Source organism: Accipiter gentilis, chromosome 8, assembly GCF_929443795.1.
Source record: "Accipiter gentilis chromosome 8, bAccGen1.1, whole genome shotgun sequence".
Classification (NCBI taxonomy): Eukaryota; Metazoa; Chordata; class Aves; order Accipitriformes; family Accipitridae; genus Astur; species Astur gentilis.
This window is the reverse complement of record NC_064887.1, coordinates 21,529,912-21,674,090: the sequence shown is the minus strand read 5'-3', so window position 1 is coordinate 21,674,090 and position 144,179 is coordinate 21,529,912. Positions and strand designations below refer to the sequence as shown.

At 39.3% G+C, this 144,179-nt stretch overlaps 2 protein-coding genes across 6 annotated transcripts; one reads left to right on the top strand and one right to left on the bottom strand.

Moving 5' to 3' along the window:
- Positions 1 to 31,035: 31,035 nt before the first annotated feature.
- PLPPR5 (phospholipid phosphatase related 5) lies at positions 31,036 to 76,971 on the top strand. The gene is made up of 6 exons (XM_049809028.1): positions 31,036 to 31,477; positions 52,588 to 52,720; positions 54,985 to 55,235; positions 64,278 to 64,454; positions 66,122 to 66,241; positions 74,824 to 76,971. The coding sequence occupies exons 1-6, from the start codon at positions 31,247 to 31,249 to the stop codon at positions 74,854 to 74,856; spliced, it is 945 nt and encodes a 314-aa protein (XP_049664985.1). The 5' UTR covers positions 31,036 to 31,246; the 3' UTR covers positions 74,857 to 76,971.
- Positions 76,972 to 110,277: 33,306 nt separating this feature from the next.
- SNX7 (sorting nexin 7) lies at positions 110,278 to 142,858 on the bottom strand. 5 transcript variants are annotated; one of them, XR_007507082.1, is made up of 11 exons: positions 142,402 to 142,851; positions 136,336 to 136,518; positions 134,365 to 134,475; positions 133,777 to 133,941; positions 132,585 to 132,786; positions 130,466 to 130,665; positions 126,923 to 127,009; positions 120,754 to 120,906; positions 112,346 to 112,567; positions 111,055 to 111,136; positions 110,282 to 110,808 (listed from the first exon to the last, which is right to left on the bottom strand). XR_007507082.1 is itself a non-coding variant. In XM_049809026.1 (9 exons), exons 1-9 carry the CDS (start codon positions 142,597 to 142,599, stop codon positions 112,487 to 112,489), a joined length of 1,380 nt encoding a protein of 459 aa, XP_049664983.1. In that variant the 5' UTR covers positions 142,600 to 142,851; the 3' UTR covers positions 112,159 to 112,486. The 5 variants fall into 5 exon arrangements, 2 of the variants coding, with proteins under 2 accessions (XP_049664983.1, XP_049664984.1); XR_007507081.1 differs by having other exon boundaries at positions 110,278 to 111,136; XR_007507083.1 differs by lacking the exons at positions 110,282 to 110,808; positions 111,055 to 111,136 and adding an exon at positions 111,514 to 111,863.
- Positions 142,859 to 144,179: the final 1,321 nt, after the last annotated feature.

The following is a 144,179-nucleotide window of genomic DNA, read 5'->3' as shown; positions in this document are numbered from 1 at the left end:
GGTTAGGTTGTGCTGAGCTTTGGAATATTCTTTCCAAAACCTTTAGAGAAGAAAGCCAGCAATGGGCAACAGATATCTGGGATGGTGAGGGAGGAAATAGGATAAACCAACTTTGTTAGCAGCCATCTGTTACTCCCACAGATACTGCTGCCTTGTCCGTGAGTGATTAAAAACATGTGAAACAAGCAGTAGGTTCGGTCTGAGGGGATAGCTTTGCTAACCCATGGCAAACGCTATTAGGAAGCTGCAAGCACCCCTCGGTCATTAAGAACAGCTACTGATAAGCTCATCACAACACATTATTGACTGCTACATAGATTCAGAGCACCAACTAGCATGTTAGGGAAACTACCCAGTTGTTACATATGTAACATGCAGGTTTTCAACTACAAAATCAGGAGTGAAATGCAGAAGTGGCCATGATACATAGAAGGATGCTTAATACTTAACTAGGCATGTGGGTGTATAGAGGGTTGATTGATCTTGTGAGATAAGGTGCTGGTGTGGTTTCTCATTTCAGTAATATTAGAAAGAAGCTGCTTATCTGATTATACAGATTGTGGAGAGGACTAGTTCTTTTAGCAGAAGACTGTCCTACAAATAAGATGCATCTTGACCATCTGTTGCCAGATGGAAGCGTTCTACTTCTGAATCACTGGCTGCAATGACATATTTAGAAAATTAATCTTTCATGATAGATCCACAGCACAAACTGTGATGAACCTCACATACACATACTGAGGTTATATTTTCTGTTTACTTGTCCTTAAGTTATAGTATGGCTATATACTCCTGTGAACTTATTGTTATTTAGTAGATGGCAAATCCTGCAGTTGACACTCACCCTTTGTGAGGTATCCCAGTTGCCTGAATAAGAAGTACATAATTTATCACTAAAAAATGCAAACACAACATGGAGGTCCTATTTCACTTTTATTTTGAAATCTGTAAATTTATTTGAGGAGTCTGTAGGATTCAGCATATGTACTTAGGTGGCCAGTGCAGGCAGTGTTTTGGTATTCAGGCAGGCCCAGAACACAGCCAGTTGACTCATACACCTTCACTTACAGGTCTGTACTTAAACTTTGCCTGTAAAAAAAAAAATCACGTTTTTTCTTTCTTCTTTTCTTTAAGATAATTACTGTGATTTTTTTAGTAAACAGAGATTAAGAAGAAAAATTATACATAAGCTAACTGGGAAATTTACAATTATGCAGTAAAATTTTAAGTCATTACTGTTTTAATGAAGTATAAAGATGATTATCATGCTTATGTTCTTTGAAGTTTAATTGTGGCTTTTTAGACATATTGTTATGCACAAATTAGGTCTTATGCAGAAGCTGAGAACTGTCAGTGAATTTTATCTCAGCAGAAATAACACCAGGTTTTAGTCTTACATGAGCTGAAATGAACTCAGTTTATTTGGCCAGAAGGAAATAGAACAAATAAGTGGAATCTGAAGAAATAGCATATAGAGATTTATACATGTCAACCTCCATCAAATCTGTCAAAAATAAGAAATAACTGATTGTTGCAACAGATGGTTGCAGTGTCACAGAGACTCTCACACTGGTGACATAGTGCATGTCTTTGATATTGAAAAAGAAGAACCATACCTGCTTTCATCTGTAGTTGCATCACATCTTTTTGGCAATAGAGAATTTACTTAGATAGTCACATGAGGAAAGTACTTAATGTATTTTAAGATACAGTTTAAAGAAAAGCAACAGTTAAAGTCTGGGAAAAAAACCATTACAGTGTATTCAGCCCAGCTTCCCAAAAATCACTATCAGGAATTCTGCAGATCAGCAGTTCAAGACAACTTGAGATGCAGCTATTATTAAATACAAATTAGTTTTGATATACAAGTGACTGTAGTGATGTCTGCTTATTCTTTGCATATACTTTTGGTGAACATTAGAGCAGTTGATTTTTTTCCTGGCAAAAAATACTTGGAAATAGCAAATTTCACAGGCTGGTGTGTGAGCTAAGTTTTAATTAACAGAAGGTGGAACTGATCTTTGTAATAGAAAAAATAATGTGTGATATTTACATGTACTGAAAACTAATCAGCATAACTCGAAATTTGGATATTTGGCAATAATGAGAATTAAAAAATCAGGAAAGAAATGTCAATATTTATCCTCTTTTTGGCTGAGATAGAATTAATTTTCTTCCTAGGAGCTGGTCTAGTGTTATGTGTTGGATTTAGTTATGAGAATAATGTTGGTAACACACCGATGTTTTCAGTTGTTGCTAAATAGTGTTTGTACTAAGTCAAGGGTTTTTCAGCTTCTCTTGCCCAGCCAGCAAGAAGGCTGGAGGGGCACAAGAAGCTGGGCGGGGACACAGCCAGGACAGCTGACCCAAACTGGCCAATGGGGTATTCCATACCATGTGTCGTCATGTCTAGTATATAAACTGCAGCGAGTGGGGGTGGGAGAAATTGCTGCTTGGGTACTAATTGGGCTTCGATCAGCGGGTGGTGAGCAATTGCATTGTGCATCACTTCTATATTCCAATTATTTTATTATTATTGTCATTTTAATATTGTTATCATTATTAGTTTCTTCCTTTCTGTTCTATTAAACTCTTCTTATCTCAACCCATGGGTTTTACTTTTTTTCCCCAATTCTCTCCCCCACCCCACTGGGTGGGGGGGAAGTGAGTGGCTGCTTGGTGCTTAGTTAATGGCTGGGGTTGAACCACAACAATACTGAATAAATGTGAGGAAATCAAAATGTGACCTCACTTACTTTGTTATTATTTTGTTCTAATAATACTGTTAATGAGACCCGCAGAAAGTACATTAATGAACTGTACAATTTTTATCAGCAGCTGTTTCACATCTGATTCCAGATGAGGCTATGTGACAGGTAGGTCAATGTCCATCACTTATGGTGGGCTGACTTCACATCTGTCCTTGATAGTGATTGTGACTGATCAGTCCCAGAGTTTAAATAAGCAATGTTCTGTCAGATCCTATATGGCAAACTGGAAAGTGAATAGAGAAAGTGTGGCTGGCCATAAAGTACTTCAGGGACCCTAAAAACTCAATTGAGCATTGCCTCATTGAGTGAGGCAATGAATTGTGGAACAAAAGATGCTTATCATATGTAGGTACAATTATGGATGCATCAAGCAAGCTTGACTCACCCACTGCCTCTACACCACTACCAGCCTTGACTGTGAGGGACTCTCAGCAGCAGTAATTCCAGTGTCATCAGTGCACAACTAAAAGAAAAGTTTAAATTCACGTAATCATGTTTTATTTGTGAATTATTTGTTTAGAACTTTTAGGGCTCAAGACTTGGTGTCGTGGTTTCAACCCAGCCGGTAACAAAGGACCACACAGCCGCTCGCTCACTCCTCCGCCCCCCTCCGGTGGGATAGGGAGGAGACGGAGGAGAGAAAAGAAGAAAGAAACTGGAACCTCGAGGGTTGAGATAAAGGCAGTTTACTGGGACAAACACAAAGAAATCAACAACAACGGCACTAATGAAAAAGTATACAAAAAGAGTGATGCACAGTGCAACTGCTCACCACCCGGGACCGACGCTCCGCCACTTCCCCCACCGAAAACAGAGACCACCCCCTGGCCCGCTCCCCATTTATATACTGAGCATGATGGCACATGGTATGGAATAGCTCCTTGGCTAGTCCAGGTCAGCTGCCCCGCTATGCCCCCACCTCCCAGGTTCCTGTAAAAATTAACTCTATCCCAGCTGAACCCAGGACACTTGGTTACATTGCATTTAAAACAGACCCGATATTGCTACCTCATTGCATGGCCTGTGTCATTCATACCTCACTGTCCATTGGTAATACACAGAGAGCTGCAGCTGATTTTGCCTTGCCTGTTAAATCCATTCCTCACTGCAGAGCAAGCTGCAGACTAAGACTAGTTATTTAAAACGTTCCACATATTTAAATATTTTGATTCTAAAACAGAGAGAAAAATGAAGACAATAAGCTATTCCAAGATCTATATGGGGAATTATTTCAGACAGTTACACTGTACTATTTTAGTGAGTATCTCTGCAGAGATTCCCACAATCAGCTGCTTGACTGTGGGAAGGTGTCTTTGTAGATACTTTCTGAGTGGCAAGGGCTTCCTGTTATTATGGTAGGGAGTCATTGTCACATCCGTGTTGGATGAGATTTCAAGTCAGCACAAGGATTTTGCTCCTTTACTCCAGTGGGGTCTTTTTTAAGTATAAAGGTATAGGATTAAAATTTGCCTTGATTTCACAAATGAAATAATTTTATTAAATTCTTTTATTGGTTAATCTCATATCAATTTGCCTGCTTGCAAAACAAGTGCGTTCTTCCCACATCTCCTTAACGTAAAAATGACCTTGTTGTTTCTGATAATGCAGCTTGGGCAAAACTTAATCCTGTCACTACAAATCCAGTGAATCCTTTTCTTGCTGATAACACTTTCTACTATTTGAACTCCTGTGGGAGCTTTTGATTTGGTGTTTGACAGGCTTCCATGTCCTCCTAATGTTAATCTTCAGATAATGAGTAATCTAAGAAAGAGAGGGATATAGTTTCTCTGGTTCATAGCTTTCATCTTTCCTTGTAATAAGATTGTCTCTCAGTACTATTTCAACTGTTTTACAGTTCTTTAAAAACTCATTTTATTTAATTTCAAGATAGGAGAGCACAATTTAGCTCTCAATATCATCACAAATGCACACCCATCAGAAGGCCAGCAAAAAAAGAAAAAACAAGGGATGTTTGTACAACATATGTGGAAATTGCTGGGGAAAATATTGTGTTGGTATATTTGCACTGCCTCCAATCTGCTGATAACATTCTCCTCCACATTTCATTTACTATTGACCTAGTTGTTGCTGTGCATTGGCAATCACTGATGGCCTGGCAGATGCTACAGGGAACTTGTTGGTTATGGATTAATACACTTGTGAGGTGGAAGGTTATTTGGAGGAAGTGGCAAAGTGAGTAGCTGCCCTGGGCTTCAGAGGGAAAGAGCATCTGAGTTCATTAGTAAGGTTTGCCAGTTAGTGGCACTCATGAGTTTTCAGGTAGCAAAAGCAGCCAAGAGTGTCTTTTCCTGCTCTCATGAGGGTGATTTGCAATTGTTCTCTCATGTGTCTCTCAGCTGATAGCAAGCTATTCTTGCACAGTTTAGATTTCATTGGCTTCACACTTTGCTTTTGAATATACATGAAAATGTTGACTTTGATCTGTATGATCTGTGTCCAAGTTATCTTAAATAGTACTTCCCCCCCCCCCCCGCCCCCAGCATCTTTACCATCTTGTCCTGGTTTTGGCTGGGATAGAGTCAATTTTCTTCCAAGTAGCTCATATAGTATATCATACTGGATTTAGTATGAGAACAATCTTGATAACACACTGATGTTTTAGTTGTTGCTAAATAGTGCTTATCCTGTTAAGGATTTTTCAGTTTCCCATGCTTTACCAGTGAGCAGGTGTACAAGAAACTGGGAGGGAGCACAGCCATGACAGCTGACCTGAGCTAGCCAAAGGGATATTCCATACCATAGAACGTCATGCTCATTATATAAACTGGGGGGAGCTGGCCGGGAGGGGCGGATTGCTGCTTGGGCATCAGTCAGCAGGTGGTGAGCAACGGCATTGTACATCAATTATCTTTTCTTGGGTTTTATTTCACTCTCTTTTTGTTATCTTTCTTTTCATCATCACCATTATCATCATCATCATTATATTGTTCTATTATTATTATTATTATTATTATTTCAATTATTAAACTGTTCTTATTTCAGCCCACGAGTTTTAACTTGTTTTCAATTCTCCTCCCCATCCCACCGGGGGAAGAAGTGAGTGAGTGGCTGCGTGGTGCTAGTTGCTGGTTGGGGTTAAACCATGACAGATCAGTATGAGCTGTGTTACTTCTTTTCCTTTTCCCTGTTATGTATGTAAGAGATATGTTGTCTCTTCTACTAGGAAGAATTGGCTCTCATGTATTTCTCTTCTTACCCTGGCAGATCTGGAGCCTGAAAGGATCATCATTCCTATTTTTATATTTGACAGTATTTTTATAGAGAAAAACAGTTTGGAAAAATGTCACATATTTGGCTGAGAACAAACTCCCTAGCATTTTACATAAAAAAGGTCTAGACATTAGCATACAAAATTCTCTGGTTTATCACTTCTATCTGAAGATGAGTTCTTGGATATTCTGTAGTTTGGTTTGATGTTCAGGTTAGATTAGATACAAGGCTCATCTCTACTCTGTTGGTTATTCAGAGTGCTCATTTGCTGTTCATAGAGTTAGAGTTAGCTTCCCATTGCTTTGTCTGGCCTGTCTCCTTACACCCCAAGATCAACACTAATATCAGCATGAGGGAAAAGAGACTGTTAATTACTGCAGCACCAAAGCTTAAAATGTAGGAGAAATCCTCTTAGAGGAAAAGGAAGAACAGTGTGAAAATGTGGAAAACCTAATGAACTGTGTTCTTCTAAAGATTGTTCTGAACATACATTTCAATATTTCCACCATAGTTCAGGTTATTACAATATTTTCCTCTGATGATTTTTCTCAGCCTTAGAGAAGCTAAAAAATCAGCTAAAGGTCATGTAAGAATTCTTTCTGATATAAGAACAGAGACTTCATTATCTGTGAAAGGCTGAGTAGAGTTTGAAAAAGCAGCTGTCTGAGCATATGCATGGAACAGAGAGGCAGCTGGAACATAGGTAAAAATAAAAAGCAAAATATTCACTAACAGTATTTTCCATGAGTAGACTATCAACTACTGTAATAATTAACTTTAACAAGTGATTTTTTCACCCCAATGAAATTCAACAGTGACAAGAACCATGAAATTTAAGTTGTAAGTATGAAACTCCTAAAGTTTGCACTGTAACTATAGTTCTTGTGTAGCTGGATACCAGGGCTGTGCCTTTGTGCTCATCAAAGCAAGTTCACTGGGTGGTGCAGGAACTCAGTCCGGCCATCTGCAGAGACAAAATAGTGGACAATTCAAAACAATGGACTAACTTGGGACAAAGTGGTTAGTGAATTCTTAGCCACCTTCACAGCTAAGTGTTTGACTAATTGGTACAGGAACTATCTAGGTGGGAATTTTGGACTGTCCTGAAGTTTTCCCCAGGCAGTTCCTGCCATGTCCAGACCAATTTGTGTATTTCAATGTGTTGATTATCAACCTGGGCGGAGAATGTGGATCTTCCAGGGACTCCCCAGCTGGTTCACCTTGGAAAATTGGTCAAGCTGTATATAAATATCCTTCAGCCCACAAACTCTAAGCTCTTATGCTTTACATTCATGGAGCACATTCACCCTCCTTATGAATAGATACTGATGATAAAAAGATAGATACAGATGATACAAATGATAGATACAAATGTCAGTATCTCAGAGGAAAGTATCTTCATTGTTTTTCTTTCTCTTTTTCTTCATTAAAATGTCATCATCTTCTCCATTGTCCATTACCTCTAAGAAGACTGCATAGACTTGGCACATAAAAATGGTTTCCTATCATGAAAATTTGTTTTCTTCATAGCACCGTGACCTTATTTTCCTGTTTTCTTGACAAATTCAACATTCCCCAGACACATTCTCTGTTTACCTTCTGGCAAGCCACTACTTTTTTACCACACTGGGGAGCGTAAGTGCTACAGATAGTTCTAGTGAGCTTTATTTGCATTTTAGTAGATTTTTTTTAGTTCAGAGCATATCTTTACATCTCCTGAATTATTGATAAGTACATTTTCCTTGGTGTAGGTGAACTTCACACATAAATGGAAGGAGGCAAATTAAATAGAATATGCCATTTGTATTTCCAGCTGAATCCTAAGTTACAGGGAAACCTGTGAGGGAACAGACATCCTGTGATGATACAGTAGTGTCTTAGATCTGCTTGGCACTTGTGTAACAGGATGAGGCTCTCAAGTTCACACTGGCTTTCACCAAAAAAGGGACATGCCAGAAGACAGTCATAAAAATGGCAACTGTGGGTAATACAAGTAGTCAAATAGTGAGAAGGTTAGGGGACTCCCTTTCAGAACTAAGGATATTTGAGTTCATTTTGTGGCTCTGGCAGAAATGTGGTATTAAGTAAATCACTTGAATTCATATTCAAGCTGTGAGCCCAAGTACTTCCTCTTCTGTTTCTGAGTAATATTGGAAGTGCTTAAACTCTAAGCATCTTACTTTTTTACACTAAAAGTTGTTTAGAGTTTCCCAGAGCTCATAGCTCATGTCACATCCAAAGAGGAGGTCTCCCTTTGAACCTGAAGTACCTGAGCCAGTAGGTGTGCCTAGAAATCACCTATAGAATTGATTTCCAGGTAAAATGCAGGGCAGTGACTGCTTTTTGTAAAAACATTCAGCTGTTTTGGCCATGGTCTTGCTGCCAAACTCCTACCCCCTTTACACAGTAGCTAAAAGTTAAAAAAAAAACCAAAACCACCCTAGGAACGTAAATGCAGTTTTCTCATGTAGAAGAGAGGTGCTGAAGCTTCTTATAAATTGAATTGATTTTGACAGAAATGTGATCAGAAACACTGAGAGCATGTTTGCATCAACTGTATAAATTGAGGGTGTTCAGCATGCAGCTGCCAAGTGTGAAATTCACCTGTAGCTCATAACCAGCTGCCCTACAGAGCTGCAGGGGATACTGCTGCTCGGTCAAACGCTCTTGTCCAGAGCTCCTCCTGGAGGTGTGTGCTTGCGATTTTTCTTCCAAAAACACAACGCAGATGTGAGCATGGCTCCCTAGTCTAGCAGTGAGGCAGATTGGTGGTAACGAGTGGCAGGGGTAGGCCTGTCTGGAGAGTGATCCTGTAGGCTGCTGTTAGGCATAGCCCCAGAACAGCAGCTGGAAGGAAGCAGACTGCCTAATGCATACAGTGGGGTACTGCCAGAGAAACTGTTTCCTAGGCTGCCTAGTAACTAGTTACATAGAAAGACTTCATATTACTAAACCAGAATTAGTTATTTACGAAGCTATTTGTAGGGATGCTTGTGGCATTTCAGCCATACCCTCACAGATGGCTTCTTGATGCCTCATTCAGGCTAACTCATCTTCCTCCGAACTCATAGCAGCAACCTCTGGAAAGACAATTTCACATATGGTATGTGTTTATCTTGTGTAAAGGGTGTTCCAGGCTCCAGCCAGGTGTCCGTCTCCGTGTTACGGAAAAGGAAATTCTGGGACACACCTCAGGCTCTACAGTTCATCCCCATTTTGGTGCACTTGAGAGCTTTAGGCATTTGCAGACACCCATCTACAGTACTTACACAACATTAACAAGAACATGTCTCTCCTTTGATGCTATGCTGGGGAAGATGAATCCTAGGCCCTTTCTGGTTTTGAGGTAACAGCTGAAGAGTGGCCATGTATTGGTCCTTAATGCTCAGAGCGTGTTTCGCTTTTCTTCAATGTACTTTTAGTACTCAATAAATAATAAATAACTTCTATGTTGGTGTCTCTTTAATGAGCTGAGTGTATAGTCCCAATGTGCAGTAGCTGTGCATGCACATCTCCACATGTAATATTAATGGTTATATTATGTAACCATATAATGGAGTGTCAAGGAGTCTCTGGGACTTTTGCCTGAGCAAGGATTTGAATGGAATATGAACAGCAGTGTTTGGTCCTGGTTGCATAGAAGTAAATTGATCAACAGCAGAGCCACCATCTTTTATTTGCTTGATAATTAAGTTCAGCCATTAACAATCTGAGAGAGATTTCAAGAACATAGGTCATACTGCTTGCTTATGAAGCATTTTCTCGTTCATTGCTTTGGATAAACACAAGTTCAATGGAGGTAGGCACTGCTGTGTTTCATAGCAGCAAAACTGGGCTAAAAATGCCCAGAGTGACAGGGTCCCAGCTGAAAAGCTCATAGCTCCCAGGGAGACCCCAGCTGGTGCAAGCACAAGTCTCCCTGAGCAGAGCAACAGCTCTCTTTCCACATTTCTACTAACTGACTCAGAAGGGGAGAGAGACACAGTGTCACACTCCCTGAGCTACCTTCAGGAGGGGAGGAGAGCGTCAAAGATGCTCAGTGCGTTGCTGGGAGCCAGGCTGCACACACACATAGCAGAGTTTGTTTTTCCAATATTGCTTGGAAGCATCTGCTTTCTGGTTTTAGTGTGCTGCCTCCTGGACTGTTCAGCCCCAAGCCTTGTATGAAATATGCACATGCACAGGCAGGGCATGGGAGGGAGAAAGAGAGGAGTGAGCTGCAGCTTACTAAAGCATCAGAGGAAGAAAGGGAATCAAAGGTGGATTTGGGAGGCCATGGAAGAGAGAGAGAAGGAGATGCAAGATGTTGGAAGATGTGCTACATGAGAGAAGCTGAATGAGGAAAAGGGAGTATGTGCAAAAGATAAACTGGAGGGGGAACGCAGGGAGATCAGAAGGAGAGAGCATAAAAAAGGAGTGAATAGTGAGACAGAAATGAAGAACAGTGAGGGGCACAGCTGAGAAAAACAGAAGAAGGCTAAACAACTATTTCAGTATCTTTTAGGAAGAGCCTAGCAAGAAATTTTTAAAGCTAGAGTTTTAAAAATTAAATAATCAAAGCAATAGTGTAGTAGGGGTTTTTTAAGGAAGAAGAGAACAATCTAGAGGGCCTGCCCAGCATTTAGAAGTTTTCTAATTCTTTAAGATACTAACTCCTCTGGAGATGTTAGTCAATTTACTGTTCCAGTCATGGGCTGATTCCTAGGATCATTACATCCACAGTGCACTGTTTTCTGCTCTTATTTTCCTATGGCAGAGATTAGTAGTGCAGCTTTTTCTTCCAGGTCGTTATTGCTTTTTGGGTTCGTTTTATTTTTAACAACAGATCTTAATTTTCTGGCAAGGTACTAGGAAAGTTTCTGTAGCTGTGGTGCTGAGAATAAATATTCCATGGATTCTACCAGGAGCCTACTGTACTGGGATTGCAAGACACAACTTCACAGCTTGGTTGTTCCTTCTAGGCCTGTGTTCCCATGCTTCTGTAGATTAAATTCCCATGCCTGGTAGATTAAAATTTTAGTTTTGAAAACTTTTAAGCCTTCAACTAATGCCCCGTCAGCAAAGCTCTCTAGTATGAACTTTAAGAACATGCTTAAGTTTCTTTGAAGTCAATAGAATTAGAAAAGCTCTGCTGAAAAGAGTTAAAGGATTTGTTTTGTTGAAGTATGCAGGGATATAATTAAAACAATTTTAAGTACAAATCTTTGTATACTGTTATTTGGAACAGAAATGGCTGGAATCAGTTTAGCAAAATAGTAAACTATAAATTAACTTGAAGGTTTTTCATACTGAAATAAAGGAGCACACGTGAACAGTTCTCTTTCCTGTTGTAATTCTCACCATTCCTTATTTTGGTACAAATCTGTGTTTTAAGCAGGTCTTTTATAGTTTGCTGTGGGCATATTATTCTAAACAATGCTAGTTTCTTCCAGACAGACATAATAAACTTTTTTCCTTCACAGGTGAACATGATTTCAAACAGCAGGCGTCAGTCTCAGAGAAGCTACATGACATTGCCATGCTTCACATTAGTTGAGGTAAGAAAATACTGCAGATGCATTGCTAAGTTATTGGGTGTATTTTTTAAAAAAATGCTCTCAGCACCAACTTATTTATATTTTACCAACATATTTATGTTTATCTCAACATGGACTGCTATCTGCTAGTTGGCAATCGTTTATGGCAGCTGTGAATAAAATTTCTGTCCCTGTACTGTATTTTTTTTTCCCCAGTTCATTCATGAGAGGGAATGAAGAGGGTTCCCTATGACTGCAGTTTTATTTTAAGTGGATGTGATGTTCTGAAGTGCCAGAATCCAGGAGAATGAAGTACTTCTGAGCTGAACCTATATACCTATTGGTGGATAAATCTTGGTAATAATACTCCATCAGTCTAGAATTCTTTTTGTTCATCAATCTTAAACCATCTTACATTTGGGAGTAAATATCATTAATTTTAAAGATAGGGAGCAGTGGAACAGAAAGTTACTTTAGTTGTTCAAGGTCGTTCAGTCCGTCAGGCAGGGGAGACATTTTGGAATAATGCATAATGAGTACCTTAAGTGCCATCTAAACCAGTTTGTGTTTCTTTTCCTTTTATTACTAAGACTGTTCTTACTGAGGCACTATAAACAATTCTTTTTCTTTACTCTGATGCTTGTAGATCATGCTTATAGCAGAACTGACCCCAGTTATGTCTGCCCTGGTGTGGAGCTGGAGCTGCAGTACAGCATAGATCTGTTTGGCTCCATTTGATCTGACTTTAAGGTGGCTTGCTTCAGCCCCACCATAAGCTCAGCAGAACTTGTCACCTGCAGGGATTTTGGAGTGTCTGGCTGTTGTGGCTATATTCTCACTGTTAACCTGATTACGCTAAAGCTAGCTTAGCCATGGTTAGATCCAGAGTTTTATGGATAAGAATGCTGCACGGCCATAGCTCTGTGTGTGGCCAGGGGCATGCTTATTGTACTTGAGTGTGTGAGGCTGGCAGATACAGCTCCTTAGTCCCTGTAGTAAATCTTCTGCTAGCATTTAGGTGTAAGTACACTACATTGCAGTCACACAAGGCCTGTTGTGTGGAAATGTCCCATTTCTGAGTAGGTACAAGCTCACTTCTAGAGAATGGACCAAAATATATTGTAACAAATATATTAATATATAACAACAATATATATCTTGTGGAACCCAGTAATATATTGGTGTGAAGGAGAATGTAACTTCTTCACAGGGCAGGTTTTATACTGGTAACTCAGTTTAGGGTAATTGTGCCCATTTATATCGCCAGAGGTTTTGTTCCCATTTCTCTTAAGGCATTTCTACATCCCGAGCATCTGGATCACATATGAAATTCAGGCACCATTTTGCTTATCTTTTAATGCATGCTAATTATAATGAAAAATCCTGTTGGTTCATCCAGGGTTGCCAGCTGATTTGTTATGAGGGAGCCTGAGGGAGACGATTAAGCTGCATTTTGAGCACAATGTTTCCTGACTTACTTGTGCTCATTGGTATCATTGGATTCTGTGGACTGCAGATCAAAGTAGAACATCTTCAGCTCAGGCTGAGGGAGAGTGGGGGATTTGCATTCAATTTTCTGCTCAATCACAGACTTCATGCACCGTTTTGAACATGTCTCTTGGGCCTTACTGCAGAGGCAATTGCGCGTTGTTATGCATGGATTTTAGGCAATCTGCTTGGTAGCAGTTGTTCCAGGGGTTTCAGTGGTGCACAATGTTGTACTTCAGAAGTAAAAGTTGAGGATCATTAAAATTCCCCTGTGGCTCTACTTCCTATCTAGACTCTCTGTGTCTTGGAACCCATCTCCTTACCTCACACTGGTACTGGGAAACCAGTGCTTTGGTTGCTGTAGGATGCTTATACCCTTCCGTGATTGTGGTGGGTTGACCCTGGCTGGATGCCAGGTGCCCACCAAAGCCATTCTATCACTTCCCCTCCTCAGCTGGACAGGGGAGAGAATAACAAAGAGCTTGTGGGTCGAGATAGAGACAGGAGAGATCACTCACCAATTACCGTCACGGGCAAAACAGACTCAATTTGGGAAAATTAACTCAATTTATTACAAATCAACCAGAGTAGGGTAATAACAAATAAAACCAAATCTCAGAACACCTTCCTTCCACCCCTCTCTTCTTCCTGGGCACAACTTCACTTCCGGATTCTCTACCAACCCACCCCCCAGCAGCACAGGTGGACGAGGATGGGGTTTACGGTCAGTTCATCACACGTTATTTTCTGCCACTTCATCCTCCTCAGGGGGAGGACTCATCACACTCTTCCCCTGCTCCAGTGTGGGGTCCCACCCATGGGAGACAGTCCTCCATGAACTTCTCCAACGTGGGTCCTTCCCATGGGCTGCAGTTCTTCATGAACTGCTCCGGCATGGGTCCTTTCCACAGTGTGCAGTCCTTCAGGAGCACACTGCTCCAGCGTGATCCCCCACGGGGTCACAAGTCCTGCCAGAAAACCTGCTCCATGGGCTCCTCTCTCCACAGATCCGCAGGTCCTGCCAGGAGCCTGCTCCAGCGTGGGGTTCCCATGGGGTAACAGCCTCCTTCGGGAACCCACCTGCTCCAGTGTGGGGTCCTCCACGGGCTGCAGGTGGATATCTGCTCCACCATGGTCTTCCCCATGGGCTGCAGGGGGATAGCCTGACTCACCATTGGTCTTCCCCACGGGCTGCAGGGGAATCTCTGCTCTGGCGCCTGGAGCATCTCCTCCCCCTCCTTCTTCACTGACCTTGGTGTCCGCAGGGCTGTTTCTCTTACATGTTCTCACTCCTCTCTCCAGCTGCCGTTTCTGTCTGTCCCAACTTTTTTTTCCTTCTTAAAAATGTCATCACAGAGTCATTACCACTATCGCTGGTTGGCTCGGCCTTGGCCAGCAGCGGGTTCGTCTTAGAGCCGGCTGGTATTGGCTCTGTCGGACACAGGGGAAGCTTCCAGCAGCTTCTTACAGAAGCCACACCTGTAACACCCCCCCCCCCCCCCCCGCTACCAAAACCTTGCCACACAAAGCCAATACAGTGATACATTTAGAGACGTCTGATAAATGGAGAGTGGGGTATGTCATAAATTGAGGGAGAATATAGCAACATTCCAAGGAAAAGTTTTTATGGTATAAACATTATGACTTAAGTGACCTTTCCTGAAGAAATTTTCATCCTCCATGGAGTCTTTCTTCTTTGCCTTTTAAATTACAGTGTTTTTTTAATCAGCACATTCTGGAAGTGGATAGAAAATTGCTTCATTGTCTGGCATTATTTCTGTCACATCATTTCAGCTAGTTTTGTAATGTGGCAATTTATGTTCACTGTTTTCAAGTAATGTTTGTGATCCACTGTGACACAAATCACTGCAGATCCATTGGCTTTTCTTGCTTATGCTATGTCACGCTGAGACAGCATCAAGATGCATGACCTCTGTATCATCAAATCTAATGGCATTAGGCGATCCAAAATTCTGATGATGTCATGATAATATTATATAAGTTTGTGTTGTGGAAGTCATTAGGGAGACGGTACAGAGCAGCTAGAGCTGTAGATGGGGATCAGGAGACATGATTTCTATTCCTGATTGTTGGAGAGAATCACTTAGCCTTATTCAACTTCTAGCTTTTTATTTGTAAAATATGAATAACAATTCTACACCCACATTTGATAAGATACATAGACAGAATACAACAGATATGTTGTAGCAGTACTGTATTCTATAATCACTTGTTATTATCATTGCTTTCCAGGATCACAAGGTGATCCAAATGTTGCAACAGCTGTAATTCTTTTTTTAAAGCAACTGGATAAGAAAAGTATGCAATAGTTGAGCAGCTGGGTTTAGGTATTTGGGTGATGAAAAGGTCTGTGAGCTCTCTCAGCCTTCCTTTAAAAGCCTTATTATATGTTCCTCACTTCTCTAGCAGAAGAAATTAGTCCACTCTTACACATAAAAGACATGATAAGGCAGCAGTTGTGCTTACACTTACACTGCAGCTGGAGGACAAAAGAAAGTGTCAGGGAAGGGTTCAAGTATGTGCAGCCATACAGCCACAAAACCAAGTTCTCTATGCTGATAAAAGGGAATGGAAGCCATGAGATGCCAGTGGCAGTAGTGGTGACTGTCATTTGGTGGTGATTGCCTGTAGAGACCTGGTGTGTCTGCAAAAATTATAGGACTGGGCTATCTGTCAGAGAAACTGTTACTGCAGAGGCACATTAGTAACTAAGTGGCTGTGTGTGGCTTTACCAGACTGTATTTCAAGAGTTTATTTTGCATGAGGGACAGAAGAAAACTGCTTTCCTGGAAATCTGTCAGCCTTTATTGACTCAATTATTAGAGCATTTGAGCAGACATAAACGGGATACAGGGTATGACACAGGAGTGTGTGCAAGTCCTAGCTTGCTTCTCAGAGAAGTGTGTCTGAGATGCTGTTGCTCTTAATGCCACTGATGTCCTCGCAGCACTTTCTCCTGAGCTCTACAGCAGCTGGGAAGCAGGGGCTTAGCCCTCAGCTGGGGCTCAGCCTGGCACTCCTGGCTGGGAGGTGAGCAGGGACAGCAGAGCATGGGGCAGCACAGCTAAAGCTGTATGAAGGTCACTAAGTACCTTAGTGCTGGAAGGAGATGTAAGTGTGCTTGTTGGAAGTTACAGTAGGGAATAGTTACATACATGTTAGTTTCTATTTCACTCTTTTCAGAAAAATATGACTTTTCCATGAGTAGCCTGCAGGTTAGGAGCAAAAGAAAAAGTGGAGATCAGAGTGATTTACATTAGGGGAATGCTAAGAGTAGTTTCTCTCTTGCAACAAGGCAGAATAAGGTTTTCTTAGAGCTTGCTCCCAAGCATAGGCTCAGCTCTTGCTAAGCAATGATGTTACATCAGGAGATAATTTATTTGATAGATCTAGTTTCTGTGCTCTTGGCCTTTCTAGCAATTTTTAGTGGATTTTTTTTCCAAACTTATTTGTAACCTTGGGAGAGAAATTATCTGAACAGATAAGATGTGCAGAAACTTTCAGTGGCAAGAAAACCAGGGTCTCTGTAGACTTCATTTTTCTGGTGATACTAAGCTCTATACCCTTCAAAATGTCAGCTTTTCTCTACAGAACAGTCTTGTAAGCTGCTATTGTCAATCTTTCCAAAAACCTCTGTCCTCTTCAATTCACAAATGATAGAAAATATGTACCTGGGTATTCTTGTCATCCATTCCAGATACTTTCATTAGACTAATTCAAAGAAATGAACCTCTTTTTATCTGTTGATCCTAGTAGATGGAACTAGGAGTTTGTATCCAACTACCCAGTCTGGAGGAAACAATATAAATTCTGTAAGGCTTTGAAAGCTCAAAAACTGAATCTGCATGGCAGTATTTGAGTGGTGCAAACATCTGTTATATGGTATTGCTGTCAAGAGCTTCTGCTGGTTCAAGGCACCATTTATGCAGTCTCTTTATACTTGGTTTTCTGTATCAGACATTGAATTCTTATGGTATTTTGCTGCACTTGTGTATTTATTGTTTTCCTGCTAGTACCTTTTCCATTAAAGAAGCATCATCTCATGTAAGCATCAGATTTTGAGATTAATCTCCTCAAAGCCATGAATATCAGAAGTTAGTTTCTCCAGCAGTACCAACTCATGCAGCTATTATGACAGACCGTAAATCTGGATTCCAAAGGCCAATTATTGTCCAAGAGTAGCATTCAATTTTCCTTTGACCTAAGTTTTCCCTACCTTGTCTGTTCTTACTCAAAATCTGATTTATTTCTGCTTCGTCTGAGATGTTTTAACTCATGTGTTGTTTAGTGAGGTACCTTTTTCTAACATGTATGCTGAAAACAGCTGTCCAGGTAACAGCTGTGAGGCAACCTTAGCTATCTCTCTTTAATGGAAATGCTTTAGACATGGCAGTTAGCTGTCAAAATTGCCTGCTGGATTCAGTCTTAACAACCCTAAGTCTAACTGTACTAATCCTGTAACTACTTAGTATCACCAGGTGAAAACTTTTGCTAATCTTGCACACTTTCACAATTTCAGGCTTAGGCATTTTCCTATTAAAAGCATTGAGTGGTACTATTTAAACAATTTATTTTATCTGTTTTTTCTGGTTTTCTTTTTTTCCACTTGTGCATATAAATATACTCACTGGAATCTCTAGAGAAGGTATAATTCTTGCACCTGGTATTAACTTTTAGAAAGTACTAAACTTACCTCTTTTGAATGCAGGAATTAGAATATTACTAAATCTGGCATTGGGCAGATCCTTTAATATATGTACCTGTGATTGAGACTATTGATTTCTATGTAGTCCAGATACTTCAGAGTTACATTCATCAACTACCTATCTAAATTTTGTGAAAAATTTACGTTAATGTGCAAGAGACTTCTGACTTCTTAGCATAGAGCTCTGAACTGTGCTTAACTACACTGATAGGCTTTGGCCTTTTTTAGTTTCTGTTGGGGATATATTTTGTAACAATATAGCTATGGCTTTTTTTTCATGCTTCTCAGGAGATCCTGGCTGACATTTATCTCTGCCTTGGTTATGCACTCTGCAGAGTTCTTTATGCAATTTATTCTCCATTGAATTGTGAGCTTTCTCATAGCTGAGAATCAAGATGACTCAGACAATTTACAGCTGATTTAACAGTAGGAGGTCAGTCTTAGTTTCTCCTTTACCCTTTGGGTTCTAAGGATTTATTTTCTGCCTAAGAAGGACATTATTTGTAATCGCTCTCTTGTGTAATTTTCTCAGCCTACCATTTTCTTCTCTTTTTTTCTGTATCCAGTATCTAAGTAGCATGGCAACAGTCCTAAAAATTGGCCAGTAAGGTATTTAGCATAGGATGCAGAAATTAGTTGCACGTGAGTGACTGAACTGCAGTTGCATGAATTTGTGGTGATACTGGAAAGCCAGCAAGGAAGTAAATAAAAAGCATTTCACATCTCCCACCAAAATAGCCAGCCTTCAAAATCTCAACTTGTCAAACAATGTTTATTTTAATTTACAACTCTCAAAATATATTTTTTCTTTAAATCTAGATTTTTTTTTTTATTTTTTTTTTGCAATGGACCTTAAAGATATTGCACTGAAGTGAAGATATGTATACTGGAGTCTGCTCTTAGGTAAATAGAGTTAGAGTGTGGTTTCTGCTTCTACCAAGTATATTTTTTGGTGTTCATTTATTTGTGTATTTATTCCCATTCCAAGACTTGTAATCCCCTTTAGGTACAGAGTAAGATGCTTGATGAAAACTTTTTTCTTCAATGTGAAATGAAACAGCACATGAACAGGGAAGTGCAATATTAAAACATCATGCAGATTTGCTTTTAATAATACTGTTATGTATTGTTGATCTCTTCTCCATGATTTAGGTCTTAAGACTCTGCATAGCCACTTGAATGCAAAATGTAGGTCCTGAAAGGAATTAGAGAAAGTATAAAGGTAATTATAGCAGTTCTACCACAATAGTAGTAACAACAAAAGCAAGAATAATTTAAAAATATATTCAGATGGGTTTTCTTAATTGTGTTGTAAGAAAATGAAAACTGTTTTAAAGCAATGCAGTGCTTTAAATACCAAAGATAAATGCAAAATAACAGGACAGGATCAAATATGCACAGTCTTTGATGGAATTGAAGATATACAGAGATAATAGGAAAAATAAAATAAATAAATAAATTGTAGCTTAAAACCCTACTCCATAGTTTTCAGTGACTTTAGCTGTCCTTGGCTTGCTGCTTGGTGGAAAGCTGTTCCTTCAATTACAAGTACCCCATTGACTCATTTTGACTTAGGGAAAAAATATTTTTGACTGTCCTGCGTAATTCTTAGAGCATCTGAACTGGGAGAGATATTGTTTTTTTCTAATCTTGCATCCCATTAACTACTGCTGGCTTATGACTTCAGATACAAATACAATCCTAACACACGGCAGAAAGGAGTTGCTTAAGGGAAATACATGAGCTTGGAACTAGGAAGTGAATTGCTTAGGCAGTCTTTGTCATTAAATTTGTCCAGGATGTTACAGAGATCATTTTACAGAGCAATTGCTATGACTGACTATCCCCTAACTCCATTCCAAAAACAGAAAAAAGAAATTATTGTTCCTTTTAAAATCTTGCCGAATTTGATACATCAATCATTTGACAAAGAGCATGGAGGGATATACATCTCTAGAAACTGTGTGTGAGTCGCCCATTCAGAGAGATAGGGTTTCATTCAGAGAGAAGAGGGTTTCAACGCTAATCATTCACTGAGAGCAATACAACTGAGAGAGAAAGAACAGATGCTGCTGAAAAGCACTAATTGTGCTAATGAAACTTTTAAATGTCTTCTACTGACAAAGCAAGCATTGGAAAGCTGCTGCTTCTTTGAAATGAATAAAGCATAGTAATTCAATAAATGTTCTTTATTTGTAATGTAATCTTCCCAAGCAATTTCTGAGCTTAGCTCTCATAAACCAGTAACACCCTAGTAAGTAATTTCACTGTAGCAGATAGTTGTTTAAGGACTTGCATCATAGAGAACCAGATGCAAGTAAACATCCTGCATGTAAGGGTTGTGTCAGTCACCCCAGGCCTTGCAGAAATGAGCCACCTCCCCCTCTTTGTTCACCTTCCCCTACTGGTACTGAACGTAATTGTAGTTGCCAATAACATGAAGCAGGTACTGTTTCTCTTGCTTTTCATAATGCCCGTTTTACTTGTACGAAATAGATCAAAGCACAAGGAGGCAGGAACAGAAGATGCCAAGGACAGCAGGATCTGAGGGTGCTGTAATCTGAGGCAAACTAATCCATGACTGAATTTTTTCTGGAATTGCCTTGAAGTCTGAAGAGGTTTCCAGAATTTTTGCTCTTCTCTCTGATGCAATGACTTTTCCAGCCCTGACCATGAGAAATGCAGGGAGAAAAAAATTCCTGGCATTCAGTGAATGTGTTGTGGTTTACCTCTCCTGCTGGCTATCCAAGAAGAAGGGAGGGCATCATGAGTTCTGTACCTATTGGATGTGAACAAGGAGTTGAATTCTCTGTGGGATATTTTTAGGATGCTTAGGGATATTTTTAGACAGTGGAAGTCTTTTCTAAGGACTTGTATAGCATAACTATCCCAATTGGTTTATAAGCTTTATTACTCTGTATTTCTTTAAAACACCCACACTGGTGATATTTTTCTTGAAAACTGAAATGAAAAGATTATGTAGAAGTATCTATTCATTACATTAAACTAGTAAGACACAGCTACTGGTGCAGGATTAAATTGCTGTGTATCAACAGCAATGAAAATTTCTCCTTCCAAGTTTTTTTCTATCTTTGGGGAAGATTATATGACAAAATCTGCTCTGTGTCCCCGTTTTCATTACCCTTGTTTCTGGAGTTGCTAGTTGCAACATTATTGTAAGACAGTTGAGATACTAAGTAGAGAGTGCATGATTAAAACCTGTGTGGGTAATATGCATGTTTTAGAGTCATACATAATACACCATACATGGTTTTCCTAAACTTATTGTTGACTTTGGCTGTGTAACTAATGCCAAGGTTAGCTGGGACAAATCTGATATTGTTCCCATTTCTGTGGGAGGACTCTTTCTTGCTAACTGAAATTCTAAATGTTCCTAATGGAGTTAAACACTGGACATTAGGATAGCTAATAAGCTAAATAATTTGCTTAAATCCAATTTGGATACTGTCCTAGTTACTGTAGAAGCAGTATCCTGCATGCTGGATATTGGTATTGCTGTATGAAGAAAAGGTTAATGCCATAAAAATTATGTGTCCTAAGATGGTTGTATCTTTCTAGCAGCTGCCCACTCCATTTCCCAAAGCTTAGTTTTTGTGCCATCTTAGTGAGAATCTGATTCTGCAGCCCCTATGTTCTGTACTCAGATCTCCTACTGATTTTAATTTCTCTAAATCAGCAGAATTCTTATGTGGGGAAAAGACCAAACACTGATAATATTTTAATGTCTCTTTATTTCGGAGGTAGTTGTGCTTCATATTTACAGCTTTACCAAACAGCAGTCAGTTCAAAGTAAATGAGCCTTATATGCTTCTAAGAATGATAGTTTCTGGCAATGTGAAGAGTGTAAAAACTGCATGATGCTTTAAGGCCATGAGAGTAAAGTCACTAGGCAGTCATAAGAGAAAAGAGATACTGATCTTAGTTCTGGCAGGTATCAATTAATCCTCTCCCAAAATGAATCCTGAAGGTATTTTATATTCCTTGATTCTGTCCCAGTGATATGTCCTTCTTGCCCCTCTACCACCTGCCAGGCCTACAAAGAGCCAGGCTGCCTATGCATAATGAAGCTCCCTTCATATTTTCCTGCTGTCATGCCACGGTATTAGCTGCCTGTGTGAGCTGTTGAGCTGCTACGTTTTAATCCTTTTGCTCTGGCAGGAGCCTACAGAATCCCCCACTTACTGCATTTTCCCACAGAAACCTGTAATTTCAACTTCTGATGTTCTTGCCAACTTTGTAAATGTATCCTTGCACAAATCTCTCTCTCCCCACTTTTCCTTCTTTAATCATTTTTTCCTACACGATCACTTGCCACTTCTTTCTTTTAGTACAGTCAGTTGTCTGGAGTTAAGCTGGCTAGCTGGATGAGTAAGGCATTGAATGAGTAAGGATTTCCAAAAGCAGTGATCAAAGTAAAGAGTTGTGTATTAACCAAACAAGCATATATTTTGTTACATAATAATTTGACAGTGTCCCCTATTATATCAGTGATATTCATATCTAATCTTAATAAATCTCTTACCCTTTAGCCTAACAATTTGTTAAACAGAGAGTATTTTTAAATAAGAAGCAATCTCAAGCAAGTTAATTTAGCAGAGAGCTTGAAAGCTTTGATTATTAATAATTCATGGTACCAATGATAGTAAGTTACCACAAAGGATTTCAAAAGCTGGTTTATTTATTTTTTTATTATTACCCTGGCTCTTTTCCTTTCCAGCTGCTCCTTACAGTTCAGAATTCACTTCTCAAAGCAGAAAAGGCTGTTGCTATGTCTCTCAGAAGTGACTTTTCTACTTTTCCTTCCTTGCTGCCTTCCCGAGTCTCCTGCTAATGCTTGACAGTATACTTTTTGCCTGGAAGGTAATTATGATGAGAAATGATGACCAAGTCAAAGGGGTAGCGTCTCGTATTATTTTATTAAGGACCATTCCTGTAACAGGTTTTATGTAGTACCTTATTGGAGCATATATATATATATATATGTGTAGGACTGTCCCTTTAGAAAGGGGAAAATTAAGAGATGTCTTTGTTGCTACCAGTGCAAGTAAGTGGATGGGCAGTTTGACTTTGTACCAATTCACCAATTTAGAGGAAATATGATTTTATTTTTAGATATGAATTACAATAATCAAGTGAACTACAACAATTGCAGTGAATCATCATTAGAATGCATTGTAAGCATTAAGACTAAAACCTGCAAATCTCTGGGTTGGAGTAAATCAGAAGTAATTCACAGAATCACAGAATAATTTCAGTTTGAGGGGACTCCTGTTGGTCCTGTAATCCACCCCTGTGTTCAGAGCACGGTTGACTTCAATTTTAGGTTGAGTTCCTCAGAGCCTTGCCATTGAAGTTTTGAATATCTCCAAGGATGGAGATACCTTGATAGGAGGAAAGTATCTGAATGGTGATGGATGGAAATGGGTGCTTCCTGCAATGATTGTTTTGTAGGAATCCAGTCATTTGGAGAAATGCATTTACTAACTTCAGTGTGAGCAGGCCTAATGCCTTAAACAAAGGTTGTCTTTTTAGTCCCGCTCTGGGCTTAGCCTTGTAGTCAGAAGGGGTAGTGTAGAGGTGATGTTCTGCAGAAGGTGGGGGCTTCTCAAAGTGGAGCAGCATCTGTCCTGCAGCAGGCATGAAAAATGTGGCTTTGTGAAACAAACCAGTGTAGGAAATTTCTGTGAGGTGTGTCCTCACTGGCCTGGTAATGGTGTCATTCACAGCAGTATCACAGGGCTGTACAAATGCTTTGTGTCTTTGTAGCTGACTACTTTTTGTCACTAGACTGTAAGTTTTCCTCTTTCTTAAGTTTTCTGTCTTCGCTGCATGCTCATGAACCATCTGAAAAAGAGAGGGCATTTTTTCAGAGAGAGGATGTGTGTGAAAACATGAATATAACATGTATGTCTTGGTGTTGAATAGAAATGTGTGATACCTGTGTTTCTTGTGGCTCTATGGAGCATGAATGCTGAGGGCTACACCAGGGTGCAGAAGAGCTGGGTTCTGGGTGATGAGTATTATGAATTGGACTTCAAATATTTTTAATATTTAAAATTCTCAAACTAATCTAAGAAAATAATCAGATCTATTTCTAGCTTTCTTGAACAATTACTCGGTAGCAATGAATACTGTCTGTAATTCTATTTGGTAAATTCTATGGAAATTTTTTTTTCCTTTTTCTCCACTGAACCACTGGCTAAAGGTATCCTGAACTTGCTCTTTCTATGCTTTTCATCTTAAGTTTATGAAGTAATGGATAATATCCAACTTGGGAATGGGATTTCAGGTGTAATGCTAATGAGAAATGTCTGGTATCATTTGTAAGAACATAAGTACTGCACAACTGTGTGTGAGCTTATCCAGCAGAAACTGTTACAGAGGAAGTATTGGATTCCTGCCAGAATGAGCTGCATACATTAAACGATAACCAGAGCTGGAAGTATGCAGTAATTATGGTGCATAATTTATGATATTAGCCCATCTGTCTTTTCCTTTTGAGAGAAAGTTAGTAAGTGGGTTAATTTAATCTTACGTACAGACTTGTGCTTGAAGGTATCTTTGGAGTCTTGTATACCTTACCTGTTCATGAAACAATTGCTAAGGGCCAAGCTTGGTTATGGAAGGAGATAACTCTGCAAGTTTTATTATGCAGTTGCCCCTGAATTGAGGAATCCTCAGTCTTGAAGGAAGATCTCACAATTCCATGCAGAGTCCCATGCCAAAGTGACAGTCTAATTTCTTTTACACACTTTTGGATGGTTTTACTGTTCCTCTCCCCAGTGTCTCAGAATATTTTATTCCCCAGTCGTGGAATTAGCAAAAGATAATGATGGCAAGCGTGCAGAGCTAAAAATTAATCACACTTCTTTTAAGTGTAAAATTTAAAAATGAGAGGCTGGATTCATCCAGGTAGAGGCCAGGCTATAAAACATCAACCCGGCAAGCAGACAGGGTGTGATTTTTCACACAAGTTTTCCTGCAAATGAACAAGGTCTCCTTCAGTTAAAACAGGAAGCTATCACCATCTCTCTGGTAACTTCAGCTGTTGCTCACAAATCTTTGAGCAATATGTTTACAGTATGTGTACAAGCACTGGGGATTGCTAGAGTCCAGTTCCTTTAGGCAGCTAAGCTGTGGGTGAGAGCACAAGCAACCACAGAAAAGTGGCTGGATGTGCTGGCCATTTGCTTCCTTCATACTTCTGTGTTTTCACATTGATGAAAGTTTCATACTAACAACATAGAATCTTGAGGAGTGGGCAAATATTTACTTTAAGTGCATACCCTTAATGGCTGTACAGAATATTTAGCCAATAAATTGTATTAATTAGTCTGTTTGTAATAAAAAAGGTACAAAAGAGAAGGCAAATTACAACACAGCAAACTGCCATATTCAAATGAGTGAAATTAATTCAGTAATATGTAAAGGGAGTTTTAGGGTTGGTCTGTAAAACCTTCAGGCATTGTACAAATGTCTGAAGTAATTTTGGATTATGTACAAAATCGACTGTTACAGATACATACAGTGTACTACACAGGGCAGGTCCGTGTGATTTTATTTTTTTTCCATTTGACTACTGCACCACGAAGAGGCTAGTGCTCTGCTTATGTCAGCTACTGTTCAGTAATCTGCTGCATCAATCTTCCAAGGTATCGCTGATTACCTTGGAAAGGGGTTTTCTTCCATCAAAAGAAATGATAAGAATGATGATATTCTGGGTGAATGAGATGAGGAAGTTTACTCCAAAATCCTGAGGTTACTCATATGATTTTTATCAAACCAATTATGCCAAAGATAGCCAAGTTTACAGTCAGTTTGTACAACATTGCAGTTACCGAAAATGTGTCTACCAATAAAGGTAACTTTGTAGCTGTGGTAATCATTTTCTAAGTGGTAGGCTTTTTCCTAAGTTTATCTTAGGTAAGATTAAATAATCATTATTAGAGCTTTCAAATATCAGTGTTTCATTTCATTTCACATTGACAAAACTGTTCTGTATTTTTTTATTTTGACAGTGTAGTGGTAGATATGCTAATACAGGCTTTAGTTTTCAAGATGTACAGGCCTTAGGTACATGGTGTCCCTCTGGCATCCCAAATTTCTGTTCTAACCTAGGAAGAACTTGCATGCAATGATACTTCTTAATTTGAAGTTAGCAAGCAGTTTTAAGAAGATTAATTATGTTATTGATGTAAACACTGACTAGGCAACTAATGTGCTGTGACTGCTTCTCATTATATCAAACTCAGTCATTTCATTGTTGCCTTGTCCTCCTCCTCATTTGTTTCATCTCCATCTGCTCACTCTCTCATATACTTGCACTGCATTGTATGAGGTGTCCAAGCTTACTGGGGTAAAATATTGTCTTCTATGGAAATAGGGTCTAGCTCTACATAATACTGCAATACAAATGCAATATTAATGCTTATGCTGCTACTAATTTGACTTTTTTCTCCCTGTGTGACTCTTGAAAAGTATAATTTCTATTTTGGAACTAGTTTAGCTATATGGAAGTGAAAGTTAAGAGTAAAATTGCTCACATCTCACTAGAGCCCTTTAAAAGAAGGGTGCTAGTCTAAACTAGTCATCCAAGCTTGTTTCATTATTGTTGCAAGTGGTATCATCAGAGGCTGGTATTTCTTAGGATGGAATGAATGACATTTTCAGAGGATGATTCATCCTGCCCTAATGTAGTAGAGCTTAGTCACCTACTGGAGTTGTCTCTCTCTGAACTACATATTAAGACCATATGAAAAGCTTAGATATGGTGCCTGACTTCTTTGAATCATACTGCAAGTGTTCTGAGCAAGCCCCCATTTCTGATTCTGTGCTGTGCTCCAACTGCTAGAAAATTATTTTTCTCTTGCACTATGATGGTCCTACAAGCATAAATGTTAGCAGTAAAAGCCCTGGGCTTTAGGACTTAAATCACTGGATATCATTAAACAATTTAATTAAAAAATTAGAATGTCCTTTTAGTTATCCCTTAACAATATCTGTTATTAAATACAGAGGAAAAGGCCATTGTTTATTAGCAGAGTAAAGCTTGCATCAAATAACTAAGTATTATACAATATTCTTCTAAAGTTTGTATGCAAGTAAATCTCTCTCCTGCTGTTTGCCACATTAGGGGACTTTTCCTAATTTTCTTCCTGGATAAAGCCAGGAGGTCCCTACACATTTTAGTTCATTCTGTCTCTTCCCTGCTGCTGTGTCGTCAACACAGATGCAATATTCCCTTCAGAAAGGGCTGCTTTAGTGTAGTAGTATGGAGATGTAACAGGGAAACAGCCATGGGGTTGCTAGCTACTGTCACTCTGATAAAGCATGAAAGTCGTAAACAGAAAGGGAAAAACAGTGGAATGATTTGATATCAATTCCTATTTTTCTTCCCATTGAGAAGGCTTTGTTGGGTCGGCTTTGTTTCTTTACTGCCTTTTGCCATAGCAATGTTTTATAACTAGGAAATACTACAAAAAGTGGTGATGTAAGCACATGAAAGGTTACTGAATTTGGTTTGGAATTGGAAATGTCTCCCTATAATAAAGGTCATGATTTCAAAGTCTTGCAAACCAGTGCAGCTAAGGTTTCTCTTTGTATGCCTTGCTCTACATTGTGTCTCTTGAGCTGATATTTCACTTAAAATTAGGTAGCAAATGAAAAGAACAAGATAAATCTATGAGGACTATCTGGGAAACTCCTGCTCTGAGATCAGCCACACTATTCCCAAGAAAGTTAGTTTCAAAAACAGTCTGTCTGTCATCTGAGTTTCAACTGACAATTTTACCAATAGCCTTCTGAAAGCAAAATTGTTGGTTCTGGCTTTTTCTCTGCCATTTTGCTGTCACTGCATATCATTGATATAAGTCAGCAGGGAATAGTATGATTGCACAGTATATTTAGCTGGCTGCATTAGTCACTGAGGATTGTGTTCCTGTGCTTCTATTTGTTTGATTTAATACGTTTGCATATTCAACTGTGCAGCCAATAAACATAATGTTCATTATAATAAAAAGTATAGCTCTGGTTTTACTTGATCAGCTAACCGCATATTCATGAAGGCAAGCCACTGGTGTGCAGGCCATGCTTATAAAGTACATCTGCAACAATGGGAATTTATTTATGAGTATTAAAATAAAGCAATATTGGGTATTACTGTCTTTCTGCTTCTGTAATATTCTAAGCATCTTGTGGAGCTTGGGCCTGCCTTACCTATGATTTCCTAAACATTTCTACCCTTCATTATTATACCAAATAGTAGCCTACACAGTGCAACAGTCAACTTCTATGAAGAGAACAGTAACAAGCATCAAGCACATGTATGTTTTTCAACTGGTGCAAGACAGACAGAAGCCAATCCAGATTTTAACTTAACTTTATCAGCTTCGAGAACCCAAGCCTTTCAGACTTGTTCTAAGGAAAAAAAAATCTTCAAAATGGGAGAAGAGGAAGAAGGGGCTGAGAAAGGACGACAGTGCCAGAGCAGGGCTTACGTGTATAAAAATAAATACACATTTCATCATTATTTTCAGAAACAGTCATAAGTTTACAGAGCTTTCAAAGAAAAAATCATTGAAATTTTTATATACCTTCTGCTTTAAAGTTTTTTGGCATCTGGTCATCTACTCTGTAGTTGAGCCACTTGCTATTCAATAAGGTGACCTGACTACTTTTCTCACCTAATGATCTTTAACTCTAAAAACTGGAGGTTGGAGAGGGAATAATTAATTCCCTTAATTCCTCAGTGAAGCATCAAGTTGATAATCAATCAATTTGTCTATGTAGCACCATTTTTTTGAATGAAAAACAGAGGCTGACATTTTTTTTGTTTTAGTTTTTTTCATCAGTGACCTGAGTTGACTCAGATCACTCTGAGCTGACTCTGAGTTGACTACCAATGAAGCTGCCTTTAAAACTCCTCTTTGACTTAAATTCTGTGTTCTCTGGTTTGTAACTCTATTAAATGGCCAGTCCACCAGTAGTATTTGAAGCATGGGCACTAGACTGAGCCAAATAATACAAGTGAATATTGTATCTAATAGATTTATTTTGGCCTCACACACCATGTTTTTAAATGATTGGAAGCTACACATTAAAGCCTAAATAGTGCACTGTTGTAGAGTAAGAGAAAAGCATAAAGACAAACTCTTTTCATTGTAATGCCCCTTAACAATTCCTTTAATAGTTTTATGTTTCATTTAATAGCTGCCAATATATACTTGCTAGCATTTGTGTATCAGCAGCAAAGACTGAGCACTCAGGATACAGATGTATTCCTGTACCACCAGAAATGTAATTAATTTTGTTTAGCCATAATGAGAGAAGGCCAAGGGCATTTCTTACTATTGTTTACATCTACCTCATGGTAGATGAAGAAGAGAAGGGAGAGTCAGATTGTTCTCTCCAGGTTCCCAGTGACAGGAGGAGAGGCAGCAGGCCCAGAATGGAACACAGAAAATTCTATCTTAATGTAAGGAAGAAATGTTTTACATGTCAGTGGCATAGGTTGTCTAGAGTGGTTGTGGAAACTCCATCCTTCGAGATACTTGACAGTTGACTGGACCAAGCAACCTAATGGGACCTGTGTTGAGCAGGTGGTTGAACTATGTGCCCTATGGAGATTCTTTCCAAAATCTATGATCCAAAATCCTTCAGAGATTTTGACAGTAGCTTCAAAAAAGTTTTGTAAAACCAGGACTTTTTATGTCCTCTAGTTCCTCTATGTAATTGCACCATCGTTATATGCATAAAAAGAAGTTGGCTTGTAATAGCAAAATGCAGTATTTTATTAGCTGGTTACTGGAAGGTGGTTGATTTCCCTCAGTGCCAATTTTGAAAGAAATATGCCACCAGTGTTTCTCTGGAGCATCAGCTCGGATAGAGTTGAAGAGCTGAGTCTAGTGCTCATTGCAGTCCTGCTATTGACTTTGGTCTTTGGATCAGGCCTTATATTCTAACGATGGGGGTATTTGTATGCAGTGTGCAGGATGAAGTTAAGATTTTTATGTGTATGGTAATGGATATTGGACTGTGCTGAGGAAATGGGGAAAATAAACTCTGTGCTGGGCGGAATTCACCACAAGATGTCTCATGTCTCACTATGTATTTTTCACAAAGGTAGGGAGCTATCCAGCTAAGTCTGCTGAGTGCAATGCGAATGACATGATTTAGATTCTTCTGGGGAGTATGTTAAGAACACATAAAAATAGACTGGATGTGGAATCCAGGCATGAAGAGTGTTCTTCAAGGGCTGAATAAAAATAAACGCACAGAGACTAACATCACTGAATATGAACAAAAATCTCCAGAAAGGGGAGGAAAACGAACAGTTAAAGCCAAAGTACAACGCTAGAAGAATGATTACACATTATAAAACAGGGCAATCAAATCTAGTTTGTTATTTCTAACAGCCTTTACTAAATAAGCCAAGTGGAATCTTTTAAGGCTAAGGTGTCCCTTTAAAGACTGTTACCTGGCCATGTAGTGTTTTGGGTGTGGGGGAGTACCTTTAAGTAACTTTTTATCTTTTTATCTGTTGGCTTTGGGAGTCCGGATAAGAGCCCGCACATGGATGAATCTGTACAAGCATTGGACACAGTCGTCTATTCTTAAGTGTACGTGCCGTGTATGTGGAACTCTTTTCTGTCCATATATGTATGATTTCTCCCAGCACTGGAGCAGACTCTCCTCTAGTCTGGGACATTACTTGGGCGAGGGTAGCTTCGTGTCCAGCTGCCCATTGTCTTTATAGCTGTTAAGTGAAAGCTTTAAACGTTAACGGCTCTAATAGCTATCCATTGAAATATATTGGGGCCTTTGCCGCCCCGGCAAATCTCGGCGATTCGTTTGCCTGCCCGGGCACGTCTGAGCTGTGGCTGCTGGGGGGGTGTCAGGGCCGCCACGGGGCCCGCAGTGCCGAGCGCTTCCCGGCGGCTCCAGGACGCGGCGCGACGGGGCGGCGGGCAGCCCCGGGAGCTCCCCTGCCTGTGCACGCAGGTGTGCGCGTGTCGGGGTAAAGAGAGGGACCCGCGGTACCCCCCACCTCCTGCGGGGCGGGGGGAAGACGGGGAGGGGTCACTTGATAACCGCGGTCGCGGGGCCGTGCCGTGGGAGCCGTCCCGGGGCCGGGGAACTTTTAGACTGGCCTTCGCCGCCGGTGCGGAGCCTCCTCCCCGCCCGGGCCGAGGTCCGGCGCGGCTGCTGCTCCCGGGGCGGGGCGGGGCGGGGCGGAGCGAAGCCGCCCCTTCCCGCCGCCGCGCTCCGGCTGCACGAGCCGGCGCCCGCGCTGGAGCCGGTGCTGGAGCGGCGGGCCGGGCCCCCGCCTGCCCTGCCCTGCCCTGCCCTGCCCTGCCCGCGCTCCCCGCCCCGCGGGCCTGACCGCGCTGCTGGCCGCCGCCAGGGCCGTCTCCGCCCGCGGCGGATGCTGGCGGGGAGCGGGCGGAGCGAGCCGCCGGGGAGGGGGGTTGCCGTGGCCGCCGGAGCCCACGTACATGCGAGTGCCCTCTCCGCTCACCAGCATGCTTTACTTCCAGATGGTGATCATGGCAGGGACCGTGATGCTGGCTTATTATTTCGAGTACACGGACACCTTCGCGGTCAACGTGCAAGGCTTCTTCTGCTACGAGGGCGCGTACCGAAAGCCCTACCCGGGCCCGGAGGACCGCAGCGCCGTGCCCCCGGTGCTCCTCTACTCGCTGACCGCAGGCGTGCCCGTCCTGGTGGTAAGCAGGGACCGCCCGCGCCCCCACTCTGGCAACTTGTTGGGCTGGTCCGGGCCGGGTCGTGCATCGCCGGGGGCCCCGGCCGGGGCGGCACCGCCGGCGGGGCGGCTCTGGGGGCTGGGCCGGGCCGGGCCGGCCGGGCGGGGAGCCTCCGTGCTCTCGGCACTGCGGGGCTGCAGCCCGGCCCCGGCGGCCCTCTGCGGGCAGCGCTGCCGGGCCCGGCCCTTGCCCCAGCCGCTGCCCACCCCGCGCCTCTGAAGTTTATTTTTAGCACCGATTTATGTAACTGCCAGTGCCTGTATCGCCAGCCCTGTTCGACTCCTTTTGGTAAAAATAATCTTATTTTTCAAAACGTGTCGGTTGCAGGTAGACGGGCTACCTGAGGGAAACCCGCTTCTTAGCAACCACTTACTAATATTTCGCACAGTACTAATTAGACACCCCACCCCACCCCCCTCAGGTTTTGGGGTTGTTTGGGGGTTTTTTTTGAAAGTAAACTGGTTTGTGCAAGGAACAGGGAGCAGTTCTACTTGATTTAGTTGTCTCCGTATGTCATGGTTACTGATGTGTGTGCAAACTAAACCTGCGTCTCTCTAATTGAATATGATCCTCTGTCAATCAGGTTCAGATATGTGTATCTAAAATGAGATTTATTTAATTGATTTTCTTCGGGGTTTTGGGAAAACAGCTATGAGGGAAAAGCAGTGACATGTCTTCCCCTCAAGTTGTTGAATGTACTACTTGTGTTGTCAGATAACAAGGGCATTAGCATCATTTAATAATCCCTGACCATACTGTGGAGCAAAGACTGAGAGGGAATGAGATGGGAGTATTTAACCATCGAGGATGGATTATATATAGACTTACCAGGTTACACATACAGAAGCTCCTTGTAAAGAGTTTATTTTAATCAGCTGTAAGCATTAGAATAAAAAAAAATTACAGTAAGAAGAGGCCGCTTAAGATAGTAATTACTAGTTTCACAGATTAATTCCTTTTCAGGAAAATATAAAAAACAGAGAAGAGAAAGCTTCATCAAGGTAGTGGTAGGGACTTCATATGGTAGTCCCAAACACGATTCCCTTCTGCATTGTAGCACCATGAGGTCTCGGATGGTATCTGACATAAAACCTCATGGAGAGGCTCAGCCTTAGTATTTGAGACTTTGTTCTTTTTTTCTAGGGGTTGAGCTACATCATTTGGCAAAACATGTTATGTAGCCTTTTGGTTTAATTTTCTGTTTTATTTTAACATCAATTAGGTGACCATTTTATTTACCTGTTTGCTCTTTTGAACCCCAAATGCCATTGAGATTTTCAAGTGTTGGATTTTTTTTGTTGATGATGTTTTTCCGTTGTTTGCATGTGATGTTTGTTTTGCTTTTAATTCTATTTCTTTTGTTTGGCTCAGGAAGTTATAAAGATTATGTCAGATATTCATGATGAGCATCTCTTTTTCCTAATACGTGTCAGAAAAATGGATTGGTAGTTTCCATTCATTTCCTGGGTGCTAGATGATTACATCAGAGAAATCACCACGACATTTTGGGTTGGCTGTCTTGTAATTAGCCTTGCTAAAAAGCTAATAATAGAATTTAATGATATTTAACTGTGCTTCCTCTCCCAGTCACCAGTCTCCTGGGCAAATGATGTGCATTGGGAGGTCAGGGCATGGAAAAACCACATTGCAGGTGCCTGTGTTCTGCTTGCTTTTTTTTTTAAAAAAATCTTTATTTTATTTTATTAAATGGTGAATTCAGCCCCTGGGAATCTCATTGCTTTAACAGCATTAAGTCTAATCATTAACATTATTAAAAAGAGGCAGCATTTTTCAGGCTTCAGACAGAATTCTGTTCTGATTGTCCTTGGATAATTCTCCTGGACTTAGTGTTTACACGGGATGGGTCTTTACTCAGGTGTACAGGATGTGGGCATTGCCTTTGCTTGTTCTTTTCATTGAAAGAAGTGGTGAAGGTAATATTTCTTCACCAAAGCCACCTGTATAGTTTTAGCAGTAGCTGAACTTCCTTCCCAAGATTCAGAGATTAATTAGATTCTCTTCTATTTCATTTGTTTCTCATCCATGACAGTTTGAACATAGATGTTCGGTGTAATTTTTGGTTTTTTCTGTAAATGAAATATAAAAATTAATCATGTGACAAGGTCATATTTCTGCCTGTAAAGTTACGAATGTAGACCAGTGAAGGAAATGGATTTCTATGAATGAAATTGTACTCCCCTTCCCCCCCCCCCCCCCCCCCATTCACTACTGTTATGGAGTATAGTTTATTACATACTATGATTTGTGAGAGTTTTAAACAAAAAATTCTTTTTTTCTTTTTCTTTCTGTTAGTTTGGTGCATTGGGTTAATGCTGTTTCTGGAGTTTTGAGATAGAGCAACAGAGTCTCTACTTTGATGTTCAGTGTAACTGGTTTTTTTTGGTTGTTAGGGATGGGGCTTGTTGAATTGGAGCCATAGAGTGCTTCAAGGTAACCTAGGTTCTCTGAATGTGACTCGATCAATGGCTCCGTTGCATTGAGTTTTGATGAAGTTTCTCTAAAATCAGAGAATAAATGAGTTTTTCCAGTGACTTTCCTCTTTCTACATGCCTGCTATTAAAAAACTGAAAAAGTAAAGTACCAGTAGCTGGATCTGTCTTGATGAGCATCTCATCAGCAATAGGTCTCTTGCTGCTGTGAGGCTGTCACATGGCTGCTCATCCAAAACTCCTGTGTCGCATCAGAGCTGCGATAGCAGATGTGAGTGTTAAGCCATGTGGCAGAGCTGAGTGTCTGGTTACAGGGCAGCAGTGAGCATGGACTGAGACATAAATAATGAGCTGTGTCATTTGACGGGGATGTACCTGTGAGCACTGTTAATCCTGGAAACTTTCAGGTTAGTCTTTAAAATGCTACTTCCTGCTAATTCATTCCTGCAGCCCTAGTGCAGCACTGCTGCCACACTTTCGTTCCTGAGACCATCTGCTTCCCCATCCCATCAGCCCGTGTGCCATCCAAGGATAGATGCAGCTGGCTGTCAGGTCACAGATCCTCAGGAGTCTGATCTGGGAAATGAAGTCCTGGGGCAGAATCAGAGACTGCTTGTTCTACTGTAATGCTTGACTTGCAGGTGCTCTGGTATAGGAAAGGGAAACTGTGACTGGAGGAAAGGTGTTTTGTACTCTGCACTTGGGACTTACTGGGTTTGTGTATCTACAGTCTTTGATCAAGTATTTACAAAGTATTAACCAAGTATTTGGTCAGCCCTGAAGCGGTCAGGCAGTTGGACTAGATGATCGTTGTAGGTCCTTTCCAACTGAACTGTTCTATTCTACAATATCTTCCAGGTCATGTAGGAGCTAGTAAGAAGTCAAATTATTGTGCTGTTGTATCTGCTTGAAGTCCCTGCAATGTCAGAGTTGCCTGGAGAGGTTGTGGATGCCCCATCCCTGGAAGCATTCAAGGCCAGGTTGGATGCAGCTTTGAGCAACCTCATCTAGTGAAAGGTGTCCCTGCCCATGGCATTGAGGTGGAACTACGTGATATTTAAGGTCCTTTCCAACCCAAACCATTCTATGATTCATAGATATAACAGCAATTGTAGTAAACCTGTAGAGGAATCCAGCAGCCGTTCTGTAGGCTGAGACGAGCTTCTTCCTTTCCCTTTTTCCAGTTGGTTTCCCAGCTTTTATGCAGGTTCCATGAAAGGAAGCAGGTTACATTACAACATTGGTTTTCTGCTTTCTATGGATTATCTCTAAAGGGTGTATGCACTGTTTCTTATCTGCTAAATCTGTAGTTTATGAGTTCTTCCACTGGAGAATATTGAGGGCTTGTTTTGTTTTTAAAAAAAGGCTGAAAACAACTGCAGCTTAACATATAACAAAATACATAGTCCATTCCAATGTTAGACTGTTATTTGTGGAAGGTGTCCTAAATCATACCTTTAGGCACAGGTGAAGTAATGCCTTGAGTGAGTAGATGTGTTTGCATAAGGAGCATTAGGCAGACTAACAGCAAAATGTTCTACAAAATCTAGATGAGGTTGAAATTGCAGTCAGAAGAATGTAAAGGCCCTAAGTATGAGATTCTGTGATGGAAGAATGAGACTCCTGCGCCTGTAGGCTCTCTTCCTCCTGTTTGTCTTTGTGACTCAGGGTTGAAAGAGTACTACTGCTGGCTCTGCACTCCTGTCCTTTTACTGTCCATAGCACTAATATCCAGGTATCTCCAGTATACTGAGGAATTCTCAATATACTTTTTCTTTTTTATTTTTTTTTTTTTAAATTTTTATCTTTAAGTCAAATGTGAAGGTGACAAGAAATACGCCTTTGATTTGAGTCTATTCAAATATGTAATAAGCATAAAAGTGCTAGTTGAGAGCTCAGTGCTATTTAAGCCATTTCCCAAAGTGCCAGTTCTTGCTCAGTAGTCTGGTTGCTTTTTTAGACTTGTTATGACAGATGTAGCTTGGGAAATACATGTCAGTCTAATCCTTTAGCTTCCAGTAGAAGTGATTTGTAGAACTGTGAGGCTAGTTTCTCATATTTTCAGAATCTATAGAGTGATTAGTTCTGCATTATTTCTTTCTGGTAGATCTTAATAATTTTGACCTCTCTAAAATACTATTAACTGCACTCAAGAATTCTTTTAATAAGTCCACATGCTAATATGGATTACTTAAAATGTCAAAACCGTTTAAGGAATACTTGGTGTAAAACTCAATGTATTGGACATAAGATGTATGCTGACTGTTGTATAAAAGCCAGGAGGAGATGACACACTTTCATTAAGATGTGTAAACAGTTTTATTATGCAAATATTGTTTGTTTTTATTTCCAACTAACAGGCAGATGATTACAGTACTTATTCATAAAATATACACTGTTCTATTTGCCTAGATGAATTCCTAGCAAATTCATATTTCCTCTGTAAACCAATTAAAGACTAATTTGGTTTAGGATAATCCTCTTAATATCATCATTGAAAAAATATCTGCCATTCAGACATGAAGTGTGTTATTCTAGTTGGTTTTTTTAGTAGACTAGATGAATCTTTAAATTGGCACATCCCAAACAAGGAATGGATGTAAAAAGTTAGGCATTCTGCCTTTGGCTTAGCTTAAGTCAGTAACTTTCCCCTTTCTGATCATTTGAGGAAGGAATTTTGAAATCTGGCAGAAAGGACTGTGAAGTGAGAGATGCAACATCATTGTTCATGTATCGAATTTACTGTACCCTGATGCTTTATGAAAAAACAGGATCATTCTGTGAATAATGAGAAAGAGAAGCTACCTTTTGACGGATCAGCACAGATTTTGTAAGTCTCTCTTATTCAGTGTCCTTGCTGATCTCTTAATAGTTCCAGGTCTGAGCAGCTCGAGAGTAGTTAAGGATATGCAGAGACCTGAAGGAGATATACTACTTGTTTCCAGTACATAGATCTAGCTGATGTGACCGGGCATGCTCTTATCTCACTCTTCCTTTTTGAACATGTTAGTCCCTATTTGCTGTGCCAAGAATCTCTAAATTCACCTCATACCTGATAACTCTAGATGCTTTTCACTCCTGACCTTAGTCGGAAAAAATCACTACCTTCACAAATGTTTCTTCCATCTGTTTTAGGGTGATTATTTTTCTACTTCATGGCTGGTACCAACTCGCTTTAGCTTCTATGGACACTTTGATACTATTGGAAAAAAACTAATGCACAGGGGCAGAATGGACCAGACTTTTCTCCTGCTCTGCTACTCAAAGTAGAAGTGGCCTCCATGCATCCTGAAGGAGACTAAGCTGTTTTGTCACTTCTGCCAGAAAGGCATCAAGGAAACTTGGTAAATAATGCAAGGATGCACAGTTGCCAGCCAGGTCTGTGTTACAGGGTGAAAATTCTAAGAATATGTAGTGAGGTGTTCAAGTGTTCGTTTTTATGTACATCTTGTAAAGCAAGTTAGAGGAATCACCCAGCAAAGTGTTCAGTCTGCCTGGTGCACTTTTTTGGGAGCAATAAGCTTTTTTGCTAGGTAGGTAGCTGCGATATTTGAACATCTCCCAGTGCTGTTTTTGAAATGACAATGGTAATGCAACTAAAGGTTATAATTGTATGTCCAGACTCATATAAATTGGGTAGACTAAATATAGCCTCTGAAATCAAAATGGGAATGGTTTTACTTGTATAAGAAACTCTCTTTAGCTTAATATATGACCTGTTTCAATAGTCCTGGAATATCTTTGATTAGCTAAAGCTTATTTATGTGTCTTTTCTTGTTGGCACATTTGACAGCTGTTAAGACTTTACATGGAGAAGGAATTGCCAGAATACTTTTAGTCTGTGATTGTGTTGTTCCTGAAGGGCCCATTTGGTCTCTGTCTTCATAATCTGTTTCAACCTGTGTGGACAGCTGCAGCTTCTTTTCCTTGATAGTTTTCTTCTTTCATTCTCACATTGGGGTTAGGTGGGAAAAATCTTGCAGCCTTTTTTTTTAATGGGCAAATGCTGGGGACTTCAAAAAGCCACTTTTTTGGAAGGGGGGAATGCCAGCAGGAGATATTACAGCTAAGGGACAATTTATGCCATGCCCTTCCTTTGTGAAGGGATAATTGCATTGCATCTTTACTTAAGAATAAAAATAAATCACACTGGTAAGGTCTACAGTAACTTTGTGTACCAGATGTCAGTATTGGCCTGTTGGGACACATAGCAAGACAAATACATGGTTTGATAGTCTGATGCTGTTTTTATCCCAGCATAAACCCACTAATCCAACAGAGTTGTAACCAGGCGAAACAATAAAAACTTCAGAGCCATTGTGGGTTTTCTTGGGAATTCTTCTTTATCCGTCTGTCTTCCTCTTGTGCTGTGGTGGATTACATGAACAGTGGCTGCAGAAGTTATGTTTGTACTTCCAACTGAATGTATAATTTCTGCTGTGCTTGCTGTGCATTCTGTGCACAATATCGAGGCTATATGGTTCATCCCTTGATGGGTTCTCTGGAAGTAAAGTGGTAAGCAGATGTGAACAAGGCGGACAGGGTTCTGTTCACAACAGCTGAATGCCTGCTTGTCCTATAAATGATGCACTTAAATAAGTGACAAACTTTTAATCCAACTAATCCTGCACAATTAGGGAATTTATATGCATTTGTTATCTAAAATAGTAGGCTTGAAGTAATAATCAGTTCCTCAACCAAACAATTCTTGCTCATTGTACATCATGCAGGATTGAGGAGATGGGTGTCCATATGATAAATAATAAATGGCAGCCAAAGTAGAATTGTAAGTAGCTTTAGCTGTGTTTTTCAGCCTTAAAAGCAGTATGATGTTTAAAAAGCTTTACCATGCTCTTGCAGCATCTCTCAGATACATTGAAGTGAGTGACGGCCCAGCTTTCATCATATATGGTTCTTATTTAGCTGAGGTGTGGTACCTCGTAGATCGCAAATAAAAAGCCTAGCTGAGGTGGGTATACCACATCTCCAGCACTTGGAAAACATGCACGTGAACACGCTGTTTTAATGAGGAATATCCATTGTAAACATGCTAGTCCATAATTTTCACGCATAGGACAGGGAATATGATATTGGAGAGGGACTAGGAAAGAAAAAGTTATAGCACTTGCTATCTCTTATCAGCAACCTGGCTTTGTTAAGATCACTTCTGTTCACCTGCAGGTCACAATATAGTTTCAGTGTAAAGCACTAAGGAATCTGCAGTAGAAGAATTACTATATATATTAAGATTTTTTTTTTATCTACTATTAATCTAATAAATTGTTCGGTACTGCTTCAAAATTGACTCTCAATCCTGGATGCCATTTCCTGGGGTACAAGGCACCATAAAAAAACCCTCTGGTTATACTGGGTGAAAACTAAGCAGGCTGTGGAGTCCACTTCTGCTTATCATTCTGGACAACATACTGTTACCTGTAATTTTGCATGTATTGTATAAATGTACCATAATTATCCATTGTATAATTATTATGCATTATATATTACATGAAAATTTAATTAACCTTATATACTTATTAATGTACAACCAATTATAAATGTAATATAGCCATGTTTTAAGGATTTCTTCTTTACAAATAGTATTTTTCCTTCTCTGCAGATATTACTTCTTGCCTCTCACCCATGTAGGGTTAAGGGATATGTATGAAGGCATTCATCCCTAAACTAGAGTTTTTTGTTTTCTAAATAATAATAATAAAAAACGCTATCAAGAACAGAAGTCAGCCCAACAGTATCATGCTGTTCTGACTATTTTTTTTTTCTTTCTCCTTTTCCTACATAACATTTTGAAATACACATTGTTTTAGGCTAGTAGGTTTCATGCTGTCTCTAAAAGGGATCTGAGTCATACATTATTATTTTTTTTTGTCATTCAAACTCTGAATAATATTATGAGGACTTCCTTCAGTCAATTTGTAATTTGCCTCTTTATAAATGAAGTATTAAATATTAGAATTAGTAAGTGGAACTCAGCTTCCCACTATAGTTATTTTGGGGTAGTAATAGGGATTTCTGTGACCTGTCCATAGCAATTTAGGGCTCAGACATGACTGAATTAATTCTGCTTAAAGATCTGTTAATCACGGGTCAGCTGAGCTGCAGTAACCAGCCATGTGCAACTTGCAGCCTGTGGGGAGCATGAGGTGAAGTATTTTAGCTTGACCTGCTTTAATTAAGACTTAGGCCAGTACATGTTACCTTTTTGGATTTTACAGAGTGGGTGCACAGACTGTCCATAACACGGCTCTGCTGACAGATGGGGGCCTCGTACATTCAAACTGCTCCTGGCTGATGTCTGAAGTCTGATGTCTCCATTTGCAGAAGTGCATTGCTCTGTGTCTAAGTTCATCTCTATGCAGAACAATGTGTGGACATGCCCAAGTTTCAGCATATACTTAACAGTAGTTTGTTTGTCCATAGATAGAGCTTGCTGTCCGTAGCCTCTCTACTGCTCAGTTTCTGCCTCGCCTGTTCCTATGGGGGGTGTCCTTGGACCTCCTGAGGTGCATCTGGGCTCTGCCTTGAGGCCAGTCTTGAGGCTGCTGCCATCATACATTCAAACTGCGCAAACATGAGTCTGAGTGTCCGAGAGGCCCGAGGGAGGAATGAGGAGCTTGTGCTGCATTGTACTGTAGGCCACAAGCATGCTCATGTCGATGGTGAGGACAGTCTGGCAGTTACGATGGTCCTCTTTGCCAAGTGCTCACGCCTGACTGAAGTCAGTGCTTCAGTCAATCACGGGGACTCTTTCCAGAGCATTTAGCAAAGGCAGATGAGATTTGTAGGGAGACTGACCTTGGGGTATGCAAGTAGTTCATGGACATCTGCAGCTGACAGAACGAATGTATAGAGCTAGGTTGTGAGCTCTGTCAGGCTTTGCCTTGTAAAGGGATCTGGTCACCCAAGCAGGATGTACATTTAGCCTTTACTGCCTGTCTGTCAAGTGGTAACTGTAAAACTAGGCTTCTCTGGAAAGCGCTAGGAGATTTGTGTGTGAAAAGAATTATACAAGAGGTAGGTATGTACTAATTGTTAATTAATTATCTTTGTATTGGTGGGGTTTAATCACATGCTTCAGTGCTACTTGAAATAGCAAGGCTTTCCTGAGGTGGAACAGTGTATGTGAATGAGTCTGGTGCTGATAGAATCTTTTTATGGAACCACATTCATTTTAACAGAAAGTATTGCAGTTTTACTCAGTATTTCTTTTGTTTATGAATTGATTGTGATTGTTGTGTGATTAGAAGGAAATCATAAAGCAGAGACTATTTATTTAAAAACTCAATATATTTACATATGTGAGTGTATATGCACAATGTGCTGCCAGAAAATAGTCATGTTTCCACGGTTGATTTATATCCATAGTTTAGTTCACATGTGTTATTAACCTTGAATGCCAATGGCAAAAAAAGTAATGCCTGAAAGAATTAGTTCACCACACCAGAATACCTAAAAAGGTTATCGTATCACTGAATGCGTGAAAGCATCTTTCAACATAGCATACTTTGAATTTCACTTTCTCGTAATAACTCAAGTTGCTCAAATAATGAGAGATTACATCCAACACTGATTAAACCCACGATATATGTTCATACATTTACATAACAATTATATATTTCATCTAACACCCCTTTATTGTTTTCACAGAGAAAACTAAATGCCAGCTCCTATAAAGTCTGCCTCGATGACAGCTAATGTCAAAGCTTCACAAGATCTAAAATTTTTAAATAGACCCCTTCATCCTTAAAACACTTCTCTCACCACTTGAGCTTTTTTGAAAATATTTGATAAAGCCAGCAACGTGTTCACTATTATTTTACAGTTCTATGCAAAGGTGGTGATCCTTGTTAAGGTAAACCATTATGCCCTATTTTATGAATGGAAGGAGATACAGTCACATATTGAAGAAGAGTAGCTGGGCTTGCTTTGGCCTATTGACTTTGCAATTAGTTTTCAGAATACCATTGCATGCCTAAAAGAGCTGTTTTTATGCTCTGCTGTCTTCACAGCAAAGTATACAATCTCCCCTCTGTCTTGTAGGCATTTCCTGTACTAGGAATTTTTTGCTAAAATTTCCCACTCTTGCTGCTCCTGTTTCAGCTCATTGGCTGCTGTGCTAATGAGGGCACTTGGGACTTCCTCTTAATTCAAGCACTGCATTGTGTAAACTCCTAAACAGGGTCAGACAACATAGTGTTGCCAGCTGCATATCTGTAGCCATCTGGATTTGTGGCAGGAGCAATAAAATAGACATTGTGTAGCAGAGTTGAAAGAGTGACGAGAGTGATGCAAATCATATTTGCAGAAAACCATAAAGTAAATGCCCCATGTTTATCCACAGGATATACAGAATCATTATTGAAATGGTCTTTCTACATGTATATGTATCAAATAAAGATAAATGGGATATGCTACTGCTATGCAATGTCCTGTGAAAAAGCTTGCTGGCTAATTCACTGCCATTGCATTGTTAAGAGGTAAGTAATTATTAAAACTTCCGATGTTCATAAACAGTTCTCTGCTCCCACTTCTATGCCTTTGTAAACATTCCATTTCTAATAAACATCATTTCAGTATATTAATTTATTATAATAAGATTCTTAAAGAGAAGTAATTGCATGCTGTGAAATTACAACTTTCAAGTCTGAGGAGAGAGATGCAGGTGAATGGTCACACATTGTTTTGTATCTGGGCTTACTAGTGGTTTGGCGTGTGTCTGGAAGAGGGACTTCTGACCTCTTTTCTCTTTCTGGTCCTTTCTCACTGACCAGCATCTCTAGTGACCATTCTGGGAATGACATCATGGGTCTGCCTGAAGTCAGTGAAGCTTCAGAAATTAACTTTGGTAAAGCCATGGTTTCATAAGCTTTGACTGTGTCACTGAAGTGTCAATACAAGTTGCAGTGTGTGCTTTTCTTTGAAAGCTTTTATTTGGTCATTTGTTTCCTGGCTTTCACAGGCACTAGACATGTGGATTAGTACTGTCAGGGTTTGTTAGTAGTTTTACTGCTGGTTTTATGCTCTGCGTACATATTACACACAAGTAAGCCCTATGTGAGACAGCTCAGAATAAAGTCATAGTTCTAGATCAGATGTTTCCCATGCAATGGCTTTTATAGTGTTTTTAACTCATTTTTAATGACACCTGGATCCTTTGCAGTAATGCTCACAGTGTGAAGACTGTAAAAGTATCATATAAGAAGAACTTTAAGGTAATATGCTCAGGAGTGGGCACTACAGTTTTGAACTTTTCTTTCTGATTTATCGGACTTGTTAAACTCCTTTCCCAAATATTTAGTACTACTCCCCTGTAAAATTGGCTTGGCTTCCTAGTTTTGTTTTATTATCTTCCTGGGATGGCATTCATAGCTAAGATCCATTTCCCCACTTTGGCTGAAGTATTGCTCTTAAGCTAGAGTGCCATAAATTTTCACGACTAATCCAGTCCCTGTTGAATTTAGTGGGGATGTTACCTTTGATTTCAGCTGGATAAAGATAATGACCTTAACATGTTTGGTGGGTTGGCGATTATACTGTAGCCTAAGATAATTGTAAAGGAAGAGTTGCTTATACAGAAGCCATTATAATAGCAGTGGAGCTAGTTATGTGCTTTCAAAGAAAGCTATTTTATTGTGAATATAGTTTTTAATAAAAAAAAATGTAGACTTGTTTTACTGAGCTGTCCACTTAAATTTATCATTATGAATCAAATACTAATTGATGGTAACAAACATAAGTAAAAAACAATTACATATGTATGTTTTACAGACACATATTTTGCCACAAAAATCCAGAAAACAATTTTTGTGGAATCTTACAGGTATTAATCATACCTGCAGCCTGTTTTTCTTAGTTGTAGTAAAATACAGGGTGCTTATGCTGGTAGTGTTTGGTCCTTCAGTTTCAGTTGTTTGATGACAGCATTTCAGAGAAAGTGGCTTTCCTGGAACTAATCTCAGGAATAATGTATCTGCAAAATGTGGGTGGCCTTGAGTAGAAGCAAGACAGAAGTAAGACAGTGTGAAAAGCAGGAAATTCAGATATTCTCCTTCCTCTGAGAACAGTTGGCTCCAGCCATATACTGACTGAAACCACTGCTTTGTGACCAGAATCTTTAAGAGATGCCTTTTATGTGATCAGTTTTTATTCAAACAGGGATGAAAGACCGTTTATGTTGAATTTTGCAATTGAACGTTCATCCTGGGTAGAAAAGTGCAGTTGTGTAGGCCACCTAAGGTTTAAAGTGTCAAGTAACATCGCTGTTGGAAATGATCATAGGGCTATCATAAGCATTGGTATTGTGCTCATCAGGGAATAATGTTTTCAACATGCACAGAAGGGTTAAGAAACCAATCTCTCTAAACAGACAGAACAAAGTACTGTTTTCTTGGACAGGCAAGAAACAAAGGGGTTTACCAAGGCTAGGCCATAAGGAACCATGGTCTTTTCACATGTGTCACTTGAAGTCCAATAGACAACTTCCTTGATACAGCTGAGTGCAGAGCTGAACATGCTCTATGGAATTCATCCTCTAATAGGGAAGATAAATGATAGGGCTTTGAACATTTTGTTTTTCCTTCACAAATAATATGGTATTTTAAAGGTTGAAGCTTTGAAAAAAAGAAAAAAATTGATGTAAAGTTCTTTTTCAAAATCCCTAATGAAATAATTATATGTTACAGCAACCTTTTCCAAGTATCACTTGGGGATCTGGAGACTAAAATTAGTTGATTTCTGGTTATGTTACAACCCAACTTCCTAACAAGGTGTGTTTGTAGAGTGAAGTGTGCAGACTGGAAACTTTGAATAATGGCATCCTCGTTTCTATAAAAAGAAAATGAGAACAACTTAAACCTTTATGAATTCCCTATTATAAAAACCTTATCTAGAATATTTCAGCCTGAAGTAACTTTACCTTTTGAAATGCGAATTGATGCTTTTAGAAGGCTCTTTTGAATTAATTGTTTTTTTCTTCCCCTTACCATTTTCAGATCAAAATTACTAGGTTTTTTAGATGTTGAGAATTTTATCTAGATTAGTATTTTTTTCTAGCTTTTTGGTGTTATTTTTTAAAATTAGAAAAGCTCGGTGCATGGGCAAGAGTTCTCACTGAAGTCTGTTATCTACTACCTCTTGGAATGTGTTCACCAAGAATACTTGTCTCAGTATTGTGAAACTGGGCCAGCAGTGTCATGGTTTAACCCCAGCTGGAAACTAAGCACCACACAGCCACTCACTCACAGCCCCCTGCACCCAGTGGGATGGAGGAGAGAATAAAAAAAACCCAAACCACTAAAACTTGTGAGTTAAGAACAGTTTAATAGGACAGAAAAGGAAGAAAATAATAATAATGATGATAATAATAAAATGACGATAATAATAGAACAATTAAAATATACAAAACAAGTGATGCACAATGCGATTGCTCACTACTCGCTGACCAACGCCCAGTCCCAAGCAGTGATCGGCACCTCCTGGCCAATTCCCCCCAGTTTACATACTGGGCATGACATCACATGGTATGGAATACCCCTTTGGCCAGTTTGGGTCAGCTCTTCTGGCTGTGTGTTCTCCCAACTGCTTGTGCCCCTCCAGCCTTCTTGCTGGCTGGGCATCAGAAGCTGAAAAATCCTTGACTTGATCTAAACGCTACTTGGCAACAACGAAAACCATCAGTGTGTTACCAACATTACTCTCATACTAAATCCAAACCACAACATTATACCAGCTACTAGGAAGAAAATAAATTCTATCCCGGCCAAAACCAGGACAGCCAGCAGTTAGATAGTTTTGGAGCTGGTTGCCAGACACTTATTTGGCCCCCAGACTGCCATGTTAGCATTACTGAGCTTGTTTTCGTAGTGTCCTGGCCATTTCTAATCCCCCAGAGAACTGCAGTGCAGAGTAGCTGGATACTCTTATCTCACAGTGAAATAAACAGTTTAGTAGACATGAGTAGGGGATGTAATGCCAAGTGCAGTGAGTAAAGCAGGCCAAATGCAGAGCAAATGTTCCTGTAAAGACGGAGCCCAGCACGGCCAGCGCACTCTCTGGGACTGCTTGCTCGCCTTTCTGCTTCTGTTGAGGAGCATCAAATGCAGGACCTGCTGTCGTGCACCAAGACTGGGCCTCTGTGGTGATGGCACAAGGTCCTTCTCTTAGTTACACTCAGAATAGCAGGGTCCTGGTTAACTGTTTCTCAAAATGATCTTTTACGTAACCAAATTTCATTCTGGCATTGTGCGATTCCAGCCCTGGTGACAGTGTGCTGCTGTGCAAAGGCTTTGCCTGTTGGTTAGCACAGCATGCTGTAGAGGAGATGCCATTTGCATACATGATCAATTGCTCAGTTAGGGGAAAAAAAAAAAAAAAAAAAAAAAAAAAGAAGCGGGGGCAGGGAGAAGAAGCTTTTAGAGACACTGTACTTAAAAATATTTCATTTTTTTTCTGTCATATGGTAAAGCAGTGAATATAGTTCAGTGAATGATGAAATTGTCCATGTTTCTGTGATTATGTGCTCATGGAGTTCACTTGAAGCTCGCTGGTTATAAATGCTTGGTTATTATGTGCCTCATGCTTTCAAACAGCAATAAAGTCTTCCTGAAGTGAGCAACCTTTACCATTATTACATACTGACTATGTGTACAATGTATTACAAAGAGCAGTAAAAAATGTTTGTCCCTGTCAGAATTAACGTTAGTGTTTAGTAGTGTATAGCCATACTCTGCACTACAGAGAAGTAAAGCAGATAGTATTTGACTATTAGATATATAATCTTATACTGCTATTTTTCTTTTGTAAATGGCCATGATCAAATATATACCAAGAACTCTATTAAAATTTTGATATTTGTCTCAAAAAATTGAGAGTATATATTGTTAAAACAAAATTTACTGGGAAAAAAGGCTGAGTGTTTTTTTCCACATCTTTCTCTAGAAGAGCAATTTTCTTTCCACATCTTTTCTCCAGACCTTCAGAAGCTGCTGTGCAGTATGATCCTGTATCTCCATGCTGAATGCAAGGGGGCATACTTTATATTTAATCAATAGCAGACAGATTTATCTAGGATTTATTTTGTTCATTTTCCTTAAAACTATTGGTCATTTTTTACTATAGAAAATGTACTTCTGTGAAAATCAACCGGACATTTGCTGTCAGTTTAAGCAAGCAAGAAGCAATGAGAACAAGAAAAACACAAAGAAAATGGCCTGAAGGGAAAACTCTGCATAATGAACTTGAAATTGTTACTGCTGGAAATACCATTGCTGCTTTTCCTGCCAGGGCTGTCACCTTGCACAGCAATTTTAGCTTAAAGCGGAGAGTGGAGCTTATCTACAGCATCGCTAAAGACTGAGGTTTATGCTGCTAGTTTACAAACTCTAGAGACCACTATGCTCTGTGGTATGTTGATGGCATTTTTAAAGAGGAAATGGGCCAGAAATAGCCCATGTTCTAGCTAAAAGTTAAGAAGAAAAGATAAAGAACAGGAACAACAAAGCCTATGAAGGCCATAATTTTAAAAGAAATCTACCCCACACTTTTTAAGTGGGAACCCATAAATTAAATGAATTGGGAGGCCATGCAACTTAAATGATAACAATTTGCCTAGAGATACAGAGATCATCCTCAAGTTTTTTAGCTCCTGTTCCTAGCTTCCCTTCCTGCCTGATAAGGAAGTATGAGGAAGTTCATTCTAGAGAGAAGAGCAGCATGGTGGACTGCCTGAGATGCTCATTCCCCAAAGGGACAATCCCTTGCCATGTTATTTCTTGAAGATGGTCTAACAGAAGCCTTGGTTAGTGTTCAAATCATGCCTAAATGAGAGAAATACAATGAATGAAAAGAAATCAGAAGAGAAATTACAGTGCACAGTATTGTTAACTGTTCTTAAGTTGAGAAGTTGAGAACATGGATGAATATTTAGTGGTCTTTTTAATGCCATAACTGCTTTTCAGTGTTACTCATCTATCTGAGCAGTTGCTGTAGCTACAGCATAACCCTAAGAACTGGCAGAGGCAATCATGTATTCTACCATGTTCCCTGGCCCATATGAAATACTTCATGAACATTTGTATACCCTAAAGTAGGTGTTAGCTGGAAAGATCTATGAATGTGTACACAGAAATTTCTTTCCTAATCCCAAATTGAGATTATCAACCTTAAATTTCAGGATTTATCTTGTCTAAATGCATTAATATACCCTCAGATATCTTTTAATACAAATGAATGTTTAATTCTTGAATCCTGGGTTTTTATAGGAAGTTACGTCATATATGAGAAGGTAGTCCATAAAATAAACCTCATTAGTATTTCAGAAGTGCAGATTTAAGGTCCTTTATTTATATAGGTGCTGGCTGTTGTAAACCATACGTGACACTAGGGGAAGTTTGTTTATGAAATCAGTTTACTGGAAAATCAACAAGGTCAGAGCTGCTCTAGCTCTAATATTTGGAATGAATCAGGTTTGACATTTCAGGTTGAAAAAGAGCTCAGAATTTAGAACCAAGTTAAGAATATACTGGATGGGTGATTTTGGGAAGGACAGATTAGATTTCTAAATTGATATGCAGTGCTAAAACTAGGAACAGCTTGCCTGGATTCAGAAAAATGACTAATACAGAAAAAACTGAACTTATTTGGGAGGAAGAAATCAGTGTAGGGAATGTGTGCTAAATGCTCTAAGTATCCTGTGCAGAAAACAAGGAAAGGGGCAGGTACTGGGTGGTTGGCAATAAATGTATTACAAGTACAAAACTACCATGAAAATCAGTCAGCTAATAAATTAGTTAGGAGCTAAGAGGTGAAACAAGAAGAAATATTAGTTTTAGGTCTCACCCCTTCCAAACTCAGTTCCTGGCTGTCAAGTGTGTTGTCAAATTGCAGACAGGATACGATTGCCATGGAGATGGGTACGAGAACTTTTCCTGTAATTTAGATTTTGCTGGGTTAATATTTCTTTTCCATGCTTCATAAAAAGAAAGGATTATCTAAATGCTAGTTATGAAGTATGTATTAAATATCTTTATGTAGGGTGATTTTTGTATTGTTGCTATTATGCTTTATATTGTGAACCAGGACTAAGGGCCTTCCCTGCGTTTACAGAGGGAAGCTGTAGTAGAACAAGGACCTGATCGCTGCCTGACAGGGCTTAGGCTGATGCCTGTAGGGCAATCATTTCTTGTCTTGCTCCTTCTTGCAACAGTTACGTACACTGCATTTTTACCCAAGGACTGTGAAAATTATTTTTATATACGTTCTTTAGAATACTGGAAAGCTTGCACTTTGTATTGTTAGTCTTCAGGTGAAAATTGTTCTTTTCCTTATACTTTACATGCTGTAATTATATGTCAAAAGGTTTTCTCAGGGATGGCCTCTGCTTTTAACAGCTGTTAATGTATGAGTGAGCTAAGAATTTTAATATATATCATTCTTTAGGAAATCTCTACGTGGTCTAAAGTAGTATGACCCCGTTAGATAGAATAAAGTAAAAGATATTTCTAATACCCTCACTTTTTTTTATTGCAAGTGAAATTTCTATACCTGAACTTGTGTAGCTCTGTCCAAAAGTTTATGTTGTCAGAGCTTTCAGATTCTCCATTGCAATCCTTCACTGTCAGTTTTGGAATATTCCAAAGACTTTTTGCCCCAAGACTTAGCCAAGAAGCACACAAGTTATTCTTTTGTATTAAATGTCATTTGTTGACTGATTGCCACTCGGGTCTGCAGTGGAAGGGGTAATGGCAGTTCCCTGTGCCAGAGGGAATACAGAAATCGTTCCTTCCTGGAATATACCAAGCATGCATATTATGGTAAAAGGCAAGAGGGAGATTGCCCTCCCTTTCCTTTACCCTGTAGAGCTGATTGTTGCCAGTGGTGCTGGAGAGAAGGGGAAGGAATTGCACTGGGTAACAGAATCTCTCCTGGGATTTACTGAGACTGAAAAAGATTTTCCTTTCATTTCTGAAGGAAATGGACACATCAATAGGCTGATTATTGAGATGAGCAGTGCTTGTGCTGAAGGATGGAGGAAGGAGAACAGCTTTAGCTGAGCTGCCAGTACAGAAAAATACAGAACCTGTATTTATTGCCAAATTCCAGAAGAATTCTATCAAAGTAAAGCCACAGAAGCGTAGAGATGAATGCCTGTTGTGCTCAATGGCATACCCCACTCTGTTTACTTCTAAGAGTAGAGCACTAGGCCTAGTATAGCAAAAGTTTTGTCTTTAGCCGAGTTCTGTATCGTTCTGACCCTTGCACCTACATACCCACTCTAAGAGTACTTTTGTTCAGTTAAGCACTTGAACACTGCTTGTTATTCTTGGAGTAGAGGGTTTTCTTCATCCAGGTCGCCACTGAATACAGGGAATTTAACAAGGAAAAATTGTTGCCAGCAGCAAGGACCTAGATGCAGCTGATGAAGACAGGTTGCTGGAAGTAAGGGTCTCCTTTCCTATAACTGAATGAGCAGTTCTCCCATTTGCTAACCCCAGCTTCCTTACCAACCAAAAAGAAGAGCCTGTATTCCTAGATTGGCAGATTCGGAGACTCTGCTCAGAGTTGGAGAGTTGAGCTTGCTGGCACACTTTCTCTTTGTGTTCTTGCAAAAGGTTGAGCATCATGTACCACAAATGCTCCCCTTGTGCTGGATTCTGCTTTTTCCTGGAGTTTGGAAATCTGCAATAATTTTACTGATATTTATTGAGATTGGAAAAAAAAATAGTTAAATGCAGAATCTGACTGTGTTCAGGTTGTCTAGTCCTTGATGTTTCATTATTCCAGAGGAAAGAAGGGGATTACTGTGACTCACAGTAAGAATCTTAGTGTTTCAGTTCTCACCTTTATGAATCATATTAAAACTGGTTGGTTGGTTGGTTGGTTTGTTTCATGAGAGCTGTAGGGGTCATTGGGCTGAATTCTCCGTATCATTGTCATAATTTTGATGACCTTGAATTCAGTGTTGAGTTACATTTCATACGCGTACTGATCATTTGTTAATCATAGATGAAGGAATTGTACTTCAGTATGCTGAAAATTTGCTTTCATCAAAGTAGAGAGAGGATACTTGTAAGTTCATGTACTGAAATTTCTGTTTCATCTAAAAATTCCACTAGGATCTGAAGCTAGTCTAAAGTAATAGATGATGACTGTTTCTGTGACAAACTGAATTTCGCTTTTTACAGGCTTGCCACCAGAGTTATTTTTGTTATTTGTGCCACATTATTTATAAGAAGCACTTTCCTCCTCTGTGTGTCACAGTTTAGTCCAGTCATCTTTGTAGATCTACAAATAACTAAGGAAGGTCATTAATTGCATTCTTCCTATTGGCAACAAACTGTGCTTATGAGCCATCACCCATAGGGGTTTTTTTGTAGCCGATGCCGTCCGTAGAACTGTTCAGACCTATTATGATTTATGAAAAGGTTTACAATTTCCTGTTAGGTCAAAGGTTTAGACAAACCTGGACAACGAATCAGATTTGATGGCATTATTTCTTGTACTTGTGTAGTGTTAAGACTTCAGTTTGCTGGTCTTCATCCCTGTTTATCAAAGTGTGATGTACCTATCAGTAAGCTTTACTGCTTTTCATATAGAAGAGTGGAAGACCCTTGTCTTTAAGTCCCACAGTGAATCAAAATTGAAATAGAGTGGTCAGTATTTGACCCTTCTGTTCTGCTCTTCTTGATCATACCCATGTTACCTGCTATAAAGCTTCAGTATCATAGGTTTAGATAGACACACTCTTAAGGCTTGGCTTTGGCTATTAAGTCTCAGTACCGTAGTTGTTATCAGTAAATTAAAGGTCGTGTTTTGCTGTACAGGTAAATACACATTTTAGAGGGAATATTTTACATTCAAAAGTCTGTATTTTTCTTTTTTTATTTGTTTTTATTTTTAATTTTTGCCAACTGTAATGTGAATGATTGATAGATGTGAGAACTTTATTCATTTTGGTGTAATGAACATAAATTAGGCCATGATTAATGTTAAAATATCAGTGGTGACACTTTGTTCAAGCATGAGGATCAAAGCTAAAGCCAGACTTGATAAACTTAGCTGACAAAATATGAATCAAACCTTGTTAAGTACCTCCTGGCAAACCAATCCTCTGATGTGAACAGGAGCTCCGTTGTGAATTTTTTTTCTTTTTCTTCTTTTTTTTCTCCCCCACTATGGTCCAAAATTTAGAGCTCAACCCTGTGAAGTGCTGAGTGTCAGTGAAAGCCATGGGGGAACTGAAATGTTCAGCATCTTCCAGGATTAGGGCTTTACTTTGGTCCACATCCTATGTGTTATGCGATCTGTTGTTCTCAAACTAATAGATTTCTTTCTCTTTCTCCTTCATCCTGAAAACTAGGTTATATTATGTCAATTCCAAGTCCTGGTTATAGAAGTTTATTCTCTTTTAATGCAAATAAAGGAAGCCATAAAGCATACTTCCCTAAGAAGAAGATTAACGTAAAGAACTTGGTTCACTTATGTTGTCTTTTGTGCTAGTTTGGTCTTGTTTCCTTAAGATGAGATAGCCATCTCTGTAATATTAGTATATTTTACTTGCTGTAATCTGATGTACCATTTCTCTCCCCTTTTTTCTCCTTCCCTAAGATTATCGTTGGAGAAACTGCAGTGTTTTGTCTACAGTTAGCTACAAAGGATTTTGAAAACCAAGAAAAAACAATATTAAGTGGAGACTGTTGTTATATAAATCCACTGGTGCGCAGGACCATCAGATTCCTTGGTATGAGCAAAATTAATGCTTTCATTTTCTGAATGGTGAGAGTGATCAATTATGTCTCAATCTTGACCTGGGAAAAATATTCAGATAACCATACAACATTGCATGTGTAGTCTTAACTTGGGTGCAGTGAGTTCTCCCCTTTTGGGTAGCAAATGAAGCTTCCTGGAAGGTTGGATAAAAAAGTAGTTGCAGAAACAGCAGTAAACACAGAAAAAATTGGGACCACGGGGGGGAAAAACAACCAGCAGGCCCGGAGTAGGGTGAAGCGGATAAAGGAGATACCTTTGTGCCATATCTATAGTTGATAGTTTTGTTTTGGTTACACACACACATAGCAGCTGAAGTTGAAGACATTGGGATATAAATGTGTATTTGAAACCAAGCTAGTTTAGGTACTTTCTTAGCCTGGAGATTGTATTATATACAGTGTCTAGTAGAAAACTGTACAAAATCCATGCTTCATTGAAGTCAGCTGTTAACTCCCCCATTAACTTCAGTAGATACGAGATGTCATCCTTTCTACTTAGTTCTTTGTAAATGTGTTTGGAAGGAGAAGTAGCACCACTCAGAATGTCTGTTGAATAGTCCCAGACGCTGCTTTTTAATACGTGCAGGGATTCTCAGTTCTGTTGTTTGCTTCTCACTCACAGTTGTATCTAAGAGAAACAGCTGGAGGAGTGAAGCCTTGGGGCAGCTAATCCTCCTGCATGCCCCAGTCACAGGGGGAGGGAGGGGATGTGCAGCTGTGTCTGTATTTGCAGTGTTTGTATAATAGCCATGCCTGCCTTATGAGAGCGTGATTGCTCACTGTCACACTGGAGTGCTAAAAGTCATTAAGAATAGGACTGTCTTGCATAGGTCCAGAGGAGGTGGGGAGTGATGATGAGGAGCTCCTCCTGCTCCACTTGCTCTGTGTGTAATCAGTGCTGGTGTTTCTTTCCCACTTGGTGGGCCCTCCTTGCTCACAGAAGCAAAAAAAATAAATTGGGAGGGAGGGAAGGGAGGCCTCTATGCTCACACAAAGTGATGTAGCCACCTATGTTGGGGCAGTGTACACCCTTAGGGCTTGCTGAAAGGGCCCTTCTGTGCAGTGACTTGGCTAGGCACAATCCACTGCTCACCAGTGTCTAGCAGCTCAGGGTGAATTAACGTTAGTGTGACATTGCTGACCAGCCAGGATCCCAGAAATTGTCCTTGGTCCTCTAGCTTTGCTGAGGAAAAAACCAGACCTTTAGAAATGCACATGTTTCTGTGGGATCATGCCTGCTGTGGTGTGCATTCATTAAAGTCCTCATGGTGCTCCATGAAGCTGGGAGCTGCCAGCTGCCAGAACTCAAACTATATTCACAGTGAATTGAAGTATGGAAAAGGTAAGGTGATTTGCCCATGGAAATGCAGGAGGAAATCTGTAGCTCAGGTGGAATTTGAACACGCACCTGCTGGCTTTGCCTCCTAGTCAGAGTGCTGTGTTTGCATTTCCTTCCAGAGCTCATTTTCTGCTTCCAAAACGTTAGAAAGGGACCTCAGAATACTAAAAATCTGTTTTCTCTTGAGTAATCAGATACATGCATTTCCATTCTAATGAATGAGTGCACATGTTTAATGCTTTACTGATATGTCTGATAAAAAAACCTCTTTAGCATAAGTAGCTCCTCAAATACATAGATCTTTAGCTCCTGTGTTGATATTGCGATTAATATGCCATTCAAAGAGATGTACCCAGTAGCAGGCAGATGAAGACAACTCGTGCGTGGCAATATTGAATTATTCAGTACCTCAGCTTCTTTATAGCTGCAAGGGAAAAGAAAATGTTTGTCCAGTATGTGTTATGACTTTTCAAGTTACTTCTCCATCAGGGCATGACTCTTTGTTCTCAAGCAGATTTATAGGGTGAAGAATTTGCCTCTGTCACTTCTGTTTAGTGAACATAGGCAAAAGGTAGGTACCAGTATAGCTAGCTACCTCAAACAGTGGAGATTCATGGCTAGGGGTCCTAGGAGAGTGGGCTACTTGCACAAGAGGTGAGCATGCTCCTCCAAAGGATCCAGAGAGATCAGGTGTGTGGGTACATTGCAGTGTTGCTGCTGCGATTCTGTAGGAAAGTATCTCCAGCACAAGCCAGGATCTTTAGGGTACAATACACATGAGGGTTTTTCGTGTTCTTAAATGGAAAGAGCTGGTATATTACTGTGATAAATACTATAATATTGTTTAGCCCTGGAGTGAAATTGTCAGAAGATTTAACTCTTTGTTTCCCTCTTTAGGAATTTACGCATTTGGACTGTTTGCTACGGACATCTTTGTAAATGCTGGACAAGTAGTAACAGGGAATCTTGCACCACATTTTCTTGCACTTTGTAAACCCAACTATACAGCACTTGGATGTAAACAGTATACACAATTCATCAGTAGCGTACATGCCTGCACTGGAAATCCAGATCTTATCATGAAAGCCAGAAAGACATTCCCATCCAAAGAAGCAGCACTAAGTGTGTATGCAGCTATGTATCTGGCTGTAAGTATATTGTACTATTTAATGTCACTATATTTTTGAGAGCAAACGGCTCACACTGTGAGGGGAGGAGGGAGGAATGGGGAGAAGATAAGACAACTATTGGCTGATTTTATATATGTAAACCTTCTATGGGTTACTGTGAGGCCTTTGAGAATTTGATTCATTGGACTAAATTCTGACAGTTACAGATGTAGTGGTTCTCTGAGCCTCAAAAGCTAAGGCAGTGCTGAGAGAGGGCAAGTTTTTCAAAAAGGGTTATAGATCTGGGATAACCAGGCTCGTGGTTTATTTTTTGCCCATTTCCAGAGAATGTGGGAAGAGGCTTTTTTGGGTGGTAAAGAATAAGTGTGGGGATTGCCTGTGACTGGTAGTGGTTCCTCTCCATGTTTTAACACAGTACAGATTAATGGAATTGCACATGTCCGTATTCTTTGGTGGGGTGAAGCAGAAGAGTGGGCATATGTGAGTGTCTGATCTCTGCAGGTTTTCTGAGATCTGTGCATGTCTTTAGGTACTAGAATTGGTATTTACAGGTCCCTCAGTGCTCATGCAAAGTCAGTTTGGCTCTTATTCTGCAATGCAGTCGGCTACGAGACAGTCCTGCTTTTCTTCCCTCTCTCTGATAAAGGGAGTGATGAGCAGGGCTGGGATAAAAGCTGGTGTTTACTGCCTGGCATCGGAGCTGTTCTAGAGGCTATTGAAAAGTGTGGGGAGGCAGGTAGGAGGCAGAGTGACTAATGAATCTCACTCAAGTAACTCTGTGCACTACTCCCTGGCTTAGTTTGAAGCGCACATTTTTCTAGTCTTAAGCAGAAGCACATCTTGTTCTTAGTAAAGTTGTCCCTAGCACATGCCTATGGGAGTCTTTTACCTGACCTGCGATAGTAATCACAGTCCTTTGTAGCCCTTTGGATGGGCCCAGGGCTGCCCTCATAGTGTCAGTGGGAACTAGGCAAGTGTGTGTGTGTGCTTCTGTGATCATTGCAGGAGACATCCCTTAAATTCCCTCAGTATTTTTACAGTGGCCTGCCTATACATGTGTGTGTGTATGTATTGCATATATGCATATATTGCATGTGTATGTGTGCATATATATGTGTGTGAGTATGTATTGCTTTTGAGCATATATTTTAATGAGCTGACTTTAATTCCTGATTGATCTGGAAACTGATATTTGCCAACATGGAAAAGATTCCAGCCCCATCCATAGACAGTGTGCCAACTCCATGCTTCTGAATATGGTTTTAGAACCAGTTGCTTAAAATCTGAAGCACTGACAGTAACATTTACCAAAAGTTCTTTGTGAGCAATGTCTGTTTAAGAGACATGGATCATCAGTTAGTACAGGCAAGTGTTATCTGCAAATAAGAGATGAGCAATAAAATTCTAACTTGAGGCAAGTATAACTCCTAATAGTATTGTCTTTATTTGGGGAGATATCTAAGGCTTTGCTTCACTGAAATGTACCTCTAAATTTGGCACAAGCTATTTTAGAAAATATTCAGCATTATTCATTTTAATTGCTCCTATTTTTTTCATCCATCTGTAAGGTTGGATTTCCACTGTTGCCATGAGTCACAGTAACTAAAGGAAACCAACTTTTCAGCTATTGCAAAGCAGGAAGGAAAATAGTATTAATACATTTTAAAAACAAAAAGTAGACATTAGTAAGGTCTAATACCTAGTGTCAGTGGCTTTTGACATGAGCAAGGGTACTTTATGCAAACCTTATGTTGTCTGTCGTCAGTTTACAGTTAGCAACATCAAAAATTAAAACTACTGTGATCTGTTTCGTTACTTTATAATCTTTCAGTAACTGCAGAAATTAATATATCCTATGTCATTACTGTATTGCTGCATGATGCATGACACTGTCATCATTTAACTAAAGCACTGTAAATTGCTCTCAGGATTTCTGAATTCTTATAAGCTGCCTAATAAAGTGAATTGCTATGATGTATCAGCTGAGTTGTAGCCCGCAGATTTAGGTCCTTGATGCAATATTGGCAGTCTTTCTATCTTTTTTTTTTTTTTTAATCCTGTTGCATGGTTGCAAATAAAAATACTGTTTATTACACACCAGGGGAAGAAATGCAATGTTCCAATATTTGGGGTCGTGTCCTTACACTGTCATGATGTTTATCAGGATAGTTGGCCCTGAATAACAACTTTCTCATTGCTATTCACTGGAATAGAAGATTTAAACAGCAGCCTAGTCTTTGTATGAGCTGTGGTACAACAGTTATTGAGAGCGTGGACATAAAGACCTCCATATATTACTCAGCTAGTATATCATGAGCATATAATCTCTGGAAAATGTGCTTTCTTTTTGGTTAACAGAAATATTTGGGAGAGAGGGAGAGATTGTTACAGAATCCTCCCTGGACACTTCAGCCAGCTGTGCACAAAACCAGACCAGCTTAAAGACATCAACAGGCAAGCTGATCTATGTCCAGAGACATCATCAACAAGCTGATCCAGAGTGCTTGCTCTCAGAGGGGTCAAAGTAAACAGTGTCAGGCTTGCCGATTTCCCTGATCAACCCGTTTAAAAACAAAGCCTATCCTTTATCTAATAATTCCTCTATCTCATTCCATTTAAGTGCAGACATGTCCTTATCACCTAGCATCTGTGCATATTATCTTGTTAACAATAGCTTCTTTTTTCATCTAGGTTCTTGAGTCTTCCTTTTTTCCCCTTCCCCTCTTTTGAGAGTGGGTGGCTGCTATGGTAACTCAGAATTCCCCTCCTGCTGAAAGTACAGTCTTTTTCAAACAATTGTATTGCTAATACTTAGACCTCTCTGTAATGTTTGCCTCCATTGCTTTCTGTCAGTACCTATCAAGAAAGACTTAGTAATGGAAACATTGAATGGCAGCCCTATGGTTAGGCGTTTTCTCTACCCTTCTCCAAATACACTTTCAAGGATGTATTATCTGTCTTCTTCAGACTTTTAGGTTTATTTTTCCCAGCGTACCAAAGTCTTCAAAGTGAACTACTGTAAATGTTCCAAAATCTCTAACCAAGCTGGCTGCTACCTGGATTTCTCCTTAGGTGTCTGCTCAACTGTCTTAGATCTTTTGGTTTTGCTCGAGTTGGGTTAATAAGTTGACTGCATCTGCTTTCATTTCTTACCAACATTGCAATTCACCCTTTATCAGCTGGAACAACATCTGCTAACATAGGTATTAAGGCAAACGCTGCAAGTTTATTAAATAGAATATAATTGTATAAGCCACGTTTTGATATGTGTAAGCTGACACAGCCCGGACAATTAGAAGTATATTTTTGAAGGAGCCAAGTATGCACATACTTGGGTTTTTTCCACAACTTAGACACAAAAATGAGAAGTCAGGAGTCTCTTTTTTTGTGTAGGATTTCAAAGTGATATGCGAAGATTTAGTCAGTCTGTTCCCATGGATTTAAATATGAGACTTATGACTAACAGTTGTCCTTTGGTGCTGCAGACCTAGGGGATTGGTCATTCCCAGTTGTAGTTTAAGACAAATTTTAATTCATTCTATAAAATTTGGCTTTTTTGTTGTTTTATTCTTATTGCGTTGGACAAGAGCAGTTGGCAGCCAACCTGTCTGTAGGGTAGTGTTTGAACTTGGTGTTATTGCATACATTTCAGACTTGTGTTGGATTTGTAATTTTAGAGGAGCATGTTTAATGTCTTGATAATTGACATAGCCCTTAGGTCTGTAGGTTGCTTTTGTTGCTTTGTACTGTGAACCCTTGGCCTCAACTATGGCCTCAGGCAGGGCTAGCAGGTAAAGCTGACAAATAATTTTTTCATCTCTGTTGAGCTTTTGTTCTGCCCGTGATCATCTCTTCTGCAAGGTTCTTGCTCCTGGCATTCTGCTGTATCATCTTTGCTGTTTACTGTGTTTATAAGTCACTGGGAAAAGACGGCAAGGCAGTCTGGGTCACAGTGCTGGCAACATGGTGGCATTCTGCTCAGTGTCACTCCTTGATCCAGTCTTTAGGTATAGGTCTCATCTCACCTGTCCTTTGTCTTAAAGTGCCTGTTTGGCTCCTGCTCAGTGGGCAGCTGGTAGAGGCATGACAGGCCTCTCTTTGATATGCTTTTAAGGAGTGTTCAGGAAGAAAAGGAGTAGCAGAGCCACCTTATTGAATCGGCTTTATTGTCCATTTTTTGTAAGGAAATTGAAGTATTAAAGGATTCTTTTGGATGCTTTTCAGGGGCGGTGTTAGGAAAGTGGAATTTCTTTTCAGTATCTGGTGCAGCCAGTAAAGGTATCCCTTGATACTGATTGTACAGCATACATCATGGGCTTCATATATTGGGTCTATTAGTTACTTTCAGGCTAGATAGTAAAATAACATTACAATTTCATCCAGGGATTTTTCTAAAGACCTCTAGATATTTCTTGTCAGTCAGTTCTTTGTTACAATTCTGTTGCTCATGGTAACAATCTCTGTAGACTGAATCAGCTTTAATTAATATTTGGGTGTATGTTACAGTCCTGGTACATTGAAGATTCCCTCTTTCCTTCTCCAGTTGTTTAGAGTTACCACTGTGGGGAGCTCATAGGGGGAAACTTAATAGTAAGGTCCAGCATTTCTAGAGGTTTCTCTTCTTTTTGCCAACCCAGACCCCTGTCATTGAAAGCCAATTTTTGCCTAGGTTCATCAATAATTACTGCAAAACTTATGCAGAAAGCTGGAGGAGGCTTCAAAAGCACTAAAAAAGTCTTCAGTGAGCAGTTGCAGAAAGGCCCAAATGATTTGAGAATATGACTGTGGTTTGCTCTGTGGTTTGAAATAATTTGACACAATAATTATTAATCAAGGAAGCTAAAGAACTTCTAGATTGTCAGACAGGATTCTAACTAAATGTTGAACCTGGTTAGAGACTACCATGCACTATAGCCTACTACTCTTTCAGCTTTTTGATCTCCAAGTATCTATTTTCTTGTAGGTATGATGAATATTGAAAGTTGTACGTTCCTCAGGTGGAACTTCTATAACATTACTTGTATTACGTGAATAGTTCAAGATTATATCTTTAACAATAGCACATAGAAGCAAAACAAAACAAAATTGAGATCATTTATATTTGGAGTGCTGTCTGGAATAGGTGCCTGTACAGTGATTCCTTCCTCTTTCTGTTTTTCGCTTCATAAGTTATTTTTCTCTGTCCACTAATGGACTGGTCTGTCTCTTTGTCAGTCCCCTAGACCATCTGCTTCAGGGACGACCTAAACAGCAAGCACAGAGGGGATCTTCCTACCTGCATCCCTGGGACCCAGGCTGATGAAATCAGCTAGGAAAATTAACTTCCCTCCTGGCTGGTGCACCCAGCCTGATTGACTAGATCCACTCTAACTAAAATGGGACTCTGGGACCTGTTACATTTGTGTTTGTATGCATAGATGTTTGTGTGGGTGAGCCTAAAGATAGCTGAAAGAAGATGACTAGGGAGAGCTTGCAGCATAGCTCAGGAGGCCACTTTGTCCTACATTTGACATACAATTCCTGTTTTTCTCTTATGTGTTTTGGAATGATTTTGTTTGCACTAGATTTAGGACATATTTCACATGAGTCAGACTTGCAACATGACACTTTTGAGAGCTTTCCCAGTACAAGCTAAGTGCCAACACTATGATTATTCCTTATATTACGACCTGAGACAGTCATGTCAGAAACCTCACAGGTAGCTTTGTCTTTGGTGAAGGTGATGATTCTGACTCTTTCAAGTACATATTTTGAAAACCACTTCAATTAAAGGTTTTCTTATGAGATTCTCTGAAGTCTTCACTTCCAGCATCTTGAAGACTGAAGGTCAAATATTTGTGTTTTCCTGAAAATCTAGTAAATACTGGTATTTATGATCAGGTAACATCCACCTCCTTATATGTCTCTCGGTCAGTGTCTACTTGCTGGTATCACCTTTAGATCTTTTCATACTAAAATCTTATTTCAGGAAAAAGGAAAAGCAATAGCAGAAGTTCTTCAAGAGAAGATTCACTGCTGATCTGACGTTGCAGGAGAATGTGCAGCCTGCAAAATTAATTCTAACTACTGTATCAATCCTTCACCTTACATACAAAATCTCTGCTGTTGGTCTTGCTGCTGACTAATTTAAAAGATTTCTTTAATTAGATTCCTCCTCTCCCAATTTCTGTTCTGAAAAGTAACTGAGATGGACTTGTTCAGTAAACATCTTTAGCCATGTAAAAATTCATATTGTCATTTATTCTCACTAATGTTTTAAATCACTAAGCTATTTTCCTTTGTTGATTCTGTAATTAATATTTATGAAAAGTCAGAGAAGAAAAATCCTCTCATCTTTTCAAGATGTTTATTCTTTGTCAGTTAATGACTGTGCTGGTTTATAGCTTTCCTTCCAGAATCAAGAAGAAAACAACTGCTTAATTATATTATATTCTTAGTGCAAATCAGATCTGTGACTGAGTTGCCTGTGTTAATATATTGTACTAGAGCTGCAAAAGGTCAAGTTTAAAAAAGGACATCTGTGAATCCTGTCTTGAAAGAGTCTACATTTGCTATGTAGAGGTTTGCAAATATACTGACTTTTTGCTACACCGTTTCAGGAGAAGTTTACCCTGTTTCCATTGATTCTTTAACAATATTTTAACATAATACTACTCTTAACATCAGTGGTGTCTGTTCTTTAAAGAAAATATAGAAACAGTACCTATACTGGCAGAACCCTCAGGTTATTTTGAATAATGGACAGGGCATGACAATCTTGACTGTACATACAAGGGACTCAGTAAATGGAGGTCTTTATTACTCATGTGAGGCACAGCATGAGTCGACTTGCAGTTGTTTCTGTTCACTCAGTGGTTTGAGTAGGGATTTGAAGGACCTGCTTGATTGTAAAAAGGTTCTGAGAATTTTCTGCAGAGAACTTTTCAGTTTAGCTTTGTATTAAAAGTTGAAGTTTGACTGAAGTACTGCAGAATCAAGTATTTGTATTAGAATGTGTTTTGACTTCATAAAAATTGAGATATTCTTCTTGGGTGATGACCAGGTGTTATAGATAGCTGAAATATATCACTGAGACTTCCCTTAAAGAAGCTACACTCCTTTTTGAGTTGATTTTTCCTTCTTAGTAGTTGTTTTGATTTAATATGCCACAGTGCAGAATTAAATGCAGGATAGCTTCCTGCCAACTTCCCTGTGTCAACTTCATCCAAGTTGTATTTGAAATTTGGTGATCTTGCTGGGTATTCAAAATACTAGAATATTTTCCCTAGCACCAGTTATTCTAACATGTAGTGTGAATGTGGATAATGGTGGTAGTATCCAGGAGTACGAGACTCACTAAAATAGAGTGTTGCTGTGTAACTCAGTGTGCACTGCTCTGTCTGTAGCTTGAAGAAAACCAGTGGTGCTAAAGCTGGAAATTAAGGTTGCAGTTGTCTTATCAGCATTCCACATGGTAGGAGTAACTCATTGAAGAAAGCCTGCAAAAATGTAAGGAGCTAAGATGAAAGGATAGTCAGCAAAGGGAGAAACGCTATTTCTGAAATGGTCTAGGAAGAAGAGAGGAGAAATGTAGTTTGGAGATACACCCCAAAACACTATTTCAAACCTTTGCTCCGTCTGACTTACTTGAAAGCTTTCTACTACTTTACTCTTCATCACGTACGGTACGCTGAAGGTGTATGTGTTGCAGTACTCTGCTGTGATTTTAAGCTTAAGCTTTGATTCATCCTCTAAACCATGGATCTGTCGCTAGTGTTTTGAACAAAATTACTGTCAGATGTTGCTCTTTTCAGACAAGCTCTGACTGCTACTTTCTTCACTTATTTTGTTGTAACTGTAACCACGCTTCCTAAACTTCTTGACTGTATTATTGCAGCATTTTGATTACCCAGTAAATTCAGCTGAAGTTTCAGACAGTACAAAAAACCCAAAGGACTGCCCATTTGTTGGCCAAAAAGGTACTGGTTCTTCAATGCAGATTCATCTGTTTCCCTTTGCAGTTCAATGTGATGACATTGCACGCTTGGAGTGTCTAGTGAAACTCAATAGAAAATATTAGCATTCTTCAGTCTAGAAACTTGAACTCTGTCTAAACATGAAGGTTTTAGGGATCTCAGTGGTTTAATTGCAGAAACATCTTCTGCAGAAAGTAAATACTTTTTTTATCAAAAATCTTAGTTGAAGCATAATTTTTCGGGGGAACTTCGACGCAGCCTTAATGCCAAGATTCAAGAGAATGGAAATTTAAAGATTTCGTATTAATTTCTTCCATTAGCCCATCAGAGCTTGGAAAGTGCTGACTTAAACCTAGTAGTCACTAACGCACCCTTAGGGCAGAAGAGCTGCTCTGTCATCAGGCAGTGCTTTTAATTCAGTAGTACTGCACAGGGAGAGTTAGACTGAAAGCAGGACAGATTGACTCCTTGGAGTTTGATGCATAAAAGTTTCTGCATTTAGATTGCTTTGTGTGCTGGGGGGGATTGGTACTAAACATCCTCAGTCACCATCTGTAAAGTACAGGGGTGTATTGGTTCAGCAGTGGTTGAAACTATCACATATTATTTACGAAAGTAGATGCTGGCTTTTATTTCAATTTTCACTGCTTTTTGACAAATCTCTAGTTAATCACATGGAGAAATTGTGTATGAGGAAGAAAGGCATTTGCTAATAAAAATAAGGCCTTGATATACCCCCTTTCAGCGTAAAGATCTTTTTCTATTATTGTCAACAGTGCACAGTGAAAAATCAGTCTCTACCTCTTTGCATAAAAAAAAATACATAGATTGGGAGCGATAGCATAGGATTGTCCAGTTTGCTTGTTCTTTTGGGGGCTTTTCAGGTTCATATAAAATGTAATTTTGCTTTATGATCTAATTCTTTTTCTATATCCCTAGAAAAGGGTGTGATGACTTTGTCTAGTGCTCTACTTTCTTTTTTCTTTACCAAAACAAAAAAAGTGCCAAATACACATAGTCTATTCAAACAAAATTTAGCAATTTTATTCATCTATTAGTGGGAGATATCCAGCAGTCTTATACTTTCTTCCTTTCTAATTTTCAGATGTATATCACCAACACAGTAAAAGCCAGAGGAACAAGGCTTGCAAAACCTGTTCTGTGCTTGGGCTTAATGTGCTTGGCTTTCCTTACTGGAATCAACAGAGTAGCAGAATATCGAAATCACTGGTCAGATGTAATAGCAGGATTTATAATCGGAATATCTATAGCAGTATTTTTGGTAAGTGTGTATCTGTGTCACATATGGTTGAAAAAAATCAGTGTGTAACTTTGTATCTCTTAAAATACTGGTAGTCTTGACTTTTCAGACAACAAAGTGATAAAAGAGATGTTTCTAATTTTTGTTTTTAATTAATTATCCGTTTCCTTAGTTACATTTACATACACTCAGATATGTGAAGTCAAGAAAGGACTGATCAAATGATCTCTTTTGACTTCCTTATGAACCAGACTGTAGCATTTCAACCAAGAGTTTTTTGCATCAAGTCCCACTTGAACCAAGTGTATATCCTTCAGACTAGCATCTATTTATGATTTCATATATAAAGTATTAAATTCAGTGTAGTGATACCTACACTGATCAAAGAATAAGTAGCGTTTCTTTTCCAGCTTTAAAGTAACCCTATTGGATTTCTTTCATGCTAATTCAGGTTTACACTGAAATTTTATGTTATTCTGGATCAAAAAATCATTGTTTAGCCTTTTTCTTTTCTGGAACTGTGTTCCAAAACCAGATTGTTAGTCACAGTTCACAGTGACTAGTGTCTATGTCAGAAATCTGCCACTAATCTATTAATCACCTTCACTGATAACTTCAGTGCAAGAATATGGCATGGAATAGTCACTGCTGTTTACTGCATGCAAGTTTGTCTGCCTGGCAGCTTGTAATAGTACTAAATATACCTTTGAATTTTTCCCCATGAAAACATTTTTTAGCTTGATTCTTGAATCTCAAGATTCTTGGATCTGAAAACTTGGCTCAGGTGAGAACTCTCACAGGGATGGCTGAGGTGGGTGTTTTCACTCCTCTGAGAAATGTGAGGGCAGCTTTAGATCTCCCTTAAAATATACCTGCTCGCACTTCCAAACATTCCCTTCCACACAAGGTGTCTAGGACTTGTATTTGGTTGTTCATTTTTAAGAATTTTTTCCATTCTGTTTGTGCCCCTAAAGTCATCAAGGAGAGCAGAATAGAAATCTGTCCCAGCATTGTTTTTCTAATATTTTGTGATGTATATTGCATAAACTCCTTTGAGTCGCATGACATCAAATTTAGTTGTGTTCTGAAGAAAATACAATGGGCAAACATTGCTGCTTGGCCGAGTGTCTTAGTTAGTAGGAACACTAACAAACTGGTATATATCACATTACTAAATCCCTGTGTGAGAGTCACTGCTGCCCTGAGCAGGTTTAGAGTTTAGTTCAAACTTGAAACTTGGGGGTGGTCCTTGCTTTGTTCTCCCTTTCTCACTCTCCACTTGAGAAAGTCTTTGCTGGTCAAAACTTAGATGGTACTGGCCCTTCCTAGGAATTTAAGGTTATTGCCATATTCTGCTGTACATGCTCTGAACATCTATTCAGGACATTGCTAATAAGTGGTATACTATTATTCAGATCTGGTAATGGATTTGCTTTTAGATATGAGGGGTTTTTGGTTCTCAGATGATTGACTCAGATGATTCAACAAATTGGTTGAAAATCTTTTGTCTCAAAAATATTAATTAAGGATTTTCTGTAAAACCTCTGTAAAACTTCACTTTTCTGTGTTTCTACTGTAAGCTGTGACTAAAGCTGGTGTCAGTTCTGCCTAATTATGGATGTCAGGATCAAAGCGCAAAAAAATGAGTTGTTCCTTAGCTATTCTGTTTATCTTCTAAACCCTTCTAGGTTGTTTGTGTGGTAAATAACTTCAGAGGACGTCAGCCAGAACATGAAAATTCTCATATGGATAATCTGGCCCAGATGCCCATGATCAGCATACCCCAAGTAGAAAGCCCTTTAGAAAAGGTAATGTCTGACTTTTTTAAAAAACAATTAAATAAAATGTAGCTTTCCTGGAAGGATGACCCCAAACTATCTTGACAAGAGTGCCAAGGTAATCAGATTTAAAGTAGAGTGGCACGTGGCAGTCAAGGAGAAATAAGGGAAGAATTAATTCGGAGACAATCCTTGGGAGACTTCATGTCACCTCCAAGAACAATTGCTACATATCAGTTACTGCTGTAGCCACTGCTAAGTCCATGGAGTCAGGCTGAGTAGGTCTGAGTCCCACTTCCCCTGTGTTCTTCAAGTAATTTTGATTAATGCTTTGGCTGAGAGTCCGTAGAGCTTGAAGTGCTTAGGAAGAAAATCTAACCCTGAGCCCAAGGGTTTATGCAATTCAGGTATGAGTGGCATTTATTCTATTTCTTCAGGGTACGTCCTCAGGCCAGTGTAGAGCATGGGATGCAGTCCCTTCTGATCAGCTGTGGGACTTTTATCAGGCACGTGCTAGCCCCAGGACAGGGTACCCACTTGAAAATGCCGGGAATCTGACACCTGCGCTAGCAGGGCAAACAGCTTAACGTGATAGTAATAGAGAGTAACATGGGTCATATAGTAACTGCATAAAAGCCACGATCTCTTGCCAAAGCAAATGGGATTTTGGACTAGGACAGGCTAGTGATAGTCTCCTGGCTATGCCAAGACTTTGCATGAGTAAGTATCGCGATGTGTTTAAAATTTATTTTAGTTTCCTGTAATAAAAAATTATGGTTTTTGAAGATGACATTATACTATGTAAGTGTCAGGTAAGATTATGTCTAAACAATTTTATGAGCAAGCAAGCACTGAAATAGACAGTATAACCAAGTAAAGAAAACAATCTAGGCATTTTTACCAGGGGGAAAGTTTGAACTACTAATGTGAAGTTTGAAAGCAGTTCTACTTTTTCTAATGACTCTATTTGTCATTATTTGTTAAAATCTCCTGTGTTATGCCCATGTTTGAAGATAGTAAACAATTCTAAACTGGATAGGGCACCAAAAGTATGTTTCTATGGCATTCTTTTAAATCCAAATTACTCCTGACATTTTTTTCATATTAAGCATAAGAAGAAATGCTTTTAACCACTTCCCGGTTTGTCTTAGTCACTTGGAAGTGGTGGAAGTTGTCCTTCAGTAAGCAGTGCTGCTAGCCCTGGGTTTGTTTTTCCTTTCCTTGAAAGGAAAAAAAGATTTCTTTTCAGAATGATCTAACATGCCTTTTTGAACCAAATGTGTCTAAGCTACTTCTCCTGATATGTTGTCATAAGGAGGTCAGAGTCTCATTTGCTTGAACAAGCATTTAGATGATGAATGTGTATCTTCAGAATAATCCATTCAGTAAACTTTCTGTAAAATGTCAAAACAAAACAGGATGTCTGTTGGCCTAGGACATACCACATTAATAAGAACATGTCTTATTTATGTGCTAGGCTCTCCTGCAGTAGAAGCCATTTTGGCGGTTCAAAAGCCATCATAGGTAATAAAAGTACATTCTCTGGCTGTTGAAATTTTTAATTTTTTTCTGGGGATAAAGACCTCATGTTAACATAGTGTTTCTACCTGATTTGACACGCTCTTGCTCATGACGAACAATGTTCTTTTCCTGAGGCTTGGCCTAGGCAAGATTGAGATGTTGTGGGGAAAGCTATGGGAGAGTGTGGAAGGGTGGTGGCAGGCATGATGTTTGCTCTGCTTGAGGATGACCTCTACCATTTGTGAATTGCACAGGACTCTATTATATGAATGAGCTTCTTCCCTTCTGAACCCATATTCCTATGGCCGTAGAGGGTAGCTGTTTGCTGTCATGGAACTTCTCTCTAGATGATGAAATTGGGGACTATCCACAGGGTGTTTACACGTGGTGAGATCTCAGTGTATGGGTTCATCTTTGTCTATGTTGCAAAGCCTTTCTCCTTTCCAGACTAGAAGATGAGATGAGAGGATGATAACATGGAGACTTTGCTATTTGTTGGGAAATGCTTTCTTCTGTTTCCACTCTCAGAAAGTTTAAATTTGAATTAGCAAATAATTGATGAAGAAGTTACTTATATGTGAGTGCTTTAGGTGTTGAGGTTTTGTGGATTATTTTTTTTTAATGTTTAGTCTAAAGCTTTAGATAGAAGCCAGACCCTGTTAAATAAAAGGCACTAAGAATAATACTTAGGTGGAACTAAGGTCTAAATTGAACCATCTCAATTAACTACCATCGCTAGAAGAATTATTAACTTAGTCTTTACTTTTTAACTCCCTTCTTATTTTACATCCTTTGTTCTCCTCTGGAGAGAGAGGGGTGCTAAATAATGTGTGTGCTACTTGCCTTTGCCTGCTTTAGCCACGTACAAGTTACTTTTCATTACATTTCAGTTAGGGCTGTTCTAGTTCCCTATTTTGAATGCACATACATTTACATTTGGCTTATTTTAAATCTGTTTTTCCTTGTTCTCAGACTGCAAGCTCCTGTGCCAGTATTAAAGACAGTTTACTGTAAGAAATTAGCTACTAAGAGTAGCACAAATCCTGACTGACTGAAGTTATCATGGGCTAAGGCAGTGTTAGCATGAAGCAATGGAACTCTGTTATTGGTATTTAAAAATAATAACTATATGGGTATCTGGGAGTGAGCTGTCTTAATGATTTAATTAGAAATGACTACCAGATGGGACCTCACTTATTGCAATTTTGTTATAAATTCACCTGTAAATGATTAAGCACTTGGTATATCACACAGACCTGAAAGCACCTTATTTTTGTGTTTCCAGATCTGCTACTTGCTACTCCAGTGCTTTTTCCTGCTGGAGGACAAATGCTCTTGGCATGCTTGGCATGTTCTCTGTGCTGCCACTGTCTGAGTTTTGGTGGAGGTCAAGAGCTACATTTGAAGTGTACTGAAATAGGAATATGTAATAGGAAATAGGAATATGTACAATATACTTGTAATATTCTGAATTGAGCTGCTGCTGGTTAATGACAAGGGTAGATCACTGCTTGCATGACGCTTCTGTTTAATTGTGGTGTATGCAGATGATTAAACTGTTCTGCATGGGTACCCACTTCTCACACACTCAGATGAGCCATAGTTGCAGTCTCCTTGAAGAATCCTTGCCAGAGCTGGCTCAGCAATGCAGACTTATTGCTTTCACCTTAACTACATTCATCCTCAAAATTAATGGAAAGAATGAAAGCCAAGAAACCTCATCACTCGCTCCTCTGCTCCTTTTTCTCTCCTGTATCTGACCTTCTTCATCTCTTACAAGACAATTCGTGTTTCAGTTAGCTGGCACTCTCTTACAGAGAGGAGGCTCTCTTCCTACCGCAGTCAAGAGTTACTGGGAAGTAGCGGTATTCTGGGTGGTACCTAGAGGAGTTTAAATTTCAGCTTCACACATTGCAGTCACAAACTATTTTTTCTGTTTCAGGGGAGACTGACGTTATTTCATGCTAAAGTCACCTGAAATTGGCCAGGGCTTATACAGGGCTCATACACATCTTGTAGTAGCTGCGGACTCTCCTAGCTTTTTTATTTTTTTTAAATAAGCATTCTAGCTTTGAAAAAATCAAATACAAAGGGGTCATGGAGCATTTTAGTACTAATTGAAGTAGTAGATGGAATACTGAGGCAAGAGATTTTAGAAGGAAGTGTTGGTTTAGGAGAGGCACTGTGGTTCATCTCCTGTGGGATGAGATGATTATTACCGTGTCTGATCATCAGTGCTTTCTGTAGTGGTTCAATTTTACTTATTTGCACAGTGGGTTCTTTGCAATGCTGTCTTTGACAACTAAGCTGCATTTATCCCCAAAGTCTCTGCTTGGCATTCCTTCATAGTGTTACTTGTGTCCCCAAACAGAGTCACCAATCCTTGTTACAATGAGATTTCTTATACTCCACCCATAGGACTGACTCTCCAGCATGACTGAACTGGAAACAGATAGTTTAGGGTGTTTCCCCCCCACTTTTGACGTTTTAATGGTGATAAGTGTTTGGAATTCCTCTCATAATATGTGACATTCTTGTTGCCTATCATACCAATTGCTAGTGACTATTAGGGTTAATTTTCTCAAAAATCTCTTTGAGTTTGACACTATAATTCTTGTCCTGTTGTGTATGTGCCAAAGGTAATTGTGGTGATAAAACGTTTTAACAATAGTAAGTATAGGTATTACAATGGATTCTGATAGTATTTTAAGACTGGGGAAGAGTTCCCCTTCTGTTTTTAAGGTATAATGTTTTTTCTACTTACTCCATCTTGATTATTTACGAGACATAGAACAGCTGCTTCACAGTGTCAGAAAAGGGTATTTTTAATTTTAATTCTCAGTGTTACTGCTTTTTCCTTGGTCTTAAGCATTTTGGTACTAAGAAGTCTTTCATTGGTATGTGCACTTGTGTGCACACAGCATGGCCTAGGGTGTCCAGTCTGATCCCTGGGGGTCTCCAGGGAGACTGATCACCTGTCACTGAATTCACAGGCTAAAAACAAAACATGAAGTTTTTTTAGCTTATCGTACTGTGGGCAAATGGGGGAGAAGTTTTGTGTATATTCCCATTGCTTCAAAATATTTTAGTTGAGAAGTATCCAAATACTGTTGTGCTTGATGTCCAGAAGTGTACACAGGTCTCCATACAGTGTTTTAGTACATGTATGTGTATCTCCAGGATGGCTTGACTAGAGTCCATGTGCTAACATTAGCTTATAGGCAGGTTTTCAGATTTCTGTGGTCATAATGGTTCCCTTGATAACACGGTATGTTAGAGGAGATATAATACAATGTTGTTTCACACACAGAAACACATACCCAGGAGAGGCAGCTCATAGAAGACCATGTGCAATTTTGTTTCAATGTCAAGCATTTGCATTTGCACTTAGGTCCTACTCTACTGCTTAAATTTACTTCTGGGGGATTGTACAAGAATGCAAACTGTGATCACCACATCTAATATTCAGATAAAATAATGCTTAAACATAGGAAATGGAACAATATATTCATTGTGATCTCCTCAAATATATGTGTTGTAGGTGTTACAGAATCAAGGTATTAGTAACAATCAAGAAGATCCATTGCAACAAAACTCCCTCAAAGCCCGCACCATTAGGTTCTTCTCCTGGATATCAGGAATGGACCATTTTGAACATCTTCATATAAGGCAATAAACGTATGTGTGCAAGAGCACACATAAGTGTGTGTAGAATTGAAGCAAATGCAGCGTGGCAGCAGTGTTTCGTGCAGGTCTGCAATGTTTTAAGTGGGGAATTCCACTTAAACTCATTCTTTTCTCTAAAAATGAGATTCATCCAGTAAAAGCATAAAATTTACTTCATTAACCCAGAGAATTGTATGATAACATTATTATTGCTGTATGATAAATTATCATTTGCCTCAACTACTACAGTACTATTTTTCTGTTTCTTTTAACAAACTCTACTGTGTGAAGGACTACAAACCATTTTTTGAATTCCTGTTTTCAAAAAGGGAAAAATCTTTTTTGGGATGACTATTTTTTAATATTTCTAACTGTATTCATGAGAGCAGAACAAAAAAATTTCAGGTAAAAAATATTTCATATATGTAATGAAAATGGCAAACCACAAAAAAGTTGTTATGGCTTTTTTTCAATCCTTTAATGTTATAGAATTGCTCATAAACAGAATTTAATTAAAATCTTAACAGAAGATATACAGGTATGGATCATTTCCCCCCAGAAACCTGCACTCAAGGCTTAGCCTTTAGCTTTCATTTTTCTGTTAGTGGTGTGAGAGCACAGTTACGAAGCATGCTTTGTTCACCGAGTGCTGACACCAAGCTGATACTGTCAATTTAGAATGAACAATACAAAAGCTGGCATGCCTGTCTGTGAAACTGCTGCCGTTGAGCAGACCCTTAGCATATTCTAATTCTTTTGATTACTGTGGGGAGAATAATTTCCCATGGAGTTGGAGAAGCTGAGGTCTTGTGCATGTTTTTTTGCTTGTCTCCTGCATCTGCGTGAATCTGTTTGCTGACAGTGGTTAGTATCTCACACTGAACTTTGTCACAGTAAATCTAGCAGAAGTAAAGAGCATAGTAAGAGAGTTGAAATGCACTTATTCAAGAGGGATGCTGTTTGTTTATTTTTTTTCCCGTAAAGAGTCTCAGCAAACTTATTTGTAGTTTTGCCTGAGACAATAACATAGGAAAATGCATGAATACCCAGACAGTTGCATGAATCTGTATCCTTGATTCTTGCCATCAGCAAGTGATTAATTTTGACCTAGTTATGCATCACCCTGCTGAGTGCATTGGAAATGAATTGACAAGCCTTCACAAGGGTCCAAATCAATAGGTCTGCAATCAGTAGCTTAGCAGTTCTCTCTGAGGGTTTATTGAGGAAGGGGGATTTTCTTCTGTGGTGTTATATCCCATGCTCTGCATATCCTTCCAAGGATGGTGACCTGCTCATTTTGGAAGTATAGCTGGCAGGAGTGTGAACCACATTCTCCTTTCCTAAGTAATAGTTAACCAGTCCTGAATTAATGCCACATGAAAGAGCATTTGGTTCTCTGCATCACAGACAAATGTGTGTCGCTTAGAGAAAGGGATAGCACATAGCAGGGCTTCAAAGAATTGATTAGATTAAATAACAAAGAATTTTTTTCCTCCAATTCCTCATTTTTAAACCATCTTACTTATCAACAAAGTGAATAGTTTTAGACTGATGCTAGTTTAATTTGACAGGATAATTTTCAGGTCTAAATAAGCAAAAATAAATTAAATACTGTGAAGAAAATGTCATATTAGCCACACAGCAGCTACAGAGTCATTGAGGTTGCCCAGTGTATCGTCTTTCCTGTATTGAAATCAGAAAATGGCTAGCCAACTAAAATGCTTTGAAATGTTAATGTTTTGTTTTCTAATTAGGAATCTAATTTTACTTTGATTCTGCAGAATTGAAATCTGGAAACAATGATATTTTCCAATACTGTTTACTGAAAACATCTTCACAGAAAGGTGCACGCTGATTCATTTTTTTTTTAATGCTTCTTAAAATATCTGCTGGCTATGGTTTAATCATTGTTATTTATTTAAAATATATTCATTCTATTTGGAGAAGAATGTACATAGATGCTTACTATTTGGTGGTGTTCTCTTATGAAAGCTGTCATAAAATACAGCAAGAACATTGCTAGAGATAAGATGCATATTATAGGGCAGGGGAAAGAGAGCTCCTCCTCCTGGACACAGTACAGTTATGGCACAGTGAGAGAGGGAGCAAAGCTGCCAGCCTTGTTTGGGGAGCGGGGAACAAGAGGTAGCTCTCCTGTGCTCCTACTCAGGGTACTTCTAAATTCCTTTCTGTAATGTGAAAATCAAAGATGCCTGCCTGCCTCCCCCGACACAAACTGAAAGATAAATATCCAGACAGTTTAAAGAACTGACAAATCCAAACTTGTGTGGTGGCCCCTGTTTCTCTCCAGCACTTTCTATGGTGAGTGGTAAGGGATTTTCTGAAGGACTTAGAACAACTTCCCCTAGCAAAAAAAGGGAGATCTATCTATCCCACTCTCCATGAGTTATCTACATCCCCCCCCTCTCCTCTTCAGCTTACACCTCTTCTCTTCTGACTTTGGTCAGCTCCAGGAGGGGAGGTGATGAGAGAAATCTGTAGTGCTTTGCATGGTATTATTTCCCTCTGTGCATTTTTGTGCTGGGGAACAAACATGGTTTAACATCAAGATTCCCTTTATTAATTTTACACATTGCATGTTTTATAAAAAATGGTGGCAGTCTAAGGTACTGTGTGCCTAAAGGGAACATACGGTTCCTTTGGATCCTGCACATCACAGTGCAGTTATGTCTTCAACTAACAAACATTTGTGGAGGCACTTGGTTAGGTTAGAGCATGAAAAAATAGCAAAGCTCTTTGGGATGCTGTAGTTTTACTGTGTAGAGTCACACGTAGTATATTCACATTCTAATATACATCTTCATCTTCATAAGAATGGTCCCATTGAAGGAAAGTGGAGAATAACATTTGAAATGGAGAGGACACTGTAGTGATTCTGAAAAAGAAATTTTGAATGAGTTCTCAACTGCTGAACGCAATTTTGTTGTAGCATTTCGCTACTTGACTCTATGCCACCGAGCTCATGGGGAGCAATAATCTTTAAAAAAATGCAACATTAAAATTGTATCAGCACTGAAATAGTACATTATAATCTGTCAGAAACTGTCATTTTAATTTCTAGGAATTTTGCTTTAAATTATGAATGAGGTAGCAATAAAAGTACAGCTAACTCAGTTATTCACATTGTTACCTAATTTTGAAAAGCCCATCTAAAACTAAAATATTATAGAACCATCGCACCTAATTACTTTGTTCAGCATACTTACATATCCAGTCTTTCAGCGACTAACAAAGAATTGCTATGGGAGTGAGTGAGAACACTGCAGTGAAAACCAGTTTCATTTACATCTCCAAGCATAAGGCTGTCCCTAAAGTACCAGAGGCAAAATTTTTCACAGTGGTGACTGATGTCTGTCTGTGTGGTTTCTGGGTTTTTATCTGTTTGTTTTTCCTTTAACTCGTAGAACCACATCACGGCCTTTGCAGAAGTCACATGATGTTGATGCTGATGTATATTCACTCCATTGGACTTCATCTCTTTTCACAGCCCACACACAATAATTGCAGTGTATCAAAAATAAGAAATTTTTAGAAGTCTTATTTCTGACTTGATTTTTACATCTTTAAAATTATACCAACATTTTGAAGAATTCTTAAATATTAGAACGTCACTTTACTTTCTAGCAAAAATGGTAACTGTTTACTTTTTGATGGAATGGGACAAACTGAGCACTAATTACATTTATCTGACAATACCCTCTATTTTGGCTTCTCATTGTTTTTAATGGTTCATGTACCTATTCCAACAGTACTTCATATTTTGATTTTACTTTGATTTTTAAAGTCTACATTTTTAATTCAGCATGAACTTGTTTCCATTTGAGGCAATTTCAGTGTGTAAAAAATAGACAAATATTATGTTCTCTATGAAAATGCTTTTTGCACATTGTATTATGCTGTATTCCATGTAAGATATCATTCAAACAGTATGTTATATGTAAGACTGGTGCTTCTGCTTTTGAAGAGAAAAAAATTGCCAATTTTTACTGTAATAAATATTGTATAATAATTAAAAGTTTATTTATTTGGGTATTTTCCTGACATAATTGTAGTTGAATTGTTGTTTTGCAGTTCTTGAATGTCTTGGATGATATATATGTATCTAGGTTAAGAGAAATGAAAATAATATAGAAATTTTGATCATTGATATATTCTTTATTACTAATGATACCCCATGAAAGGTTAAGGGCTCCATTCTTAGCTCAGCATGTCTGATGGGAAACCGTATTACTCATAAATCATTTAAACAAATTGTTCAAGGAAGCCTGCATCTTCTCGTATTTGTTGTACACCCTGATATTATGCTGGGAGAATGGGTGCTAAGATAAGAAGAGGGTCACTGGCTTAGTGAGAAAAATGCATATGAGTTTCTACTTTCTATTTTCATGTTGGAGCACTCATGGAAAAAACAAAATGGCTTCATTAATTTTCTTCAGCCTAAGGACCAGAACAAGCAGACTTTCTCTCTACAAATCTTTCTATCTCTGTGTTTCAGGGCCATATTCTTGCAAAAAAATCCTCTGTCAGTCTGTGCGGTGTTGATGAATTGATTTTTCTTCAACATCAGGCAATGTTACCATATCTCTGTTATTGCTGTGAATTGTCAAATTGAGACTCCTCTTCAAAAGACAGCCTCACTGACGATTCATAGTGAAGTTGTCCTACAAAAACTGAGCACTAAATGGATCTGAATATTGTAGATGCTGAAGATGCTCTTAACATCTGCCAGAAAGTTTTCCTCTGACAACAGCTGATACCACACTAGCACTATAGACACATTGAGAATATTAATGTTCACTGCAGGCTGTTGAACAGTCTAGGCCTTAAATTTTCTATAATTCAGTGTATTTCCTGTGCATTAATCATTGTTAGAAGATGTTTGAAACATAAGGCTGTAGAACCAGGTATATATTTTCTGTGATGAATTTTAATGCATTCCCACATAGTCATCCAGGTAACACCTACTTTTTACTTTTTATTTTAACCTCTGCTTTCTCTAAAATACAGCTACTGAACTAGCGCTTGGCAATTGGGGCAAGGCCAAGTCACCTTTGAGTGCAGTATCTTACAAAGTCATTGTGCTAAGCTGAGAATTAGAGAATAAAGGAATACATCAATGGGGACAAAAATCCTAGAATAGAGCCCTTAGCTACAACAATGTTACTTAGGTGATTGAAAATCCACCTTTATTAGACTATCAACTGTGTTTATGAAATTGTAGTAGGTTAAAGTTTGTATCACCATGTTAGGCACACTTACCCTTCTCTTAGTCTACCTATGTAGGGTCCAAGGTACTAATGATATCTCTGTGTGCAGATTTAAATGAAATCTTCACTCATTTTTGCATGGTAGCAAACCTGCATTTTTATATCTGATTTATAAGATTACCAAGAGATTCTTTTATGTTAAAAGAGATGACTCTTTTTCAGTGTACTGTATATCATCAGCTTGTAACTGGTCTCTTTCTCTCTCAGGATCTTTCCCAGTCAAATATTTGGGTTAAATTTATCATATCTCCGTGAACCAGCAGTGAGAAAACAAAAAGAGAGACACTCTGCTGTATAATGTATTTTTAAATAAAATAATTTTTCATTCATCTGTAGTGTATTTTTTTTAGATATCTGCTCTAGAGATATTTTGGTTGATAGTGTGCATATAATGAAATGATGATTTTAAGTCAACTGCATTTGGTGATATATTTTCACAATTAACCAGGAATCCCCACAGTTAGCTACCTTCCCTTAGATGTGGTTCTGGTGAAATTGAAAAGCAGGAACGGAAGAGCTGTGTTGCAGAAGAGTCCACAGCCTGTCGGTAAGGGAATGTCCCCAGGATGTGGACCAGCCAAGCTCCAGACCCTACTTTGATTTTTCAGAAGTGGCAAGAATTTACCTCTCCCACACCTGTACCTCTCCACTGCCCTGGAGCTTGGGCCTTCGCTTTTCCATTGTGGACCCAAAAATGCTTTCAGTAGGAACAGTTTGCCAAAACAAAAGTAAGTTGGCATTTTCTGACTAAAATAGCTTTTTGGTGGTTGCTTTTAAAAAAATGCCAGTGAGGAGCCTATGACAAACAAGCATCATCCCTCATTCAGGGAATATTCTGGTGCAGAGTGGTTCCTAATAAAAACACTGTTGTTGAACCATTTCAGTGCTTATGAATGCAGCTGGTTTTCTGATCCTTGTGGACCTTTTCTGTGTGTCCTTCAGTGACACAGCTCCATTCTATTTATAAATGAGATGTTTAAGAAGCATCTCTAATGCTATATGCTGCTGTGTTTCTAAAAATGGAATTTGTAAGGCATGTGGGTACACCAGCTGGGCTCATATCCATACCATTTTAGATTCCCTTATATGTGTTCTGCGGTTTGTTCATAATCATGAACTGCATAAGACATACAGTGATAGCATCTGGGCTCACCTCTCTTCAGCTTTTAAAAATGTTCATTTTAACAATATGTATTAAAAGAGGATAATGTTGGTATTTTTCAGCTACAATTTTCTTTGCTTCTAATTTTGTTGCTGTCCAAGATCACAGTGAGTGCGACAGTCCGTTTGCACATTGTTAGTAGGGAGCTTTTTACACTCTTCTGAAGTCTAATTTCGGTATTTCTGAGGCTTGCCATGCAGAAAGCAGAGTGCAGTACATTTTAGGAACAGATAACCTGAGTCTGTTTTGATCAAATACATCCCTGGCCATCTGTGTAGCCTTGGCCTTGGGGACACTCAGGAGCATTTGCAGGTGGAAGGGCAAGCAGACCTCCAGACCTCTCAGCCCTGCAGCACCTCCCTCCAAGCACACCAAGAACGTTTTCACCAGGCTCTGCCTCCGACAGCTGACTCGACCCCAACACACCAGATTTCCCTGCTGTACATCAGCACTTTTCATCTCCCCTCACGTACCTTTGAGAAACTGGACAGATCAAGAAAGATACCATGCCCTCACCCTGAAGTGTACTACAAGCACGACTGCAGCTGGGACTCTCACTTGGACAAGTGGAAAGCCAAATTAATGGGGACCTATCATAGCTTCAGCTTTTGGCCTTCTCCTCCACTTTCTAGGCCTTTTGGTTTTCAGGGACTTCCACAAAGGAAAGTGAAGGAAAGTTTCACAGTCTCTCTGCCCACTTGAACCTCTGCTGCATGCCTAGGGTTAAGCAAGATTTGTTCTTGCTATTGGCCACCAGTGGCTTTCCACTAAAACACAGTGTTGCCTTTTTGTTATCCTCTATTGTGCGAGAATGGCTGAAAAAGCTCCTTGGGGTTTCCAGGTTTTACCTGATGTTCTGGGAAGGGGAAACTGTGAACACTCCAGAAATAACCCTGTCAGGCTGGGAATTGGAAGGCCTAGTGTGACTGTGTGATAAGCCTGGTTGTTTCCTCAGCACTCACTGAATTGCCATGCCAACGTATGACTCTTAATAGGTTTGCTTTTGATACTAAACTGCCTATATTTGCCTCATTGTGAAGGCCTAGTCCACTTCCAACACAGAGCATTAGGTACTTGGTTCCCTGCACAATACTGGAGCTTGTCTCTCTGTAAAGAATCCTAGGAAGTGCAGCATATCCTGTATGAAACCTGTCCCCAGTGTCTGATGAACACTATCCTAGACAAGTTGGTGGTAAGATAGCTGTCATTAAGGCTAGCTTCAAAGATACTTTGCTCCCACTTGCCTAAAAGGATATGATCCAGGTATGTTCAATGATCACTCTAGCTGGAAGCAATATAACTGGCTAGTGCCCAGGCTCTGACTACTTTTTTTCTGAAGATGATGGTGATGTCCAGTTCTCTGCCTATCATGTCCTTGAACTCAATTTCTTTTGTTCCGGTTGTCAGGCCTTGATACCACATTCTGCTGTAAGATGTGATATTCATGAGGCATAATGGGAGAGTGGCTGTGTTCATTGGCAAACCATTTTAGATACCCTTACATGTCTTCTGCTCTTGGTCTGTTATCACTAGCTGTGTAAAACAGTTGGAAGTAAGATAATCTAATTGAATTAGGACAGTTTAATTCTGAATAAAAGTATACACCCAGAGGTTTTATATGATTCTAACTAATCTACATCAAATCTCTAGCTAATTCAGATAAACCATCCTGCTCAGTTGTCTCCTGTGTGGACAAGTCCTAAGCCTTTTTTTCCCAGAGGCGCTCTACTGTTTTAATACCTTCCCCTAGTGACTACAGCCAGAACAGTGTGTGGCAGCCAGCTTCCTGAAGTGATTACATCAGCAGAATAATCATCTCTAAATTATGCACCTGATAGTGGCTTTGTTAGTGGACTGGGTGCAGAGGACTGCTCTTATGCTCTGGAAGTGATTAAGAATGGGCACAATGGTAATCTCCAACTGTGAAATTACTGAATCCATCCTCTAAGATGGGGGCTTCAGTAGAAGCCCCAATAAAGAGTTTTAGTCCCCAAACCAAATTCTTTGCACCAGTGTTCTTATCTGACAGCATTCAGATCTAAATAAATATATAAAAATTAGAAACCAAACCCTTTTTCTGGCAAATCTCTCCCTAAATAACAATGTTATACCTAAATACATATTCTCTGCAGCTACAGGGAACTTGTCGTCTTGCTGGCAATCTTTAATGTGGTTCTGAATGTGAGATGCTTGAGTGGTGAATTCCTAGGACTGCTCTGAAGTAGGCAAATAACCCTAAAAAAGAGACTAAACATGTCTACAGCTGTAGAAGAAAATCTAAAGAGCTACGAAATGAGATGGGGATGAATTTTAGAAGCAGGGAAAATGCCTTCTTACACTTGTTAGCAAATGTGCCTATTTGAGGTAGATTTGCTATATTTTTCTAACTTAAAATATCAATACTTTAGTGGATGGCATTTCTACATTTTTGGAATACTGCTGTAGAAGAGAAGTGCTGCTCTTAGTCTACTGTTTCTGCTAAGAAACCATCTGCTGTTTCATCCTCTTTTGCTGCTGTTGCTTAAGGAAGCAGCTACTCTTCCTTCCTTAGCAACCTCTATTTATACAGTAGCAACTGACGACTTAAAGATATTCTATTCAAATATTCTAAAAATAAGTCTGATGTGATGAGAATGAAGTGCTTATTTAGGAAAACAAAAGAAAAGCCCCTTTAGCTTTCATTGAAGACAGGGGACTTGAAGCTAATCCTAGTAGGAAACAGCAGGATGAAACAAGACCCTTGCTTTTTGGCAGTACTTTGCATTGTTGTCAAGACAAGGTGATAGATCTTTTTTGAGAATTAATACCCTTTTTTTTTTCCTGAGCAATCAGAGAAAACATTTTAAGGATGTAGTCTTGGAGCAGTCTTGGAGTCTTCCAGAGAGAAACAGAGAATGTCCTTGGTTTTGTGTTATATTTATTTTATGAAGTCATACTCAAAGACAGTGAACACCAGTGCAGAAGACAGTGAATAGAAAGACTAAACAAACTGTATTTTCAATGGAGGGTGAGACATTTCCCACGCTGAGTCTTTTTAGGAAAGAAACCAAGAAACCAAGTGAGGAGAGACTTGATGTCAGCTGATTATGTGACAGAATTCTATGATACTGGGTCTCCTATGAGAATGTTGCCTGCTTATAATGTATATGTTTCAGTAAATTACCATTTTGCTTAGAAGAACAGATAATCACGAGATGTCTGATCTTTAGTTCTTTGTCAGATTAAGAGAAGTCAGTGCTCCTGTGACATTGGACACTATGCTGCTGCTTTTTATTTACTGCCTGCTGACCTGCCTTCCTTGCATATTTAAGGTAAAAGGCTGTATTCTGTATTTTTTAATTAATAAAATGGATTTTTTCTTCAGGAATCTGATGATCTGCATGTAGAGGTTAAGAAAATCTCTCTCATGGATGTAATTTCTTTTGAAAATTGGTATTGTAAACTCACTTCTACCTGTATACTGCTATAAACCTGAAACTAAGAGCTGGCCATAGTTGAGGGGAAGAGTCACCACTACAGACTCAGTGGAATACCCAGCTTCTACAAGTCTTGAGCACTGCAGTCGGAGATACCACAAGGTTTTGGTCACCTACAAGGCTCTTTATGATCTGCTTGATGTCAAGTGTGTGATTTGATTTTCAAATGTACCACTTACTTCACTATGGTTGTGGTTTTGATTGGAAGGAAGATTGCTGAGAAACATACATGTCAACACAAAAGAGAACAGTGCTAAAACTTTCCTCTTCATCCTCACTGGCCTTCAGTATACCTGCTCCTTTCATTATATGGCTCTGTGCTCTGTCTTCACTTTTTCACTCGGCTTCTGGCATTTGTCTTTCTCATTAGATGTTTCATATTGTTGTGTCACATTGTGTAATAACCAGCAAGTGTAGTTGGACTTAGGCCTTTGTCAACATAAAATGGATTTTCAGGTGCAGATAAGAATATGAAAGTAGAAAAATGTGGTGAGGTACCAATTATTTTAATGGGAATAGACGAACAGCAGAAAATGAGATTGTTTCAGAAAAAACAGAGAGGTAAGGAAAATCTGATAATAAACATGAGTGAGATAATCTAACTAAAAGGCTTAAATCTGAATACAAGTGGGATTTCAAAGGATATAACATGCAATGACTTTATAGACAGTGAATGAGAATTTCCTATACAGCTGGTAAAGCAAATACATCATTGTCCTGGTTTCAGCTGGGATAGAGTTAATTGTCTTCCTAGTAGCTGGTATGTGCTATGTTTTGAGTTCAGTATGAGAAGAATGATGATAACACTGATGGTTTCAGTTGTTGCTAAGTAGTGTTTAGTCTAAAGTCAAGGATTTTTCAGCTTCTCATGTCCAGCCAGCAAGAAAGCTGGAGGGGCACAAGAAGTTGGCACAGGACACAGGCAGGGCAGCTGACCCAAAGTGGCCAACGGGGTGTTCCATACCATGGGACATCACATCTAGTATTGGAACTGGGAAGTGGGGGCAGGGAGTCGCTGCTCAGGGACTAGCTGGGTGTCGGTCAGCAGGTGGTGAGCAATTGCCCTGCGCATCATTTGTACATTCCAATCCTTTCATTATTGCTGTTGTCATTTTATTAGTGTTATCATTATCATTACTAGTTTCTTCTGTTCTATTAAACCATTTTTATCTCAACCCACGAGTTTTACTTCTTTTCCTGATTTTCTCCCCCATCCTATTGGTTGGGGAGGAGTGAGTGAGTGGCTGCGTGGTGCTTAGTTGCTGGCTGGGGTTAAACCACAACAATCATACTAGATTAATTCAAGACATGGCAGATCCTACAGATAGTGGTCTTACAGTCATGTTTACAGGCACAAATATGGCCTGAATTTGTGATGAGTCACAAACATAAAGGAAAGCAAAGATGTGCAGGGCTGTGTGTATCATGCTTTCTGCAATATATCAGGAAAGAAAATTGGTCAAGAAAGGACTAGATACTGCTCTTGTCTATTCTGGTTTGTGTAACTCCGGGTGGGAGTTGGGGACTTGTTCCAGATTTAAATACGAAACATAGCAGAGGGTGGGAGAGGTGGTTTTGTATCTTTTTATCATTTACAAATCAGACCATATGTTTGTTAATTCTTTAAAATACATGTAGTATTTGGGAACAGCACTTCAGATAACGACAAATGGCCTTTTCCCAAGCAAGCTTCTTGTGTGAAGCTACTCAAAGAAAATCACCAACAAAGATGTACAGGAGACAACAGGAAAATCCCAATCATCGTCATTCCCCTTCAGGCACTTTGTGTCCTCCTGCTTTGAGAGGTCCCCTTTCTGAAACTCATATACCACCCTGATCAGGCTTTGAATTAGACCTCAAATGTAGGCCACCCAATGCGAAAGCAGTACCTCCTCTCCTGCGCATCTCTCCTCTTGCACCCACTCCAGCCTGTGCTCACAGTCCATTAGCAAGGCTTCAAACACAGCTTTTGCATTAGCTGTGAGGACAACACAGGAGAGCTTCCCTGTCACTGCTGTTCTACAGCTAGGGCTGGTGCTACGCAGCCATGCTCTCTCCTGCTAGGGTAAAAGGATACCACATGTCTTTGGCAGGACAGCATACTGTAGGAAACTGGGCCATGGTCTTAGCTGCTGATGAGTATTTGCACATCTGTATTGTTATGTTGGTATTGTTCTTCCTGACAAACTTAGTTGTGACAGGAAGCTGCAAGCTCCCATAGATCAGTGGTTAGCCCTGGAACAAGGAAAGGCTCTTTCACCTGCCAGATGGAGACTGGAATTACCATGTGAATTTATCAGCTGTCTCCCAGAAGCTTTAAGACATCCTGGCATAGCCCTTTTCCAGGACAGTATGTTATCAGAATAGGCTTTCAGTTCGTCATTTCTTATTCCTTGAGTATGAGGTAGGTATGATTTCCATTCATTCTCTGTAACAGATGCTGTCTTTTTTTTATATGCCCGTTTCTTATTCTTGATTACTTTCTGAACTTCTTCACTCTTCCATATTGGTCTTTTATTGCTCTTATTACCAGATGGCATAAAGAGCTTTGCAGCATACATTAATCTAGCTTAAAAAATCTTCCATGTCCCTTCAGTGCCATTCCTCTCTGCTGAGTTTTACACTTCAGCAGTGTTTAAACATGTCATCTTCCTCATTGGTTGATGTTGGTTTGCAGTTTAGCATTTTGCTTAGAATATATCAAAGAAAAATAGATAGCTTTGCCTTGCACCTTTCAACACCTAGGCTCCCATTGCCTTGTGGCAGTGGTGGAATGATGACGTTCTGCCAGTTTGTGCATTATTGAACGTGAGTGCTCGTTTCAGTGCAGAGGTACAAGCAAGGACAAATGTGAGACTTTCCAAAAGCAGGGAGTAACCTCCTGGTCCAGGCGGCGGTGTCCTTGTGGGTCTCATAGCACATTTAGTCGTGAGACTGAGGAAACACTGTCACAGGCAGGTATGGTCCTTTTGGAGCCCTGCTCTTGTGTTCAGTGCTGTTACAATAACAGCTGTATTTTGCTGTTTTGCCTATACACTTCTGTTTCTGTATCAGCAGGGTCAAAGCCATTGAAGTAATGCCAGAAACGCACAGTCTCCCTGACACTTTTTCATTTTGTGTTGTCTTCCTCTTCATGCAAACATGCAACATGCTTACATGTCAGTGCAAGTATCACCTCATCTGTTTTCACCTCCATCCTTCAGATATGGCTGACCATGTTTTTAACAAGAAAGCAACACAATATTGACTCTCTTCCCTCATCTTACTCTCTCCTTCTAGTGACTCCCCCACTACTGTTAGTCCCTTTGACTTTGGTTCTATTTTAACAAAGACCAATACACAACAGAACTAGCACTGTTTATGACTGTATTTGCTTTCTTACTACATATCTGGTTACAAGTGTGATGTGATTTATATCTATTAGACTGTAGATTCTTTGCACTATGAATTGTCTGTAACTGGGTCTGCAAGGCACCTCATCCAATGGAGCTTTCATTCCAAATGGAATCTTTAAGTGTCATCCATAATCTTCTATAGACACTTTTATATAGCTAGGAGACATTTGGGATCCCACTGCTGAGCACAGTATCTGTAGACCTGGAACGGTGGATGTGGCACTGAGATGCTCCAGCTTAGCCTGTGAACATGAAAGAAAAGGCTAGGTTATATGAGCATCTTTTATGCTGCTGAACTGTGCTACTGATGACTTAAAATTGAGATTACTTTGAAAGGGGGAAGACATGAAAACAAATAAAAGGAGAGAGAAAGAAATTTAGCAAAAGATTTTAAGAGCTATTTAGATATTAAGATTCTGAAGGGGAAAAGTTGCTCACTGAAGTAACTAAGCATATCAGATGAAAAACTACAGAAAAAATCTCCACCAAAAAGGGAGCTTTCCAAATATTTTATTGAAGATACCAAGTAAACACAGAGAAATGCAAATAGATTTCTGCCTTTTTTTCTGGTACTAAGCCTTTTGCTGTGCCATCCTGTGCAGGAAATTGCAGTCTATGTTCAGTGTTCAAAAGTATAAATTGACTACATTTACAGACCATATTTATGTAACAGCGATTTGTTTTCTGACCTGCTGTTCCCTGAATGGAGTTTATCATGATCACTATGCACAATCAAGTGGAGCTTTGATGAATATGGATGTGCAGCCAGGACTTCTGATATCAGCTAGATAAAAAGCAGTTTAGGAGCTGGAGGTGATAGCTACTGAATCCATCATTCACCAATTACATTATCACAACACCCATGCTCCTACAAAGAGAGATTATAACCAAATTCCTCAATTTATGAGCTTAGCAATAGAAACTGCCACTGTTGGTAATAGCATTACAGTTTCTAATTACAGTAGTAGAGAAGCTTCTAGACAAACAAACAGGCAATTTAGATGCAGTTTGACTCTAGATATCAGAGTCCTGATGTTTCTCACTGCTCATTTATTTCTGGAGAGTTCTAGGAGAAAGATTTGTCGGGCAGAGCCTGAGAGGACATGAGGAAAGTCGTTCTACAGCTATGCAAGTGCTAACTCAGCATTTTGAGTAGTGACGTAGGGCTCCATTTATCAGATAAGGTACTCTGCCTTACAGGACTCTGTAACTATTGAGAAGGTGCTATATGACACTCGTCATCTATGAAAGCAATTGGTCATTGAGGTATCTAAAAGCAAAATCACGGTGAGAGACCTTTTACTCATCTAGTATAGTCACCTGCTCCCTACACCTGCCCAGCCCAAGGATATTTCTGAAGCATGGGAGACTCCAGAGAAGGGAAAGTTTGGTTTGAAGGAACTGAGGGAGTTTAATTTTTTTTTTTTCTCTAATAGTTGGGTTGTGCATCTTTCAGTACCTTACCTCAGAGTTAGCCTAATGAACCAAAGCTTGGGGAGTGGAAGTGCAAGATCCTGCCAATGGAAGACCTTGGCTTGAGCTGGCAGATAAGTAAACCCTTGAGAATTAGTGGGAGACAGAAAAAATTACTGGAGACACATTGAATTTTCTTGAAACTTTAAAAAAATAATGTTTCTCCTTTCTTGATTTACTAGGTACTCCTGTGGCAAAGAGGAAACACTTAAAGCCATATTTCCTCAAAACAAAAATACCATTTAATAGTTGTTTTATTTTCCTGTGTTCTTATTTCTTTCACCTGACACAATCCTAAAACAATTGAAAAAAACCTCAAATACATGCGTGGTTATAAAATGCTTAAACAGGTGTATAAAAACAGCAGGTGATTTTGGCTTGTTGGATGCCAGCCAATGTGGTCACTGAAGTAATTAGAACACATTGCAGTTTGACTAGTTTTTCAGCCAAAACAGCCAATTTGATTCTAACGCATTAGTTTTGATAGAAGAGGGCCTGGTCCCTTGGCTGGTCTTCCCTGACTCTAATTAAAAACTGCTCATCGCCCTGGGGAATCCACTCCTCAGGAAACTGCTCTTTTCAGCGGCAAAGAAGCAGCTGTTAGAAGTGAGCATTGCTTTTGTTTCCATTTCTCTGTTCTCCTGGTCTTCATGTCTCAGCTAGTATCAAAGCAGCAGGATGTTTCAGACAACAGCAAAAATAAGATCTGAGCCCACCTTTCTCTTCTCCTATTCTTCAAAAATGGTATTGTAAAGGTCACCGTTGTTGCACATATAAGTTTGTACCTATGTCTTATTTCCTTTTCTAAATTGAGTTTAGTCAGTTGTAGTCCGAGACCTCAGACATTTTCATGAGAAGATCTGTAGTACATTTTGTATTCTGGCTAACCTCCAAGTATATTCTGCCTGGCTTAGTTTACTCAGTGCCACCAACAGACTGATACAGTTTTCACTCCCTGTTCTTCAATTTGATATATAGTGCTGCTGTGCACCACTAAAACAGCTAGTCCAAGGTAGTCACTGAGCAAAAATGGTAGTAGTGGCTGAAGAGGCTGGCTGTCCTGGGGCCAGGCACTCAATATCCAGTGACGCAGTGGTGGATGGTGGTCTGGGCTCACTAGCTTAGGGGATATTGTTACCAAGGCCCTTAGACAACTTTCACAGACTGTTTTTGAGCATGAAATTTGCCTCATGTTTACCCTGTTTGGACACACTTCCATGAACCATGAAGCAGAATCCTGAGGAGAAATATTACAAAGCTCCATCTGTGGGCAAGGAGAGCCATAAATTAATTTGGAAAGGCAGCTAGTAGTTTACTAGGTTTCATATTTGCATATTCTGTAACCTACTTAGCAGTGCCTTTCAGGGGCTGGTTGAAGTCTGTGGCAGAGATTGGCAGCTAAGATGTCTCACAGCCTGGTATCTGTCTTACTATAGAAAATAGAATTAACTGAAGGATAGTGAAATAAATACATGAAATATATTATTGTAAAGTGTGAAAGCACAAGGGAAGAGATGGGGAGTACAGAGCTGGGAATATGGAAAGCGTGTTTTAAGCAGGACATTCAGTCTGGGAAGCACTGAATATAAGAATTAGTAGCCAGTGCTTTGAAAATCATTCTTCATAGAAAAATCACATTCTAATTTTTATTTTGTATGGAGTTGTTCTTTATTATTTTGGAAACTCAAAGAAGTTCTCTAAATGCTTATTGGAAGTTCTGTTACTTCTAAAAGTGTATAATTTTATTTGATAGCTATTTTTATACTGGTGGATCACTTTTTGATTACTGTAGTCTTGTATTTAGACCTGAACAGATGCTAGTAGAGCTATCTTAGAGCTAGCTTAGTAGAGCTACAGCTGATTTGGGCTTTTCCAAACTGTTGGTAGCAATTTTACTTTTCTGTGTCCTTAGGCCAAAGTTTTCAAATGCATTTTAACTTTCAAATGTTAGTGTTTTTTCAAAGGTATTAACTGCCCACATCTACATAAATGTGCCTATGTCTGGATGAGTCAGTCTAATATTAGGCTGAACACTTGGGTTTGGGCTTAATGTACTGGCAGTTACGAGCTGATGCTGGAATCACCCTACAAGGGTCAGCTTGAAAGTCTTAGTTTCTTGGCTCTATGCAGAGAAATATGATTGTGTAGGATATTGAGCTGTGGTAATACATTACTGTGAGACAGACACATCAAAGGTCTTCCAGACATGCTGAGGAGCTCAACTTGAGATTTTGGATTTGTCTCAAGCTCTTGATGAGCTCTTCGGACACAGCCAGCAGGGGCTGAAAGCAATGAGTGCCTGCCTCATCACTGACTTAGTGGAGGCAGAGGCGGCCCAAACAGTCTGTGCAGAACACAGCCTGGAAAGATTCCCAGGAATGAAAAGTATAACAGCAGAGATTGTACTTAATTCCAGCAGGGTGATGGAAAAGGCAGGCCATGAGTTCTCCCTTCTAGCATGCGCCCTGAGCACGGACATGACAAGAAGTGCTCACCCCCATGGAGTGGCCCTGCTTCTTCCTACTGGGCATTCATGCTGGCCGCGGTGCTGGTGCTGCCCGGCCAGCTCCTGTTAGGCCATGAAATAGTCTATGCAGGAGGCAATTTCTTTGGGCCAAGAAAAGGTGCTTATATACTATCGCTGAGGGAATTGCTAAAGAGTCTGTAAAAATCAAATGTCAAATGCTTTAGCTTGCAGTGGCAGTTCAGCGGATTAACTTTTGGGTGCCTTTGAAAAGCACAGTTGTGAATTTTAAGTGGCAGATTCGTGGATTCTGAAGAGCCCTTTCTTGAAATCTGAGTTTGTGGAGTTTTGAAATCTATTAAGCCCCATATTGGAATATTGCTTCTGAAGCAAAGAAATCTTCATTTTGCCTCTACTGTGTATTAAGAGATTTCCCATGCTTACAGGGCAGCAGGAAAGAGCTGTGCAAAGTTCAGGCTGGGAAACCTAGTTCTGCAGCATACAGCATCATGCACTTAGCACGTCTTATTTAGCAATATTTCTGCCCTTACTTGTCATTTAATAAACCAGAAGGGAAACAGCACAAGGCTTAGTTTGCCAATGCCTCTGATGTTGAGTCGAAACTTCCAGTTTAAATGAGCATCTTTTGGAAGGAGGAGAGAAGAGAGAAGAAAAAGTAGAGAGAGCTGAATTGTTGTTTGGCATGTAGGCTGAGGGCTGGAGGTTTTGGTTTTTTGACATAGGTTATCTGGAAACCTGGGCAAGTCACTGGGAGGTGAAAGCCTGTGACTCATCATCCCACAGCTAGTGAGCAGGCATCTAAGAGAAATTACTGGAGGATGGATGGCCCTTCAGAGGATAGAGAGCCCTTTGTGCTTTAATTGCTCACACATTGAAGCATGGATGATCATTGGTGTTTTTCTTAGTGGTAAATAAAGCAATGGCTCCTACATGCAAGGATGGTGATTTTCAGGGCCAGATTAGTAACTCTCATGATGATGCTGAAAAGGTAATATTTAACCTGCTCTAGAGCATAAACTGGATTTTGACCATCCTGTTTCCCATGCATTCTGAGTGGTTGTTACATGCCATCGTGATTCAGTTATGGAAAATGTTTTTCCATTATGTTTAAAATACATACTTAAATGTAATTTGGTTAAATGAGGTCCCTACCGTTAGTTCTTGAGAACCGTGTTTTGGTCCAGGGCAAATTTATCAAGCTACAAACCATGGAAAAAATGAATTTTAAATGAAAATGCTATCAGGTATTAACTGTGAAAACACCACTGGTTCTGCTGTAATAAATTTATCTTTGTGCCTGCAAGCAGTCTTCTAATGGAAAAAAAGTATTAAATTGTGTTTATGACATATTATGGCATTTCCATCATTCCATTGCAGAATAATACTCCCATGTTAAAGAAAAATCTGTGTGCTTGCATTTAAGCATGAGAATGTTTCTCTGATATTCAAGCTTTCATTTTAAAATGAAATTTTATAGCCCTCACCACCATTCATTCATAGAGCATAGCAGGCTTTTATTAAAAATACTTTCTAATGTATTTCTGGTAATTTATGCTTCTTTGTCCAAAAAATTGAACATTTTATTTAATTTAGAGAAGCCTACAATGATTAAACTATAAAAAAACAAATCATGGAAAAGCTGAGTATCTTCTGTAATGCAATTAATAGAATGAAATTCCTTCTGAGATCAAGGGTAGATCCTATATCTTTATCTCATTTTTGTCATTTTTTCAGGTAGCAAATTAAACTCTATAAACTTTATTAAAGTATTTTAACTACAGAGTTATTCTGGTTATCCTTTTTTGGTTTCTATGCAACCTACCCACTATTCTGTAATATAATACCAATAATACACGATATTTATATTTTATTTGGTAATGTGTACACATTTAAAATAATAGAAGAACAATTCTCCAGCACTCACTGATGATTCAGTGCAGTGCTCCGAAGTGTACTTGCAATTCAGTTCTCTCAAGATCATCTGCAGCTGTTATAATGGTGCATTGTACATTTGCAGGCTGAGACCACTTGGAAATAAAAACAAGATTTAAAATACTTCTAAGTAGTAAATAAGCAAAGAATTACTCTTTACTGCAGATGCTTTCTCCTTTTACAGGTTATTTCAGAACACCTCAGGGCCTACCTAGTAATTTATAGATAATAATACCCAATTAAACTATACAGTTTTCATCCACACATCACCTCTCTGAAACAGTCTGGTTTGGAGAGCATTTGGAGGTTTTGTTTTTATTGACTCAGTGACAATAAATTCTCTCTGGTACCAAACTGCTGCCAGCTGAGTAATTCTCTTTTTTCTTCTTTTTTTTCCTTTTCTCCTTCAGGAATTAGAAAAAAAAAATTGCTTTTTAAGGGGGCTAGGAGTAGAAAGAACCTTATGTGCAAGAAATGAGATGGTGAAATTATCCTTTACTCAATCATGCACACTGCACACTTTTTACAGCTATTTCCAACATATTACTGAGTATTTATTTTAATGGTTTTTGCTGACACTTGTGAGTACTGTGTACTGTTCATAACCACTTCTAACTATGTCTGCAGTGCACCCTCTGTGCCCATGGGTGTTACAACAGACTTATCTCTTCTTCTATGAAGGTCATTTTGGGCTTCTGAGAGCTAACTTTTCCACCCTGGCGATTTCCCTTTGCCTTCCCTTCCCTCCTGCTGGGTTTGGAAGCAGCTGTGTGCCGTGACTTGAGCTGTCACCCATCCAGTTGTCCCCTTGCCCTGCCACAGCAGTGCAAGGAGTGCCGTTCAAAGGACACCCTCTGACTGCTCCTTGGGGCTTGGAGCAGTCCTGGCACTGGCACTTCTGAAGGAGGCCTTGTCATTTCAGCAGGAATTATGGCCCCCACAGTGTTCATTAGACATTTTACTGGAAAGATCTGAAATACTGTATTGCAGAAGTCACATTCTGTTAGGAAGAAGGATGGTTCAGAAAAGCCTCTGATGGAATTGCAAGTTGAGGTTCTCTCATTTCTGAACTTGGAACTGGGCTCTTTATAGCTGCCACTCCCCTTTGTGTGCATTTCAGGACAAACATCTTTGCTCTCTGAGGCTTTTCTCACTAGGGGCTTATTTTGATGTTTAGCACACTGCAAGTGGGTTGGCACTTTGCATATTTTCTAATAACTGCATTTCCTTTTGACAGAATAGACAGTACTGTTGAAATATATTTTTTCCTCATGAGCAGCAGTATCTTCTATGTCCCTGATTTCTGATAGACGAGTAGTAGGGTACATCAGACATTTTATCCCGTGGCTCTGCACAATGCACTGGCTGACACTGGAACTTGGCCTAAGTGAAAACAGAAAGTGCAGGAGTGTGTTGAAGCAGGTTTCCAGCCACTGGAAAACCCCAGTGTTGAAGCCAGGTGTTCAGCAGCACTGTGTTCAGTTTCACAGCTGTAATATCACTGTGGTGTTACTTGTCTTTTGATGCGCATGCCTTGCTCAACAAATGAGATTGTAGAAAAAAAATCATCCTCATTAGGGTGTTTGGGTTTTTACTTCAAGGAAACAGAAGCAAAACATATCATCGAGAAAACTGAATGTATTTTTATCAAAGAAAAGGAATAATATTGAGAGAAACAAATAGTATGTGTTGAGTAGTAATAATTTTGAAAAATACACGTTCTCTTCCAAAGGAAGCCTGAATCTAGTTTGTTGTGGCAACAAGTAAAAGAGGCTGTGGTGAAAGTAAGCAAATGAAGAAAGGAGAGGCTCCAGCTCCTCAGGAGCTGTTACCATGTGTACAAAGGATTTTTTCTGTGAGACAAGCTTGAAACTGATGACTTTTAAAATTAACTCCAGGCATCTGTTACTATAAGGTTTTGCTGAAGCTAAGAGCTTAGTAAGATTCAGAAAAACAAATTGGATATATAGATGATGGAAATGTTCATGATTATTGTAGATAGGGTTTCAAGCTATTTACAATATAATTAAACCATTAGGCTAAGGAAGCAATCTTAGTCCTGAAGACAGGACTTCTCCTATAGGATTGTTACTACATATTTGCTCCTACCCAACCCCTTGTGAAAAATCCGGTGGTGATAGCCACCAGAGACCACATACTGGACTAAATGGATCTCAGGTCAAGTCTACACTTACAAATCCTCTCTCAGATATTTTATATCTGTAAATTGGCTACAAATGCCTTAATAAAAATGTTTAGTATTTACAGTTTGAGCTGTTCAGATTGGAAGTGAGCAAATCAGTAATGTGGCATCATTTCCACTTTCTGCCTGGCTAAATATACGAACACTTCATAAAGACAGACCCTTGGTTTGAGTTGTTTTATTGAAGTGGTTTTGGTTAGTAATAAAATACAAGGTGAAGTCTCATTGTAATAGGGCAATAATGTTGCAAGTTTGACAAACATGATTTGTGCAGCTAGCAAATAGTGTGTAGATCATAAGCAGCTAAGGAAAATAACATAAATCATAGCAGGGCATAATGGAAGGAGTGGCTGTTGGAGTCATTCCCATGGTGGTTTGGTACCCTTCCCCTTGTCTTTAGTGACTGTTAAAGTAGACAAGATACAGTTGCTCTACATGTAGCAATAAGGCATTCAAATGCCCCTCTGGATTTCTATTTAAGAAATAATTCAAGTCTTCAATTACTAAGTAATAATAGGAAAGTATTAATTTAGATATAACAGGTCAGGAGTGAACCTGTAAAGAAGTCTGATGTGGACATCGTCTGATCTTTCTGTAGTATCACATTCCACATTAGTTTGATCTATTCGTCCTTTGCATATGTTGGAAAACCTACCTACTTTTATCTCTAGCCACTGGGATAAGCAAGTTGGGAGTGGGATGCAGGCTTGACATAGACTTATTTGAATTACTTTGAACTTGTTTGTTTGTTTGTTTAGCATTGCTACTTCTTCAGATTTGTTTCTTTGCCATATAAAATGCCTTCTACTATTAAAAACTATGGAAAACTTTTTTTTTTTCAATAGAAGTGTGAACAGTATTGAATATTAAAGAAATTACAATACAGTGAAAAGACATTATTTGTTGCAGTGCTAAGCACGGAGAGACAATAAATGATTCTATAGATTACAAGAATGTGAATAATTGAAAAGAAATGTATCAAGACTGTGGTGCAGTTAGTGAAAGTGTGGTTTCAGGGTTAGAGGTGTTTAGCAGTTGCTAGAAATCAGCCATAATCTTAATATTCTTTGCAGTGTTTAAGTTGTATAACATTTATACTTGCTCCAAAAGAAGACGTGTGCTGTGGAAAGAGACTGAATCAATTTTTCTATTGATCTGCAGTTTACACAGGGGTTTTGACTGCCCCAGGATTTGATGCTTTTCCAATAATTCATAAACGAAAAGTAATAAACTGCAGTAAATCTGATTAATCCCAAACTTAGTTTTAGGAGGAGTATTTCAATAAAACAAATACATTGTTATCTCTTCCACTGGGGTTTTCAGTTGGAAAGACACAGCTATCTGAATACACTATGTGTGAACTCAGCAGATCTGACTCTGTAACATTGGAGGCTTATTGTATAACAAATAGTTTGCCACAAGACCCAAGAGGATGATGTTTTGGGGCAAACTATTGAATTCCTGGGGGTTATCATTTTGATGTGGTTAATTACATGTACAGTTGTAAGCTTAAGGAATTCTGTTCCTTTCGGCAAAGATTCATCAATGCATGAAATTGTACAAAACGCCCTGGATTTTCATACATGAGATTTCCTTAGTTACTTACTGCATTTCAAAAAACCTTCCTCACTTGTATTTCCCTTTGTAATTGTCTTTGCTATAGGAAAAGTAGTGTGTTCAAAGGCAGTCATTTAATTTTGATAACATCAGAGCTGTAATATTTTTGTTTTCTTAGGATGAGATCTGTCTGTTTCTCTTAGGTTTTCTATCAAGTACATTCCCATAACAAAATGCCACGGGCTGCAGAATCCTTGATGTTAAGATGTTGCTCTGATTAAGAGATGCGCAGCCAGCAAATTAGAAATGCTGATCCTCAGATGCTGAGCTGGAACTTTGATTAGTCACTAGCAATAAATATAAAAGTCATACCAAAATATCTTCCTCACTCATAGATAAATATGTGTCACGCCTGTCTCTTTTGCAGCAATCCCTCCTGTTCTCTGCAAAAATGACCAGCAGCCAAAATGTGGCACAGTGGCAGCAAGCAGTAGAGTGGTCCATGAATTATTACGTCAGTTATGTAAGGAGGAAGGACATAAAATAATGCATATATCAAATGCCTTGCGTAGACAGCAGTAGCTGCAGCTTGCCTGGGCCAATCTGTTTAATATTAATTTTTCTCACAGCGTATTTCATAACGGATACTGTAGTCTATGTGGCTTCTCTAAATCTCTCTCAATGGGGTGCGCAGGCCAATATCAGTGTATTTTTCAGATGCTTTTGCAAGTGATCTCATTGCTACCAGACCCATAGGTGGTGCCTGGGGGCATGCCAGGTGGGAGCTGCAGCTCCAGGCCTCCCCTAGCACTGCCTGGCCTGTAGCATAAGCTGTTCCCATATGGACACCTGAGGCAGGTCTGTAAGAACAGGCTTTAAAATGCCAAACTACCGGCCACCAGCCACCCCCAGCCCTCTGGGCAACATGCGTGGGTCTTGTGCAGGGCTGCACCAATTACAAAGCATTGCAGTGTCAATGAATCACACCTGCACAGCCAGGAGGGCAGGATATCACCAAGGTGTGAGGGCCCTAATGGCTGGGCCAAGACATCTGTTTAAATGGACTGGCGTCCTCCTCCAAGTTGGAGTACTGCAGTATGGAAAGCTGTAACCCGGAGGACTGGGGCAATGAATGGCTGTGCTGGCAAGGACAGATGATGGGCTGTGTGAATTTTGTTGCCGTAATAATCCCTGTGAGTACAAATGAGCTGTCGATTGTAGTAATGACATAAACACTGATTAATTATTTTCATAGTGGTTTTGAGCTATTTTTTATATTTTATAACTGAGTTTTAACAGTGATAACAATGTGAACAAATCAGTAGTATTCTGAACAAAATTTAATTTAATAAGGGATCTATTTTACAGTTTACTTTTAACCCTTAACTGCTTGATTTACTTTCTAGTTAGTAGGAAATCCTTCATGTACTCAGAGAGCAAGTACTGTAAATTTCGAGACAAGAGGAAAAAAAGAAAGGAAACCTCATCATCCACATAAATAATGAAGTTGAACTCCTGATTTAAATTCAAAGCTCAATTCAGCCTTAACTATAGTGCTGCAGCTGGCACCTCGTAACATAAACCCTTAAGTGGCCTGTTGAGTTTATCCTCAATGTCCACAAATGAAGTTATAAACTTTATTTAGAGCTCCACTTCTGCTTCAATGCCTGCCCATGATTTTAGATCTTCTGCAGACTTCACAATAGCCCTGTGTTTCCCTGGCATCGCAGAAAGTTGATAGCAAACCTGCAAACATTCTGCAGCTGTGCAAACAGCACAATGCATTTTCAATATTCTGCTTTAAACATGCACATGGATAATTGAACTTCAAAGCAAAAGCTCTGCTAATTCTTTTATGAAGATGCAAATTACTAGTGTGACTTCTTACCAGATTGGGAGTTTAATGGAACAATCAGTCTGATCTAAATCCACCCCGAGGCATGAGCACAGTTGGAGGTATTTCTGTGAGTCTAATCCATACTTTACACACTGGCAGGGTGCAAAACTAATAGTAGCCTGGAGTTTGCGAAGTTTTTATGTTCAAATCCCAGTACTTGAGTTACCTTCCCGTATAACCTACATTATTTCAGGAACAAGGGCCCTGCTTCTGGTATTATTAGCAGGGGTCAAGCATGAAGATAAAAGTTTAACCAAGGAAATAAATTCAATGTATTCTCAAAGATTCAGTATGGAAAGATGGAGTATTTGTTCAATTCAGTGTCTTATCTTTCAGCAAAACCATGCTCAATGATTGTTAAAATATGTGGCGTATTTGGCTCCAGTATACATATTTCCTGGTATATTTTTTAAATGAGCCTTAACTTGATAAATGCTTGGCATCTTCTCCTCTGACCACTACCATTGTACAGCCAGCTTTTAAATTAAAGGCTGAAAATTACATTAGGTGCCTCAAAGGCAGCCAAAGCAATTTGCCATCTCACCTTCCAGTTCAGAAAAACAGATATGAAAGTTTAACTTCTAGCTATTAGGAAGTCCAACTCTAATTAAATTCAATATAGAAAATCAAGGCCCAAGAGGAATAAATGGCTTTGGTTGTGCCTTCACACTTTTGCCTATCTCCACACATGAACCTAAAATGAGCTGAAATAACACAATCTTTTTTTTAAAAAAAGCAAGATATTGTGAATACTTGAAAATAAGTGCAGATTTCAACTTTGAAATGCAATTTGAATTTCCATGGAAGGCCACATAAGAACTTATGGCCTATATTTCCAAGTAGCTGGTAATTTGCGATACAAGAAGAGAATCTTTTTTTCAGTAAATGCTAAGGTTCTGTGGGCTGAAATTCTGCACCTTTTAAGGTCTCTCTGTCTGAAATGCATGTGTGTGTGTAGAACGAACTGTCTAGCTGTTCCTTAGTCCTAAACATGGCTGCATTTTTAATGTGTTTTGACAAGTTGCCAGCTTCTCAAAGGGAATACAAACAGGACGGCAAAGGGTAAAATGTGGAATGAGAATTCTTTTTCATGGGTGGACATAGCAACAGTGGTACTCCTGGCAGCTCATTAGTTCATACCTTACTTGCACTAATGCTGGGGCAGTAACAGGTTGTCCTGTATGATACCATTGTCCCCCTTGAAAGCCAGCCAGATTTTACCAAAGAGAAGAAATCTCTCCTCCTTGCGCAGTGCCAGGTCTCTGCATCAGAGCCAGAGCGCCACTGAACTGGCACAGAAAGCAGTGGTTGGACATGGAGCCTGTAGCATTTACTTACTCATTTGTTATCTATTTTTTCTCTTCTCCTCTCCACTCTTCGATCAGAGACTCTTTTTTTTTTTTTTATTCTACCACTTTGTGCTCCATTTCCCAATCTTTTTTTCTCTACTGAGTTATTTCTGCTAGGTCTTTTTTCCTGTTCATTTTTTCACACCATGAAAAGCAATTTTGTGAGCCAGAGAGAGGGAAGTTGGGAGGTGGTGATTTGCTGTGCTCTCCCTGGGAGCTGGCACAGGGGCAGGAGTATGGTTGACTGTCCCACTGCAAACATGCATGCTCTCACCCCCTTCCAGGAGTTTAGCGTGCCACCAAATTATCCTCTTAATAGAAAGGAAATGCTAAAAGCAAGTGCAGCTATATGCAAGCATCCCTGAAAGACGTGACCTGCTGGCACTTCTTTAAATCTGGGATTTAAAATTGCTCAGACAGATGGAACAAAAGTATGTAATAAAATGTGACATTTTATTTTATCATCTATATTTGTTAAGTGAATTCTTCTGATCATTCCCACTGCCAGTAGCACTGAATGCGAATCAGATTCTGACAATTTGCAGTGCATAAAAACCAACTCCAGGGGTCAGACAGAAAAGAACAAGTAATAATTAATTACAGGATACACATTCATCCACAGAATCTGGCTATGGTGGGTGACAGCTCAAAACAGAAAAACAGAAAAAAATGACACGATTCCAAAAAGTCATAGCTTCTGTAGTCAATCATTTACAGACTAATTCTCAGTACCAATTGTCTACTTTGTGGTCTTCCTTATATATATTTCTATGTATCAAGGTTTTATTAGAAATTCAGAACAAAAAAATATATTTGTTTTCCTCACTGTCTTCCAAGTTAGCCCCTCTTGTTTGCTTTGGTATATAAACAGAGCACCTTCTCTCTGTCCTCTTCAAAGCACAGCTCCATTTGATACACACTGTCTCTCCCTCTTGGTGTTTCACTCCCCACTGCCCTGGACACACTCCCAGAGCCTTTGCAGAGCACAGGTACAGCTGGCAGCTCTCATAGACTGCAGCAGATAGCCACACTGATTTAACTTCCAATTTTTTATTCAAGAGAAGCTAACCTTGAGGGTCAGCACTCCCCACTTAGCATTGCTAACGAAAGGAAGAGGTGGAAAATTGGCATAAGCACAGAGCGAGTCCTGATGCTTGGAAAGATTGCCCCCCAACCCTCCTTTTCCAATTTGATCAGGGACTTCAGCAGCAATTATATCACTTAATGTTCATTTAGTGCTAAATTGTGAATATTAAGCAGTAAATGATTGACCTTTTAATTAGCAATTAAATTAAAAGCAGTCTTCTCACTGCAAGAGAAATGTCATCGAGAACAAACTTTATAACTGACAGTATTTTGCAAACAGCTTTACTGCATTGTATAGGTGACACTTTTCTGGGGACTAGCCATGAGTTTGCGATGACTACTTGCTCCTACTCAAACACAAATAGTTTGCATCCCTAGGGCATACCAAAAATACATGTGCAGAGGTAAGTATTAATTCCACTGTAGCAGCAAGTAGAAGTCCTCCTAATTTCAGAGCAGAAACTGCTGTGTTAGGTGCTTTATCAACAAAATTGAAACACACCCTGGCCTTGAAAGCTGACCATCTAAGGAATTACAATATTTACATAGATGCTTACACAAAATAACTGGAAAAAATAACCATGCTACTTCTAAAATTTGTTGCCACTATTTATTTATGGCACCAGTTTTCTCACCAAAGAAGCCAAATTAGCCAAGAAAGTACTGCCACCTGTTACTAAGGTACAGAAACGAGCTGGAAGCTGGGGGTGCAAGGGATGAGTTTGTCCAAGGATCTTCCCTTGAGGATCTCACTAACAGAGGGATTTATAGTCTGGGATGCTTGCTTGGACGTGGCTGTTCCACTGATGAGGGCAGACGGTGACTGCAAACCCAGCTGCTTGCAGGTGGGGAATGGGGCACAGGACCTGCTGATCCCACCAGATTTCAGACTCCTTAAAACCCAGCCCCTCACTCCCCGAAGTGTGGCATCCCTCTTCCACATAAACACAGTAGATATACCCTGGCTGCCACTGGTGGTTTAAAAATATGTGGCTGAATGTAAGTGAAGCCTCTTATTTGCATCCCTCCACTCCTGGATCGATGCTGACCTCTTGCTGCTGCCAGCATCGATGCTGCAAGGGAAACTCCCCAGCACTGTCGTTGCTCTTAGTAGCAGCGTTATCTCTTTCAGGCTTCCTGAAGGCTGACTATATACATCATATGTACAACATCTCATCTTTAGGGAACTTGTCACTTAGGGTAACCTATGTTGTTTGATGGTGCTGAGGAGTGAAGGGAGTGACTGAATGAAGACAGCATGGGCAGCACATCGGCTAGTTGAACAAGCAGCAAGTTCCCTGTAGATAGCACTCTCACTGCTGAATGGGTTTGGTTTGACCACTGACTCTCATGTCATTCCTTTCCAAGTAGTCTAAAACTATGCACTTATTTGGCAGGTATTTTTTTTCTATATCAGAACTTTTAAGTGAACAATGAGGAGTATTTTCAGGAAGGCAAGTTTCAAGTGGGGATGTTTTCAGCAGGTACATCAAACACTGGAACAGAAGAAGAGCTTCCATCAGGGGACAGTTGGATAAAAGTGTCGAATCATTGCCACTTGGGTTTTTGGTTGCACTTCTGAACAATACACAGGCCAAGATTATTTGCAAAGATTACTCAGCAACACATTTCAAATAATGAATATTTCAAGTAAATCATTATGGGCCATACTTGAATAGGAAAAGAGACAAAATAGTTGATAAATTATTCATGCAGCTTTAGCACTAATGTAATAAATATTACATGGTGTCAGAGGGAAATGAAGGATATTGAAATTAAGAAAGAAATTAACTATGAAGGAAAAGCACCTGAAAATTGGAGAAGGTGAATACACAGATTTGAGATATGTGAATAATAATGAAGAGACTAACGGGAGAAAATAAAAAGGATGACAACTATGAATCACCTGGAGAGGCAAAGTACTCTTCCTCTTTAGTTCTTTCTCTACAGAGAATATGTAAACTTCTCAAACTTCCTTCAGCTCTGTTTAAAAACAAAACAAATAAGACAAAAGAAGACCCCCCCTAGAGTTAGCCAGGAGGGAACATACCTAGATCTGCCTAAAGGGAATTACATGATCAGAAGTACTGATTTACAAAAGGGCTGTAACATTTGGAGAGAAATACCATTTTGAATATCAAATAATGTGTTACTTTTATTTTGCAAAGTGACTTTTCTCACCAGCTTTATATTGAATTAGGACAATAGGATTGTATCCTTTTAAGGACAGAATCCATAAGGCTTCTATTGTGCTTTGGTTAGGCACATTTAGCAGCATTAGCTGCTGTGCCATTAAGCACTTCTGAGTGGTCAGTCAAATGTGCTCTGACATACTGCCTCAAGTAACAACATCATTAATTCCTTGTTTGCTGTTTTGCTCAGCTGTAGTGTGTACAGATTCTCACTAGTCTTATCAGTTGACTCTTCATTTTAACATTTGAAAAATTAATATTTTTTTTAATCTTGTGTGAGAGGGCATTAACCTTTTTCTTTCCTTCCAAATCCTTTCCTATTTATCTTCCTTTTCAACAGTAAGTAGAAAATGGGAGAGAAGAGAGGAAACAGGTAAAAAAAAAGCTAACACATTCCAAACAGATTTTGAAAAAACTAATTTTTCTAAAAGTAGAAATGGAGACATATTACACATTTTTTTCCCATTGATAATGGACTTGGGCTTCTTTTAACCTCAGGAATAACATATTAAAATGAAATAATTTACATTCGTAATTTCCATAAAAGTCTTATTTACAAAATCTGTCATGGACACACTAGTCTCTTCCTCATTGGACATTTACCAGCCTTGGCATATCAATCCATCTTTTGCACATCTGCTCAGAAAATGTAATTAGCTATACCCATATGCTGCAGAACTACATGATAAAACTTAAGAAATGGAAAAGGCCAAGAGGGTTGACAGACTTTCTCCCTCCTACTATGTATATTGTCAAAGACTTAGAACAGTGAGAAGCTTTTCTTGCCCTCTGCCACAGGGGGGGATATCACTGTGTCCTAAGCAACTTCATGAGATTAGGTAAAAGCAATTTATAGTTTATTCTAATATTTTTGGTTCTATTCACTTGAGAACAATAATTTATACTGTAAACTTCTTTCCCTGGTCATCAACATACTTATGAACTCGTCCTTGCAAAGAAATGATAAGACAGACAGGGATCCTCATCGGAAGTTTTGTGACATGGGAGACCCAGATAAGGTCTTGCTTCAGAAAATGACACTCATATGTAGAAAATACAGAAACTCTAAGCTTGTTGACCAGCTTTATGACAGCTGTGCTCAGTTTTGCTGGCAAGTGGCAAAGGAGAGAGGGACTACAGTCCAAAACCGAGCTATGCCTTAGCAACAAAAAGTTGGTTCAACAGCATCTTCCTGCCACTTTGGCTTGTGGGCAGAGCTGTTCCACACTCACAAACGTTCAGCCCCTGCATTCAGTGGCCATGTCTCTGCAAAAGGGCTGACCAGAAGGCTGGTGTAACTCCCTTGGACTTTACCCAGCTACAGGATCCTTTAAAATGTGCTTTTTTCACTAAGCAACATTTATTGCCTTGCATTTATATTAGGCCCTTCTTTCTTATGACACCGTAACTCAAGGCTATAGATAGAGCTGTTATAACTATGATTTATCCATTAATCCCAGCTTCTTCAAAGTTAGCCCCAAAGGATGAAATGTGCTCCAGATATACTATAGGTCCATCTCCATGGCAAGGGGTTGGCAGCTGTTCTCAAAATCTGCTGAAATGAAACATTAGTTTAGTTTTTTCCTGGATGGTACATTACCAGCCTCAGTTGGTGGCATGTTTAAAACCCAAGATTACAATTCAATTCACAAGAGATTTGAGCTTTCATCAGGACCTCACCATCACGGTGTGGAGCAGAAGCCACCGGCCACTCGTTAAATGATATGGTACAAAACAAATTCTGAAAATGCTGAATTCTGTCAACTCTGTTTTCTTGTTTTGTACTGAAATCAAAAACTATCTGAACTAATTCATGGTGATTCAGCATTACAGAAACACCACTTTAAGTTCATCTCTGACACACCACATTTAGTTGTTGTGTATGTTGTTTAATGGCTGTACATTTTTCTTAAAAAAACCAAAACAAAACCAACTTTCAAATTATTAGCATTCTTTTACTTCAGTAGGGGGTTCAAAATCAAAGCTGCTGTACCTCCATCCTCCCACTTTTCTTTTAGGGTTAATCTGGAAAAAGGAAAACCTCTCCTAATTATAGACATTTAGCTTTCTTTATAAACTGGCTATTTTAAGATCTGTTTACAAGATCACAATGTGAAACATCATTCAAAAACAGTGTGAATTGATTACATCCTTCTGAAGAACATGTACCAGTAGAATATGCCTTTGTAGCTGTTACACTGCCCTATAATTAAGGCTTTATTGCTTCCTTTCTAAACACATGTTGCTGCTGCCGGCAGCTGAGATACTTAAGATGAGACAATGGAAAAATGCCTGCCCCCCCCCCCCAAAAAAAAAAAAAAAAAACAAACAACAACCCAACAACAACAAAAAATTACCCCCTAACCTTTTAGAAACAAACGGCAGAAACACTGTGGTCACTATCAGATATAAGAGTAAAGTCTGATACTGACTATATTTTTCTGCTCCAGTTTCTTTTTAGTGAGCAAATTTTCCCCAAATACTATTAATAATTTGAATGTTGCTTAATTGGGAGACTTTGTATTAGAACAGCTGAACACAGTCTTTGGTCTTTTCATTCATTTCCATGGATTCTGGATCACAGCATAATGATGGGGTGGTCAGCAATCAAATCGGCAATATTCAAGTATCCCAGAATGAATGAACAGACCAAAAAACAAGAGGCACCATATAAATACATTTGCATGGTTAGAATTACTCAGAGAACTCAATTCTGATCTGAACTGATCTCAGATTTTTGAAAAACTAAAATTAATACTGAAATGTTCCTTGCACTAAGCAGCTCTCCACACACACGTGAGCTGTACATCAGCTGCCAGTTTTATGGGCACACAGCCATGCCATGTGACACTGTGCTGGCTATTTTGTGGAATTATACGTGTTCCTACATCCTTGCTATAAAATAGCTGTACCACAAATAATGAATTAGAACAATCTAACATCTGGATCTGTGTTATTGGAGAGGGACTCCCAAGGAAAATCTTCACAGTACTTTTGATAAATGAGATGACATATTATAAAGCAGATAGGAAATAATATTGTTTTCCATAAAGGTCATCTGTAAGACAAATGCTTCTAAGGGCGGATGAACGCCCTTAGCAATAACGCTGATCACCTTTGTCAAGTTGCAGACAATGACTTTCTGAGCAGTGAAGCCAGAATACCTATAGCAGCCCCTACAAACTTCAGATGCAACACATATTTGGTGTAGGTAGCAAGCCATATAAAGTAGGAACAGGAACATTTTGAGTTAAGCGTTAAAAACTAAGCTAGATATAATTTAAATCATGAAAGCAAATGTCCTTCTAATTGTATCCAAAGTATTTTTTTCCTTCCATACTATTTTTTGCTCTTCTATATTCTGAAATCAATGTATAGACTGTAACCCAAGTGACAGGTGACAGTTATCTTTGTACTGCTCCCAGAATCTGAGGATTGAGTCAAAGTACAGTAGCTCCTTTTGCTCCTCAGCATCTCTCTCAGCACTGGGGCAGCACTGGGGCCAAGAAAACTGTGGTTACTTTTCCCTGGCTCCCAGCTCTCCATGCCCTGCTCTTCACCAGCTCCTCTGTCAGGGGACTGTGTACCCTGTCCTAATGTGGCTGTAAAAGCCCTTCTTAAACCTGGGTGAGGTGCTCAGCAGGTGAGGAGGAATCAGTGTGGGACCTGTGGGAAGTGGCTTTGCAGCTCTTATGGAAAAAAAAAAAAATTCAAAAAATTAAGGAATATTTTCTGTTGTCATTTCTACATTTTAGACAGATAGGGCATGGCTTTTTTTTTTACCTTGGTTAAAAGAAGCTGGCTAAGACTTGCTGGTTTGACCCCATACTGCCTTTCTGTATTAGATATTCTAGATAGGGCTGATGCTGGTCTGTACTGAGAGTCTCTCTGCTTCAGCAAAAAACCTCAGAAATGAAGAAAAGGCTAATAGAAAAACAAGGTTCTAGGTTCGGTCTTCAGCAGAAGTGTATTTCTTCATTTGCTGTACCCATATGTGACAAAATGAGGCACAACTGTTTTTGTATAGTATTTTTAAATTCTTTTAACAATAGTGCACAATCATCATCACAGTAGATTATAAATCAATTGCTTTTTCTGCTGTTTCTCCTTCCCTTTTATATTTCTCCATTATTTTTCTTCCCCACAATGAGATGGTAACAAAGTATGTTAATGAATAAAGCAACATGCTGGAAGGCACCAATAAATATTGAACAACTTCCTTTACTATCTTGTCACAATTAATTTGCTTATAAAATTTGTACTGTCCTGTCAGTGAATGAACACGTAGTCTCCGAAGAGCTAGTCTCACCTAGATAATTTTCTCTCAAACCTAATTAAAAATCTTTATCTAACCTTGCTTTAGCTTTGCTTTTATATCAGTAGAGTATCTATCTGCCAGGTTTTTTTGTTTATCGCAAAAAGTATTGATGGTGGACAAAAGTAGGAGAGGATGTACTAAATTCCTGTAATAGTTTTTCTCTTCATAGAATTACTCTCAATTTTCTCTCTATTTCATAGACTCATAGAATACGTTTTAGGTTGAAAGGACCCTCATGAACTTCCCTCTTTTGCTTTTATTAGACAGAAACTTGGGACTCTTGGGTATATTGAAGTATCAAGCAGTAAAAAGACATGAAAAAGCATTAGCGATTCTGAAACTTCAGTGAGCTGCTGCTCATTTAGGTAGTCCCTGCCAGTCCTAAGGGCTCACTGCCAGCTTTGTGGGGCTTAAGCAACCCTTATGGGCTCCTGGGCAGGAGGTGCTGATGTTCAGGGCAGCTCTGGCTTTGTCTTGTAAGACAACAGCCAAATAATGCAGCACCTGAGTGAAAAAACAGTTCTCCGCTTTGAAGTAAGGAGCTTTGTGATAGTTGTACACATATGGAGCTTCTTGCTCAGCTCTCATTTTACTATTTTTTTTAACTCCTAGTGAAAGCTTAATTTATTATTTAAATGAATGTAATTCCAGAGTACAAATAAAAAAATAAACATCTTATTTCTTTTCATTTGCAAAAGAGCCTGGTAAGATGCTTTACTTTTGTTAAAAAAAATAATCACATTATAACATTGCAACCACGTATTGTACTCTTCACTGGGTAAAAAACTGGCTGGATGGACGAGCCCAGAGGGTTGTGGTGAATGTAGTTAAATCCAGTTGGCAGTGGGTCACAAGTGGTGTTCCCCAGGTCTCAGTATTGGCGCCAGTTCTGTTTAATATCTTTATCAATGATCTGGATGAGGGGATCGAGTGCACCCTCAGCAAGTTTGTAGATGACACCAAGTTGGGAGGCAGGGTCGATCTCCTTGAGGGTAGGGAGGCTCTACAGAGGGATCTGGACAGGCTGGATCCATGGGCCGAGGCCATTTGTATGAGGTTCAACAAGGCCAAGTGCCAGGTCCTGCACTTGGGTTACAGCAACCCCATGCAGTGCTGCAGGCTTGGGGCAGAGTGGCTGGAGAGCTGCCCAGCAGAGAAAGACCTGGGGGTGCTGGTTGACAGCCGGCTGGATATGAGCCAGCAGTGTGCCCAGGTGGCCAAGAAGGCCAACGGCATCGTGGCCTGTATCAGAAATAGTGTGGCCAGCAGGAGCAGGGAGGTAGTTGTTCCCCTGTAATTGGCACTGGTGAGGCCGCACCTCGAGTACGGTGTTCAGTTTTGGGCCCCTCACTACAGGAAAGACATTGAGGTGCTGGAGCGTGTCCAGAGAAGGGCAACCAAGTTGGTGAGGGGCCTGGAGCACAAGTCTCATGAGGAGTGGCTGAGGGAACTGGGGCTGTTTAGTCTGGAGAAAAGGAGTCTGAGGAGAGACCTTATCGCTCTCTACAACTACCTGAAGGGGGGTTGTAGTGAGGTGGGTGCTGGTCTCTTCTGTCAAGTGGCTGGAGACAGGATGAGAGGAAATGGCCTCAAGTTGCGGCAAGGGAGATTTAGGTTGGATATTAGGAAAATTTTCTTTACCAGGACGGTTGTCTGACATTGGAACAGACTGCCCAGGGAAGTGGTTGAGTCACCATCCCTGGAGGTATTCAAAAAGCACGTAGACAAGGCACTTCAGGACATGGTTTAGTGGGAATGGTTGATGGTTGGACTCAATGATCTTGAAGGTCTTTTCCAACGTAAATGATTCTATGATTCTATTTTTTGATTAAAGAAGTTAATTCAAAAAAGCAATTCAGTTGCTCTTTAAGCTGACATAGTGTTATAACAATTACTTAAAGAACAGTGAATCTTCCCCACACCACATAATCAATGTTGCCTTGATTACAAGGAAGTTTCTTAGTTTGGCATTGACAGTTAATGGCTTACTGGCAGCTCTTGGTTAATTATTAATGCAGACATAATAATGCTTACTCCTTAACTAACCTTCTAAACAATACAATTATCAAAGGAATTATTCCTGCTGAAAACTTAGTGTCATGCCACAGTCTAGATCAAAAATTTTAAACCTCAAAGTGTGGCTTTTTGCCTGTAGGAAAACTAATACAATGTTTTTTGATAATTTTTCGATTATATTTTAAACAAGGACATCCTTTTACACTTCTGCATTTTTTTAATTGTGTATCTTACCTAAAACAGGATGTACCTTCACTTTTCAGGTCCCCAAAACCTCCCAAATCCACTGAAAGTTTGCCACTTGCCAGTGCTGTCCCTTTCAGGTTTGGATGAGCTGTTGCTACTCTGTTCTTCCCAGCAAGGCAGAGCCACTGCCAACAGTGGGGCTGCACCCAAACATTGGTGCAGCTTGGAAAAGCAACACAGTAGGTTTCCTGAAGGAGTTTAAGGTTCAGTTTATTGACCAACATTTCTTTTAATCACTCTCTTTTCAATAAGCTGCCTCTGTGGGATAAGGCTTTTCTCTCTCCACACTGATGGCAAAGAGTCAAGGTAACAGAAAGCCAATCAACAGTTCATAGCTGGTTCACACAGTAGAAGCTTCAAAGCTGTGCAGTGCTTTATGAACATTTTGCTGTCCAGGTGCTATCTGCTAAGGCTGTACAATTTGATCCTCTAGTCATTTGAGTCAGCCCCACCAGCTAGCAGGTAGGAACTCCTCCATTTGTCAGAAAAGGTTTATTTAGCCATTTTCTTTGAGTAAACTTAGAACTTATCAGAGGCGCCTTTTATATACACCTCTGCCCTCATCCATTCTTCACAAAGCTGCAAGGGACTGTTTGTGCAATATAGTGGGCAGTGCTGAATTGTAATATTAAAGTGTGATTTGGGCATATGAAAGAAAACCCCTTGATATTCCTCCTGGCCTGCAAAGCTCCTGCTGGGAGGTTGGTTTCATGAATAATTTATGCCAGCATTATCCTTATTTTAGTGACGCTATCAGTGAAATCCTGCCCATAGCTATCAGGCAAATGAAAGAATTTCAATATATAAAGCCTAAATCTATTTGAAAAGTCACTGTTTTGGATGCAGGCTGACAGCAGCAGAGGCCAGCAGCTCGCTCTTTATGCTCAAATTTATTTCCTTTTTTCTTTGGACGCATGTCTTGCCACAGATCACTTGTCAAGCGATGGCATCTGCACTAGGAAACTATTTAAAATCATTCAGTGCTTAGACCCACTGATGTCTTACGCATACAAGCCATCTCTGTTTTACTTTTATTACCAGCCATTTGCACTGGTGACAGCTCCCCCTTTAGGTAGCTGAGAAGCTTTTTGTTCTTGTCTTTGTATGTGTTTTCAGTCTAACCAAAGAGAAATGCATTGTTTACAGGCCCTAGGTATGAACCACTAACATATAAAGAGGCAGCACGTTCTCAACAACTGATATTTTCTTCTGTCTTGGAATTATTTCCTCTTTATGGTCAAGACGCAGACCACGATGGCTAAACCTTGCAGCCCCCCCAAACTGTGCAATCACAGTACTGTCTGAGGAAGCTGGTTGTGGTTAGCCAGGAGCTGGGGTTTGCACACTGAACTCTGAGAAAAAGGAGGCCTCTTTTTTTTCTTTTAAATATTTATTTGACTTGTGCTTTCCAAGTATCTGTCCAGAAATTCAGAATGCTGTAATGGACACTCTGAAAGTGTTTGACCAGCAACTCGCAACTACCTGCCAATGGTCCTGTCTCCGATGCTGGGCAGAAAGGGCATCACTCTGAAAAATGGAGCTGTTGGGCCAAGAAAACACACTTGGTCACATTTTCTCTGGCTGCATGAGGAAGCTGATAAGCTGTGCCAGTTCTGTATTCTACAGGTGGTGATTATCTAGCTAGGAAACTGCAGGTGCAGTTTGAATTTTCTATTTTACAAAAAACCACTAATGTTTTTAAAATAACCTCACATAAATTTGAGAACAAAAACCATACAGAACTAGATGGGAAACTTTCTACCACTCAGAGCTGTTGTTTCATGCTCTCTGCAGACAGACACTGAAACATCACACCATTTTTATACTGGTTTCTTTTCTTGAAGATCAGATTTGCTTTTCAAGTGTTTAATTAATTTCAGTCTGCAAACCTGCAGAAGGAAGTCAAGGCCTCCAGACAGATGCTCTTAGCTGTAAGCAATTGAAAGTTGAATTCCTAGTCAGACTTCTAGCACTTCAGAAATTATTTAAAGTGGTTGGGCTCTAACAAGCTGTACAAAGCTACCTGAAAACAGCAGAAAGAAAATCCAGTAAGAATAGGCAGATTGATTTCGAGTAATCAAATAATTTAAGCACTTTCTAAGCATTAGCCTAAGGAAGGTGAGACTCCATAAAAGAAAAATCTTTGGAAATAGGTCTAAATACACAATGGACTTTCTAAAATTTTAAGTTTCAGAAGTATTTGCACGACCCAAAGGACAATGTTTGATTGTACTTAAGACTAGAACTTGGGTTTGCATGATGATAGTGCTACTATAAAATCAGAAAATAACAACATGATGACAAGAAAGCCGCTTTATAACTGATTACTAAAGTCTTTGCTCCTATAAGTTATGGCCTAGCTAAAGAGGAAAAGAAATTAAAAACAAATCATGAACATAATGAACTGCATCCCACATTTTTACCAAGGACGCATAATCTCCAATGGTGCTTCTGATTTCCAAACACCTCAGAGAGCAGCTTTCTGCTCTGGCAGAACATACAGGTAAAATCAATGCAACACACATTGGCATTCCTCATCTCAGCTAACCAGACATTACTTTTTCTTAGAGGAGCCTAAATTAGAGGCATGGTATTTAATTTTTGGTTACACTTAAACATTCATATCCTTCTAGGTAAGCCTTTTCAAGCTCAATTTCTTGAACTTTCATTTATCTGGTATTCAGTGCAACTGCTGTCTATCCTGTTGGAATCCTGTTTATAGGCTCATACACTATTGTGAGATTAGGAGCTAAAAACAGCAGGCAAAATTGAGTATTAAAAAATGCAAATTAATGCTCACTGGGGAAAAGCCATTCTCTTATATACATAAGCTGATAGAAATTAAATTATTTAGTAACTTTCAGAATAGTGGACAGTACTATGGAATGGCAGCTCAGCATTCAGTGGTGGTACTTTAAAAAATAAATTTGGAATTAGCAGGAAAGAATGATGAAAAAATCAAAGCTTAATTATGACAACATGTACATTTCTGGTGTGCTTGCATTTTGAACACCCGTTGCAGCAGAACTAGAAAATACAGAGAAAAGCAATAACAATGAGCACAGATGTGAAATGCCTTTTGTACAAGATGATATTAAGCTCCAGCTTTTCCTTTGGGGAAAGAGATGGTGCTTGGAAGGCACACTAGATCTTTGTAAATTCTTGAGTGGCACAGGGAAGACAAATAGGAAACAATTGTTCATCTCTTCTCACAATTTAAGAGATAGAGGGCATTACCTGAAATTATTGGGTAGCTGGCTTAGGAAATCCCCAAATGAATTGCTTTTTCCTGCAAATTAAATTGTGGAATCCAGTGATATTCAGCATGGTAATTACTAAAAGTTTAGATAGAAAAAAAAGAAAATAAAGCACAGGGAAAGGCATTAAGGGCTATTAAGCACATTGGTAGAAGCTCTGATGTTAAAAAAAAATCAGGGAAGGATACAAAGGGAAAAGAGCATAGTCCAGCCACATTATTCTTCCATGCCTCCTGCAAGCATCCACTACCAGCACTGCTGGACAAAATGCTGTGTGGCACAGCTCTTCGGCACCACACCGCCTTCCTCCTAACATGGACTCACCTCTCGTCTGTAAATTGTCCAAGGTGGGAGAGATGCATGCTTCCTGCAGTATTTCAGAAGCATCTTAACTGTTATTTTATAGCTGAAAAAAAAAAATAAATAGAGCTGATCTTTCATCAATACTTTGTGGGGACAGCATGAGCGTAATCTTCCTTGCATTGCTGAAAAGGCTGTGCTGGTATTCCAGGTTTCACTTGCAATCTAAATTTCTTAATATGAAAGCCACAAAATGATTTGTCTGGCTTGGACAGGTCCATAGCCACCCAAGTGCAGCTGTGTGCTCAGGAACTAACTCCCCACAGCCATTAGGTGACTGACAAGAGCAAGCTCACAAAATACCACTGCAGAAGGTGAAGGTGATGGCTGAAGCCCTGTTGTTCTGCAAGGCCAAAGCTGCAGTTAGGCTGTCTGCAATTCCTGCACCTCATTCTTTCCATATTCCAGACTTAGGCTTGCTCAGACCTTAACTACCAGGGATAACAACTGCAGGAATTAGACGTGCAGACTGACAGACCTTTTGGGTGGAATAATTCAATGACTGGAACACTTAAATGCATATTGCATGAGTGAATCAGCTAATCATTTTAATGCAAAACTCTCTTTTCCTTTCTTATCCCTTTCTTTTCCACACTAGCTATATCCAAAGAGAGACGAAATTAAGGATTACAGGAGGGTCAGCCATGGGAGTAGAAGGTTTGATCCTGCAAACTCCAAATGGAAGCTCTTGTTTTGGCACGATCAGTGCTGCAACTAACATTGTATCATTGCTGGAACAGTCCCTTTCATGAACTGTCAGTTTTTTCTTTATCCTTTAAAAAAACGTCAAATTGAAGATGTTAATAGACACGTAAATACTGTAAACTGAAAACTGAATTAACAGTACTTTAAAGCAGCATTAATCTCACAGAACATGTTCGATATCTTTCCGTACCACATTGCTATTGGGTGACTAGCACAATCTATTAGAATAATCCTAAAGAGCTCCTTGAAGACTATGCTAGGTAATTTTACAAGTACAGGAAATTACTCAACAAAGAGAAAATAACAAGCACGCTGAAATACTAAAATACTTCTTAAAGACTAGGATACAGAATGAAGACAAGCTTTCCTTATTAAACTTTTTATTAAAATGGAGCTATTTTTACATATTTAAAATACTTTATATCCAAATTATGCAATATTTATGAAAACAATTGTATGCAGACACTTGCATAAAAATATGTAAAATCACAGCTAAGCAATATAAAGCAATATATAACATGTTCCAAAATGTATTTCAGGACTAGAATACCTGAGTTTTCAATAAGCTGGTTTCCTGCATTTCACTGATTTTTAACAGTTAAATTTAATAATGAATCTGATCTTGTATAAAGCACTTCTTTGGTTGGGAGAAACTGCATGGAAAAGGCAGAGATTGAGCAGAGATAATTAGTCAAGGCTTATCTTCAGAATCTTCTTCCACGTGAAGATCCACTGTCTGAGATGCTAGGAAGGACTCCCATGTAGCAAGGCACTTAAAAAAACAACAGATACATATGAATATAGCAGATAGATTTCTGTAAAACTGGTAGCCAAGGAGAAAAAGAAGAAAAAAAATAGCAGAATACATACACATTGTCACAAGCTGCTTTTGTGGGGCTATGGTAAGAGCAAAATATGGTTTCCTAGGCAGCTCAGTGATAGGCAAAATGTTAGCCAACATTCTGAGTGAGCTGTAAAGGTCACTTTTACATAATGACAAGTGCATAGTATGAGCATTGTAATTGTATCTGTTAGCATGGAAGATGCTAACATTAATTATGCTCTTCTTTAATCTCTCCCTTTAGTTATTGGCAAAGATCTCTTCCAAATAGAAAGCACACTGTCAGGCACAGTTCCCTTGTAATCTCTGTGGATCCCTACTGGATACCCAATTTTCTTTCCAAGTTAAATTAAAACAGTTTTTTTCTAAATACACAGAGAATTCATTTTTCCTCTGAGTAATGGGAAAGAAATGGGACCAGAAAGGGAGGAGGTGAGGAGGTGGAGAAATTGTCATCCTTAGAACAAGTGGCATTTCTCTTCTCATGGAAAAATGTATTTATAATTGTACAAACTATTGTTTTTTTATTTGAAGCACCAATACTGTAGGCAGTAAAATGAAAAGAAAAAAAAAAAAAAATCCCCAGATTACTTGGGTTCAGTTTGGCTTAAATGAATGTTGGCAGCTTGGCAAACCATTAGAAATCATAGATTACTTTTGAGAGTCATGGCAAGGTTATCACTAGGTAAGCCTGGTGCATGTTAACCCAAAGTACCAGGTTCATACTATTTCAAGTCTGTCATTAGAACAGGGCAGGCAAATTCATGCAATAATTTTATTGTCTTGATGCTATTGAAAAAAACCCTTGGAATGGAAATGTTCTAATAGAATTTTGACTTATACCTATTGCTCTTGACAGTGCAGCTTATTTACTACTTACTGTATATAGTCTTTTTCATGAAGAATCTGAATTATTCACAATAAATGTCTTCTGAAATTTCTCAGGAAATACCTTCTTTAATACTAAAACCTAGACAGCATACTCCATTTATCTGAACTTTAAATTAAATCAGCACCCTGAAAACAGCATCATTTCCTAAGTGAAAACTTTGGCCATGAGTTGTTCAAGCCACAGTAATTTGCTATGCCCAGATACAATGAAATATCTAGCATCTATCTGTCATTACTTAGGAGACATGGAAAATATGCTAGCACTCATGCTGCTTGTATTTACAGCCACCTAAGTCTGTCTTATTAGACATTTCTAGTGAAGGACTTACAAAGTCTGCCATTAAATGTGTAGATTTAATCATATTACATTAAAGAGCCCAGGTCCTGCTGTTACTGCATATCTGTGTGCAAGCAGATGAGTGGGAGCATCTGATAGTCACAAATAATGTTGAAATATAAGCTCAAAGAGCAAATGAAGAAGACAGATTGACTGGAGTTGGGGGAATCCATGATGACACAAGGATGCAGAACCAGGGATACACATAAAATTATGGGTGACAAAAGTAAGACAAAGCAAACAAAAGTCAGCAGTGATTATGTCTCTGAAGACATAAAAAAGTAGAAGACATGGATCTGCAAGATAATGAGAGAGGTTAAACCAGCCGACTGACCTAAGAGATCACAAAGAAAAAAGTATGCGGGAGCTTATTTCTGCATAGGTTTCTGGTTGTTATCAGGCATGTTGAAGACCGTTCCCCTTATTCTTATTTTGTCCCCTAGACTATGGAAACCATGAATCTACTGGCCCAATCTTTCTTCTCTGATCTTGCTGGCAAAATCCCCAACTAACTTTGCTGCTTTTGCACACAACATTATGCTACTGTTCAGAGCACATATAAGATTTGAATTACTGTGAAAAGAGAGGAAATAACAGTATAAGAGTCACGTAGAAATCTGTTTTGTTCATGGACTTCTTGGAGAAATGTTATTTTGAAATGGTAAATATAAAATCAGGAAGAAAGAGTGAAAATAGTGCTAGCATGAACAGTGATCTGCAAGAAGTGCTGCAAACTGATTTCTGACTTAAAAGGTCTTTTTGACCTTTTGTATAAAGCCTTTAAGGTTTGATCATTCGATTCTCCCTACTTCATGTGACACTGTGGCAGCTGAGTCTGTCTGAGATGCTTGAGCTGGAAAGTGGCATCTTGGTTTTAAAATGTCAATGAGGCAGCTGCTAGCAGTATGTTTCCTTGTGGTGCTCAGACTCAGATTTCTGTTTGCTAGAGCCCAGCCTGGATTACCATCCTAGAAAGCTGCAAGGCACATCTGTTTTCCTAGGCTTTTTCTAGGCATGGGACAAGAAGTGATTGCTGTTTCTTGAAGAGTCTTGTGTTCGCAATGACTGACTTTTTTTTCTGAACCACAGTTTAATTCATACCATGCAACTCCATGTTTTGTCATTCTGTAATTTTCATAATGTGAATTAAAATACATATATCAGCACTGGCTGGAATGTAAAAATGGCTTTCTATTATCTTTGCAACACTGAGCTAAACTGCACGTGTTAAAATGCGGTTACAATATGTTGCTTAACCAGATAGATACAATCTACTGAAGTCTTTCCAGACAAAGACGCAAACCATTTTTTTCAGTTACACAAGTTATTCAGTTTTTCATTTATGCTCATTTATATAATCAAAACACATTTTCCAAAATGTAAGAGCAATGGTGGCTCATTTCACTGTCAGACATCACAGTGCCGCTAAAGCTGACAGGTTTTATAATTAACCGTACCAAAACAAAACTAGGTCTCTGTGCCTTAGGCTCAAGCTTTTTATATTGTGAGGCATGAACTGCATAAACAACATTTTGTTAGTGATGTATACTTTGACGTTATAACAGAATGATTTTACTTCATTCTCCTGGGATGTTGAAAACAGAGATCTAAATAGAGGATCAGCCAGCTTTCACAAAGAGAGAAAGGCAAAAAAAAAGAAATTAAATGTGCATGCATAGGATTGAAATTCATAATCCAATTACTTGTAAAATCCTGGCAGAAGACATGAAAAAGCCTAAATACACAAAATGAAATAGCAAGACCTTAAATAAGGCTACTTTATCAAAAATATTCTGATTACTACTGCAGGTCACACATCTATTCTACAACATCATTTTTAGAAAAAACAGCAAAAAGTTTTCCATATAGTACAATTGCATATCTAACTAAAAAGGAGATACAAAAATAGAACGTGTAGTAGGGATGATAATAGAAGCAGTGTGTCACATGCCATGTGTGTTTCTGTTCCAGTTCCCTGTTTTCCATGGTTGACACCTTAAAAATATCATTTATGATGGCATTTTCTGAAGTAGAATTTGAAAATGGTCTTGTGTGTGTCTGAGAGAGAGAGAAAAAATACTTTCATAGTTTCTGGGTGCAAGGAAACAAAAACTAGAGTGTGTAGAAATAGTGATTCCCACTATAAAAAAAAGAAGTCTCCCTAAAAGTATTTAGAAGAAATTTTTACGGTTGCAGTGAATGAGGGCTGAAAGATGGATCCTGGCTTTGAAGCGACATTCACAGAGACAAACTGGCTCAGCCATGTGGGAGCTTTTGAAAAATCACATGAAGTTTGTTAGCTAAATTCTCGGGCATTGCTAAGGTAGGACGTGATCAACATGCATAAGCAGCTAACCTTTAGCTACGCAAGCAAATGGCTGGTCAAATGCATCACTACAGAGGCCTCTAGGGCAAACAACAAATCTCATCTATTTTTCTACAGCTTTTACTAGATAAAGAGGTACATAAGGGCTATGGAGTTAGAGAGAAGTTGCTGTAATGGGGCAGGAGTATTGTTTTGCCCTAAAGAATCTTTTGGATAATTTTATGCCTGTACAACAATGTAGGTCACAGAAATAAACTAAATTTTGCTTGAAATAGTTAAGAAAATCAGGAAATTATTTATATTTTTGGAAAAGAGTAAGCTGTGTCAATACCAACAAGAATCTCACTATATCAAAGATAACTTTAGCTTTTTATCTGATTAAGCTGCAAAGGTTTAACAGGATTAGTCTGACATGAGAAAAATAAAATTAGAGGCTACGCTTTAAAACAAAGGCTCATCCATGCACATGAAAAAACATGTTCTTTCAATGCCAAAACTAATTAAATATCACTCTGCATTATGAAAAAGCCCCCAATCTTCCTGCATCTACTAGATTGCCTCATGAACAGTGGAAAAGCAAACTCTGCTATATTTGCTGCATTTATAATGTCTAACTAGACTTTGGATCGGGCTGAAAAATCTAGCCACTTATTCCAGTGTTTTTTCTGAATAGAATAGGTTAAAAGAGTTCTTTGCTGAGAAAAATTAAAGTGTTTCTTTTTCTCTGATGCTGTTAATATTCTAGAGACTATCATAAACACATGAGAAAAACAAAAGGAAAAACTGAGTAAATGTTTAATTGCTATTGCTCTTTGAAGCCAGAGTTCAACACTGCCTGGTTTGGTTTTGCTAATTTGTACCAGGAACACTTCAGACATGTTAGCTAAATAATACCACCACCGCCAATAACTTTGTATTTTGTTTTGGTTTTAGTAATTGTGCATCTTTAGGGCTCTGCAGAATATCTATATCCAACTTAATGAAAATACTCCTGCTGACAATCAGCTTTCTCAGCTGTAAGCTCCACCCTGTGGACAGTTTCAACTGTTGGGAGATACCTCTTCTGGACTAAGGTGTGCTATTTCAGACAATAGCGTCACATCTAAGGCATGGGGGAAAGGAATAAAATAAATGGTACGGTGTTTAACATATGCTTCATTCAAGAACTTTTCTCTGTAAGGCAAACAAATCAATGGGAGTAAAGTTCTGAATTTTTTAAAATTAAAACCTTTTCGTACTGTTTCAGAAAATCCTCCCTGTTTTAGCAATGTACTTACAGTCATTATGAATACAGGATGTTATTGGCTTTAAGCCTTTGTGGAATAGAGACTTAAGCATGTATTCAACTCTTTTCCAGAAGCACAGAAAAGGAAGTAGAGAACTCTATGAATGCCTGAGACCAGCTACAGGAATACCAAATGATTGGTCAGTCATGGTAATTTTTGACTACTAAATGACATTATGTTTAAATGTATTATAACATAGCTTGTACACTATTACAGGAAAGCCTTCATTCTCATAGGCCTGAATAGGAGCACCCTGTAAATTTGCAACACTGGGCTTTAATTACTGTCTTTATTACCACAGCATTGAGACACACAAAGAGATTGGTGATTCCACAGCTGTAGAAACAAAGGAAAACTTCTTATTTAAGTATATTAAATGTAGATAGTCAATAAACTGGAAGGCTACAGAAATACCTCTACTTGTTCTGAATTAGTAAATCCAGAGAAATATAATTACAGGTAACACTTCAAAGTAATGTGAACATTAATGCAGCTTAAGGGAGACATACTCTTATGCTAGCGAAGTGATGCTTGACAAGTTGACAGCAGAATCCCTAGGCGACTAAAATTAAGGAAAAATCCAAACATGGTAAGGTTATACTCTTTCCCCATATTGTGACAAAGAGGAAATAACATTTTAGAAATTGTAGTGCACCTTGACATACTGCTATGTTGTACTTCATCACACTGGCTTTAGTTTTATACAGTCCTGAAGGTCTAGATTCTCTACTGCAAAAGCCACCAGAAAACATGAGATGTCTGTCTCTTGTTACTCTGTAGTTCCCAGAAATTTAAGAGATGCAGAGAATGGCCACTAACAGGAATCACTCCTGGTTAGGTTGTGTGCCTGGGAAACTAAGTCAGCAAGTCTGGGGAATAATGAGGAGCACAGTGAAATACTGCTGTAGAGAAGGGAATGGGACACTGCTTGTGAAGGGTCAAGAATAGGAGTTTAACTGGGGGGAGAAAAAAAGCTGTGGAAAGGAGGAGAAGCAGGTAGTGACTAAGTTAGAAAGCAGATGATTCCTCATAGAAGATGGACAGAAGAGCTGGGCAACTGAGTCATATCCATGGCATCCATGGTGCCTGGGAACATGCACAGAACATGCTTTGGGAAAAAATAAAAGCAAGAAATAAGGTGAGGGATGCTACAGCAAGAAAAGACTTAGTAAGCATCAAATGGTGCATCAAAACCATGAACATGTAGTTTAACTTCGGACATGTGAGAGAACGTTAATGATGCAAGTAATGACTGAACAAGTGAAAAATGCAACAGGCACTGTGTTTGTGCATGAGTTTAATGAGTGAGACTCAAACTATTATCTTTAGGGAGGATTTTGTTTTCTACTGAAAGCATAAAAATCATATTCTGATTCTCAGACTTCTGAGATTCCCTTCTTGAAGTTTCACTTCCAAACAGCGAAAGCAGATGGCAGGGCTTCTTTTTCTGCTGTTTTCAGGAGTACATTACATACCTGTAGCTTGTAATGTATGGGCCACTGACAGTAATCACCTCTCCAATAATTAACCATCAACATTAACCACAGGTCTCAAATAAACGTGCATATTTTAGATCAAAACTCCCAATCTCAATTTTATGAAATTATCTTGAATGTCAGAACTAAGGTAATGATTTCCTGATAAAACAGAAAAAAAATGGTAAGCCCTCACTTTACAAAAAAGGAGTAATACCGTTAGCACAATGTTTTCTGTTATTGCAACTGCTGCAGTAAGATAAGGTGGGTTTTCTTCTAAAATCTAGCTCTACTGAGATATAACAGCAAAAACATTTTATGCAGATTTCTATATTCATGAAAAGCATCAACAAAGAATAATGTCTCATTATAAACCAATTTGTCCATTATTCCAGAGGCTATTTAAGAAGAACCACTGGCAGTTACAGAGATAGCTGAACCATTTTCTGCAGTTTGTGACTTAATGATAGTAATTTCATGTACAGTACGAGCTTTGGTATTCTGAATTAAAATTCTAGTTCAGCAAAAAGCACTTCTAGACAGCAAAAAGAACCAAAGCATTATTTTTGTGGTTTAATTTAGCTAATCATTCATTAACAAAATATTCCAATATATTTAGCATCATTTTAACATACGTATTGCTGATAGAGAAGTCAGAGCTCATCAGTAACTGAAGAAAAAGTGAGAGGTTGCCAAAAGTTGCTGCCAGATTTCAGAAAATATTTTGATCTTAATATGTAACAACAGATTGTCAATGTCCATGCATCTCACAGCCTGTATGTTAATTAATTAGACTTGATGATCAAGAGCTCTGTCTTTTCAATTATGTTTTAACAATATGATTTGTAAAATTAGGACACTGTCATTGGCTAACGGGGAATCCATAAAAAGTTAAGGATTGGAAGTTACAGAGATCAACATATATCTGTGAAAATAATTTATTTATGATTAATAGATGGCTTAGTGTATTCCAATTTTTTTTTCCCCCAAATAAGGAGAAATTCTGTAGAAAAATTAAAGACATCTGGGATATTTTCAAAATGTGCACTTCAATCAACAACGTTTTCCCCATGAAGAAACTTCACAGAATGCTTAACATATTTAGTTATATGTTTTCAAGTTCTCTTTCTTAGTATATATTCTTGTAAAAGGGAACTCTTACCAAGAATATTAACCATGGCATTTGAGTTGGAAATAAAAATCTAATTTGAACCACTTTCTTTCTGAAGAAGTAAGTTTCAATTATAAAAAGATTTAATTTATTAATTGTATACACTTGCAGCATTTTTTTTGAAGTGCAATAAGCTTTTCATATTGACTCCTTAAAATTGTATTGTTCTTCTTTATCCTTGTAAAGTCTGATTATTTCATGAAAGACAATTCTTAGAGAAATCACGAGGACTTCCTGAATCACATTTAAATGTTTTCCTCATACAAGATCATTTACACAATTTTGAGCTTTCCAGAGGGCCTCTTCATGCAATTACAGCAAAAGGTTTCCAAACTGAAACATAGCAGCTGATGTTGAACCAAAAAATATGTTCCAAATTGTTGTGGTTCGTATAACAAGAGTGCCCTCTGTCGATGATGAACTCAGGATCAACCACTTGGGCACAAATAAAATACGTTTTGCTTGAAACATGTCAAATTAAGAATAACTGCCTCCCTCTTCCCACAAAAACCGATTCTGAAGTTACCACAGGTTTGAACTAAAATGCAAAAATTCCTCTTTACAGACAACCCATGGACTTCACAGAAATAATCAATGAAAAAAATAACATTGCTATAAGAAAGTGTTTTACCTCTTCATAATAACGGAGATTATTCTCAGCCACATTAGTGAATGTTGATCTCATATCACACTGCATGTTTTGCTTCCACCTGTCCCAATCCGCTTTCAGAGCATTATTGGCACATTCGACTTTGTCTTCAAGTTTCCCAATCTCTTCTGAGAACTAAATATGAATTGTAAACATTAAAAAATAATTGGTAAAGTCACCATGTCAAAAGTAATTGAAATCAAGTGATTGTAGTGCAGACAAACAGAACTGCAGAACTAAGGTTGGTATGTAACAGCACAGAAAATCATTCCCCAGAGATAAATTGAAATTTTATTCTTAATTAATAACTCGGTACAATTTCTGAAATATTAGTAACAGAAATTCTAGACCAGAATTAAAGTGTTGCTGAAGATGTTTTTATTAACTGAGAAGTTACAGACTCTGGCATCTCATCACTAGCACTTGACAGTAATGCATCTAAAAAGGAAAATATAAAGGGCTTTACTGAAGCAGAATCAACTATACAAATTAGATTTGGCAAGAAAAACTGAGAAAACCGTGACAGAACCTTTGATAACCTCAGGAGAAACCAGAATGGGGAGAAGACAGCAGAAATCAAAAGCACAGACTTTCTGATTTCTTGCCTGTCACCTTGCCGTCTTGTGGAACTAACCTCTGTGTGACCATATGAGGGAGAGAGAAATACAGAAGCAGAGAAAGAAATTAAACCAAAGGACTTCTGCAGAGAAGACACTTTCACAGAAATCCAGGATCAAAAACCTTGAGGGCTACTCTACAGACAATATTTGCTTCTAATTACCATAGATGCAATGAAGTGACTTTTCAGCTAATGGGAATGAGCAAGTGGACAGAGGCCCTCTCTTTAATGACTCTTCTAGGCCTCTCAATAATTTTGTTACCTATTGTCATTTACTAATCAGCTACGTCAGTTTTGGCTGGCACCCCGTCACAGAACAAGGTACATCTTCTGCAGCTACAGTGCAAATTCATCTGCTGGGACTGCACAGCGACTGTCTGCAGCAGGAGGGAAGTCAGGCAGAAACACCACCAATAAGGAACATCAAACAGGAAAAGTTAATCTTGCATTGTTTCCATTGCAGCTCAGGTCCCATACACCTTCCTCTTCTTCCTTGTGTTCTTCTATCAGGCAAATTGTTTTTTCCTCATATAACACCCCTGTAAAGTTGAACAGCTCCTATTGCTCTCTGAAGAGCTGGTGCTTTCACTGATATGCACTTCAGGATTCCAGGATTAACTTCCAGGATTTTCAAGGAATGCTTACACTAATGGCAGAATGCCGAAAGGTCAAAATTCAGAGTAGGGTGTGGAAAGTCTTGGTGCATGGCCTCCAGCTTGAACCATGCAGGAAGGACAGTGTTCCAGTGTAACAGCCAGCAGTACTGCCGCCATCAGACAAGAACCAAGCAGCGCTGCCTGAAATGGTCAACAGAACCTGAGTCCAGTGTTTAATTCACCAACCATGGATCCCAATTCTGTTTGACATACTAGAATCTTGCAGCTTTTAAAGTAGGAAAAAACTTCTTAGCTAGTAAAACTGAAAACTTCATCTGAATGGATTTTCTCCACATTCCACAATACACAGATGAATAAACATTTTTAGTTAGACTTCATTTCTATCTACACTGATTTTCCTTGCCACATCATCTAGGTGAATGAAATACTGGTTATTAATCGAGAACAAAATGCAAAGTATTATTTCTACTTTACTTAAAAGACCAAGTTCAATTATCTAGCCAGACCAGTAATCAAACTATGGACAAGGGTAATTTCAACTACCAACACTGTATTCAGTACGAAAAGGTTAATCCAAAGTTTAAATGTAATGTTACCTTTAAAGTAATTACAGGCAGCTGGATTTGGTATCTTGGGCACGTTCTAAGTTAATTGCCTTTCCTTCAAATACCAAAAATGAATGCACACAGAATACTGAGAAGAGTGAATATTTTTAGATGATTTAGAGTAGGAAAAGCAGTTGAATCCATTTTCTGCTTTTGCAAGAAAAAAGTCCCTATATGGGAATGAGCTAGGCTACACACATAGAGAACTTCTCTGACTTACTCCTGGCTGCAGCAGCTTCCCCTTATCTCATTCTTCATACCTTTAAGACATTTATTTTACAGTTTGTTTTTGTCTTGCCTTTTCTAGGAACTACAGATTTCTTCCATGGTGTAGTCACAATGTGATGTGAACAGGCAGACTCTGTTCTACATCCCTGCCTGGATATGTGGTTTAAACATCACCCTCTAAAGCCCAAAAGAAACTGTGTGTTGTATCAAGGCAAGGGTTGGACTTAAGGACTTAAGGTCTAAAGACAGCATTATGCCATACTTCATCTCAAGTAGAGAGGTTTGAGATCTACTTTTTCACAATTGAAAAGAAACATAAATGCCACCCTCTTCAGCTGCCATGACAGCAGAAATCAAAGAAGAATGTCTTGGTCTCAACAAAAACATCTACCTAGTGTGTTCCTCATTTACAAGATGTAAATTGTTACAATTTATCTGGCAAACTACATATGATTCTGAATCCATTTTCTTACATTGATCACACTGAGGCAGCTAGTGTGATAAATTAACACTCACATCAGTGATCCCCAGAGAACAACAGCACAGTGCTAATCAGACATCGTACCACGGGACAGGAAGGTGGGAGCCAGACACTGCTAGGGCAGAGCACTATCAGATGTGAACAGTGCGACCTGTAGCCAAAGAGACTTGGCTCAATAGCCAAATTACCTGGTAAATGACACAGCATTTTACACTATCTCACTATGCAAAATAGCATGAATTTCTGTCTGCTACATGAATTAATCCTACAGCTTGGTGATACTAACCCTTTTTAGCCTGGAGTTAAAACATGAGATATATTCAGAATATGATAGATTCACCATTTCATCTCTTTACTACTCAGTTTCAAGCCTGAACACTAGAATCCTTAACTTAACATTTAATGCTTATCTAGTTCTGTCAGAGCACATTACACCAACCTTTTGTCAGAATTACTGTTAGCACTAGTGGCAGTACCAAAACTGTTAAAAATTCCCAAACCACAGAGGGGTGCACTAGCATTGCTGTGTATGCCTTCAGAACAGAGCATGGGAGCAATGGAGCTACACACTCCAACATCTTCACAGCCAGAGCTCTGGAGGTAAGAAAGGTCTAGATAAGCAGGAGAACACCAAAGTCCTCCCAAATATCTCTGTCAGAGCCTGCATCCAAAATCACAGTCTTCAAACCTTCCATACTCTGAACAACTGCCTTTGTGGACTAAATTTTAGAGTGGGAGACAAGGGTTTGGCTTTTTAGCAGCACCACAAGCAGCTTTCTAAAAGCCTGGTGGCAAAAGCACAACTCAAGAAAACATTTTTTTCCCAGCCAATGAGGCTGACATCTTGTAAGGTTTAATTTGCGATTCCAGCCTATTTCAGCTGCACTGACCTTGGAGATGTTTTGCATTCTCCTGCTGTATAACCTCCTGTTTGTTAAATCATTTAATGTCTGCCGTGACCAATGCTAAAGATCTCACAGCCTTTTATAAGCTCTAATGAGAGCCTGAGATTCCTTATCTATGGTGGAAATGTACTTCAAATGAGATTAGAGCTCATGCCACTCATTGTCAGCAGAATTTCGGGCTACTAGATTGCACTGACAAGTTCAATCTGACATCTATGAGATCATTAGAAGCTACATGAGTTCTGCTTAGGAATAGAAATATGCAAATACAGCCAAACTCAGTGTTTGACACTGATTCCAATAACAGTGCCTGTGTTATGACTACCTTTTATTCTGAAATCAGTCTGGTTAGAAATGTCAGCAAAATATTTCAACACATAATAAAAAATAAAACATAGTAAAAAACTGATTAAGGAAACAGTTAAAAGATACTTGAATGGTTAAAAATAGCAGTACACCATTCTCTGTAGTCAAACTATCATTAATAGGAAAAGCCTTCAACTTCTAATTAAGAAAAAGTCTTCAGGATACAGCCGTCACTCAATTAGAGAACACAGAATTTTATGATCAGATTAGACTAAGAGACATCTGCTTTACTGCTCTCATGAGTCTGCAAGGAGAAGCAGACTCTCAGAAACAGGATTTTTTGCAATGAGTAAGAAATAGAGGGGTTGGAAAGATAAAACAAAGATATGAACACCTGGGTAATCACACTGTCCAAAGGCTTTTACCAAAACTGTAAACACAGTTTTGGAAACACAGAAACAGTGAAAAAAGACCAGGTTGTGCAAACTGACCTCAAAATTTTACTGGAAGCAAGTACAAACATCTCATTATGGTGTAAACCATTGTCAATATCAAATCTATGCTAAAGGAAAAATATTCCTTTTTGTCTGTAACAGTTGAGGAAAAGAGACTACAGGCACCTTGTCTGAGGACTCCATCAAAACGTAACAGAAAGACATTCTGAAAAGACCCCATCCTGCCAAGCAATGTTCAGTTCCCTACAGTGGACAGCAGTAAGACTAGCTGCTAAACAAGCTGTATGAAACAGGAATTCTTTGCTGAATTGCTCTGTGCAAATGCAACTGTTTTTACCAGGTTGCCAACAAACCAGACAAATGGGAAGTACTGGTTAAAAGGGATGCAATGTTAAAAAGTTGATACAACTAGCTGCATACAAATAACTTACGCAATGACATATAACACTCCTTTCTGCCAGAATAAATTCTTAGAATCATAGAATATCTCAAGTTGGAAAGGACCCATAAAGATCATGCTTAACATATAGTGTGCTTTTACATGCAATGCAACTAATGCGTGCTGCTGGCACGTGAGGCACCCATGGCACAGGGTGCTGGGGACACAGGCAGGCTACAGGAGGAGCCCACAGCAGGTCTGCCAGTGCCCTCACAAGGCAGCATGGGAATACAGTGGCCTGCAACCAGCAGAGGACTAGGACCTGCCATTGCTACCCCAACGCCCAGCCCAGGGACCTTCTCCAATTTACCATCCTCCTCGCACTTTACAAGAACTTCAAACTTTATATGTAAGCTAAGGACAAAGGACAGGAGAAGTGGCAGAGGAAGCAGAGAAACAAAAACAGATTAGAGAACACAAAGGCAGGGAAATGAGAGGACAATACAAGGTATAAGTAAAGAGAATTTCTACTTCAGGAAAAAACAAAAACAGAGGGACTTACTTACTGTCCCACTGCAGTACACAGAGGCAAATTGTTACAAAATATACTATAGCCATTATAGATTGATATCAGACAGTGGTAATATATTCTTATTTATTCAGCTCAGTGACAAGAAATCAAATAAAAATATGCATTTTGAGTGCCCAAAACTATCTAAACAGCTCATCTTTACATGAAAGCTAATTACAACAACCCTAATAAAAAGTATGTGAAATGTCAAGGACTTTCTCTTTTGATGTACTAAAAAGTTATTATTATTTAGTCATTTTTATATATTATTTACACTGTGTAACACTTTGTGTTAACACTGTGCTAAAAAGACATTATTTAGGCTGGAGAGTTAAAGAATCAAAAATTTAAAAAATGCCAATACCCATCCCAGCAGTTCCTTTTAATTGGCCTGCTAAGCCTTGCTGATGGTTTTGGGAATGCCTGCCCCCATGGGCTACCAGTTAAGGTCTGACTTCACTAGAATGAATGAAGGTGTAATACTGGAATTAAAAAAATATCCCTGGGCCCAACTAGGTAAGACAGAAACCTGAAAGAACAGAATCCAGAACTTTTTATTTTAAATAAGTTTAATGAACAGCTTTGCTCATTCTAACAACCTCCTCTCCCTCTCCTACATCAATGGAGCAGCAGCTACAAGAGCACTGTAGCAAGTCTTACTTTCTTTTAACTCCCAGAGCGGAAGTAAACAGAAATGCTAAAAATAAGCTGCGGTACAGTCTGTGTTGACAAAACACAGCAGTCACCCACTATTACCAGTCCTTTGCTCCAGAAGCCTATCTACTGAAGTTCTGCATCTTTCTCACAATTACCTTTGCCTGGCATGCATAGCTACAAAGACCAAACCTTTTCAGAGTAAGTATGAGAATTAGAGGGACACCATCCAGTTACAAAGCATGGCTTCAGAGGACATGCTTTCTACAGGGGATTGTCTTTTGCAGTTAGAAGTAGTCCTGGAAGATTTCAGCTTTCTGTACATACTCACCAGATCCTTTTCTGGGTTTTTATTGGCTAAAGCATCAACTTTGGAGTCAAGCTCGCCTTGAATTTGGTCTCTCCTTTTCAAAACACCCTTAATATAGAAGAGGGAAAAAAAGAAGTAAACTGCACCAAATTTTAGCCATCTATTCAGAAAACCAGCAAACAACTTGGTTATTTAATAAATTAAGCAAGATCACAGAATGATGCCATTTAATGTTTTTGACATGATACATGTACTTTCATCAAAAAACCAATCTTAAATTCATGAAGACTTATTTTTCAATACCTGTATTTTATCTTACGGGTTTTTCAAGAATCTTAGTAAATCCAAAATCAGTGCTGCAAGAATCTGCCATACACAGTATCATTGCTAGCTGTATGAGAAAAACTGCAACAGCAGTTTACTTAGTATCAGCTCAACTTACTATATATTCATATTTTAAAAAAGCAACATAAGTTTGCCAAATCTCATGAACAAGTGCCTTCTTTTGTAAGGGTTACAATATAGAGTAGAATAAATGACTAAAAATGGTATACCAGGCATTATTGAAATTGTGACTTTAACCTTCAATATTATTTTGTAAGTGCCAAATGTAGTTCAGAAAAATCAGATAGAATTATCATAAAAATGATAGGTGTTCTAACATTGATATATGTGCTTATTCTCAGCATACGTAATTACTACCTCCTTTAAAACTCTCTTATGAGGTATTGCATTTTTAGCCTAATGTCAAACAATAATTAGAAAGGGGAAGGAACATTACTTGTTAAACTACAAAACAGGAACGGTATTACAGATTAAATTTCCATTTCTGATGCTCATTTGCTCTGTGACCTTGATGAAGCCTTACAAATTTCTCTTTGCCGTAGTTTCCTCATCTGTAAAAGCACACTCAGGTGTGCTTATCTTGCAGAACCATTGCAAGGCGTTAGTCCTTTTAAAAAAAAAAAAAATCAGAAGCAGGACATATATAGTTAAAAATCTCAAAAACTTCTTTTACATTACCTTGCCACAACTGGTTTTACTGCTTCTTCAGGATATACTAAAGAGATTTTCAGTATTCATGTCTAGCATAGGGCATGTTGAAACAGCACAGGGCACAAGAACCTTTACCTTCTCTAGCTGTCTTATTTGAGTGAGTTCTCTTTGAAATCTTGTCACTTTAACAAATACAATAGAATAATTTAGGAGGTTAATTTTAAAATAATTTTTCAGTGTTTCTTTTTGAACAGGTACTCACTAGAAAAAATTGGTAAACCTGACTTTGGACAGCTCTGAGTAACAGATTAGCAATACATACTAATGCTCATCAATCTACATTTCAGTAGTGCAGAATATCTTTTGGTTAGATAAAAACACAAAATGTTTAGCTGTAAGCACAGAAGCAAAACAAATATGTCTGGAACAGCTTTCTTTCATATTACAAATGCCTTCTCTTTTTTATTATTTCTTTTGCCTCTTTTAAAACTGTTTTAATGACTATTTGGCAACTTTTATCACAAATAGTCCTTAAATTACAAGATAAAACCAATTATTTTAATATCAACTTACTACAACTATAAACAAGTGCTGACTTCTAATGACAGAGGGACTCTGTTTTAAAAAAATATTATTATAATTTTATGATTTTTTTTGTGTAATATTTAATGTTATCCTGCCACAAAACCCTCAAATAATAATATGTGGACCCATAACCAATTTATTGCTGCAGTTTTTACCCTGAGGCACAGCAGTATTTTGTACTCTCCAGATTTGTTCTGTGAGTCAGTTAGGAAGGAGCCAGTCCAGTTGTAAATATTTTAGCTATGAATTAATCTCTTTCCCCAGTTTAAGGCTGAACTCCCAAGACTGGAAAATACAAGGATTGTATTGTATTGACCACACTTTCTTCTGCACATTTGCGCATGATCTTGGCAGCACTGCACAAGGGTCCCTGTCATGAGGGGTTAAACACACCTCTGAAAGCAGGTTTTACTAGTGTGTGACTTCCTCTATTGTATTTTTAGCATAACTAGTAGCACCCTCTCCAAACTGCAAAGGAAGTAAGCTATAACAAAAATCCATGGCGAATGAAAGGAAAGGAACAGTTGTAGAACAGGAATGAGCTAGTGGAGGAAGATTTCCTCTGGACAGGACCTCGTGGCAGCCTAATGCTGTGTTGCAACTGTTGCATCAAGAACAGTGCAAGCAGAAAAAAAATGCAATGGGCAACAGCTAGTTGTAACGTGCACATGAAGAGCCAGGTAGTCACTCTCGGCTTGGTCCACAGAAACTTCTCTGTGCTTAGAACACCTGAGAAAGGGCGAGCCAGGCTGCAGACTAGAAGGCAATGGGCAGGCAGCATCTCTTCAATAGCATGAAGGCTGGGATCACTCATGTGCAACAGACTTAGAAATTCTGAAAAATAAGTTTGGACGTGGGGGAGAGGAAGACGACCTGCAATTCTAGGATGGTAGTCTCTTCAGACCTTTAAGCAAAGCAGTACCTATCCCCATCTACCTGCATGTACATGTAAATAATGAGGCCTGTGAGATACAGGACATTTTGTACAGCCCCTCTTTTAGTGAAGCTTGTTTTAAAGACAGCAGTCATTGCAGCAGTAATTCTTAACCTCTTGGTAGCTAAGCCTTACTGAGAAACTGGCAATGCTCTGCACAGTGCCAGCAAAAGCTCAGTTAACTTGCTCTACCCATGCATGGCCTGTAACATAATCCCTGCCCCTACTGAGAAACCACTGCAGTAGGAGCTGGGTTCCCAGCAGTAAGGCAAGAACAGATACTGCAGCTTGCATTGCTCAAAACCTAGACAGAGAGAGGTTTGTACACATTTTCTGCTTTCTGGAGGCAGCAGAGTAGGAATTACGACATGCTGAATTCAGTTACTTAATTATGTTGATTATCCATCAGCACTGAGTTTATCAACTCTGTAGTCACATTTTTTACATTCTCTCCAAGTGTAATACGTACATAAAATACGTACATAAAGGGAACTGAGAGCATCAGCTTATGGCAAAGACTAACACATGTTTATATAATGGCACAGGGACTGGAAGTTCCCTGCTGTTCTGGAAAAAAGAAAACACAGTTTAGGAACATCTCCTAGAAAAGGAAAAACCTCTCCACTTCTTCTCCCCCACGCAATCTGTTACTCAATGAGTTCATATTTCAGCAGTGTCAGAGGAGGTCTTTCTCAGCTGTTATTCCCCAAACCTTTCTGTGTTCCTGCCTCTCTGCTACAATGCAGAGCTCTCTGAAGATGGCAAAACCAGACATTCTTCAGCACAGCTACCAAGGGCTGCCTGCCACGCAAAACTATCAAGCTCTTCTCATGTGGAAGGGGCATCTCTTGCCTGATTAGCAAGGGAAACAGGACCAGCCGGATTCCCTGCTAACAGACAGCTATCCTATGCTGTGCACGTTTAATAACAACAGCAAATAGAGGGACTGCAAAATAATTTTCATCAGTTACAAATTCTCCTCTAGAGTTTGTCACTGGACTAAGCCAAATTTTATACAAAGCCATAAGCAATCCTTAAGGAAACCTTACCATCAGAATTTCACTGTAGAGAACATATTCATGTAAAATCGGTAGCAGGTTTTCCGAGAGCCCTGCCATTCGCTTCTCCGTAGCCTTGCAACACTTGTCGATGCAGCTGGCAACACCTTTTAGGGAGTCTGCTATATCTTCTTCCGATGCTGACCAGAGTGTGTGAATGGGGCCATATTCCTTCATTTCATTAAAATACTCTTAACAGGAACATATACGCATATTACTCTTTTGTTTATTAATAGATGTCCAAGTGATACTAATTGCAACCTCATATTTACTGTGAACAAAGCCAGAGACTGAGGCTAATGTTTAAATTTGGTCAGATGACCAGGATAAGTAAACTGCAGTTTATTGCGTATGAATAAACTAAGCAATTAATGTATTGTAATTAAGTAGTTCCTAGAAATCTATCAGCAAAAATGTCCCAGTCATTTCAAAAGCACACACATACTCGGGTAGACCTGAAGAGTTGTATTCAGATCACTCAATGACCTGAATTACTTCACATTGTCTTCATACAGAGGAACAGGAGCCATAGCAGCCCTGGGCAGCAGTCAGTCTGACTTGCTTCTACTGCCCTGAATTCCTCTGCTACAGTAATGCTCTGAATCCTGTCTCAGTTATTAAAACTAGCAGCCTCAGTACGTCTCAAAAGCTTCAGAAGACACACTGAAGTTCACTCCAGTTCTGTGGGTGTTACCTCCTTTAGTAGTTTTTATTAATATAAATAAAGGAGTATCCTGCAAATCATTTCTCTTATGTCTCTAGGCCAAGTGATAATCTGTAAGCAGAAAGAAGGCCCAGAATTCACTGTGCTGTTTACTAGTGCTAAACTTGAGCAAGGCTGGATATGACCTGGGAGCTGCATGTTCACAGGGGGGTACTGTGAATGCATTGGTCATGTACTGAAAACACAATTTCATCACAACTGAATTTATAATGAAGAAATGTCTAAAAAAAGATGCAAAACAGCCATGTGGCATGAAGAATGTAATGTTTACTTTGAGATTAATTGGACAAAAAAAACCTCCATGGAAGATGTAATTAAGATTCCCATGTTAAGCTACTTCTAGCAGGAATGTTCTCTGAATCACAGCTATCAACAGTTCATAGCCACAACAGTGTGGCCCTGCACACAAGAGTTCTGCTATTTGGAAACTCTAGAGAGAAGATATAACCTACAGCATTTGGGAGCATGTCAAAATTCATAAGGTTTTCCAAGAAATATTTTGGCGCTGATGCCTTGAACCTGTGGACCTCAGCCAGCTACTTCCACTGAAATGAACGATATCAAAAGGAACTCTTCACCAAGAGGTATTTTGCTTTTATAAGGCCCCTCCAATTTAGAGAGGACATGCTGAGATCTGGTACTGCACAGTAAAGCACAAGGGCTCAGTTATTAAAGAACACAGTGCAGCTCTTCAAATTATATTATATAGACAATAAAATCCCTCAAGTGCTGACCAGTGGAAATTCTACTGAACAGGCCTAGTCTGAGATCAGGGTCAATCTCAGAAAGTCAGTAATTTAGCATTCCAAGTAGGTGTGAAAACTGCTGTTACTTAAGGAAAAAATTGAGATCAGGTCATCAGTCTTTAAGAAAACTCTAACAGGCACTTTTTCCCACGACAGAAACTATGGCCAACAGTAAAGCTATTAAAAAAAAATTAAAAACTACTTGGTCAACACGGAAAAAAGGTGCAGAATTAAACAAAAAAAGATGTTTAGTGATCTGGAATCTAGACAGCATTATGCCAGTATGAGACAGCACAGAAAACTCTTGACTATTTACATTCCACTGAAAGTACAAAACAAAAGGTCATACAGCTTTTCAAAAAGCACAAGTAAAAAGATAGCCATACTTGCTACATTTTCTTCTCAGTTCCTTATCAAGTAGCTCAATTACATGTTAAAACTCTTCCTATTAACAAGTTATTCAAACTAACTTGAAGGTCTGCCAAAACAATGACCATTATGAAAAGCATAGTATAAACACAAATATCCCTTTTCTCCTGCTTGCTGGAAAGAGTATTTTGCCTGGCACAATAAGAACTAATTTACTTTTCCAATATATTAATTTCTTAATCAATGAAACTGATACATGTTCTCTACTTACCCCTTTCTTCCTTGTAAATTCTATGAGCTATTTTGTCTAGTACATTTATTTTCTGACTAAATGTTTCCATGTAATCATTCATTTCTGTAAACGTTTCAGGACGATTTTTAACTCCCCCTCTTACTGATGATGCTACAGCTCTGACGGTCTGTCCCATCCTGCTCAGCAAACCAGGACCCTGCTTCTTGTGTGAGGAGAGTTCCTAAAGACAGAACAAGCAATGTTTACTTCCAAGTACTTTTTTAAATTCTCTGAAAATAATGCATGCTTTAAAGCTTTTTTTTTTAAACCAAAACTACATACATAAGCCTCTGTGTGTATTTCTAGTGTATAAATCTTACTTTAAAATTATTAGACCAGTGTCAGAACCATACCTGCCATGTACATTTATTAGCTAAGGCTTTCTGGGCAAACACAAGCATGCCGTGTATCACACTCTCACAAGAACAATTAAAGATGGCAGAGAACCTTTAACCTTTCATTCCTTAGGGTGAGTTATCTAGTTTGCAATTTTGCCTTTTGAACAGGAAAGCAGAGGTAATGATTTCAGAAATAAGTCATTGAGAAAAGCAAACAGTGTTCCTACTGGAAGAAGTAATCCATCTATTTTTTTTGTAACTCTTTTTATATGTTGCTAGAATAACTTTTGCTGAAGTTCAGAGGCAGGCTTTTCTGACTACAAAACTCCAATTTTCAACTGGACGCATCTTGCAAAAATACAACAGGAAATTGAAAGGCTGTATTTTTCTTTTATGAGACTAGTATATCGTATTTTCTTTTATGAGACTAGTATTTTTTTAAAAAGCAAATAAAAAAGACAGTGCCATGCCAAAACAAAAATTAATTTTAAATACTACTCTTCATATAATCTTGGAAGCTTATATGTATACCAAAAAGCATGCAGAGTTGAAATATTGTGAATTTGCCACAAAAATCCAAAATGCAGCAATAAAAACTGCTTTGGAAGCTACATCAATATTTATGGCCACACGCGTGATTACCAAAAGCACAGAAGAAAAGGTTATTCTGGGGGATGGATATTCCATAAATCCCCTGCTGCCTTCTGACACTTCTGTAACAAGCCGTGGGAGGATGCTATTGAATGCTGAACCAGGGAGACTCCTGATATACTCTACTAACACAAGGCATTGTGTCACATAACTGTAAATAAAAAAAAAAAAAGTCATTTTACCCAGGCCTGTGCAGTAAGAAAAATTTTGAAGTCTTCATTAAAAGTTAAAGTTGGATGATCAGCAATACGGTTCAAAAATTTATGTAAAGCTTTTCTTCGAGTCTCAATAAATTCATCACTAAATCGTTCCACCATTCCTTTCATTATGAATTTTTCAGGCAATGGCTAAGGAAAAAAGAAGAAATATTTTGTATAGTTTGCATAATATTGGGAGGATTATAATAGTTCTTCTACTTACTAAAAAACAAAGGTATACCTTGTAAAATCCACCACGCAAAAAACTGTTATAAAGTTATCATATTCAACAGTGGTATAACATGGTTCTTGTAGCATACAGTGCAGAAGAATACAAGTCCAACTAAGAAAGAAGGACATAAATTACTGCTAATTACTGCAAATGACACAATTAAAAACATAAGAAATACCTTTATGGAATTTTTAATTATCACATACATATAAAGCTAATGAAAATAGGTTGGATTAATGTTTGTGAGACTTCAGAAACTGAAGAAAAACCTAAAATTCTCTGTATAAAACTGGAGCCATCTTTTAAACAAATAAGAATAACTTAGGTTTTAGCAAACGAACAGGAATAATCAGTGTCGGATGTGCTGCTTCAAGTTTGCTCTTCAACCAAAGGAAATCCTGATATCGTCTTCTAACTTCATATTCACTGGAGTCAAATTCAACACGAGAAGTCTGAAAAACAGAGGCAGAAAAACCAGGCCCAGGTTAGAATACCAGAAAAAAAGAACAAACTAGTTCTAGATCTTGGAGAAAACTGACTACTTGAAGGGAATGCATACATGATTCTATTTTGCCTGTGTTATTTGCTTGCTGTTTTTCAAAGTGCAGTGATCAACTACTTGAAGAGAGAAAATGCATCCCATTTTAGCAAGAAATCAAAGTTCTGTTTTAGAAAAAAAAAAGCAAGCACTAAACTGCACACCGAGTGACTGATAATAATTAGCCTACCACAGTGTTTCCAAAAGATTTCAATCATTATTTTAGTGTGGCATTTTCCTTTTAGCAATCACAGTTATGTTCAGCCCTTTTAGGGCACTTCTTTTAAAGTGATTAGTAATCTACGAGTGAAGAAAGTCCATTTTTTAGCATTCTGAAAAAAAAAAAACAAATAGCTGACATAAGTCCTTGGGACCTGCTGATACTAGTCAAAAATCCCCACATTCAAAATATGAAAACTTCAGCATATCATAGCAATAACACTTCCTGTGCTGCTTAATGGATTCTGCCTTCTATCATCAATTCCAGTTTTGTAGCCCTTTGTTAGAACTTGCCAACAAACCTTTAATGCCTAGAAAAAAAGCTTATTAGTATTGCAAAATTGTCAGACCATGAGATTTATTTTATCGCTGCTCTATCTTCTAGAATCAAGCCACAAAGAACCCATGTTTTCAATATAGTAATGTACGCTATTTAGCATTTATTGTTGTACAGAGATTTATAATGCAATGCAAGTAAATTCTAAAAACCTCAAAACACGCTTTTGTAATCTAAACATTTTTGAGGGTTGAATAAAAATTTTTCAAGGTATGTGGGAGGAATGCTATTACTTTATCATCAACAACCAGCACTTCAAATTAAATATGGTAAGAAAGGACAGAACAGATAAAAAAGGAAAAGCAATCCACCTTACAGCCCTTCCATACTTACCTGAAGAAAAAATGTTCTCTTGTCTATAAAAACATGTATGAAGTGAAAATTATTGCTAGCAACCTAACAAAGATAGCTCTCTTCCTACTCTTTAAATATTTTATGAGGAATTGATATCTCCTCTTATTTAAGGATGAGTAATTCCCATTTGAAAATTTGGTTTTAAATTAATCTTTTAAAAAGAACTCAAAGTAAAATAAATTAACAGTGCAATTCTCAAAATGCAGCCTGCAGAATATTTGCTGGTAATCCCAGAAGAGCTGGCTAGTCTCACAAGGCTGACTTTCTTCCTTATTTCCAGTAAATAAACTTGTATTCAGGACAGCTAAAAATATACTTAGTTGTCTCCCAATATTACTTTTTCATTGGAGAGTTGTGGCAGTTTCCCCAGAAATCATATGCAACTGTAAATGGGAAACCAATGTCCACGTGATAGTAGATGCTGTAATTACAAAAGAATGGAATTGAAACACTTTGTAGCAGGTAACATTCATGCAGGACAAAAGACTGCTAGCCTGCAAGTGATCCAAAAGTCATAAATACTTAGGCTATTATAGTGTCTTTGAACTGAATTTCTGCTGTTTCATATTTCTGCTGAAGATCACAATAGAAAATGTTATTCTCATATAGAACTGATTTGGCTGTTGAAGAATTATTAGCTATTTTCTCAGCATAAAAGCATAAGCACCTATATGTGTAGACTTATACTGAATTTTTTTTCAGATTCTACTGCACAGTTTCATACAGTTTTAGTGGTCTATAACTCATGGCAAAATCAGAGTATAATTTAAATTTAGTAATATCCCAGAGAATGGTATGCAAGAAGAGTGAAAATGCTACTGCTGTTATCAATGTAAGCCATTATAGCCATAAGTGGATGCTTACCTTTGTGACTACTCTGTATGTAATAAATGTTTCAATGGCTGTAATGTGGCTTTCAGGATCATCGACTGTAATGAAGAGATCTCTTAATTCTGGTTCATCTTCAAATTTATACTGGTTTATCATTGATGAGGGGGATATTGGCATTGAAGGACTGAATGAGTTTACCTCAGCCAGTGATGTATCCTACAGAAAAGACATGAGAACATCCATATCAATAAATCTCTATATACAAACACACACATGCAAACACATATGTCTCAGATACTAAAATGGCAAGCTTTGAAATAGTCTGGTAAAACAGATAAAACATAGAGCAGATGAAAGAATTATATAGTACATGGCAAATCTATTATCCTTTTCAGTATTTGCTTCAGTGAGGATGTAAGAAATAAGAATGAGATTTATTCTAAAAGTGATGAAAGAGCAAAATGCTACCATATGACAAGAATGTTATGCATAGCTGGAAAGAGAACTTGCCTATGAATGCTAAAATTAGTTATGAATCCAAGCACCCAGTAATTGTGTAGGATACTTACCAGCTTTATTAAAATTGTTAGAAGTCAGTTACTCAGGACTTAGGAAGTTTGAATTATCTCTAAAAACCTGAACAGGGTGGATAAAAATGATGATTTTAAAAGAAAACAAGACAAAATCCAAATGAGAATTTTTATTGGACTTGGATATTTCAGTTTGCATAAATTTTAAAATAAAGTTTGAAATGGAAAACTTTTACAGAGACATAAATTTAATCTTTTTAAAAGAAAAAACAGTAAGTAAGAACGCAGTACAAATTCATTGCTTAATTTCTAAAAAAATTCAAAGCACTGGTTTGTTGAAGCGGAAAACCAGTTTTTGATAGCATCAACCACAGCTCTCTAAGAATATGCCCCCATAGCAGCTGCTTCTGCTCAGCGTGTTCAATGGTGATCACTCAAATGCTGAGAAACTGAGTGGAAATTAGAAATGGGCAAAAAATCTCATTTCCTTTCTTAGATGCAAGTCTGGATGAGATCTACTAATCTAAAATCTTGGAGGATACAGTGACTGGGAAAATAAATCAAATTCACTGACACCATAGAAGAGCATAATAAATGAATAAATCACTAAAAATAATAAATTTGGGCAATTAAAATCAATCACTGTTTTAAATATTAAACATCTTTTACACTTTTTCCAGTATTTCCAATGCAATGAAGTATTTTTATAACAAACTTTAAAATTAATCTGTTTTCTAGAAGTTTTCTAGAAGTGTAGTTAGGCTACACTACCAAGTGGCAAAGAGTTCCCCTTTCCAGTGCCTCACTAAATATGGAGCAAGGAGAAAAGGGATGTTGCTGAAGAGAAAACTGCTCAAATGGCAGAAGTGGAAACGTAGGAGTCCACAGAAACTACGGACACAGCATCATCCCAAGGCCAATCTCCTGGGAGTGAAGAGCACACCACTGCAGTGCTGCTTGGTGGTGTTGCTTTTTTTCCTTTGAATTCGACTGGATCAAAACTTTCTCTGGAACACATTCTCCTCTCTGGTTCTTTTCCTGCCTTAAAACCGCATTGCCTACTGCCATCCCTCTCCTTTGAGTTATTCAACATACTCTTGCAAATATGGAGTAGAAACTTATATTAAGAATTATGCACAGAAAGCAGTGATGTACCAGTTCTCCTCCCATCACTTAGGTACAGTTCTTAGAACAGGGAGAGAAAAGCAAGATGGAAGACTTTAAATATTATATAGCTGCTTATTTGTACACCTGTAAGTAATTTTATTTTTACTCAGTGTGTTCCTGTGCATGATTTTCTGTACTGGTATCCAGCCAGCACTGTCCTGAGTGGTGGAGTATAAATAGAGAAGCTGTTTCCACTGCCCGCTAGCACTAGCTGGCCATGCTCTACATGAAGAGTGAGGACCACTTGTTCAGAGCAGCCCACGCGATTCAAAGCACTGAGACAACAGGAAATTTCCAGGGAAAGAAAATGCATGTGAGCATGTAAGGGACTTGAACAGCCATATAACTTGAGGCCTAAATTGGATCAAGGCAAATATGTTTCCTATTTTCTCATTTTCCATGGGTCATTAATACCTTAATGCTGCGTTCCTCCTTCTAGGTTGCTACTAAAATTTGCTCTACAGGCAGGTTTCTGACAGTATATTTTTATCTGGAAGGGCTTATGAATATGTGGTTTGTGAAATAAAACATGGGCAATAAAAATCCATAGAATAAGCAGGTCTTCAGTTCCATTACAATACAGCTCTAGTGTTCCATCTGCACATGAATGAATGCATGTGAGTTTTAAACAAGTATCTGTTTCTCTTTCTTTATCCTCATGATATTTCAGGTTTAATTCCAACAGTTCTTGAAGTTCGTGTGACTTAAGTCTGATGTCCTCACAGAAACACGGTAAAAAAGATGATAATTTTCTATTTTCTCTACAGCTGTAATTTTGTGGTTGGAACTATGTTTTTGTGTGCATACAGATGAGGGCAGGAGTTTTGTGGCACAGAAAAAAGACAATTCTTCTAGATCTTGGGTTGTATAACTTTAAAAAAAACCCAACCAACTTTTTTCCTCTTCACCCATGCAAAGAGGTTCAAGGTCCTGTCCCAGATAATGGTAACTTTTCCCACACCTCCCCCAGCCCCACCTACCTGCAGTACCCCTTTTCCCTTCCAAGCACTTTCACTACTGACAGCAGTCAGCAGAGCTGTGTGTGCTGATCAGCAAATAGGTTCATGCATTTTGATTTACTGGCCAGGAGATGAAACAGAAAATCAACATGCTCCTGGCAGCATGAGGGCCTTGTTCTGGGTCTCCTTCCTCTAATACTTGCACTTACCCTATCTCACACTCACATTTGGCTGCAATTTGACTTCAAAATAAATAAGGGAAGGTAAACACTCATACAGCAGGAAAGCCTCAAAGTAGGCTGAGCACACAGCTGAGCCTGCAGGTCTCCGTATAAGACATCAAGTCTGGGGGTTTGCCTAAACACCACTCCTCCCCAGAGCACAGATCCTGATTCAGGGTTGCCTCCATGTCTCATCCATCCATCCTTCCCTCCCAGCGAGGATCCAGAGCCTGCAATCTTCTGAGGCCAGGGATCCAAACCAGGTCTGGAGATAAAGGATGTGGTGGCAGAGTTTGTCATACAAGAGAATAGCTTAGTTGTTGGAGCATTCTTCAAAGAAGCAAAGAGATTCAGGAAGACAGAATAGTTACTTGGCAAAAAAATTCACTTACAAATCGGTCTCAAATCCTTGATCAACTTGTTTTGGAAGAAAAATTAGCCTCTATGCAATTCTGAAGTGGCATGTATGTCTTTTCCAGAAATACCATTAATTAAGTTTTCTGTAATTATGAAGACAAACACTGTAAAACAGAGTTTGAAAGAAGAGCTACTAAAGATTTTAAGTATTAACTGAAGTGTTGACAGCTTTGTCAATGCTAGGTCACAATATCAGTTAACAAGGAAGACAAGGATTAACTGAATGGGTATTGCAATGCATGTGGTACTCTATACTTTGAAACTAATGGAATAAAGCAGGTTGAAAACATTGTATTTGGTGACTCATAACTCATCCCCCAGAAGTTGTCTCTGCTAAAAAGACCTCAGAACTTTTTCGGTGGTAACAGAAACTAGGATAAAGTGAAATGCAAGTCACATCATTAAATGCTTTATCAGAGTTGCCAAAGAAGATGCCAGTCTGTAACATCTGAGATATGTCACAGGATGCCGGGTCAATGGTTTATGACACTATCGGGTTAAATGTCTGTGAATTTTCATAAAATAAAAGCCCTGTGTTTACATCTTGAGTAATAACTTAGGGTATTGAGGTTGACAATTTTTAAGAATCTCATTTTTCACCATTTTGGTAGCTGGTACATTTCATTGACTAAACTGAGAAAAATGAAGTCGCTGTCAGTGTCGGACACCAAGCACTGTGCTGCTGCTGCTGTCCCGCTTGGCCTGCAAATGCTATACCACTACCTTAAAAACATTAAGATACAATTTAAAATAAGGTGGTCCTGCAACAGTACGTTATGAAAAAATTGGGTTTACAAAACTGAAGTCTGAATCTACATTTAGTCTGTCAGTTTCCTTCGAATATATGGAACATGAACAAATGGGGTGTAATCCCCAATCAACTTCACAGATTTTCATCAGCTCAAAAGATCAGCCCTCAAATTGCACTTGAAAGCAAACTGTGAATTTCTGGTCTGTATATAACCACTAAATGCAGGTGTCCAAGCTTTGGAAAGAATGCTGTATTTTTCACATAGTACAACAAATTTTCTTGTTTACAGGAATAAGTTATCATGTGGCATATATTAAATCTTAACTACGATTAATGTAAGTATGAAATATTTGGCATGAATCCAGGTAGCAGAAATTTAAAGATAGAGATATTTGCTATATAGCAGCGGTAACTTGTATCAACTACACTTGTTTTTATTTTTTATTCCCAAGGAGCATCTCTAGACAAGCAAGCAGCATAACTGTTGATACACTGTATCGATAGGCATATACCTGCATGCAGAACTGCCTGAGGTTACCTAGTAAAAGCAAAAGGATTCAAAGTATGAAACAAACAACTAAAATTATATTTTAGCACTGCTTTTGCATGCAAGTTCAGTGAATCATTCATCTCTTTATGTCAAATCAAGACTGGTGCTTTTCTAGAAAATAGATACAGCTAGACCCTAGTTATGCTTCAGAAAAACACAAATAACTTGGTGAAATTTAGCCTGACCTCTTGCATGTTACAGACCATTAAATCACCTAATAGTCCCTTCTGGCCTTAAAATCCATGAATTTCAAGAATTTTACTACAGTCAAAGATAAATACGTAGCTCCTAAGAATGAAGCTCTTATTCCAATGTTTTTACTCATGCATACCAAAAAATGCATCTCATTTACAGAAATATAAAAAATACACATCTAAGTCATATGACAATCAGTCCTACTGAAAAAACATTTGGTGTCACATTTTCAAATAGGAAACATATCTGCTGTTTTCTCTCCAATGTCACACATCCTGTCACATAGCAGTTCAGAAATCTCAGAAGGTGAGCAGGGCCTTAGCCCCCTCTATGTATTTTTCCCACCTTAGCTCTCTGTATGTCCTTACATTGTATTTTAGATGCTGCCTTAGTAAGGCTGATAGATTGATGACATGCTCTCTTCTTTAATGGCTGAGAAGGCAAGAGGGTAAGTCTCACCTTAACCAAATCAGTACGAAGTGAGACACAACATACGTGGTAGCCACACCGGACTTCATTGGTTTAACTGAAATCAGCAATATTGGCAAGACTGGCACCCATGTACCTAGCTAACTCTGCGTGCTTTCAGAACGTGGACCCTCATATATCGTCAGTTACATTCATTTTATTCCCTTCGTCAACATACAGATGTTACCTTCTCAAACATCCTATGTGAAGGTGCTAGGCTTCCCTTCATCTTTTGAAAGAAAACTCGAACTGAAACTTGGAAATACTTATTTGTATTCAAATACAACTGCAATTACTAAATACGACTGTTTATTTAATTTACAGACAGATACGTGGTACATGACAAACGTGATGATAAGGTTATGGCGAGCCCACATTACTTTGCAAATTTAAGGTTAGAGCAGTTATGACTTGCACAGCTTGTCTGCAGCAGCAACCCCCCCCCCCCCCTCCTTTTCGTGCCCAAGGAGAGGTCACCGGCGGCTCCGCTCCCCCAGGCCGGGCTGCCTGGGGCACCGCTCGGCGGCCCCCGGAGGCCCGGGGGACTTCTCCTTGAGCAGCAGCCGACAGCCGGGCCTGCCCGGCCCAGACGCTGCAATGTCCGGGCGCGGGGAGCGGAGGCTGCCCGGCCAAGCGCGGGGCAGGGAGGCAGAGGCCGGGCAGAGGCCGCGATCGCCGCCCCGGGCGGGGCCGCCCCGTCCCGTCATGTCCCGTCCCGTCCCCACGCGCCCGGCGCCCGGCAGGGCGAAGTGCCGGCGAGCGAGGGAGCGGCCAGCAGCCCGTCCCGGGCGCGGCGCGGCGCGGCCCGACCCGACCCGGGGAAGGGAGGACGCCGCCGTACCTTGCTGAACACCTCCAGGTCGTCCTCCTCATCGTCCAACGCCAGCACCTCGGCGGCGGCGGCAGCAAGCAGCGCCCCCCGGGCCGCGCCGGGGGAACCCGCGGGGGGGTCGGCCTTGGCCTCGGCTCCGGCCTCTCCCCCGCTGCCGAGGGAAGGCGGGGGGAGCGGTGGCCCCAGTACCCGGCCCTCTGCCTCCATCCTTCCCTGCGAGTGCGGGCGACGGCCCCGACAGACCCGCTCCGTGGGGGCCGCAATTGGCCACCCACCGCTCCCCCGGCCCCAGCCCCGGCCCGGGGGGGCGCGCACACTGCGCAGGAGTGGAAGCGGCGGCGGCGGGAGGGCCGCCCTGCCGGGGGGGGGGGGGGGAGGAAGCGGAGAAGCGGAGCCGGGACGTGCCTCCCGGCAGGCCCCAGCTGCGAGCCTGCCCCTCAGAGGGCGGCGGGACCGTGGCTGAGGCAGCAGCCTCTCTGTGGAGGCTAGCCGTGAGGCGGGGGGGAGGAGGAGGAGGCGGAGGCGGAGGAGGCGGTGGCGGCAGCGGCGGCAGCAGCAGCAGCAGCTCATAACGCCCACAGACGTTTTCAGGGAGGCGTGGGGGTGTCGGGCTTGTTCACGTGTCGCCAGCTCCCCGCTTTGGCCGCCTCCAGGGTTGCTGAGGGACCGGGCGGGTCGGCCGGGGCCAGTCGGGCTGGGGTTAGCCGCCCTTGGTTAGGTACTCGCGGCCGTAGGCTCGGGCTCCGGGAGCGTTCCTGCCGCTGGCCTGGCACGCTGGGAAAAGCGTGTGCTGTGCCTCGGGTTAGAGAGTCTAGTGGAGCCAAACAGCCGTCAGGTTGTGGCCTCGGGAGCCCCGAGAGTGCCCGGCAGGGACGGGCGTACCCAGGCTTTCCTTTTTCCTCCGGGCTGGTCTCTTTCTTCCTGGTGGGCGTCCAGGCTGCACACCCCACGTCCCCGCCGCCGGGGCAGCAGCCAGGAAGCAAACTTTGCTTCTTGCCTCTCATACGCCTTGGACAGCCCATCTGTCGTTTGTAGCTGGAAGCTTACTTGCTTACTCCTTCGTCATGGGGGCTGGTGTGCTTTCTGATGTTGAGGCCAGAGATTACTCTGGGGTCAAAGATTTCCTTGTGAGAGCAAATGGACACCCCGTTACATCCGAAAAGGAGTGGGGAGAGGGACACCAAACGTTTAAAAATAGTAGAGCTGCAGAAAGTAAAAACATCAGAATAGAGGGATTTTGAAGTTGCTGGTGTTGAATAGGAAGTAATGAGCAGTGCTACTAGTTGCAGGAGCTGGGGACGTGTAGTAATTGAGCAGGCAGGTTAGGCTGGTCTAACCTGCGCTGGGGTTCAGCGCTACCTTGTTCAACAAGCTTCTGTGCTGAACACAGGAGGTCTTCTGCAGTGCTGGGCACGTCACTGAGGCCCACATTTGCACAGTGTAGAACAAGGCATGTCTTTACAGGCTCCATCCGAAATGTCTGAGGCCAATGGGACCTTTGTTGTTAACGTAGGCTTCAAGAGTCCTTAAATAGGCAGATGCAACATTATCTCTGTACCTGGGTTCTCTTGCTGTCAAATTAGAAAAGGCAAACCCTGTAATCAAATGAAAGTATTTTGAAAAGTGTTCATTTGTGAAACACTCTTGAGCCACAACTTGAAAGAGGTAAAAATAAACACTAAATATTCACTCAACTGTGCAAAGAGAAAAATGATATGCCTCTGTCATTAGAGAATGTATACTAAGACATTTTCATGTTTTGCTTTTTCTTAAAAAAACAAACAACA

Bases quoted from the DNA above. Each gene is read 5' to 3' on its own strand.
- PLPPR5 (XM_049809028.1), top strand. From the start codon at position 31,247: ATGCGAGTGCCCTCTCCGCTCACCAGCATGCTTTACTTCCAGATGGTG. The intron at 31,478-52,587 runs GTAAGCAGGGAC...TCCTTCCCTAAG, and splicing joins CAGGCGTGCCCGTCCTGGTG to ATTATCGTTGGAGAAACTGC. The intron at 64,455-66,121 runs GTAAGTGTGTAT...AAACCCTTCTAG, and splicing joins TATCTATAGCAGTATTTTTG to GTTGTTTGTGTGGTAAATAA.
- SNX7 (XM_049809026.1), bottom strand. From the start codon at position 142,599: ATGGAGGCAGAGGGCCGGGTACTGGGGCCACCGCTCCCCCCGCCTTCC. The intron at 127,010-130,465 runs GTAAGGTTTCCT...TTCTATATTAAG, and splicing joins TCTACAGTGAAATTCTGATG to GGTGTTTTGAAAAGGAGAGA. The intron at 120,907-126,922 runs GTGAGTATGTAC...ATTCATATTTAG, and splicing joins AAAACCCAGAAAAGGATCTG to TTCTCAGAAGAGATTGGGAA.